General features: G+C 41.6%; 3 protein-coding genes and 1 non-coding gene across 5 annotated transcripts; all 4 read right to left on the reverse strand.

Annotated features, from left to right (window-relative positions):
- Nucleotides 1-17,994: 17,994 nt before the first annotated feature.
- Eogt (EGF domain specific O-linked N-acetylglucosamine transferase) lies at nucleotides 17,995-49,585 on the reverse strand. Its single transcript, XM_051154955.1, has 17 exons — nucleotides 49,384-49,585; nucleotides 48,844-48,901; nucleotides 46,775-46,998; nucleotides 45,533-45,633; nucleotides 44,582-44,690; nucleotides 40,445-40,539; nucleotides 39,613-39,717; nucleotides 36,499-36,605; nucleotides 32,250-32,353; nucleotides 27,806-27,898; nucleotides 27,361-27,432; nucleotides 27,174-27,260; nucleotides 25,329-25,397; nucleotides 21,795-21,856; nucleotides 20,067-20,186; nucleotides 18,931-19,033; nucleotides 17,995-18,337 (listed from the first exon to the last, which is right to left on the reverse strand). Exons 3-17 carry the CDS (start codon nucleotides 46,982-46,984, stop codon nucleotides 18,191-18,193), a joined length of 1,584 nt encoding a protein of 527 aa, XP_051010912.1. The 5' UTR covers nucleotides 46,985-46,998; nucleotides 48,844-48,901; nucleotides 49,384-49,585; the 3' UTR covers nucleotides 17,995-18,190.
- Nucleotides 49,586-55,785: 6,200 nt separating this feature from the next.
- On the reverse strand, nucleotides 55,786-81,909 carry Tmf1 (TATA element modulatory factor 1). The gene is made up of 17 exons (XM_051154956.1): nucleotides 81,679-81,909; nucleotides 77,906-79,083; nucleotides 76,086-76,189; nucleotides 74,984-75,110; nucleotides 73,142-73,247; nucleotides 71,664-71,806; nucleotides 70,941-71,107; nucleotides 70,279-70,435; nucleotides 67,000-67,092; nucleotides 66,480-66,636; nucleotides 61,841-62,033; nucleotides 61,430-61,499; nucleotides 61,133-61,225; nucleotides 59,118-59,219; nucleotides 58,706-58,858; nucleotides 57,640-57,765; nucleotides 55,786-56,646 (listed from the first exon to the last, which is right to left on the reverse strand). Exons 1-17 carry the CDS (start codon nucleotides 81,818-81,820, stop codon nucleotides 56,503-56,505), a joined length of 3,255 nt encoding a protein of 1,084 aa, XP_051010913.1. The 5' UTR covers nucleotides 81,821-81,909; the 3' UTR covers nucleotides 55,786-56,502.
- LOC127197839 (small nucleolar RNA SNORA36 family) lies at nucleotides 63,299-63,429 on the reverse strand. Its single transcript, XR_007831790.1, has one exon. It is a non-coding gene; the product is annotated as a small nucleolar RNA SNORA36 family (small nucleolar RNA).
- Nucleotides 81,910-86,962: 5,053 nt separating the features above from the next.
- Uba3 (ubiquitin like modifier activating enzyme 3) lies at nucleotides 86,963-109,283 on the reverse strand. 2 transcript variants are annotated; one of them, XM_051154957.1, is made up of 18 exons: nucleotides 109,172-109,283; nucleotides 108,945-108,986; nucleotides 106,903-107,023; nucleotides 105,534-105,614; nucleotides 103,055-103,137; nucleotides 100,717-100,797; nucleotides 97,194-97,237; nucleotides 95,919-95,983; nucleotides 95,446-95,601; nucleotides 94,009-94,111; nucleotides 91,961-92,074; nucleotides 89,838-89,891; nucleotides 89,366-89,402; nucleotides 89,199-89,280; nucleotides 88,790-88,890; nucleotides 88,621-88,684; nucleotides 88,474-88,528; nucleotides 86,963-87,597 (listed from the first exon to the last, which is right to left on the reverse strand). In XM_051154957.1, the coding sequence occupies exons 1-18, from the start codon at nucleotides 109,189-109,191 to the stop codon at nucleotides 87,512-87,514; spliced, it is 1,389 nt and encodes a 462-aa protein (XP_051010914.1). In that variant the 5' UTR covers nucleotides 109,192-109,283; the 3' UTR covers nucleotides 86,963-87,511. The 2 variants fall into 2 exon arrangements, with proteins under 2 accessions (XP_051010914.1, XP_051010915.1); XM_051154958.1 differs by lacking the exon at nucleotides 108,945-108,986 and having other exon boundaries at nucleotides 109,172-109,275.
- Between the last annotated feature and the right edge of the window lie 7,900 nt (nucleotides 109,284-117,183).

Raw genomic sequence — 117,183 nt, forward strand, 5'->3', positions numbered from 1 at the left:
TCTCCTACCTCCCATCTCACGTCCCTGTAATCCACAATGACCTTTCTAAAACCCAAATACGATTATGTCACTTACTATTTTAGTTGGAAGACATGCTGCTGAGGATAAACTTTGAACTCTTTAATATGATTTATACATCTTCTTCTTGTGTGATTTGATTTGAAGACACCAAATGCCCTCTCACCTCACCCCTACATTTCTCTCATAAGCCCTGCCAATATAATGTCCAGTTTATTCATTTTTTTCCAGTTAAGATTGCTGAAGCTCTTGTTAATATCAGATGGCATCTAAGAGATACCAACGCAATTAACATCTTATCAGCCATTAACTCCTTTACTCAGGAACATCCATCATATCATCTTTGTGTCGAGAGTTGATATTTAAAAAGACCCCTGCCATTCCAGTCTCTCTTTCTCTCTCTCTCTCTCTCTCTCTCTCTCTCTCTCTCTCTCTCTCTCTCTCTCTCTCTGCCTCCAGCTTGTAGATCAAGATTGGAGCTTTCAGCTGTTCCTGTCATCATGGACTCTAACCCTCTGAAGCCATAAGCCCAATTAAAGGTTTCTTTCCTGAGTTGTCTTGGTCATAATGTTTTGTCACAGCACCAGAACATAACTGAGACACTAGGTATCCAGTAACTAGAACAGTTAAAGCCAAAGGGTACAAATCACTTCACCATCTTTATTTGATAAGTTAAGATGGCTGGGAAACCAACCAGATATTCCCCCCCACCCCCACGAAATAAATTCTAAGGACAACACAAATGAACTGATCACATAAAAAAAATCCGCAATACTTATCATCTCTAGAAATGAAGAAATCATTAGGCAAGACTTGGAAATTGTCTCCATTTACAGCTCCGCTTCTCCAGTATCATAGTATTTATCACTGTGATAGGATCTGACCTTTAATAGAACTTAACATTAGAAACTCAAGTTCTCTGTCTATTTCTCATCCATCTTCCACTCAGCTTCTCCAAGTTTCTGTCGTGTTGCCTAGTAGCTGAGCACCGATATGTGCGTAGGTCCACTAGAGCCACCTACATCTCTGCCTGTGCCTGGACCACTGGCTGCCAGAGCTTCTTCGTGGCATCTTTTATTAATACACCTGCAAGGTTTTCCCTTTTCTTTCACAGCAGTTTCTTAGGGCCCTACATCTTAGCGCTCAGCTTTCTTTCAGTACTTCTGTAAGTCACGCGTTTACAAAATCTAGACCTAGCAATGATAATTATTGAAATTTTCCATCACTTTGCATTATTCTAGCATCTGGAACTATAGTCATCAAAGTGTGAACTATGAGTCTAAGCATCTCTTTTACGGGATAGGAAACTGAGGCTTCAAGTCAAATAATTTGTGAAAGCTTCATAATTAACTGCTATTTTTTAAAGATATAATGCACAATCAGAAAATTAAGTTGATTGGGACCAATCAGTCATAATCACCTTATACACTAATAAAATACTGACAAAGACAATAGTGTGATGCTCAGGCTGTGCTTCAAAATAATTCAGTGAAGAAATGAACAAACTGTAGATGGAACAAGAGAGCCTAAGGACTGGTATCTGCTGTAAGGTGGGGATAGGCACCTGAATAGCGACTATGTCATTCACTGCACCTTGGTAATATATCTGAGGCTTCCAATATCAAAAGCTTGTTAGTGTCATCTTTCTGTACAGTTACAAACAACACAAGTCTACTGATGAGCACTGGCTCAACAGTGTTTGGAGATAATTCTGAAAATGTTTCATTATACGACCAGGTTTATGCATGCATGACAGGGGAAGCACAGACCTTCCAGCTTTAAATACAAAGGTCTTACTTTTGTCACCCAGGTGTATTTTTTCCCTAACATTGCACACTTATCTTCATGGGAGAAACAATTACCCGGGCACTGTATCCTACTGTATGGTGTTATCTTTTAATTAACCCGTGTAGCCTTTCTCACTTAACCTAGTTTGAGAAGTGACAGCCACTTGAGCTTTCTAAATAATGTATGCCACTGCCCTTTTATTGGGTTTATTCAGCCAAGAACAATAGTTCGTGCTGTGGGGTGCAGCCCTGCAGAGCTGGGTATACTTCGGATCAGTTATGATACTTGCCACGACCGTTGATGCCGCACTTGTCCCTCCATAGCCAGAGCACTTAGGATTGTTTCCCTAGTAGAACATAGACTCTGCCAATGCATGCTCTTCTTACGATGTTTCTGGGTGGATGCCATTTTGTATCTGCATTGTAAAACCTCCCATTAGCGTGAAGCATTCAGGGCTGCAACAGGGAAAGCAGTTGAATGCTTACACCTCTGCCGAAGGTTGAAATGTGCTACATGCTACTTAGAATTTTGTCGGTATGCAACCACAGTGCTATAGACATGTATGGTCTGGGATCCAGATATCAGAATCCATCATGAGACCATGACTGGAAAGATGCACAAAAGTGTTCTATATAGTATGCAAGGATATTCAAGGCACTAGGAGTTTAAAATACTATTTAGGAGTTGCAGCCTAACTTCACACGATATTGCCTCAACAGAATCATCAGACATTATACATATTGAAGTAAATATGACTGTAGTGATGAAGAGTTAGGTGTTAATATTAAGTCCCATTCATAAACAGGTTACCAGAAACTATGTATATTGTGACCATATGAAATAGATTTTTATATATGTACATGTATAAATAGCCTCGCATGAGAAGTACATCCATGCTTGTGAAATTTATGCATATGTGCTTGAAGAAGAATTAGGGAGCGGTGCACAGCCTAAATTTGAGTTGATAAATGCTATGATTTATTTGAAGTCATTTTCCCTCTCTGTATTTTCACATATATCTACAATGAAATACCACTGTATGCAGTAGCCACATAAATATTCTTGAAAGAAAATAGCACATAAAGCCTTCACTGCCTAAATGTGTTTCAAGGGTTCAGATAAAAGGAAAGTGAAATAACTCAGGAGACTATGTACAAATCCTTGGGGGAGCACCGTTCCAATAAAGAGAAGCTTTTCAGTATTAATTATTGAGCAGAAAGGATGGAGAAGGTATCAGGGAAAGAAGTGGAGGAAAGAGCAAAGAGTTATTCTGCCAGAATTTCCAGCAGTGATGGGTGCCATGGTCCCCCAAACCTAGGAAAGATGATAGCACATTTATCTCCTCCTTTTCATTGTGACCGTTACTTGAGCTACGGTGCCTGGTATTATGTCCCCTTCAAGGTAGGTCTTACTAAGCGGTGACCCTGGGGAGTTCAATGTCATGCCAGAGTCACACAGCTGGCAGCCTTTGTGCTGAGATGCCTGGCAGCACTGGCTTCAGCAATTCTCTACTACAAAGAGGACCTAGGAAGCCCAAAGAAAGGCAGTGTTGCTTCTGTGTTATGTAGAATCTTAGCAGAGTCTGGGTAAAGTTCTTGGAAGAAGGAGGTGAAGCCAAGCTGCCCAGGGAGTACTGAAGCGACATGTTTAGGAAGCCTAAGTGAGCTTCTGTGATGGCGAATGATTCACGCTGGATGTTAATAATGAGCGATTTCGCTTCAGGCCAATATTAACTTCTGTTCTTATTACTATCAGATTAATTGCATTTTGTTGCTTCTTCTAAATACACTTCAAATCAGGAAACCTGTAATTCAGCAGTCAGTCATTAAAGTAAGCTCTGGATCTGCAACCGAGTTATCTGAAGCTCATCTTCCTAATGAAATAAAAGCCCAGAGCCTCCTTTATCTGTATAATAAACAGAGCATTAATAAGAAGCAACTAGGATATTGTTTAGGGGCAAAAATATGTCTATACTGAAGTTTTCTTTTAAAAATCAAGGAAAGGGGACAAAAAAATAACTGCAAGAACCTGGAAAAATGTTCATTTTAAATAATGTACTTACAGAATCATGGCAAATACACATGCAAGATTTTATTTAAGGAGAAGTCAGAATTAAAGGAAAGCTCATATCATCTGATAAATTTCAAATACTGAAATGCCAAAAAATCATATTTCCTATGCCCCTACATGTGCCATTAAAACTCTATATGAATGTGTATATATACATCTAGTCTTACTTTGCCATTGTTTCCTATGATCTCATACCATTACATGCAGCTAATACTAAATATGGTTTCACAGCTAATCAATAAAACACAGTTTACATCAAATGACCAGAGAGTTGTCAATTTTTAAAAATCCCAGCCTCTCTTGTGGCTTTCTGACTTCAAAGACATGCATTAAGATTATTAAGCAAGTAATGATTGATTTATTATATAACATTAAGAAATGTTTTCTTTGAAGCTCAAATTAAAAGGTCATGCATGCCCAGATTTTTCTTCAGGTTGCTAGTTTAAAAGGTAGATTAGCTGGTGCTGCTGGCTATGAAGGACACAAAAGTGGGATTTGAAGTAGCGCTCCTTTCTGGACACTATTTTAATGAAATGTTTAACATTCCAGCATGGATTAATGAGGCAGTGCACTATTTTCCAACCAGGGGTGAACAATTAAGAGCCAATCCTGAGAACAAATTAGTGTTGCTGTTATTTGGATGGTATTTCAAATGACCATTGCTATAACAGGGAGGCTTTATTTAACGGGACTGAAAATAACCACTTACATCAAGCAGTTTGGTGCAGACACATTCAGGGGACAAGATGTGACAGCTGCTGTTCCTAGAGATAAATCTGACAGTTTAGGACGACGGCAAACGGGACCAGCTGTAACCTGCACATGCTCTGTGCCATGTCAGGAGCCACTCCAAACATGTGCCAGCCAGCGTGCAAAACGGACCCCAGAAAGCCAGTGAGCGGCGCGCTTTCTCGTGCTGCTTTCAAACTATAACAGAAGAAATAGATGCAGAGTTTTAAAGAAATCAGATTCGTGACGGTAAGAAAAGCCATGCATCAAGCACGTAGACAACCGTTTCCATTTGGAGGTTAACCCCGCGGGGGGGTGGGGGGAGAAAAACTGATATTCCAACCATCCTGAAGTCTGACCCAGCCCTGCCCTAAACACCTGTGTGCCCTAAATTATCGGGGCCTCTATTGGCCACTAAGCTTGCCTAACAAACAGAGTAATAAATTGCCTCAAAAGGTCTCATGCCAAAATGCAGATGCAAGCACTACAAGTGGCCAATGGGAATAAACTTCTTTTCAGACCCAAGACTCATAGGAAGTGAGGATGGCCTCTTACATATTGTGAATTTTACATTCATCTCAATGCCTGCTCAGAGGGCATTCCTTTTAATCCAGTGTCTTAGTTAGGATTACGACTGGTGTAATGAAACAACACTAGAACCAAAAGCAATATGAGGAGGAATGGGTTCCTTTGGCTTACATATCCTGAATCACAGTCCACTGAGGAAGGCCAAGGCAGGAACTCAAACTGGGCAGGAACCTGGAGGCAGGAGCCAAGGGAGAGGCCATGGAGGGGTGCCGCTTACTGGCTTGCTTACATGGCTTTCTCGGTGTGCTTTCTTATAGAGCCCAGGACTACCAACGGTGGAGGCAGGATGGCCCCACCCATGAAGAGCTGGACCCTCCCACATCAATCACTAATTAAGCAAATGCCCTACAGGCCTGCCTACAGCCTGATCTTACAGGAGCATTTTCTTGGCTGGGGTTTTCTTCTCTCAGATGACTTTAGCTTGTGTTGAGTTAACATAAAACTCTCGAGCACAGGCAGCTTCTCCAAGCTCTCATCTTTCCTTCCCAGGTCGCAAAGTTGTTTTGCTTGCTATTTGAGAAAACTTCTGTAATTTAATCCTCCCCCTTTCCAGCTCCCCCCATAGAATGGTCTATATGGCCAATTTGATGTGATGAAATGATAGGTTCAAAGAATAATTCATTATACTATCAAGATCTTGGCATGCCAATTGCTGAAAAGACTATTTTGAGCTGTCAGTTCTAAAGCACATATTTTTTCATTGACGGACATGCCAAGCGCTTGATGGAATAATGAATTGTTCCCATTGACATCACTGTCGCACACAACCCTTGAGCTCGGGGCAGCATTTTTCAGGCGTGATGAATAACACCGCTGCTCTTTCCTCAGCGAGCAAAGGATAAAGTCAGGCTCGGGGAGTTGCTGAGGAAGACAACAGGGGCGGAGAGAAGAATAAGGAGTGACTCGGAGACCAGCCAAGGTCAGACCGGACTGTGCTGCGTTTTATAACATGTCATAATTTAAAATATTCGGATACACATATTTAGACATGACTGTCCGAAACAATTCCATCCAAGCATTCTGCTTCCTTGCTTGGAAATGTGGTGTGTTTGAGTGGTTTTTTTGTTTGTTTAGGGGGAGGTTAGATAGTACTTTTGCTTTGTTTCTCTGACATGGAAGATACTTCCTATAATTGTATTTAACTTAGGAGTCCAAGTGTTCTGGCTCAGAGGAAAAAAAAGAATCCACCCAAACCAAAGCCTCATGAGCATTGCCCTCACAACTCTCATAGAACTATGTCCAAGATGCACTCTGCTCCCAAGACATCATCACCATCCCTGCATCCCAGGCAGGGCTCATCTCTACCATTCCAGGCATCCCACAAAGCAAACTCCTCAGGACCACCAGTAACATCCAGTGCAATGACAAAAGTCACAGTCCACAGAGCAGGCATTAGTGCATATGATGCTCACCATCTGAGTGAAGAGCATTCCCCTTGCATTCTCAGACCATCATAGAGACAGGATGCCAGGTTCCACTTAAGGCAGCAGTTCTCAGCCTGTGGGTCGCAACCCCTTTGCGGGTTACATATCAGATATCCTGTATATCAGATATTTACATTATGATTTGTAATGGTAAGAAAAATGTAGCTTTGAAGTAACAATGAATTAATTATATGGTTAGGGATTCGCTACAAAGGAGGAACTATATTAAAGGGTTGCAGCGTTAGAAAGATTAAAAGCCACTACACTTAAGGGTTTTCTCTGCTCATGAACCTGAGTCTTTAATACCACAGTAAGGACAGCTGTTTCAAAAGTTTTTTTCCTCACACTCTATCTTTGGATATATTTCTGTTTACAAATATACATATATTTATTTATTTATTTGTCTTTTCCCTTCTCTTGATGGTCATTCCTACTTGTAAGTAAAAAATCTGAACTCTGCCAGGATTTCATGTCTGAGATCACTTCTAAATATTCCATTTGATCATTACCCCCAAGATTAATAACCTATGTCTATATCTATATCTATGCGGGCTAGAGAGATAGCTTGATGGTTAAGAGCATTTGCCACTTTTGCAAAGGACCGGAGTTTGATTTCTGGCACTCATATGGCCATTCACAACCATCTGTAATTCTAGTTTCAGGGATCTGATGTCCTCTTCTGCTTGTTGGTGCCTAAGAACACAGGCAAGTATACACACAAACACATGAAAATAAATAATTAAAAAATAATATATACATTTTTGTTTAAAGGTTTTTGGGATATTTATTAAAAGAAAAATCCCCCCCCCCGCCTTAATCAGGGCTACCTGATGACATTGCATATAATTGGACTGTGAATTTATGTGTAGGTGGATATTTGCATATATTTACAACTTGTCACTTCATCATAAGTTCAATTAAGTCTAAGTACAACCTAAGTGCCTGTTTCTACCCTTTGTTTTTCTTTTGTTTGTTTGTTTTCATTGGTTGCTTGGTTGGTCAACTGGTTGTTTGAGACGCTTTCATGTAGCCCAAGCTAGCCTTGAAGTCTTAATATTTATGACTTTAGCTCCCCAGTGCTGGCTGTCACCTTCTGAGCGCTGGGTTCCCCTACTCTAGAGTACTTCTTATGGTCATGATGGCTTCCTTACCCCCAGATGGTTATCTTTCCATATCCTCACTTCTAGGACCATCTGATAAGTGTCTGCCTTCCCTATTCACTTGCCATCATCTTCCCAGCAAAAAGGCTCACACCGAGAATGACCCAGCCGATCCTGACAATAATACAACGCTGTGAGGTGACTCCCTTCACAATGCCATATACAGGTGACAGCTTGAGGCCCTTGAGCCTGCAGGGTCCGTTGCAGGGACCCAGCTATAAGCAGCAGCCCTGAGCTGACTCTTGCACCCAATTCTGTGGCTCCCCAAACTCTACCAGGATCCTCAGATTTCTAAGTGTCACCACACATCTTCACTCTACAAGATACCCTGTGTAGGTGTCAAGAAATCTCAGTGGGTAGATGAGGTGTTGTCCACAGGCTAATTTGGATTCTCCAAACTAAATCCTAAAGTCTAAACTCTGCTCCGACTGTCAGTAGTGAGAGAACAGAAACACAGCTCCACACTGTCATCCTCGGCAGCCTGAGGAGTTCTCTTTTGGAGACCTGGACTCAGGTAAACCCAGGATTTGTGCCCTTGACACAGAGAAGGAGTTCAGCATGAGCTGGTATGAAACCGAGTTAGGTTTTATTAATGGCCTTTTATTGTATCCCTCACACCCCAGGGATAAAGACAAAGGGGTTCAGAAAGATAAGATATACCCACAAGCCAATGTGGCTTTCCAAGAGAGAATCGCCAATAAATGTCTTTGGTATTACCTAACATTGTTTTTTGGTGGCTTTAAAGTTACATGCCCAAAAGTTTCCATGAACCATTTTCCCCCCTTTTCTCTTTCCTTTTGACATGCGAGACTGTAGTCTGGCTGGCTCCAGAGAAGCTATGGATAAAATTATAATCTGATAAAGTAAAACCAGGAGCCACGAGGGTTATGATGAAGACACGATAGAAACCGGAAAGACAGTTTGGGCATAGTGACCCTGGCCAGAATTATTGCAAATGTCCTTGCTTCTGTCCTGGCCAGAGGCCATGAATGACAGACTGGGGCTCTAAGCTCCTACCTCTCTTCTCTTAAGTGAGCACCGCTGCCCAGACTCTGCATGAGGCTGTGCCTGTAACTCCAGCCCAGACACAGGTTCCTTCTGGTTTTCATGGTGGAAGTGTGCAAACCCATCAACCCATCTGCTAAATGACTTGGGAGAGGGTGTCTTTTGAATAGAAAACTACACAGTAGTTTTGGAGGCCACCAAGGATGGAAACCAGGGCTCTACTGAGGTCCCTTTAAGGGAAATCTATTTCTCCCTGTCAAAAGAATGGACACTGGGTAGAGACATAATGACATTAAGGGCTGATGCGTTTGGAGTTTACCTAGTGTCATGCTCAAAGGGCACGTTAGCTATGCTTCTCACAGTTCCTTGTCTTCCTATCCTGTCTCACCGTGGCTCCCCACAGTCAGTACCTTTGCGCAGGATTCCTGGTTGAGGGAGGTTGTTCAGTTCTATCAACAATTGTACCATGGTGGGGGGCAGAGGGAGGGGGAGAGGTGGGGTATGGTCTCTTTCACAGCTGTGGAAGGGTGGGCACCTCTTCCTGGGTGTTACCTTATTCCTTTGCCCTCCAGATTTATTATTTGCACCAAAAAGCATCCGCTATAAAACTTTCCTTTCCGGTACTCTGTTATTTGAATTGCAAAAACAAGGCAATCCCAGACCATAGCATCAGGTAAAAGGTAAATATGATAGGGTTACAAAGCGACTTCTGCCCAGAATTGATTTGCATAGAGATGCCTGACAGGACCAAGCAAAGATCAGAGGGGCTCCATCATGGACTCTCTTAGTCTTACAGGAAAGCAGAAGTCATGACACACTCATAAACTGGAGGAGGACACCCTCCGCTCTGCGTCCAGAAGCCCATCCATAAACACCGCTCAGAGCACCTCGTGTCAATTCCCTCCTTAAATGCTGTAGAATATTACCTGGGGTTTTGAAAAATGATACGTAGACGAAGATATTTTTCTGGGGCATTTACATTTTTCCATCATTGTGGAAGTGCTTCAACTGTGAATTAGAACTGGCTTTCCTTTTTCAGCCATTTCCCACCTGCCTTACCAGTGTGCAGGTTTTCAGGGACCGAGTGAGAATTTCTCCAGCCTCCTCACGGCTGGCTTTCAAATGCTAATCCTGGCCTTTGACTGCCTTGCCTTTGGTGGGTTCAACGTGGCCCTTGTCTGCTCTCCTTCTTGCCTGCCATCTGCCTTATTTACATGTCTATACCACTTTAACTTGGGGTTTGCTTCTGGGACCTGCATGAGTCACCTTTAACTCCATCTCCTATGGGCCAATTGTCTTCCAGTGGATGTTCATCAAACGGGCCTGATTTCACTGGCTAACAGTGCACCAGGCTCAGATCTCTGCCCAACACTGCGCACAATGTGAATTCATTTCAGGGCCCTTGCGATTTAGTTTGCAGATTTCTCAGAATGCTACGATTTCTTTTTTACCCACGCTGGTCCACGCTGATTGAATCACCCGATGTCACTGCAGCCATATCAATCTGGGTGACACCAGACGTGGAGTAAGACAATCCAGGTCCTGCACCCTCAGTTTCAGTCGGTATCTATTTCATGGTGCAGTTTGGCAATAACACCTCGAGATCCTTCAATCAGTAGGGTTTGGGGATTGCCCCAGTTCATAATCTGAACATACAAGCGGCCTCATGGGTCCTCCAGGTGGCTTAAAAACTGACCCCATACATAGATCCTGGGCTTTGCAGAAGGACTTCGGCAATCTCTTTGTCATGTGAAAAGCATGCCCAGCAGAATCCACTCCTCCATCCCACAGCCTCCTTATTAGTCAAGTCTTGGCCCAGCGGCTCATCCTCACTCCATCAGCAGGGACCAGCTAACACAACTGAGTTCGTTCAATCAACCCCATGCAGCAGAGGAGCTGGTGACAGCTCAGTCAGTCACATGTTTGCCTCACAAGCATGAAGGCCTCAATTTGATCTTGGGAACCCACATAAAAGCTGGGTGACACACTTGTAACCGCCACACAAGTAGATGGATGCCTGGGTCTCACTGACTAGCCAGACTTCCCTATTTATTGCACTCCAGGCTCAGTGGGATGTCTTGTCTCAAAAGTATGGGTGAGGGGTAGCAGAGGAACATTTGTAGTGCTGTCTGGCTTCCCCACACATGCACACATGAGCACACATATGCATATATATGCACATACGCATACAAACATGTATACGCACATACTAAGATACAACTGATTGGTGCAACTTCACACTGAAGGCACAGACTGGTGTCCTCTTCCCTAAAAGGAAGTTGTGTCCCCTGTCCAAGGGGATCCCCACACCACCATATCCATGTACCTTAAGAAAATGATCCCATGGTTAAAAAATGTGAGTGCAGTGTATATGACATCTTCCCGCTTACAAGTCAACATACAACTCATATGTCACAGGTGCTGAGAAGCCTGAGATGAGGTCTATATGTTTGCCAGGCCACCCACTGGTTAACACACCATCCTGTTGACACCCAGCGGAAGGTGCCTTGGCATAAGATGACTTGACCTCCCTCACAAACTGTTGCCAGGGCCTTGTCAATATCTACCAAGCCAGCACCCCCATAACACTCTAAATAAGAAACACTGGAGATATTTACACAGCTAGACTGTGCCCTAGACATTTTTGCTTGGCTAGGCCTGAGAAGAGGTCCTAAGGGCAGAACTGAAATGGTCTGCGGGTGCTGTGTCTCTAACAATAAATCCATGTGTGAGAGCATAATAATAGCATTTGTAGAACAGTGCTGTGAAGCAGCAACAAACAAGCATGGATTTCCTTTTAACCTCCTTTAATCCTTCCTGCCTAATATATAACATCACTAGTTTACAAGTAAGAAAAGCAAAGCTCCAGGGATACCCAGATGGTTAAGAACATGCCGATACTGTTCTTGGGAGAGGATCCTGGGTTCCCACACCTACAGTTCACAATCACTTGTAACTCCATCTCCAGTAGATCTGCTGCCCTCTTCTGGCCTCCACAGGCACTGCACTCACATGCACCACCTCCCTGCTCTCATATGCACATTGTCCTAGGTGTGTCAGCTGTCAACTTGACATGATCTGGGGCATCTGAGGGAGTCTAAAATGAGGAGTTTGCGCAGATTGGATTGGCCTTTAGCCTGAGCTGCAATAAGAAAGCTGGTTGAACATAAATCAGAATGAGCCATGGCTCATTGTCTCCTGCATGGTTCTTGTCTCTGAGTTTCTGTCAGAAGTTTCTGTCCCAATCAATCTCAGTGATGGATTGTGATCTAGAAGTATAAGCCAAATAAATCCTACCTTTCCCAAGTTGCTTTTGGTCATAATTTGATTTTTTTTTTAACCACAGTAAAAGAAATCAAACTAGAAAACACATGATTAAAAATATTTTTTTGTTTTTTATTGAAAGCTACATATGGTCAGACAGCCTTAGTCACAAAGTGTCTCAAGTCTTCTGAGAAGCTTGAGACCTTCTGACTTCTGTGTCCATGCTCCTAAAGATCATTACAGGGGGTGGGGAAACCTGCCTTGAAAGACCACTACCACGTCTTCCAACCCCCCAATCTTAGATACAAATAAAGCAAACACGTTGTAAGGGTTACTGTTCCTTGTCAACTTGATGGGATTTAGGACCACTAAAGAAACACATGTGCAGCTATGTGTTTCTCCAGAAAGGCTTAACTAAGGAGGGGCCTCTCTCCTGAATGTGGTGTAGTCACAAACTGAACAAAAAGGAGGAAGCAGTTGAGTATCTCTTCTTCCCAACAAGAGGCACAATGTGACCAACAGCCACCTCATGCTCCTGCTTTCCCTACTGTGCTGAAGTGTGTCCTCAAACTGTCACCAAAGAGAGACTCTTCCTTCCTCCTTCCCTCCCTCCCTACTCCTCCCTCCTACCCTCCCTTTCTTCCTACCTTCCTCCTTCCCTCCCTCTCTCCCTCCCTTTCTTCCTTCCTCCTTCCCTCCCTCTCTCCTTTTCTTCCTCTCTCCCTCCCTTTCTTCCTTCCTTCTTCCCTCCCTCCCTTCCTTTCTTCCTTTGCTGTTTCTGGGTATTTTGTCACAGCAATGAAACAAATGACTAACAAGCACTTGAAGGGACCAGTACTGGATCATACCCGTGTGGACTCAATCTTAGCCTTGTGCCACCTACACTAAACAACTTTCCTTAATGTTCTGTCATTCTTAGGTTTCTTTCTGTCGGTGAAGTCATCCACTTAGAGTTCTATTGAAATAAAATAATAGCAGTGAGGCCCAGGAGAAAGAATTTAGCTTCTAACTGGGACTGAAGTCTTACCATGACGCTGTATACAGGCTTTCCAAAGAGCTCAGATCCCAGCCAAACTCCCAGGTTCTCCAGAATCCCAGCCCCCTACCCCACCCCTCCCCACTGACCCCAACAGCTCCTGTCACTAGAATTACCTTTCAGAGAATAAAGCACTTGCCCCTTCACAAGATAAGGAGATATTACCCAGCATGCAGCTGTTGGCAGTCACAAAGGCAACCCCCTACCCTCATTTCCCGCCCCCCCTCCCGTATATTCCCAGTCATTCTGAAAGCTGTTCCCAGTGTTCTCACTTGAGGAATGACACTCCCCCCATAATGGGAATCTAGCCTACAGAGCCTCACAGCCTTTACAGGCCACAGAGGCCATTTGGAAGGGCTTGTCTGCCACCTCGTGGCCACTAGGTACACCTGCCCACAGTGAGTAAGAACAAACCGAACAAATGCTCCATTCAGCTGCTTTTTTGATGTGCCTAGAGAGAGGTGGCCTTGAGGAAGGTCGGCATGCTTTGTGGTTAGTGGTGACTTTTCAGACAGAGTCTCAGGTAACTTAGATTGGCCTCAAACTTCAGTAGCTGAAGCTGACTGTAAACTTCTGAACCTCTTCCTACAACTTGTGAATGCTGGAGTTGTAGGTGTGCATCCACACATGAGACGAACCCTTTACCAACTGAGGACCATCCCTAGCCCCTGGGATGTTGTTTTAAATGACTGGTTCCCCTCCGGGACAACTGCGATGGTTCACTCGTTACCATGCCTGGATTTGGAATAATCACGGGAACACACCTGTGGCTGTGGCTGTGCTGGTGTTTCTAGGGAGGCTTAGCTGAGCTATGAAGACCAATCCTGAAGCTGTGTGGCGCCATTCCACGCAGTGGGGCCCTGAACTGAGTAGAGGGAAGGAAGCAGGCGGAGCACCAGTCCTCACCAGTGTCTGCTTCCTGCCTGGTGACACCAAGTAACAGCTGCTGCAGATGCCTGCTGCCGCAACTCCCAGCCACGCTGGACTGTATCCTGGAACTCTGGGCCAAAATAAATCTTTGCTTCTTTCCTTCCTTAAGAAGCCTTTGTAGGGCATTTTGACAAAGGCATGAGAAAAGTGGCAGCGAGTGTGGCAGTCACACCTGAGCTGACATTTTTCTGTTTTCTCTGTATTGTCTATACTTCAAAGAAAACGACTTGGTGGTTGTACGAAACCTTAGGACTCACCCCCCCAACCCCCTGGGTGCTCTATGTACCCCACTAATGCTCCCCTCCCTCTCTCTTTACCTACATTACAAGCAAGCATCCATAGTTAAACCCCTTCGCAAAGAAACGCTCGCGTCCAGCTCTCTGTCGCTGGCTGAGTGGCTTTGGGTACATTTCTTACCCTCTCTACTCTCTGTTTAAATGTATGGAAGAATGATCTTTTTGGTTTTAGGAAGATTTTAAGAATGAGGAATGAACCAATAATACTCAACAGAACCCAAGTATGCCCCCCAACACACACACACACACACACACACACACACACACACACACAAAGTAATAGTTCAGCCTCTAGAATTAGAACTTCCCTTATGTTAACAATCCGCAGCTTGAAGCTCATGGGGCTATCTATACGTGGTTTTTCTTTTAACAAATGAAATCAGCATGTAATGAAAATGAAATCCGCACGTAATGCAAACTCTAAAATCAAACTTCCAGTTGTCAGGAAGCTGGTAGGAAAATGGAGCCAACCCACACAGTGGCAGCCGGAAGCTGTGCCGTGTGCCTTACCTTCTCTCCGCCCGCAGGCTCTCGGCCTCAAGCTTGTAGGGAAGGCTGAATCGCAGCAGCATGTTCTCCTGATAACTGCCCCATCTGGAGGGAATTGCCCCGGTCAGGGTTCACCTATTCTCCACCTCTATGGCCCCAGTGTGGATGGTGGCACCTCCTGTCTCCATTGGGACTTCTCCGGAAGCTCTTATGCCCCACAGTGCCCCTTAAAGACCTTCTACTTAACTCCAGGTGCCATCTTCCCCCGCGCCTGCGCAGACGCTGGCCTTTATTGGGCTCCAAGCTACCTCACCTGTGCTGAGCAGGAGAATCCTCCCATAATAAACCATCAGCTTGCAACCCTTCGTCCCAGAGTCTGTTATCCAGAGAGCGAGGCCTCAGATATCTGCTACCTGCTCTCCGTATACCAGCAAATTACCCTGTGCTTTGTGTGGATCCTTTCAGTGATCTATGCCTCATCAGAATGAGAAGGCAAGAGCCTTGCCCTATACATGGCCTTATCCTTTAAATAACTTCTGAGTCTGCTCTAGCACACCAGCTACCCTGGCTGGTCCTCAAACTCAACACACAGGCTTCTGCCTCGGGACACTGTCAGATCATCTACCAGCCTCCATCCCTCACCATCTTCTTGTCTTCCACACTCCCTGTTATCCCCTCAGTGAGAACCCTGTACTTAAAACATGCGCATCTCCATCTCCATTTAAGTCCAGTCTCGACACCCCTTTCTCACTTTGGCTTTCTCCACAACAGTAGCAGGGTCTGGAACACTGTGTTTTTTTCTATGTCAGTATAGAAATGCCCATCTTCTCTACCTAAGCTGCCTTCCCGGAGACTGTAGGATTAAGTGGTACAGGGCTGGAGAGATGGCTCAGTGGTTAAGAGCACTGGCTGCTCTTCTAAGAGGTCTTGGGTTCAATTCCCAGCAACCACATGGTGGCTCACAACCATCTATACTGGGTTCTGATGCCCTCTTCTGGCATGTAGGTGTACATGCAGATAGAGCACTCATACGTAAAATAAATAAATCTTTAAGGAAAAAAAAAAGAGTAACTGGTACATAGTAAGGTTTACGCAGGACTACATTTGTGGAAGCATCAGATAAAACAACTGCTAACTAATTGTAAAGTATAATTTTTGATTACGCAGAATCCTTCATCAGTGAGCTAATTATTATTTTAATCACGTGCAAGCTACCAGATTTTTTTTTTTTAAAGCAAGCTTGTGACATTCAGACATAGAAAACCCTGAAGATGCTTGGATATTTAAATGAAATATAGAAAGCTTTATTCCAAAGTCATGCCCAAAATGTACAGTGAAATACATCTCCTTACAGACTTAATAAAAAAGGCCAGTTCTACATTTTAATTTTTACAACAATTTGAAGATCTACTCCCACAAAACGTCTGATGAAAGATAATCCCATTAATTAAATTTTTAAAGGACTTTCTTCTTTATGTAAGGTATATTCTCTCTAAATGCAAAATATTCAAATATAGTCTTAGTATGAAATTGTTCTCTGTTGCTGGAATCCTTGGCAGTTAGTGGAAACGTAGGCCCTCGTGCTGCTTGAAATGAGGTAAGAGGATGAAAACTCGATCCATTTTCCAGAAGCAGTCTTCAGATGTGTCCCCTCAAGGACCGGGCTCCGTGGTCCTTCCTTTCCTGTGGAACACCTCTCTGTTCCCTGCTTACTTAGCATTCTGCACAAAGAAAGGCTGCAGCCCTGCCATTTAACAGTTCCTAGCATGACAATTCTTTCCAAACAGTTTTAACCATCAAGCAGAAGTCTCGCCTATGGCAGGTCACTATTTCCTTTAAAGATATTTTAATAAATAAAGTCTCTTAAAAAGCCCTGAAAAAAAAGGCAGCCAACTTCCGAGGAGGAGCAGTGACCAATGTTTTGTTCTGTCAGTCACTTCTCTAAAACTTAAAAAAATAAAATCCTTGGCTGCGATTTGCTAAGTCCACTGTAAAAGTTAAAAGTAACTCCTAAATGAGATGCCCCAAATGTTAATACGACACAAATGTTAATATGACACAAACAGTACAGCACTGTTCTACTGTACAGACACGAGACACTGTACAGTAAAACAAACCCACAGTTGCTGACTGCTGAACTGGATGCTCCACAGTAAGAAGGAAAACCATTTAAGGAGAAGCCTGCTGCTCCAGCACCCCTTTAATCAGTGCCACTTTCCCAGGGCTTTTTGTTTTGATTGGGTGATTCACAGCTCTACTGTGCTTTTCACAGCCTTACTTTTTAAATTTTTTTTTAACTAGGGAAAGCGTCTCCTCATGTGGCTACTCCGCAGTTATTACAAAGACAGGAGTTGCCTTCCTCCAGCCAGATGTGGATGCACGCCGCTGCGTGTGCTCACAAATGCTTGCCTGACAGAAGCTACGACTTCACGCCAAGTCCACATGAATGCTCTCTGTGGCAGAGGAGTCCGTGCAGGCAGTACTGCAGAATGCTCAGACGGGTTCTCATCAATGCGGCCATTACATTTTGGGAGAACATGGTTGAAATGAGACATGTGAACACAGACTAATACAGCGGCCATGTTTTGTCAGGTTCTTGATGCACATAATGTGGAGCTGACAAAACCCTGGTCTGTAACACATTCCTGGAGCTTGATCCTGAGAACCACAGAGTTATCTGCATGTGTGTGTGTGTGTGTGTGTGTGTGCATGCGTGCGTGCGTGCGTGCGTGTGTGTGTGTGTGTTGCTAGGGACTGCATCCAGAGCTCCATACACTCAAGGCCAGCATGCTAAACTGAGCCTTGTCCCCCAAGCCTTACAACCGTAGCTATGAACAGACAATGGCAAATACAAAAGCAGCTCTGAGTTTACCCAAGTATATAAACAACAAGGTTGGACATTCTGGAATTGCGGTCACATTATAGTTAACAAATGCACCTATGAATTCTAAAGCCACCGAAGCTGACAACTTTGGTATCTCAACAGGAAAGCGCTACTGCACCAATGGGCACCTGCCCAACTTTGAACTACAAAAGTAACTTTTTTCAGTGCAAAAGACAAAAAACAAAACAAAACAAAACCCAAAAACTATCGCTATTGATTAATAGCAATGGCACAATAAACATGGAAAATACTTAAAGACAAAATATCCTCAAAGTGTGTTTTCATATAGAAAGCGTAATTTTGTTGCCAGGTATGGTGGTGCATACCTGTCATCTGAGCACTCATGAGGCTGAGGCAAGAGGACCACGAGTTCAAGGCCAGCCTGAGCTATATTCAAAAGTAAAAAGTCTTGTTTCTTCTTACAGTAGTAGGGTATGACGGGTTGTTTTGCTCCTCTGGGTGTGCGTCCGGATGTGAAAGTGCTTAACACCCTCTTGTAAACAACATTCCTACAGTTCATCATGTCTCTTCTTAAGTGGCCACTGTGGGTGTTGCAGTACATGCTCTGCAGCCTGAAGGACAAGGTGCATGAATTCTTCCACATCGAAGGAGTAGTTGGTAAACTTCGGGTGTTCCCCCAGAGTCGGATGGTGCCCCTGCAGAAATAAACCAGAGCAAAATCCCAAAGTCACTGAGGGCGTGTCTTTCCTATAGACATGAAATCATTTTACTTTGGCTAAGACAACTATTTTAACTTCTACCGTACAATGGAGGCTGGCATAGTTTCAGCTCTGTCTACCATCTGTTCTCAGCCACAGATAGTCTGCCAAGGAAATGCACAAGCAAACCCAGACAATATGTAGACAACTGTGGCTGTTCCCAATAAAACTTTATTTACAAAAACAATTGGTGGGCCAGATTTGTATCATCAGAGCTCCAGTTTGCTGATGGCTTCTATACATAATCTGATGTAAGCTGTTTTAACAAGGTTGAAGCTTTCTCCAATTTGCAAACATAAACTACACTTGAGTATTTGAGAGAAGAACAGTGTGTCTTTGAGGTTCAGCAATGGCTTGTATTTTAATAGCTGGACTCCAAACCATTTGACTGAATATTACTTTATCTTTTGTTTGTTTGTTTGTGTGTTTGTTTTTCGAGACAGGGTTTCTCTGTGTAGCCTTGGCTGTCCTGGACTCACTTTGTAGAACAGGCTGGCCTCGAACTCACAGCAATCCACCTGGCATGTTACCTTATCTTGAGGAAACACTTTGCTGGCCTTCCGCCAGGTGATGTAGTGGATGCCTCTGAGCCTGGCCAGGTCTAAGTAACAACGCTCATCTTCACAGTTGTACCTAAGGATACAAGAATGTCACGACATGAGGCTTTTGTCCAGAGGGTTGTCCAGTGTGTAACATTCTAGGGGGAAAAAATCCATCTCCCAAATATGGTCTTACTAAAGGTTTTGTAAATAGCAAAGAAGAGAGATAGAACTTTACAAACTGTTCTCAGGGCTATGGGATGTAGCTCTGTGGTAGTGCCGACCTAGCGTGCAAAAGGGCCCAGGTAAGAGAGCACAGCAAAGACAATTTTAAAGTAATACTGTCAGAATCTTGCCTTAATTTCTAATGAATAGAGGAAGATCAAGAAGTTGTTACTGCCCTATGCCCTACTGCCTATGAATTGGAGTTTACCCTGTAAGACCGTATCTTTACATGTATAAAAAATGGAGTTAGGGAGGTAACACATTCAAGGTTAAGCAGCTGGCTATGAAGGTAACAAAAATCCCACCTCAGGTCTGACGGGCTCCAGTATCGCACCTACATTCTCCCCCCTCCCTTTCTTCTTTCTTCCATCCTCCCCTCTCTCCCTCTATGACAAACGAATTAAGACAGGGTTCACAATTACCTTCTACCTCCCTAACAGCTTGAGAGTGTTGGGCGGAGCATTGGAGGTTTGTAACAACCACTCATTCCTTCTCCTTATGGATTCAGCCTTCTCCCTGTCTCTGCCCCATCCATATATGCTGGGTAGGCAGTCTTGGAGATAGTGCCTCTGCTCTGCCTGCCCTCCCCACCTTGCTCTCTTTCAGCAGAGCAATCATCCTGATTGCAGGGAGGGAGGCACTCCCAGTTGAGATGGAAACAGTAAAGAACCCTGAGCAGGGAAACCACAGGATCACACCCTGTGAATGGCACTGAGGCTATGAGGATGGGAGGGAGGCTCCCACATTGAGAGCATCAGCAGACCTGTTGGCTCCAGGCTGCTCCAGACACCACATGATGCAGCTTGATGGTAGTGTATTAGGCCATCGAATGCCCAGATTGGAACGCTTAGCTCAGAACCTGGCTCATAAGCTCTCTGTGAAACGCTGCCCCTCATACTCACAGCTCGAACACAGCAGCCCAGTCTGGAAGGAACAGCAAATGGGTCAGGCCAGCTCCGTGGATGCCAATAAATATGTCCGTGTTGTGTGTGATCCTTAGCTGATCTAAAAACCCGAGTTCCCTGCAACGCCAGGATGACACAAGAAAGGTGAAACAAAGGGCGAGTTAGTTTGTGATCATAGTGACAGTATTTAGACATGTGTGTCACATACCATATCTGTGCTGTTATGACAACTTCATGTGCACTTTAATAACTTAATTCATTTTTTGATAACGTACCATGTTCTCTAAATACAAACTTGTATTTGTTTTTCAAGGGAACATTAGTAATAAAACCACGACACGTGGTATCAACATAATTATGAAAATAGATATAATCCAAATAAAAGGCACAAATACTATCAAGCTAAGATCCTAGCAGGAAGCCCACTCTCCTCAATTCCTGGAAAAGGGAACTGAGCAAGTGCTAAAGAAATATTAGGGTACCCCAAGCTGAAAACCACTTCCCTTAAGTAATGAAAGAGCTTTTAAAAACAATGTGCTGGAGAGATGGCCCAGTAGTTCAGAGCACTGGCTGCTCTTCCAGAGAGTCTGAGTTCAATTCTCTACAACCCTCCATAACTTCAGGGTCGGAGGACTCAAAACTCCCTCCAGGCCCCCTCAGTCATAGCATACAGGAAGTGCATCTACGGCAGGTACCCCTCTGGGTGCGTGCGTGCGTGCGTGCGTGCGTGTGTGCGTGCGTGTGTTTAATATAGAACGAACCCTATCAACAGTCATACATTTAGATTGTGATCACAGGTAGGTGATGGATAGAAGGAAAACTATTTTTTTCCTTTGTGTCTTTTCTCTTGAGCTTTCTTTGTGAATTTTTTAATTAGACTTATTCATTTTATTTTACCTACTTGTTTGGCCTGCATGTATGTGCACCATGTGTGTGTTTGGTGCCCCCTAGAGGTCAGAAAAGGCCACTGGTGCCTTTGGAACCGAAGCAAACGTCTGGCTCAGTACAATGTGTGTGCTGGGAACCAAGCCTGGCTTCTCTGCAAGAGCAGCAAGTGCTCTTAACTACTGACTGACCATATCTCCAGCCCGTTTTGATTTTTCTTATACTCTTATATTTTTCTTCTACACAGAGCATATACTGCCATTACAGTGTGACTATTCCCAAGCCAACAGGAACCACCTAGACAGCAGTGAAAGGCACATTCTCTTTCTAAGGCTTTTGGTTCAGCCAGCATTTAAAAATAAGTATGAATTTTTATAGGTTGTTAGGTTTTGTTTTGTTTTTTAATTCATGCCTTTGAAGTTGAAACTCATTATCTAACAAGATAAATTAGGCCATATATGTGTGTGTGTGTGTGTGTGTGTGTGTGTATAAGTGTGTACATATATACATTTGCATATGTGGATATATGTATGTATATATGTGTGTTCATGTTAAAATTTATTATCAGCTGATCACTTTTAAAACTTCAGAAATTTCAAACAAAAATCTGGATTCATTATTTCTCAAAAAATAAAATAAAATAAAACTATACCTCAGAAAGCTCAACAGCCCCCAGAACTTGAGGCCCTTGCCACCCCCATTTTGTTTAATGACAGTGTCTGAGTGTCACCTCTTAGTCTACAAGGGCCAAGCATTCCCAATGCAAAAAACCACTATGTGGCCACCAGTGAGTGGCTCAGTCTAGACATGAGAGCCGCTGCCACCCAGTCCCTGGCTTACCTGTACTTGTAATCCACCACCCGGACTTCAAATGTGGACACTGTTTTCAGTGCGTTTACCAGCTGAAAAAAAAAAAAAAGAACACATAAAATTATTCTTCCTTCCTTTCTGCTTCTCTTTATGAATCCTAAAGTTTGTGTTTTAAATTAAAATTTGGTGTGTGTGTGTGTGTGTGTGTGTGTGTGTGTGTGTGTGTGTGTGTTGCTGACATTCCTCTATAAATCAGGGAAGCAAGACTCAAAAGGGGAAATGGCCTGCCTAAACACATATAACAAGTAAGAGGCTGAACTTGGACCCGAACCTTTGTCTTCTGACTACAGGTCCAGGGCTTGGCCTGGTTTCCCATTACCACCTCTCTTGGTAGAGGCTTTTGGAGCATATTGGTAAGCTGCAACCATGGGAGTCCTGTATGGCTCCTCTCTTCTCAGGTGGATGGTGGCTACAACCGGGCCACCCCCAGGGGAAGCAGACCTCTTAATGCCTCTTTACAAATAGAAAAAAAATGGAATTTCTTGAAGAAATTTCCCATGTGTCAGAGTACATTCACCTGTGTTCGTGCACACAGAAGCGAGAGGACTTCAGGTGTCTGTCTCTGTCACTTTCTACTTCCTCGTATTTAATTGTATTTAATTTGTGGCGTGTGTGTGTGTGTGTATGTGTGTGTGTGTGTGTGTGTTGTACATGTCACTGTGGCTGTGTGAACGTGTACCTGAAAATGTGCACATGTTTGGAGGCCCAAGGTCAATACCAGGTATCTTTCCTTCGTGGTTCTTCACCTCTATTCTCTGAGACAGATTCTCTCCCTGAACCAGAATCCCACCAGTTTAATTAGACTGTTTGGTCAGTGAGCTTTGGGATCCACCTGCCTCCGCTGCCCACGACACCTCCCAGTCTCCATGTGGAGAATGTTACCATACTTGACTTTTGTATGTGGGCTCCAGGGAGCCAGACTCAGGTCCTCATGCCTGCCCTGCAGGTACTTTGTAGACTGAGACATTTTTCCTAGTCCCTTCTCCTCTGTAATATTCTGAGACAGGCTCTATCACTGAACCCAAAGCTTGCCATTTTGGCTAGGCTGGCTGTCAAGTGAACTCCTGGGATCTGAATGTCGCTGTTCCCCAATATTGCAGTTATAGGCACATGCGGCCATTCACGACTGCCTTTTATGTCACCACTGGGGGTTTGAACTCATGTCCTCTTGTTTTCATAGCAAGCCCTCTTACCCACTGAGCCACTCTCCAACCCCTATGCCTGGGTCTGGTATGTGGGTTCTGAGGATCAAACTCAGGTCCTCTTGCTTATAAAGCAAGCACTTTACTCACTGAGCCATTTCCCCAACTCCTACAGTTTCTTAATTTTTTTGCAGATAAAAATTTGTATGTATTGCATATCGTTCATGCTTATTATTTTAGACCTTGTTTGAATTCTAATGCGAACCCTGTCTCTTGAATTCATCACCCTATTTCCTTATCATTTCAGAGAAAGTAGGTGCTTTGAGGATGCTCCAGACACTGTGCTGAGATGGCTCTGTCCATCCATTGTCTCATTCAAACAAATCACTAGGACATTGGGCCCCATCCTTTGAAAATACTGAAGTTTTGGTAGAAAAAAAAATTCTATTTCTATGTAATTTCTAAAATCATTTTTGGCTCTTATTCTGGCAGACGACAGAAGGTAACAGAGCACAAGTAACACGGTGTCAAAGCTGCACCATGATTCTGCAAGTCCTTTGCATCTCTGTAGCCTGACACTGGAATGGTTTCCATCTCTACTAGGCAGTGCTACAAAACAAGAGTACCATTAATGGTTAGAGAAAGCATTGATCTGGGCTGGAGGTATTAGCAGTGGTAGGCTTGTTTCAATCCCTGGCACAGAAAGACAGGGAGAGAGGGAGAGTGGGAGGAAGGGAGGGAGAGAGGGAGAGAGGGAAGGAGGAAGGGATGAAGGGAGAAAGGGAGGGAGGGAGGGGGAGAGGGAACCAAATCTTCTGGCCATGCAATCTCTGTTCTTAAGCAGTGTATCCTAATCGAATTGTTGAATGCAGTCTAACTACTGAATCCATTTTGTCCACATGTATGAACAACTACACAACATACGTGCAGTCACAAGATGGAAGTTTCCCTCTAAAAACAGCCACCTTTGCCCCCCAGGAGAGAACTAATTAGGTAGCATGACTCTTCGTCATTTAATGAGGTGGATTCACATCAAAGGAATCTCATGTGTCCGAGAGTCCTGGAGTGTGCCCTTTTCTGATTTCCAACCACACATAATTATCTCCACAAACCTTGCCTCAGGGCACATTTGCAGTAACTGTCTTTCAGCCAGACCACCTGGGAGCTGGGCTGTATTCCTAGCACTCATGAGGCAGCAAGACTGTGAGTTCATGACCAGCCAGGCCTACATAGTGAGTTCAAGGTAAGCCTGGGCTGTACACACACCTGAGTATTATTCTCTGTTCACTAACAAAGTACAGTCAAGTCCTGTTGTCCCTGTCACACATAGCCTTTGGGACCCATATTCTGACTTTTTTTTTTTTTTTTTTTGAGACAGGGTTTCTCTGTGTAGCCTTGACTGTCCTGGACTCACTTTGTAGACCAGGCTGGCCTTGAACTAACAGTGATCTGCCTGCCTCTGCCACCCAAGTACTGGGATTAAAGGCATGCACCACCACCGCCCGGCCCATATTCTGTCTTGAAGGAAGAGCAGAATGCTGAGTTCTCTTGGCCTTGCCACTAGGAGCTGACTCACTGATCTCACCTCAAAGGAACAGTATTTGTGCAGTCTGCCCATAGGTTCTCAAAGTCTCAGGCCTGCACCGTAGCAGGTGCTAGCACTGGACCTTTCCCTGAACTTCCTTCCCACTGGCTTGATGCTGTCTCCTGACCTGCCCCGTTCTGATGGCCTGGGCTCAGAGGGTACACTCAAGCTCTTCTTGGATCTCTCTGCTGTGACAGAGGACAGCAGTGAAGAACAGTCCCAGGTCCAGGCTCCCTTGATTATCTATCTGCCTAGTATGAAGCTGGATGCAACGCATAACCTTATGCTGCTGGGTACATAAGAAATGAAGCAGATGCCTAGGAGCAGTTTCTCAGACACGCAGCCAGTCAAGTGGATGGAAGCTCTTTCAGTTGTATGTGTTGCTGGGTGCTACAGCAATACCAAATAACACCACTCATCTCTCAGAAGGCATGCTTGCATGTTGATACCCGTTTGCCTGGAGGGAGAATTTCCAGCCTCCTGTTGCAGTCCAGACAAGACTCATACTTTTGTTTGGCTTTGGTTTTGCCCGTATTCTACCTAGAGCTGGTGCAGCTAAATATTTACAACAGAGCAGATCTGAACGGGGTGGGAGCTTGGAGAAGCTAAAAGCCGGTAGCTGCAACAGGCACGGATCATTATGTGTCTCTAGGAAACCAATAGTTTCAAATAAAGACTTCTAATGCAATTTGAAAAAAAAAAAAAAAAACACAGCACACTGGCCATGGAAGGGAGAGTCATTATGATAATATGCAAAGTTTGTATCAAAACACTAACCTCATTTTGGTTCAGTATTTTCCGGTATTCTGTGCTGCGTGCAAGAATGGTAACTCGAACTTTCCCATCCTGTGGTCAAAAAAAAAAAAAAAAAAGAACCCAGAGAAGTGAAACACACTAAGGATGTACTTACATAATGGTGAATATTAGCCATTATTTCAGGAAATAAAAACATACCTACTTTACAAGAAAATACATATATACCAATGGAATATTACTCAACTATACAAAAGGACAAAATATGTTATTTACTGCCGCATGGAGGGAAACAGAAGGCATTACGTTAATGTAAGTCAGGCACAATGCCAGCCGGTGTCTGCTTCCCCCTGAGGGAGCCTGGCTCTTGCCCACCAAACTGGACTGGAGAGAGGGAAGCTTGGCCAGGCGCTGGTGAGTGCAGTGCAGGCAGGTGAGAGGGCAAAATGAACTCACCCGAGAACAGCTTCAGAGAATTGGTTCAGTTTATTGGTGTGGTATATTTATGCCCCTGGGGAGGTGGGCAGGGTGTCTGGGGCAAGGTTTGTGTGGCCCTGTACCAGTGGCCAGGGCTGAGGTGTTGCCCTGAGTATGCTTCATCTGCATTAAGGCAGGGACACACAGACACGCACATATACATGCATGCACGAACATACATGCATGTGCAAGTGCACACACACACATGCACACACACGAGGGGCATGGCAGAGAGGGCATGAAAGTCAAATAAGGAATGAAGCCTGATAACTGTCAGGGTAATCAATTCTTACAAGGGTTGGTGGTGGAGGAGCTAGCTTTATGGTGCCAGGTCGGGAGAGCGGAGGCAGCCAGCTCCTGCAGTCCTTGTGTTTGAAGCTCCCTCAATCCTTCCTACACTACCCTGAACCCTCATGGTCCCACAGCACAGAAAGACACATACTGCACATTCTCCCTCAGAGACAGAAGCTAATGGAGCTGATCTCATAGATGTAAACAGCAGAATACTGGAGAATTGCCAGAAAAGTAGAGAATAGACTACAGCAGTGGTTCCCAGCCTTCCTAACGCTGTGACCCCATAACACAGTTCCTCACATTGTGGTGACCCCCAGCCACAAAATTATTTTCACTGCTACTTCATAACTGTAATTTTGCTACTGTTATGAATCATAATGTAAATATCTGTGTTTTCCAACTATCTTAAACAACTTCTATGAGAAGGTTGTTTAGCCCCCAAAGGGGTCACAACCCACAGGCTGAGAACCAAAGGACTAGTACATAGTGGACACTGGGAAGGATGGCGGGAAGGAAACGAACGGGGTGGTTACTAGATACAGGAGGATCGAGGTCTGCTGTCAGTATCACCGTAGCCTTAGCAGGCTTGACGGTAATGTACTGTCTATTTTCAAAAAGCTAGGAGGAAAGATTTGAAATGTTCCCACAACAAAGACATGATTGACACCTGAGGTAACACAAGTGCTTTAATAATTACACGGTGTCATGTGTCAAAATATAACCCTGCGCCCTAACATTTGCACAGTTACTATATGCTGAATACATAGACTTTATCCATGGAAGACAAAATCTGTTCATTACACTAATACTTGGTTGCTGGTTGGTAGGGTAGATTGTTTTTAGCAGGGATTATATGGGAGAAGGTAGGGAGATGCGGGCAAAAAAAAAAAATAGACAAAGGACAAGGAGAACAAAGCATATTCTTCCAGGACTCGTTAGCTTATCTTCAGTGGCTACTGACTCCTGAATTCCGAGGACTCTAGATCTGTCAGCATTATCGTAGCAAACGCTGCCTCCTGCTTATGTGTTTTTCTACTAAGGGCATTGATGAGAGTGGACTAATCAAGCCTACCTCAGAACTCATAGCGCAGCCATTACCTTGGGTCCCTGTTGAGTGATGTTCAGCCTATGCAGCACATGCTGGGAGAAGGCCCTGAATAACCCGGTATTCTGACAGCCAGAGATCTAAAAATGAAAATACCAGTTCATGTTACAGTGAGCACACCGGCACCAGGGATTTCAGATGACGACCTCAAGAAACAGAAATGTCGTCTTAGATGCTTACCAGAGGCGTGTTATAGAACAGTCCGTACCGCATGCGAGGCAGCAAGGAAAACACAGCTTCTTTAAAGCACACCTAAGAAGGAAGACAGCTTAGAAGACAGCACAGTAAGGGGCACACCCTTCACAGGACAGATAACACAGTAAAATGTGCGTCCTTTATGCCAAAACAGCAGTCCTTGTTTTAGAAAGTAAATTCCAGCTCCTCTCCATCTTGTACTAAAGTAGTCCTGCCAGCAAACTATTTCAAAAAGAATAAGATTCATATTTTTGCCAAGTTTATAGAAATAAGGTTTATTTACAAGAATTCTAGCTACCAAAAACAAAACAAGGCAACCCTAAGAAGTCAGAAATCAATGGTAACATCCAAGAGAAACTCAAATTAAGTATTTACTGTATGAGTTAGTAACTGACAGTCATTTAAAGACATTTCAGTAGGTTTCCGGTACCTTTTTGGAATCATAGGTTTTCAAATGTATGACATCATAATCAGTAAATGCTTTCCAGGTATCGGAGAACAGGTCACCATATCCATAAGAGCTCTGAAGGTGGAAACAAGTTAGTGTCACAAGGAGATGCTTAAGACGACACATACACATGACACCATTTGTACATGCAATAATGTGCTCACTGAGCCCAGTCCATATGACACCATTTGTACATGCAATAATGTGCTCACTGAGCCCAGTCCATCAGGGTAAGTAGATTGCACTTGGAAAGAAATCTCAAAGAAAGAAAACGGCTTGGAAGCTTAAACAGTAAATGAGTATTCTTCTCCGTTGAGTAATGAATAATGTGGCAATACCCTATTAGGATTAATAATGCCACTAGTAATATCACATTATACAACATGTGATGCTAATACTATCCCAGGCATTCTTCTAAGTACTATAGATGATGACTTCATCAAACAACCCTGCAACTCTAACGAGCTAGCTGATGCGCTTATGCTTATTTTATACATGAGGAAACTGTATATGAATTCAAATAATTTGGAGTCACAGGGCTGGGGTCAAGCCTGTTCTGTGGTCTCGAACTTCCCTCATATACTCCATGACAGCTGATTCTCAATTGGGAACCTGCCGTCCTAGTGTGTTATCAAACACAGCTCCTCCTTGGAAGGGTAAGGTTAATTATGAGCTCTAGCAAGTAATGGGAGAGGCTCATTCCATGTTTAATGGTGTGACTTAGACTGAAGAATTCAGCCCAGAGACAGAAGAAGCACACGTCACAGGCATATATTCAAAGTCTGCAATTACTTGTCCATTATGTTAGGTCTCTGTATGAGTACAGAATTATCATCATTATTTTTTTAGATTTTCAAGGTTTTAGGCTTCTCTTACTGTAGACATTTCTGAGGTATGGAGAACTACTAAGTATGGTGAACACAGAAAAGCTTTGCTTCATTGTCTCTCCAGCAATAATCCAGTAAAGACTTTCAACATCTTCACAATGAAACTGTCCTGGTCTGCTCAATAATAAGTAAAGAACAATTAAAAGAAGTAATTTTAGACAATTTTAGACAATAACGTGCCTCTCAAAGGAAATTTGACTAACAAAATAAAGTGATTCTGGCTGAACTTGTGAATTATTTGACAATAGCCACTTCTAGAAACTTCATCTCTTCAGCCTCCAAATTCAAATTATCCATCAGTGCAAGAAGGGGAATCCTCACACCTCACACTGAAGAATACTTAGGTATTCCACAAAGTGACAAAAAAAATATCCTCCTGTGCAGGTGGATATGAACACCCCCAGAGCCACAGACACATGAACACCACTTGGACTTTGTCTCCAGAAGTAATGAAGGTAAGGTTTGAAGAGGACAGGACACGGTCAACCCTCTGGATCTGAGGGTTTGCTCACGCTGGTAGAAAATATTCAGAAAAGTAATTGTGTCTTTATTAAATGTATGCAGACTGTTTTTCTTCCACACTATAGTTAGTGGCTCTCTGCAAGTGCCAGGGATGTGAATAACCTAGCGGTGATTTCAGAGCATCTAGCAGGGTGTGCATGGCCACGTGTGCTCCTGTACCTCTTAACAGAGACAACACCTAGGGATGTGGGTGTCTATGGTGGATCTTGGCAGTAACCCCTTACAGACATAGGGAGAACACTGCACATAGAAAAGATGTTGATAGCATCCAGTACATAGCTCAGAGCCAGAAACAAATGAAAAAATGTGAGGTGAGTAGAGAGGAACACATGCAGGAATTCCATCAAATGGAAAAATGCTGCCACCACTCAAAAAGGACATGGAAAGATGCCCTTGTAATCTGAGAGCATATTTTACATAATGATATAAATAAATCTTTATACAAATGATATGCATAGAGATCTTTATGCACATATTGATAAAACTTTGTATAAGGATTTATTACCATTTATTCAGATAAAAAGTCTCAAATGGACTTACACATATGCTAACTGCCTTCACTCTTGGGGGACAAGGCAACCGGAGAGGGAAGAGACTTAAAGGAAAAAGAACTTCACACACATCTGCATTGTGTGACCTCATCATAGTCAGGTATTATCTTTATAACTAACAAGTAATTAACAATGATGTTGCAAATCGTCAACACCAGGAAAGAGGTGGCCTTCTATGCTATAGGAGGCTGGTGGCTTTGTCCAGGCCCTGTGAACCTCAAGGTGACAGTCAACAACACTGAGCTCTGTGAGGTAACATCTTAAAGGCCTGGGTCTGGATGCTGCAGTATTACTGTTCATTAACTTAAGTTCTCGACCTTCCTAATTTTAATATGATTCCTCGTATCGTGGTGCCTACCAACCATAAAATTATTTTTGTTGCTACTGTTATGAATCGCAACACAACTGTCTGTGTTTTCTGGTGCTCTTAGGCTACCCCTGTGAAAGGGTCCTCCAACCCCCAAGGGGTTGTCAACCTGCAGGTTGACAACCACTGACTTAAGGCTTTGCCAACAACAATTCAATTGTGGATGGTATCATCTCCAGACTGGCTTGTATGCACTGGATTCTGGAGCGACTGGACAGAGCTGCTCATTATAAAGAGCTTCACTGGGAAGTTAACAAGTACATCTCTGATCAAGAGGAAAAGTTTATAAGGGAGGAGCTAGAGAGGACCAGCAAAGGACAGGGCTAAGAGCGGAGTAGCCAACCACACTGCTCAGCTACACGCATGCCACCTCTCCATAGCAGAATGACAGTCAGACTCCCTGAGCAGCATGTGTCTGGTTGGCAGGGATCTTTATGGTAACGGTGTACCCTGTTCCTCCTCAGCAGGCACACGGCACAGGCAGGGCATATAGAAGCCAGCTCACTTTAACTCAGTCCACTTAGGGAAGATGCAAACAGGCAAGAAAAGGCTTCTAGAAGTGTTTGCTAAGTCTCTCCCTCTGCCTCACAAGTTTGTCAGAGGAAGTGCCTTCTGAGCCCAGGGCTGGAATCCTCCAACCCTCCCCGTGTCACCTTAGAACACTCACCTGTTTTCTGTCTGTAAAATACACTAATAAAAATCCTGATCCAAGCCGGGTGTGGTGGCACGCGCCTTTAATCCCAGCACTCAGGAGGCAGAGGCAGGCGGATCGCTGTGAGTTCAAGGCCAGCCTGGTCTACAAAGGGAGCCCAGGATACAGAGAACCCTGTTTCGAAAAACCAAAAAAAAAAAAAAAATCCTGATCCAAATTTCCCACTGTGAGGATGTGATTATAGTCAGGGGTTTTTGTTGTTGTTGTTGTTGTTAGCTTTGCAGAATTGCTGAGAGATGTTTTGCTGGGAACTGTAACCCACTTAAGCAAAAAGAAGGAAACAGAAGGACACTGTCCCCTTTGCTCACAGAAACACTGCCAAGAAATGAAACTGACGTGACAGTAAAGCTGGACTCAAGACGGAAATGGATGCGCATGTAGAGCCAGAGATAAAGCAAGCAAGGGCATGCCAAGAAGGCAGAACCAGTTTTCCAAGGACTTTAAATCATGCCAGAGTTCCGAGAGGCAGCTATGGTGACAACCGTTCGCAGCACTACACTGTGAGCCTACTGTCTACGATGAAGGGTCTGCGAATGCTTTCTTCTTGTCTATAGAACTGCTTATGAATTAGCTAGTACACTCTGCTCTCTGAAAAATGCAGATGGTGCCTGCTGTTTCCAGACAACGTTGCTTCTAATTGAGATACACATGTAAGATTCACCCTCGATAGTGAGCTTAAAACACAGGTCTCTTAACATGAAGCTTGCTGTGGCTGGAAGCTGCTATTAAGCAAAAGATAGGGGCTGGGGTGTAGCTCCGTGGTGGGGTGCTTGCTTTTGCTTAGCATGCAAGAGGCTCTGGGGGGCAGTAAATTCAAAAGGGTAAAGTAAACAAAAGCTTTACCACCTCGAGTCACAGAGGCCTCCAGAGTCTTGGGCTGACACTGGGACTCTATGCCCAAAGGGAGGAAATCCTCTACTTATAAAGTTCAAAGCACATAGGAGCACACTTGTCTATGGGATGTGATGTGGCTCAGTTGGTAGAGTGTTTGCTTAGCATGCACAAAGTCCTAGGTTCAATCCCCAGCACCATACTTGTAATCAGAACAATCTAGAATGGATGCAAGAGGAGCAGAGGGTCATCCTCGGCTACATAGTCAATTCAAGGTCAGCCTGGGCTACCTGAGACACTACGTTAAATGAGGTCAAAACCAAAGCAAGACAATGACAACAAAGGATCACACATTTGCATCCATATGTACCAGCCAGTGTGCCTATGTATATGTCAGGGGATCCATTTGAACACATCTACACATGTGTGAGTGTGTGTATGGTTAGGCATATATTTAAACATGCATCTTAGAAAGGTCTGCCTCACAAGGTGACAGGCACACAGTGGAAGAGCAAGAGAGAGCTGGCACAAAGGGGTCAAGCGGGTGTTTACTTACGGTGTCCCACATCACGACGTACACATCTGTGCTGAAAGAGTTGTTAACATGCTGAGTGATGTAGAGATTCAGGAAATCGCAGAAGTGGTGGTACATGTTAACACCTGGGGTTGGGGGAGAGAGAGCATGTGACACAAGAGAAGACACACAACTGAACACCTGTTTGTATTCCACTCTACCTGCGTTCGTTGGGTTCTTAGTTAAATTTGCGAGGAAACACGCTTTTCCTAAGTGTGGGCTAGCCACAGGTACTCATCAACTTGAAGTAATGAGCTAAAAAATCTTTTGCACTTCTAAAATTGGCTATTTTGAAATCAGGAATGCACTTGTTTTCTCCTGCACATCAACCCAATAGACAGCATTAAATTCCCAGGAAGGAAAAGCCACATAGTCTACTTAGAGCAGTAGGGGGCGCTATCCAGCCATGATGACTCATTTCTTCTGATTATTCATTTTGTTTGCTGGTTTGTTCTTTTAAATCAAACAAACGACACTTGTACCCAGAAGAATTGGCAATCATCACAATCATCACAACTACTAACATTGTGCTAGCTTTCAATTCTTATCTCTTTTTGCCCTGTTTAATCACTACTTTTAAAGTTTTCTGTGTATGGGTGTCTTGCCAGAAAGTATGTGTATGTACCACATGCATGCCTGGTACCTTTGAAGGCCAGAAGAGGGCACTGGATCTCCTGGAACTGGAGTGACATCAGGAGCTGTCATGTGGGTAGGAGGAATCGAACCCAGATCCTCTGGAGGTACGGCCAGTGCCCTTAATGGTTGAGCTATTTCTCTAGTCCCTGATTACACAGTTCTTGAGGAAATACTGATCAACTGTTATAAAAAAGAGGCAAGTGGGGCCGGGAGATGTTGGCGCACACCTTTAATCCTAGCACTCAGGAGGCAGAGGCAGGCGGATCTCTGTGAGTTCGAGGCCAGCCTGGTCTACACAGCAAGTCTAGGATAGCCAAGGCTACACAGAGAAACCCTGTCTCGAAAAATAAATAAATAAATAAATAAATAAATAAATAAATAAAAGAGGCAAGTGTAGTTGGGCATGGTGGTGCACACCTTTAATCACAGCACTCAGGGAGGAAGATGGATGTGAGTTCAAGGCCAGCCTGGTCTACAAAGCGAGTTCAGGACAGCCAAGGCTACACAGAGAAACCCTGTCTTGAAAAACCAACCCAAATCAACCAACCAAAAAATTACAAATAAAACAGGTAAGTGTTTCATGTTCTAATTAACAGAGCATAAACACTGGTGTTGGAAGAACCGGGCTAAAATCTTGCTTGGTGGCTCATGAGCAGCATCCCTAGATAAGTTAAGTGTCTGGGCTTTAGCTTTGTTACCAGAGATGGGGATGGTTGCAGTGCAGTGTGAGCTTTGTTAGGATAAAGTTAGAGAGGATGGCATCTCACATGCCTGGCACACAGTGAGACCTTCATGAAGACGGGCAGGAGCTTAGCAGGACAGTGTACAGCAGCCATAGCCATCACTATTTTTAATTCCCATGCCAGGCATTAGAAAGACACAGCAACCACCAGCACCCAGCCTAATGACCTGAGTTCAATCCCCGGGGCACAGGTGACAAGCAGAGAGCAAGTGGTCCTCTGAACCCAACAAGTTGAGTGGCAGGCTGTGACACGAGTACACTCACATTAAATAAATTTATGTAAGAAAGAGAGAATGGCCAGGCAGTGGTGGCACACAGCTTTGATTCCAGTACTCAGGAGGCAGAGGAAGAGGCAGGTAGATCTCTGAGTTAGAGGCCAGCCTGGTGTATGGAGAGAGCTCCAGGACAGCCAGGACTACAGAGAAACCCTGTCTCAAAAAACTAAAAACAAAAGAAAGAAAGAAAGAAAGAAAGAATTTTATGTATGTGAGACCCAGGAGTCAGCCTAGAAAATGCACAAGTATAAATGGGATGCCTTCTTATGGAATAACAAATAAAATGCACATTTTCAAATGAAAATAAAACAGAGTACTAAAAAATAAGGGCAGTAGATGTTCTAGCCTATTGAAATAGTTTTCTTAGATGAACTGTTACAAGGGATAACTTCTCTCTTTAAACCACACCTACTCACTTATGTATGCGCGTGCACGTACACCACAGTGTGTGTGGAGTCAGAGGACAACTCGCTGGAGTTGGTTCTCTCCTTCCACTATGTGTGTTCTGAGGATCAAACTCAGACTGTCACACTTGGTGTGACACTTCACCCACGGAGCCACTTTGCCATCCCTGGAAGGAATAACTTCGTGACTCAGAATAATCTTAGCAAAGTGACTCTTTTCCAGTTACCAGGAAAAGCTTGCATCGGTGAGCACCCCCTTTCCCTGGGTGAGCTGCACAGCACGCCATGCCTGTCCTGTTACGTTTGTACCCTTACGATTTAAAATGAGGAAGTAAGTGCAGACTTCAAGCTGTAGGAGTAAGGGGGGTAAGTTCTGTTACAATGTTCCTTGTCACAAGGTGAGTTAAGAAGCAAAGGAAAATCAGATGATGGTGACATTCATAAGGAAAGGCTGGGCTGAAGAATGGCTCAGTGGTTAAGAGTACCATCTACTCTTCTAGAGGTCCTGAGTTCAATTCCCAGCAACCACAGGGTGGTTCACAACCATCTATAATGTGATCTGATGCCCTCTTCTGACATGCAGACAGAGCATTTGTATATATAAAATGATTTTTTTAAAGGAAAGGCTGAGTAACAAAAATAGAAAATGACACACATCTATTTTAGCCCATTCATTCCCACTTTATATACTTTATTGCACATAATCTGCATACATATTTTATTGCATGTGATCTGCATAAGTTTCATAGTTCACACACACTTTTTTTACAGGAAGGTTTTTTTGTTTCTTGCTTCCTTTTCATTTGCATCTTTTTAAAAATGAGTTAGAACTTTGAACAAAGCATTTTAAATTCACTTTTATTTCAAAAAGCTAAACTTGTCTGATTTCTGAATCTAAAGTGCTTTGTAATCTAAGAATTATAACCTCAGATGGCAGAGCATATTAAAAATATGATCAATAAATTATGGTAATTCTCAAATATTCGTGACAGAGGGCTTCTATATTTCACTGTAGGTCATGCCACTCATGAATTTTGATAGGACATAGCACTGTAATCTCCATCTCTCATAAGGAGCGGGATAATATAGGATGTGCCGAGTCTCTTCTCTCTAAGGGCCACTAGTTGCCAGAGTTAAAGTTATGCATGCAGGCCAAGACCTAGAGCTAAAAGGCATGATGGGAAAATAATTCTAACTTTCTTCTTCAAGAATACACTGCAGTGTGGGGTCTCAAAATCTAAAGGCATATCTAAGCAGTGTTCAATGAGGGCTGCATCATATGCGCTGACAACAATAGTGAAATCGCCAAAGGAAGAGAGCAGAGAGAGCTAGAACCCTCTCCAGGAAATTTGAAGAATGTTAGAAGAACTGTCTTCCAAGGGCACATTACCCCCAACCCCTAAGGTCTAAAAACTACAGTGGTTCTCGGCCTTCCTAATGTGAGACCCTTCAATGCAGTTCTTCAATACAATTATTTTTGCTGCTGCTTAAAAAAAAAAAAAAAAAAAAAAAAAAAGATTATAATGCAGGGGTGACTTCCAAAGAGCTTTAAGTACATTTGGTTACAGAAAGCTGGCCATAGGAAATTATCATTCTTTCTTTCTCACTAACAGTTTACCTGCGGCTGCTAATTAAAAAAATAAATAAATAAAAAAAATAACAAAACATGAATGTAAGATTAGGGAAATCAGACGGGGTGAGTTTAGTTACAAAAGGCACATTGGGGCAACATTCTTTCATCACATAAATGTGACAGTTTCTTCTAGAATACTAAAGGTATAAGATAACAGAAAGTTGAAACCAGCTCATCTGCCTTAGAAGAAGAAGCAAAGACGACAGCCAGCATTTATCACACTGCTTTCAACAAACTCACAGAAAACTACTACAAGCATGTGAAGAAATAGATGCGGGCTGAGGAGACAGCTCATTGGTTCAGAGCACTGGCTGCTCTTGTGCAGGGCCTGGGTTAGGTCTTAGCACTCAAATGATAGCTCACAGCTATCTAAAGCTCTGGTTCCCGTGGATCCAGCGCCCCCTTCTGGTCTCCAGGGGCACTGCATGCATGTGGAGCACAGACACGCATGCAGGCAAAGTATCCATACACATAAAGTAAAAACAAACAAATCTTAAAAAGAAAAGAAGACGCATCAACCAAGACACAAGTAACTTCTCACCTGCATCTAATTTCATGAAATACGTTGGTTTTTCAACAACGATGTCACATTTAGCATCTTCTATGGGCCTGAAATTGAGCTGAGTGTAGCCTTGTAGCTCGGCAAACCTGGAATTGTGAAATAATTTGAAAGTGAGTCTTCCAAGCATTCTGTTGCAACTCCATAACCTGGGACCTGCTCAGGAGGCAAATTTTGTTGTTGTTGTTGTTGTTGTTGTTGTTTGGGGTTTTTTTTTTTTGTTTTGTTTTTTGATACAGGGTTTCTCTGTGTATGTAGCCCTGGCTGTCTTAGACTTGCTTTGTAGGCCAGGCTGGCCTGGAACTCACAGAGATCTGCCTGCCTCTGCCTCCCGAGTGCTGGGATTAAAGGCATGCGTCGCCACGCCCGCCTAGCAAATTTTATTTCTAGTAGAAAGCAGTCCTATGGTGCACCTTTCTTAGTTTAATAACATTAGAGACTCTGATAGCAACTTTAACATTGAGACAGGAACAAAAAAGATTTCAAAATTCAGGATAATGTATTAGGCAGTTCTATTGGGAAACTACCATACAGTGAAAAACAAAAACAAAAACAAAAACAAAACAGATGTACGAAGAAAGAGCCAACAAGGTGTCCTGTCATTTGGGGGCTTAAAGGAAAAGATGGGTGGACCATAGACCCTTGCACTGTAGACTTCTTGGATTCTAAGAAAGACCATATTCCAAGATGACCTAGAGCCTCCAAAAGACAGAAGACAGGAAAGTATCCCTGAAGACTGGGACACATCTGTGGAAGCCACGGGTACACTTGCCATCCAAACAAATGACAAACACCAGCATGTGTGAAGGGCTGTCTAAGGCTAAGTACAGTCACCATTGGCCCTCTGTGAGACCACAGCTCATGTGAAACATAACAAGCAGAATCATTCAGAACACAATGTAAAAACAGCATTATAGCTCATGAGTCTTTTCCTCCCTCCCTCCCTTCTTCCCTCCCTCCCCATCCTGTACACAAATGAGCTCTCCTTGCATCACACAGAGGCCAGAGGTTGGTGCTGGCTCATCTTCCTCAGTCATGCTCCACCGTACTGTTTTTAGACAGGGTCTCTCTCTGAGCTAGGACCTCACAGGCTCAGCCAGACTGACGGGCCAGTGAGCCCTCAAGGTTACAGATGTGCACCACTGTGTCTGGACTGCTTTAATGTAGATACTGAGGATTGAAACTCAGGGTCTCATGCTTCAACAGCAAACACTTAACCCACGAGAACTCTCTGGTACGTCTCTCTTCAAAAGGTAGAAGTGAGATACACATGGTATCACATACCTGTGATCCCAGCTGTCAGGAAGCTGAGGCAGGAGGATCACAAGGTCTAGGTCAGCCTGGGCTACATAGCAGGACTTTATTTCAACAAAACAAAATAAAACAAAAGCATAACTTTTTTTTTTTTAGAAGAAGAAAGAAGTGCAAAGAGCCAAAACACTAAGAATGTAACATTTATATAATTCTTGATTGTGTCATGGTTCTTCTTGCTATAGGTAGTCTATTGTATATATGTGAAATAATATAAATGGATATGAAAAAAATAAAAATATTTAACTAATAAAAAAAGAAAGAAAGAAGTGGAAATAAATGCCTCCCTCTCTCCTGAATATGGTCATAGCTCAATGGCTTACTCCTAACCAAGAGAACACAGTTGTGTGTCACCACTGAAGTTAGGTCACATAACACAGCAGCTTCCATTTTTAGGCATACATATTCATGGTCCTGAAGAAGCTGGCCGCCACGTGGTGTGTGAGTAGCACTACCAGGAGACCCATAAGTAAAAACCAAAATCCTCCAGTCCATAGCCAAACAGAAAATGAGGCTCAGGGATCATCCTGAGAGAGCTCAGAAGCCAAGTTCCCAGGCCTAGCGATAGCCCCACCCAACAGCTTGACTACAGCCTCCTGAGGCCCTGCTGAGCTGCTCCCACTCTGACTGACGTCAGAACAAGGTGAGATTCTAAATGCCATCTGCTTTACTTCAGAGTGATTTGTAACAACAATAAATAATAAACATAACTATGCCCTAGGGTATAATTTAGAATAATGTGCTACCCAGCAATAAATAATATAATTATGCCCAGAGGAGCTATAATATAGAATCAGATATGCAAATGAACTAAAACAAAAATGCTTTGTAGAATGGAAGAAGCATCTATCGGTAACAATCTGTTAACTCCCCCAAAACTTCACAATACACTGACAACTACTATGTGAGGGTAGATTAGGTTATTATTTCTAATGTTTTCCTCAGCATGAATGACCTGAGAAATTAGCTTTCCATAAAAGTAGCCCATATATTAGGGAAGTGTGTGAGCTTCCGAGGATGACAGAAGGATTCTGCATCCTAGCTAAGGTGGCGGTCACATGTCCCTAGACATGGAATATAAATTTTCTAAAGTACACATTTGGAAAAAATAAGTGCATACGTCAGCATGGAAGAAACCCACATATGTGTGGGTTCATAAGACTCTATCAGTGACAATTTCCTGCCTTTGGTAACTGTGCTACAGTTAAATGAGACGTTATCATCCCAGGGAGCTGGTGCAATGGTACAGTGGGAACTCCTGCATGGTGCTTAAATTTCCATGAGCCTAAAATGGCCTTAAATGTTTCAAAGTTCAAAATCTCATCAATGATGGTAAAGGCTGGGGGTAGCATCTGGCTTCAGAGGGAGGAAGGTGGGCTGAGGCCAGCTGGTACCAATGCTCTGCTTTTTCAGCTGAACAAACGTCACATGGGTGGGCTCACTTTCTCATTAACCAAACTCTATACCCAAGGGAAGGGTAGTATGGTTTATAAAATGTGCTTCCAAAAACACGTACAGAAATTGTGAGTTAGTAACACACCGTGTCAAAAACTTTTTGTTTCACTTCAAACAGCAAGTTCTATACCTGCTTTTTAAATTTTTATAAACCAATATTCAGTTCCGATAAGCTGAGGGATTCATCTGCCCCCATCACTCCTCCAAAGCCCACACCTGTACAAATTAGGTAACCTTTTTCTATTTTAGAGTCCCTTCCAAACTCTGTGAGTGGCAAAACAAACATGAAAACGTTAAGAGACATATTTGTAAGAAGCAAACTCATGTTACCAAGACTGCAGAGGGCTTTTGCGCTGACCTTCAGACATCAGGGCATGCCTGTCAAGCTTACAGCGTCCTCCAACTTCCCCACCCTGAAGAAAATCTTCCTTGAATCTAGTGAATTAAAAAAAAAAAAAAAAAAAAAAAGTTGAGCTGGAAAATTTTCTCATGCTAATTTCCTAACACAATTTTCGACAGATATTTTTAAGATTTTTTTTTCTTATTTTGTGTGTACAGGTGTTTGGCCTACATGTATGTCTGTGAACTGTGTGCATACCAGGTGCCGCTGGAGGCCAGAAGAGGCCATCATATGTTCTGAAACTGGAGTCACAGATGGCTGTGAATCACCGTGTGGGTGCTGAGAGTTGAACCCAGCTCCTCTGCAAGAACACCTAGTGCTCTTATCAGCTGGCCCATTTCTCCAGCCACTGGATTTATTTCACTTTATTTTATTTGGAACCAGGGTTTCACGTAACCCAGGGTGACCTTAATTAACCTTACTATGGAGCAAAAGAGGATCATGAACTTCTTGATCTTCCCACCTGCACCTTCTGAATGCTAGAATTGTGTGCATGTATCGTGTGCCAGGTTTATCCGTACAAGCACAACCACACGCACACAGTCACATCCCAAAGCCCATCTTTGGAATTTAACTTACAAACATAGGAACCCAATCTACCCATGCCCCAAGTCAGCAGTGTGATCACCAGGGAAAGGACCTGGGTCACCCACTCCCTAACCTTCAACCATTTTACTACAAAGCAAACCCAAGAGATAGCCTTGCACCTGGGAGGATTTCAGAATGCCATCAGCTTTAACAGTGACCACACCACAGAAGTACCTGTCCTGGTTTCTCTTGATGTTCCTTAAGTCCAGGTATAGACCGGTAGCTCTACAATACTGAAGGTAACGAGAGCAAACCAAACTTGAGTCGCTCTGAAACACAAGTGAGACGAGGAACAGTCAACTGGGGACAGGATTAGCCTCTCGAAGCTGGCCATGCTGACAGCGTTGTCTGTGAACCACTGCAGAGCGGGCTTTCCACTGCTCCCATGCTGTGTTCTCCTTTCCAACAGTCTGGTCAAGGGTACTGGGGCATGTGTCCACATGTTTAACTTACTATGAAGATTTCCCAAATGCTCTAGTTTATCACTTCAAATATATAAAGCATATATATAATATATGCATATAAAATACACATATACTATATATTATATGGGTGTATATGCATACACTATATATTATGTATGTTTGTGTGTATATACACACACATTATATATATATGTATATATATATATATATATATATATATATATATATATATATATATATAAACACATATTAAACACAGGGGCTCATTATGTAGCTCAGGCTAGCCTCAAACTCTGGATCTTCCTCCTGCTTCCTCCTCCAGGTCCTAGGAATACAGACAAGTGTCACCACACAGTACTTCATTGACAGAAGTGGTTTTTAATAAGTTTGTTCATATACATGTGTGCACATGTCTCTGCACACACATGAGGTAGGGGACAACTTGCAAGAGTTGGTTCTTTCCTTCTACCACACAGATGCCAGAAACTCAGGTTGTCAGGCTTGGAAGCAAGTGCCTTCACCCACAGAGGCATCTCATCAGCCCTCAAGTTTTAGAGCCAAGGATTATATATGTGATTCACTTCAGTCCCATGCCCGCCACCACCAAAAAAAGGACAATCATACAGAACCATGTCCACCTCTAACTACTGGGGAGAAACACCTTTTCTAAGGAGGAGCCAAAGGCAACAAGAAAGGTTGTGCACATAAGAGACGTTCAAACTCAAGTCCAGACAAGCAGCTTGCCAAGTTGAGTGTGAGGTGCTTCTGGAAATGGTCCCATAAACTGTGTGGGACTCTATGTCAACAGCAAGGAACGGTCAAGCTGTTCTAACTGAATGAAACAGTTGAGAAATCAGCAGCCACAGCCGGGTTCTACATTAACGAAGCAAGAGAGGGTGCTTCAAGGACTTCTGCTCTGGGTTTCCCTAAAATCTCCAATGAATGAAGGACCTCAATCTTAACCCGTTTAGTGTTTGCGAACTGAGTCAGTAAGAGATCACTATGAGGTGAATGTTTGCATCCCTGAAAAAAAAACAAAAACAAAAACTCATGTTGAAGCCCTAATTCTTGCATGGTGAGATGGCTCAAAGGCTCAAGGTACTTGCATACAAAGCCTGATGACCTGAGGGAAAAAAGAGAAGTTGTCATGGTGGAAGTAGAGAATCAACTCTTAAGTCTTCTGACTTCCACATGCCATGGACACACATACTACATAAATAGACAAATAAATATAAATATAAATCAATCATCAATAAATAGATAGGTCAATAGATGATAGATAGATAGATAGATAGATAGATAGATAGATGAATGTAAAGATAAATCAATCATCGATCCCAGCTATCTATCTGATGGTAGTAGGTGGTGGAGTTTTTTGAGGTTATGAGGGGGACTGAACTCTTCATAAATATTAGTACCTACTCCAATTTAAATGTGAAATGTCCCCCCACAGAATTGGTACTTGAACTCTTAGTTGTTGTTTGTGAAAACTGTGGAACGTATAGAAGATGAAGACTTGCTGGAGGAATGGGTCACTGGGAACACGCTTGGAGACTTGATAGCAAAGCGCTTCCTGAAAGCTGAAGCAATGTCATCAGACTCCGTCCCGGCTGTGATGGACTGAATCCCCTCAAACTGTGAGCCAAAATAAGCTTCCTTGCTTCTTGTCAGTTATTGTGGTTACTGCAATAGGAAGAGTCACTAATACAGGATCCTTCCAAAGGAGACCACAAAGAGTGCTCTTCCTCTTCCTGCTCCACAGTGATCCAAGCCCAGGCAGCTGTCTGCAGTCTGGAAGAGGGCCCTCCTCAGAACCCAAATGTGCTAGCACCTTAATCTTGGATCTCCAGTCTCCACTGTGCTTTGTCATAGCACCCCAAAGAACTAAGAAAGGGGTCATATGCTGATAGCATGATATACACCAAGGCAAATTATGTCCAGGAAAGCACTCTACAAACTACCATGACAGAATCATGCAAGGTGGTATCACACCTCTTCCCTTGGCCTTCCCACATGAGTAGCTAGACTGAAGCCAAATGTGCTAAAACAAAATGTCTATTACAGGTGCCTGTGGCTATGACTCTCAGCTGTAGCCTTCATTCCCTTTGGTATAAGCTCCAAAGATGGCACCCTTCAACAGCACTACAGAGCAAAAATTCCATTTTCACAGGTATGTGGTATGTGCATGTGTGTGGGTCATGACCCCTTGTACACACAGAGAGGCCAGAAGATAACATAGCATGTCCTGCTCTCATACCCTTGAGACAAGTCTATACTAAACCTGGGGTGAGGCTGGCATCCAGCAAGCTCCAGCAATTCTTTGTACCCTACAATGCTGGTGTTACCGACCTATGCATGGCCACATCCAGAGTTTTTGTTTTTGTTTTGGTTTTGGTTTTTTGCATGGATGCTGGGAATTACAATTCAGGTCCTCAGTCAGGACCTGTGCTGAGAACTCTTATATACGGACCTCATGCGGGAAAGCTAGCATGGGTTTAAGGCTGAGGAATACAATTTCTATTTCAGATTGAGTTTGCCCAAGAGTCAGGATCTGAGCTCTGTAATCAAAGATCTACTTTCATATCTTCTACTTAAAACTACTCCCTGGCAGTATATGTGCCCTACCCACTGAAGTGTGACATGGATTGATGAGAAGTGTACACACACACACACACACACACACATACACCCACACAATATGCCTTCCCATTCTAAGTATTGTATATTTTCACAAGATAGCTGTGCAGTCTTGGGGAACTTGCTTACCTTCTCCGAGGGCCCTGTTTTTCATTCTAGAAAAGTGACATCAATCTGTTTGCCCTGCTGTAATAACTATGCTACTCAAACTGAACTACACACAAGACTAAACAATTACCAAACCGGTCATGGTGCAGCTCATCCCAAATGAACTGACAACGAATCTGTAAAGATGAAATTTATTAATTTATCTTCTTGGGCGATAGAGGTCTAAATCTAAAAATATTCTAACTACCTCAAAAAAAAAAAAAAAAAAAAAAAAAGCTACCTGATACACATGTGAAGAGGAGGGTTGGCCTTTCAGAGGAGACAATGAGATGACCTGTTTGGGACACTGAACACAAGCCCACGCTGGGTGTACTGGCACTCCACCCATCCTGCCAGGAATGAAGACATTCATTCCTTTCCGTGCCTCTCAGATTATTGAAGCAATAGTTCCCAAGGAGTTGGAATTTCCTCAGGAATTTCATATCTGGAGAAGGAAGGGGCTAAAGTCTTGTGCCGGCCCTGTGGGTGGGGCGACGTGGGGGGAGGATGGTGAGGGGTGGCGGGGGGAGTAACATTCTCCTAAGAAGAGATTCCCCCATAATGTTTACAACTTGTCAGACCACCTTGCAGGAAAGAATGAGGCCAACACAATGATGGGTGAGTGGAGGGCAAGACCACACCCTGCCCGGGACTGCTAAACCTCCAGCTCACGTACCACCTTCAAGACGGGCTGTCTGTGTGTGTGTGTGTGTTTGGGGAGGTGGGGGGTGCTTGTTACTGAGGAAGTTGCTAAGCCACTATATTCCTCTTCCTTTCCCAATGTGACTGCACGGAATAAATCATCTTCCTCTGCTTTTTACTAGTACTTATTTGCTTTCATTCTATAGAAGATGAATTGGACAAGTCTAGCTTGTTAGGGCTGTTCAGTGCCCAGGCTCTGACTGTGACAACTCCACTGATAGTGTCCACCTGTAAGTCCAGGACCAAGGAGCAGTAACCAGAAAGACCATGGGTCTGGGGCCAGCATGGGCTACATAGATATCTTGTGTTATTGAGCCATCTTGTTTTTACATTACAAGATAATAAAACAGATAATAAACAGTGAAACTAAGCGAAGTTATTCAAGCAGTTGGCCACTCACTGCTCTCTCTGGCTGGCAGAGCACACGCATCTCCTCCAGCCGCTCTCGGGCATAACCAAAGTCAGCTTGCTTCCAGAACATGTCCTCAGCAGACTCCAGAGTGTCTGTCCTGTTTGCAAAGAGAGAGATTTTAAGATTTTTTTTTCCTTTTCTTTTAAATTGTATTCTATGTGTATTAGTATTTTGCCTGCGTGTGCCCCCATGTGCATGCCTGGTGCCCACAGACATCAGAAGGCAACAGATCCCCTGGAACTGGAGTTATGGATGTCTGTGAGGCAGCATGTGGGTGCTGGGAACTAAACCCAGGACCTCTACAAAGAGCAACAAGTGCTCCTGACTGCTAAGCCATCTTTCCACCTCACCCCAGCCTTACCTACTTTCTTTTTTTCTGGCTTTGGATTTTTTTTTTTCTATTGATTAAGTTGCAGGAAGTGTATTGTTACCTTACTTTTTATGCCATCACAGTTCCCCCCGGCCCCAAATTGTCACTATGTACATAAAGCTACCAAACACGTTATACACATATTATTCTTTTATAATAAAAAAGCACAACAGAAATCGATGAAGTCAGGGTCATCTGGACCTGAAGACAAAAAAGTGTTATTTTGCTCAACTAATCATGAGTGCTACAATCACTAATCATATTTGACCTCCCCTTGAGCATGAATAGTTATTCTTTCAGAATCTGTAAGAAACTACCTATGCTACTATCTTCTTAGCATATATAGGGCTAGAGGGGTTCTACAGTTGATGATGTTTCTCCCCTGGACAGAAGAAATAACAGATGTTCCTCTCCTTGTGAGATGGGTAGAACCCATAACCTGGATAAGCAAATTAGCATCTGCAGGAAGTGCTGTCTACCACAGAGTCTAGCCGGGAGTTAGGTCATCAAGGTGCACTTCTGAGAACACAGACTCAGAAGTGAGGAGGGGGTTGCATTAGGACACTTACCATCCCAGATCGACATAGCTGCAAACAGGGTAGCCAAATCTGAACTCTGGTTTGCAGGATTTCTCATAACCCCAGCAGTAGTGTAGATTTCCTAGGTGTTTCTAGAACATAAAATATATATATACCTTTAGAATAGACTCCCTTGTGATGCCCAGAGAAGCTTCTCAGACCTTTTGTGACATTTATATGTATATGTTATAATTCATGCAATGTTCTGAGAGGCGCAGGCTCAAGCATCTCCACAGTTGTTTTCACTCACTCTTCCATGCCTACTCCAAAACCCAAGTCCAGGTTTCAGCTAGACTACAAAGACACAACCCAAGTTAGGATTTCCTGAGGTATTTTAAGGGACTGTCTTCTGCCTTTCTCAGAAAGCAACCTGATTCTATAATCAGTCACCAGAAGGAAAAAACAAAACAAAACCCAAAAAAAAAAAAAAATCATATCCTTTGGAATGTCTGTTACTAAAAGAGCTCTGTGAAAAGGATGGCTAGCTGACTCCACTCATCAATCAAGATCAGCGGACACAGGGCAAGGTCAGCTTTCCAGCCCCGGAAGGAGGCCAGGGCTCTTCTGCAAGGCCCAGGAGCCATGCTGGTCAAATTCCATATGCTTCCTGTGCCAGCACCATGGGAAAGGAAGCATCTTACAATGGCCCTCTTTGATCTCTAAGGCCTCCGGAGACTTCTTAATGGGCTCTGTTTTGAGGCCTTTCCAAGCCCAAGTCTTACTCACCCAGACCCAAGGCTGAGGTGTGACCACAGAAATGAGGTGCTAAGCAGCCCCCTAAGTGCAGAAAGGAGAGGCGCCACTTTTTTTTTTTTTTTTTTTTTTTTTTTTTTGAGAAAACAGTCTCCTCTTCCTGAAGCCTCATTTGCTTTGGTTTTCATAGCTTTCACTGCCCAGTGATTTAAATGCCAATTTCTTTCTTATGAGTGGGATATGCTTTTAAGCTAATTCTTGTCCCTTGGGACTATTCCATGAAATGAGAACAGTGATTGACTCCTGGTGAAAGGTAGAGAGCCAGATGTGGCTTAGGGTTACGAAGCAGAATAGCAAGTCCACCTAAGCTGCATGCTCGTAAGAACAAACACCGCCGAGGTATGAGCGAGGGAACGTGCACAGGAAAATACCATTGCTAGCCTCAAAAATCAATTTAAAAAAATATAAAGATGTAAAATTTAAAAACAAACTGCAAAACAGCACTCTAAACAGAAATGAATGAGGATAAATAGGACCCACCTTATACGGACAATAGGAATCCTCCCGGCACACAGAGGCAACATGCCTGTTGTTCTGCAAGAAGAAGGGAATGTGCGTCTCTGGGAGGCGGAGGCTGGAGTAGTTATACAGGGCTCTGCCTGGTGCACTGTCCACCTCGCGACGAGCCTCATCTTGGCCACTCAGTGGGACCTCATGAAGCAATGCTCCAAAGACAAGCAGCATTAACATAGCAACCTGCAGACCTGAAGGGCCAAGTGAAACCGTCCTTAGTAAGAAAGCCTCTCACATCATCGAGTGGTGGCTCAGGCCCTAATCCCAGCCCTTGGGAGGTAGGTCTCTAAATTCAAAAACAGCCTGGCCTACAGAGCAAGTTCTAGGGCAGCCAGGGCAGAAACTCTGTCTCAGGAGAAAGAAAGAAAGAAAGAAAGAAAGAAAGAAAGAAAGAAAGAAAGAAAGAAAGAAAGAAAGAAAGAAAAAGCCTCTTTAGACAGGAGTCATGGCACATATTTAATCCCAGCACTTGGGCAGAGGCAGAAGGATCTCTGTGAGTTCAAAGCCAGCCAGGTTTATGTCTCCTTAGGACACGGAGTTGGAAGGCTGTTGGGAGTGACTATACTTGAAATACATTGTACATCTGTGTGAAATTCACAAAGAATAAATTTAAAATAATATCTTGTTTAAAAGTGTTTAACTTACTCTTTAGGGCTGGGCATATGCCTCAGTGGTAGTGCACTTGCCTAGCACGTGTGAGGCCCTGGGCTCAATCCCCAAAACCACATGTGAACGAATAAACCTGCTTCAAAAGCCTGAATTCCTAAGCACAACCACTACATACTTTGTCATGTCACCAAATCATGTTCCTTTGTTCACTAAATATTTACCGAGCACTTGCTATGTGCCAAGTACTGTGCTGGGAGCAAGATATACACGGGTGGGAAATATTTCCCACCCCAACTTGGCACATCAGAGAGACCAGTCTCCAGGGAGGGCTCTAAAATGCTGTTGTCTTGTTTAAAAGAAAGGGGGCGGGAGGAAAGATATTTTCATCTGCGTCCATCAGTAAACAGTGCATGCATATGTATACCACTCTGCCTCGCATCCCTTTGGGTGCCCAGGAAAGAGGACCATGAATGTCTGTGACCTTGTACAGAGCAAGATAACTCCAGCTAGCAGCACCCATCCTCTGGCACCAGCCCTCCCTAGCCTGAACCTCCATCCTAAGCCACCGAGGCTGGAGCACCTATATTCCATCATAAAAGCCATTCACAAGGCTCAGCTGGCTACTCCACGCCTCCCAGAGCCTCATGTTTATTAGACAGTAAGGTTTGTATGTTTGTTTGTTTGTTTTCCTGTCTATGGTCAGTTTCTCTCACAAACTAGCATCATCTGATCTTCAGAAAGAAAGAACTCATTTAAAAATCTCCCTGCACATGACAGAACAAAGCATTAGCATTATGAAAAATGACAATGGTCGAGAATTTACTGGATTCCTGTTCACCCGCCTGAAAAAGGAGAAATCTCTTGTGTCCGTTTCTGTTAAGTATCCCTGACAAATTCACACCAGTCAGCCCCCTTTACTGGCAGTAAGGCTTCTTTTTCCCTAAGTGTCTGTTCTAAAATATAACCGAACACATCCTGGGCGGTCCACAGTTAAGTCCGGCCTTTTCAAGGCTATCAGGACAACACAACTTTGAAAAGCAGCCTTCACTGACCTTTATGCATAGACTGCTCTGTTCCAGTTCGAGGCCTATGGAGTCATAAGGTGAGAACAGTGTTGATCCTGGGCACAAGGCCTTTGCCAGCTTGAGTAACTAAAGGGCTTTCTTGCTTTGGAAGCCCTGAAGCCTATGTTGTTATTTCTTGTAAATTCAAACTAATATTTTTAGCTGGGACCTTGGCCCAACAGGGAGTTACTAGCAATTTTATAAAATTTTAAAAAATGCATATTTTGCATGCCAGGACAGGCAGGACTACACAGAAAAAATACTGCCTTGGGGAAAAAAGTGCATATTGATAAAAAAAAAAAAAAAACCCAAAACAAACAAACAAACAAACAAAAACAGCTACTTAATAACGAAAACGCTTACCTCTTTAGTCCTCGGAATCACCTGGAAGCTGTTGGTGTTTTGTCCTTTTGCACAAAACCTGAGAGAAATGAAGCACATTACTTTAAAAGCATGCCACAAGAGACCAGTTGCTACATAAAGGAAATATTACAGCGGGCACCGGGGCCCCTGGACGCAGTAACTCACAGAGCAAATGCTACTGGTTAGCAGAACAGAGATAGTTCCCCTCACACCGGCATCACTCAGTACTGAACAACAGGATAATTAGCAGAGAAAACATTCCTAGGACCAAAGCCTGTTCCTGCAGTAGTCCTGCTCTCGGATTCCCAGGGCTGCCTGGGCCAGTGCCAACCTCAGGATCACAGCAGGCCACCGAGTCCTGGGACTCACCCTCGTACTCATAAGGTCACAGCTATGACTAAGTCCTGGATTTCAGTGATCCAAATCTACTGCCCTGTAGTGAGTTCTGCCGGGCGTTCGTGGAGAAAAGTAACCCTTGGCCACCGGGAGAATCTAAAGAGGCAGATCAGACAGTTGGCTTTTGCAAGGGAGGGCACGTACCCACTTGCAAACGCTGGGTGCTGGTGGCTGTGGTGTATGAAAGTACAACCTCGGGGCCTGGCAGAAAGCCTTCCTGGAGTTGAGTCCTCTCTCAAGACTTGATAGGGATGGAAGCTTTAGTAAGTTAGGCTACTGCGTCCTTTTGCACAAACCGGCCAGAGCGCGCTCGTGTATAGCTTGGTTGGATTTCCACAGGCCTAAAAGGAGGAGAGGGGGTTAAAGGTAAAAATCTGGACGCCGTGAAAAAAATGAGACCTGGGGTTACCTGGGGCGACCACATGAGTGGCTTTGGGCAATGCTCAGCAATAGAGCCGGCAACGGACAGATGGAAAGTTAAGTGCTTCTGGGACCCAAAGACTATAAAGTCCCAAGGTAGGTGAAGCAGACAGAGCTCAGACAGGGCTTGACTGCCTGAGGTGCCAAGTAGGTGATCTTATAGGAGTCTGCGGAACGTCAGCCCCTCCCTGGAGTGGCGGAGTCAGCTCTTTGAGCCCCGCAGCAGCTAACCCAATCCCCGGCTGCTTGGGGACGCAGCTGTCCTAGGAGGCGCTCGGGCCCCAGGTGTACTGGAGAAGATCTAGAGCAACTCCTCCCCAGCCTGAGGATCCAGGCAACAGGGCAGGCCTGGCCCGGCATCGATTGCCCTTGTTTGCGGCCGCCGGCAGGCTCCCGGGAACCAGCTGAAGGCGGCGGGCTCGGATCAGGGTCCCAGCGTCTGGCTGCGGGCCCACGGGGGTGCAGGCGGGGGCGGGTTGCAGATGGGGACGGCGCAGGGCCCACCTGCAGCTTTGCTAGGGAGAAACCGTGGCAGCTCCGGAGCAGCGAGGCGTCACCGCCGGCGGCCGCGCACCGGAAACCTCGGGAACCCGAGCCTGGCCAGGGGGCGCCCAGGAGCAGCAACGACACCTTGGCTCAGAGCTCCAGGGCGGGCCCAAATTACCCCCGGCCACACCCGGTGGCCAGACTGTCTGGAGGGCACAGTTGGCCACCCATCAGCCAAAGTTACAGAGATAGTCCAGAGCCCGCCGCCTAACCCACGCAGGACACCCGCCTGCTTTCTCCTCAACCTCAGACGCAGGACACCCCTCTCCATCTCCCCAAATGCTGGACACCCGCCTGAACCTCGCAAAATGAGGGACAGCCGGCTGCAAGTCCCTGGCAGCTCCTCTAGGCGCTGGCAGGGCACCAGCACTGGAGTAGGTAGGCAGGTGAATCATGGTGCTGTCACCTAGGACTGGGATTGTATTTTATTTTTTTATTTTTCATTCCTAGAAGAAGTTGCTGCTCTGATTTTTAAATGAGACTGAATGTAGTAGGACACTATCTGGTGGATGGTGAAGATACTGTAGATTCCAGGGAGTTTTATCTGCCCATGAATTGCCCAAGTTCAAAGACTACTTTGTTTAAATTTTATGCCTTTGCTATTTCATAATTATTACTATTCTAATTGGAAGGAGAGAACCAATTCACTTAAGTTCTCTGACCTCCTGGCTGCTGACACACCCACCTATACAATATTAATGAGAAAAACAAAACAGGTCCAACTTGTAATGATTAATGGTTCCAAATAAACATGCTCAGATGCATACAGTTCACAAGGCTTGCAAGTCTTGTAGATAAATTTTAAGAAGCCATCATGAGAACTGCAACCAGAACTAGTGGTTCAGGCTTACAGTTCCAGCTACTCCACAGGCTGAGGCAGGAGGAAACCAAGTTCAAGCTATATGGGCAACCTAGCAACCATGGAGATGAACGCTTGCCTAACATGTGCAAGACCCCAGTCTCAATCCCCAGTAACATACAACACACACATGGACCTTTCTTTAATCCCAGCTAGCATTTTGGGGCAGAGGCAGGTGGATCTCTGTAAAATTGAGGCCAGCCTGGTCTATGTAGCAAGTTCCAGACCAGCCAGGAAACCCTGTTCAATATGTGTGTTTAATTTTATACATATATATTGCTTAATATACATAAAATCTCATATATATATGTGTTAAATTTATATATATTATTTAATGTATGTGTACTGTTTGGGGATCTGGGATGAATTTTCAAGTATCAGCAAAAGCATATATGCTACTTATATGTGCCAAACATTAAAGCACATTAATGGTTTTAAAAATGTATTTATTTTTTAATTTTTATGTACATGAGCATTTTGCACATACATGCATATAGTATATGTGTGCAAAATACCTATACACATTATAATATATATCACACACACACACACACACACACACACACACACACACACAAACACACACACACGGAAGCCAGAAGAGGGCATCAGATTCTCTGGGACAGGAGTCAACAGTTATTAGCTGCTGTGTGTGTACTGGGACGTGAACTCGGATCCTCTGAGAGAGTGCCAGTGGTACTAACTGAACTACTAGCCCACACTAGTAAGCACGGTAAAGGCAAAGGGGCCTTGTGCATTCTACCACAGCAGCAACTTCAGAAAATATTTTTTCAGCTTATTTGCCACCATCCTGTTTTTGTTGTGTTGAGGAAATGTAACTTTCTTGCTAATATAAAACAAATAATGTAGTTAATTTAAACCAACTTTAAATGGGCTTATGCTTGAGGTGCAATGGCATGATTAAAAACAAGTACGTGCAGTCGGTGAAAGGCTTCTAAACACAGATTGGTCTAATTGCCAAGCTAAATCAATCAAATTGGCATGCCACCCACTCAGCGCTCTTTTAGATACCAACATATTAAGCAGTCATGGAGATTGGTATGAAACAAGATGACAGGATTTTAAAAATGAGATTGAATTTTGTATTACTGTAATAGCTATTTCTAATTTCCTCAAAATAAATCATTATGAAAATTTATAATGTTTGACTCTTCAAATTGAATTTATTTGGTTTGAGATAGGGTCTCTATTTGGCTCTGGCTGTCCTGGAATTCACTCTGTAGTCCAAGATGGCCTCAAACTCAGAGATCTCCCTCCTTTGCTAGGATTAAAGGTGTAAGCTCTGCTGCCACCATCTGGTACAAGTTGATCTTAATATAAATTCAAATACCACCAACAGAAAACTGAAGGGATAAGCTAGATGTGTTAGCTTTCAGTTTCTGTAACAAACCTCCCAAATTATAACACAAGGGTTTTTCTGTTTTTTGTTTGTTAATTTTTTTTTTTTTTTAGCTCAGTTCAACGGTGTTAGTACATTGACTACAAAGATGGCTCATGGACTTTCGCATGATAGAGAGAACCAAATGTAGAACTATTCAAGTGTAAAAAGGAATTGATGGTATCTCTGAACACTGCACATTACAGGGCGGAAAATGATGTTATCACTTACCTGAGGGGCATACACACACACACAGGCACACAGGAATGCGCGTGCACAACCCCACACAGAAATGTACTACTTCACAGATGGAAAGAATATTTAAAATGTTTACTAAAAGGAAGGGATATTGATATAAGAGGACAGATGATTCTAGAACTATGCAGACAGTTACATTATAAATACACAGCGATCCGTGAAAGCTGACATGGACCCGAATGCTCTCCAGTTGAAGCACGTAACACAAAGGATCTGCCTTAAACAACTTCAAAACTCAATTTGTATCTCCTTAGTGGGAGCGACCTGCAAGACTGAAGAATTAAAAACCAAACACAAAAACAAAATACCCAGACTATTCTCAGAACTGGACAGTGAGTGACAATACTGGCGTTGTGACAAGTCGATATGAAGTAGCAATGATGGCAGCTCTGACACTGAGAGGGAAACAGAGCTTCAGGAAGTCATCTGGATATTCTGCAGTTCTGAATTTCATTTAATTTCATTGAAGTCTCAATATGAATCAAAAATATACTTACTTAGGAAAACCAATCTCTCCTGTATATCCCACCACACAGGCCTATGTTCAAAGACACACCTCTCTGAATTACAGTAAAATGACATACACTAGCACTTTCAAAACTTTATTTGAATCAGATCCATGCTTATTCACATTATCTTTCATTTAGAATTAAAATATCAATCTATAGTTTAAATCATACTTTTAGCCCTTTACAAAATATGTAGCTAATATATTTTAGTTTAAAACTGACCAAGGATAAGAAAACTTGAATCAGCTTTTTTGTAATGAAGATGAGAAATGATCCCCTACAATATACATGTCTATAACACTAAACAGTAATAAGATATTCACACTTATTCCCTTTTAATTCAGGGGCTTTCTTTTAAATACTACAAATCATGTGTTTTAATTTTTTTTTTTAACTGTCTGTATGGGTTTTGTCTGCATCAATGCCTGTGCACCACTTGGTGCCTGGTGTCTGAGAACATCAGAAGAGGATGCTGGATCCCCTGGGATTGGAGTTACAGATGGTTGTGAGCTACCATGTGGGTGCTGGGAATTGAATCCAGGCCTGCTGGAAGATTAGCAAGTGTTCTCCAGACCCAAATCCTGTGCTTTTTAAGTAAGCATTCAAATAAAATTTTTAATTAATGAAATTATTGAGAGGTGGGGAAAATGCTTCCTGAATATTCTTTACATTTACTTAACTACAAAAACTCAAATTCCTCTAAGGCAGAAGTCATTCATACTTAGGATATTTTAAATTGTAATGTATTTGGTACATTCTACATGCTAAATGCTATGGAGTGTACTCAAGAGGGGCCCAGCAGCAGCAGTGTCCACTCCTCGGGTCTCCCAGAGGAGTGGCTGACACCACCAAGCGCCTGGGCCTCTTTCACTCTGAAGTCCAAGTTGTCTTTGTTTGTTTTTCAAAAATGGAACTATCTAATCATAAACTATTTCATGTATTAGAATAGAGTACTAGCATATGGGTAGAGAATTTGCAATAATACATAGCAAATTAATTTAACAAAAGGCCAACCAGTGTTTAATAAGTATTCTGCCACTTACTGGATTATTTACAAGAAATTTGTTCAGTACCCCTTAACAACTTGAAATATACTGAAAGGTCTAAGTATATACTAGTCAGCATAAAAGCAGTGTGAACATCAGCTATTAATCATGTGACAGATGTGAATGGTTGCATGTCATATTATAAATGAGTACTGATTTTGTTAATGTTTATAAGGACCAAGAAAAATATTTAATGCTGATTTTATGACATTTAGAATTTAATACAGGAAATTTAAATTTCAAAATCTTTTCTCTGCCACATTTCTAAACTATTTGTTTAAAAAGTATTTTATATTTCCCATTTTCAAATGCTTTCCAAGAATTTTGAAATTTAGGTTTCCTGTCTCTTCTAACTATATTTTTATTGCTATCAGACTTGTTATCCTGCCCTAAATATTAATTTTAAATCTAGCGAAAGTTATGAGGCTGCTTTCTACCGTTAAAACACAGAAAGGTAATTTTATGACTGTGACTTTCACTCCAAAGACATTCATTCATGCTACAAATCAGAGCTCCGACAACAGAAAGCCTGTGTGGGACACAAGGAGCAAAAACAGGATCACTTGAATCACCCCCAAAAAGTTCTCCAGTCTGCAAGATGGCTACTCACAGCTGTGTTCTGAAGTGCTGTTTAAAATGTAAGTAGAACTTACAGCTTATACTTGAAATCCTACCTTCTCATTGAGGGGAGGATGGTTTTAAGACCCTCAGGGAATGCATGAAACAGTGGGAGCTACCAGCCTCCAGCAAGACAGCCATTAAAGGAAGCACTTGAAACTAACTTTTCGCTTTTTCACTTTGAGGACCTTAAAGAACAAAGGGATTACCTGGACACAGCACCTCCACATTCTATAGTAGACTCAATAGCTGAGATGGCCAGGGACTGACAAGGGGTGTGAATGTACTGGCCAAGTGGATTCACAGTGATATTCCAGCAGGCTATTCTGAACGGCATACACTTAAAATTCTATTTCTGGAATTTCCATGTATTTTTGGATTATTGTTGAACTTTAGCTAGAACCACAGAAAAGCAAAAGGAACAGATAAAAAAAGGTCTATGATAAAAGCAATTAAATAATTTTCAGTAATAAAGGCTATCAAAATATTGTACAAGTCTAAAACACAACCTGATTAACATTTTAAAAGAAAGTAATGTAACAAAGTAACATTTAGAAAAGGGCACAACTATGTCCTAATTCTATTCTACACTACGTTTGCTTCAAGAAAAAAAAAATGTTGAACTTCACAAAACTATAAAATCCCCAAATTAAATGTACTTCTATTATTCTTCTGTTTTGCTATGGGGATTCTGTTGTAAGACATTAATTTTTAATGTCCCAAACTTTAACTGTAAGAAATTAAACAAATCGTTTTAAAAGAGTAAACTGATTAATTTTAAGAGCAAATTTTGTTAGTGATTTTATTTTTGTTAGATTCATTTTACAGTGTAGTAAAAGACTTCAAAATTACTTGCTACTGATGCTATCTATCATAATTTATTACAAGATTTCCTACTATCTAGATTCACCTAACTAATATTATTTATAGCTTTCTTTGGGTAAGTATCAAAAATATCCACATTTGTTCACACTGCATTGTGGAAGTTATACGGAATAAAATTTCAAAACAAATATTTCTAAGTTTAAATTATTCTTCAAATTTTGGACATGTCAGTGTGACTTCTGCTTTTAAAAGAAAACCTTAGTTTATAATTTAGTAGTCATAGGCTTAATAATCTTTTTACTTGAATGTTTAAAACACTTTCAAGAAATATGGTGAAGATTTCAGTGTGAAAGATTTCAAAATTTCGATGTTAATATTACTCTGTAAATCTCTCAATATGTACATACAAACACATATAAATTAGATATAATACAGTTAATTATATGTCCATAATAATGTGAAAACACCAATCTCCCTTCCCAGGTGTGTTGACACTTGGATAAAGTAATAAATCTCTTTGCTGTTCAAGGCACCAAAAAAAAAAAAAAAAAAAAAAGGCTTTAAAAAATAAAATTTTAAAGACTAGTTTCAAAAATAAATTCAAATATTGCACAAAATAATTTAACTGCAAATATTACTATGTACTATAAAAGAATTTTTTGAAAAGTTTTTTACACTCTACAGCAAATCTCATTTTCTAATTCTACAAAAGAATTTATTGGAAGTCTACATTTATATATTAAGTGTTTACATTCAGTCTGATGGGAATACAAACTTCACAGGTTAACTGAGCCTTTGTCTTAGAAGTTCATCTATTTGAGTTTTATACATATTTTTTACATCTTCAAGATCCAGGCGAAGTTCCTCTGCTTCTTCTGCTTTTTCTCCATACATCTGCAGAATAGTGTTGTATCTTTGATCCAAATCCTAAAAAACGTAATTTTTTTAATGACCACACAGTTATTACAAGTCAATACAAAAAAAAAAAAAAAAAAAAAAAAATCACAAGTTGAACAAAAATATAAATTCATTTAAGAGGAAAACAAAAACAAAAACAAAAAATCTCATACCCAGTTTATCTAGGAATACAGAGCAAAAAAGAGGAACTTCTTTTAAAACCTTGATGGAGGGCTAAGGAGAAGGGTTAGTGGTACCAGCACTTGCTGAGCAAGCATGAGGAACTTGCTTCTAACCCCAACACCCATATAGAAAGCCATGTGTGCTGTATTTCACCCCGGATCTGGGAGGAAGCTCACTGGTGTGCTGCCCAGTCAGCTAGCCTACCCACACAACAGCAGGCTCGAGGCTCAGTGAGATCCTGTCTGAAGGGACTCACAGGGTGGTGGGTGATAAAGCAAGATACCCACTTATTCTTTTGGCCTCCTAGCATGCATCCATGTACATAACACACACACACACACACACACACACACACACACACACACACACATTTCTCCACTAAATCTACAATTCCCTCCAACTATGATTTAATCAGTCTCCTTCCCATTAATTTAAGTACCCTTGATGAGATTTTTTCGTGACAATTTGGTTTAGGTATTGCTTGGCACTTATCCCACTGGAAAGTCTCCTCTAACAGTCAATTATGTCCCGATAATGTGATGGAGCAAGCATTGAACCAAATACTACAAAGGCCTGTGACGTACATGCTTGCTTTATCAAGCACTGGACAAAGAGAAGCTTGTTTTTTCCTTTGATTAGACTAAGCATTCTGGGAAAACATTTTAAATAGGTAATGACAGCAACAGAAATTCATCTTTCACATTCGTTACTCAACTACTGACTCCTTAATTTTCAAAGAAATTACAAAGTAATACATATGCATTTTACGTAAACTAAAAACAGGCTATTTAGTAACTGGATTAAATTGTCTTAGAGCTCTCCTGAGTGAAGAGTACTTACTCGCAGCTGAACTCGAAGTTTGGGTGTTTCTTTCACTTTCTGCTCAAGTTCGTCATTCTGATTTGTTAGTTTAACTAGCTCTGCAGACATTATGGACCGAGTTTTTTCTAGGTTGCTAATTTCTAGCTGAGAAATATAAGAATAAAATGGTTTCAATAAAAACGTATCTTGTTTAATGCTCTTACAAACATAAAAATATTTAGTGCGTCATTTTTGAAGCAAAACAGTGGGAAAAGGGGGCCTCAACTTTCTTTAGAAGTGTATTCTTTATAGGGTTCACTATGTAAGAAAGAAAAAAGAAAATCCAATGATTTGTCTGAAAATGCAACCACGTTTTTCTCTAAGAAAGTAATATACAACACACATTTCCCTTATCCTAAGCTAGAGGAACGAGAACACATGTTAAAGTTGCCCCTGGCAACAGGGTATCGCTAAAGCTTTTATCGCTCCCTGAGAAACTAAGCCGGCCTCTCAAGCACAGTGCTGGGTGACACACATCAGTCCATATTAAGATAACTCAAATGAGGAAGAGGAAGAGGAACTCATTTCAAGTGTACAAAGCTTAACACTAAAAACTAAAAATGCATCACGCCTCTCACTCCATAAGCAGTGATTCTTACAGCTCCCTCCTACTGTACTGTTTCCTCTACGTGCAGGTCTCCTTCATTTTATTCACTCCTTCAAGTAGGGAAGGTGGGAAACTTTTCTGTGGCATATACGGGAGGGACAGGGCAAGCATGCTGGATAAGCACTTCCTTTTTTCCTGTTGAGAAGAGATGCTGGAAAGGAATGGGCCATTTCCTGCTCAGATGTCCTCTCTGAGGAGACCATAACAAAAGGCTCCCAGCATTTCCTAAGACACAGCAGGCAAATATGCCTAATTCTGGCAGTCAGTCCATTAGGAGACTCAACCATTTGGCTCTATGTGATACACAATGGGTTTTATATGTCACCAATTCATGTTATTTCCTAATGTGCTCAAAATTCAGGTGAGATGAAGCCACCACTTACTGGGATCCATCATTTCACAGGATTCTATAGCATGGGATTCTAGTTTTTCCAGTACCTGTAAATGACTAATTTCTCCTTCCCTCAGCTTTAGCTGAGACTGCAGATTTTCAATAACGCTCGACCCTGCTCCCATCCGTACAGCTTCATAAAGATTGCTTCCACTGGCTGATGTAGACATTGGCCCAAACAAATGGTCATGAGACTCATCCTTTCAGTTAAAGACAAACAGAGACAGTTATCATACTTTATGTTCTACTGTCAGATTCAAACAAAGACCCTGTTAACTCTTGCTCTGAAATGTCCATTATGAGTTTTCTCAAAAGCATACAATCATCTGAATCTTTTCACTTTAAGGTCCCAGTGACAGCCCATCTGACAACTCATGTTCCCTTTACCATTACTCAAGGTAAGAACTAAGCACATGTGAAAATATAAGCCATTATACATAGGGACATGTAAGCCATTACCTGAGACAGAAAAGATGTTTGTAGCCCTGCCATATCCACGCCACTTATAGAGCTGGAGCGTGACATGGTGGGAGTACTAGAGACAGAAAACAGCTTGTGGTCCTTAGGGAGAAAAAAAAAATCTGTAAGACTAAAGAGCAAACATAAAAGAAGCTAGAAAATTTTCTAGAACTAATGACAACAAAGGCATTAAATCTCTCCATGATATGCTATAGATATAATTTCTCAAAGCAAGAATACCTCGAGTATAAAAAGCATTTAAAAATTAAGAGCTGAGCTGGTAAGATGGTTCAGGTGCTTCCAAGCTTGACCTGAGTTCAATCCCAAGACCCATATGGTAAAGGACAGAAACAACTCCAGCATGCTTGTCTTCTGACACACATATATGTCATGGGATATATATATATATCATGGGATGCATGCACCAATGCACATATGTACACACACACACAAACACACAAAACATTTTAAATTAAAATTTAAAGCCTGCATTGCCCCATTTATAACACAATTAGCCAGGTAGGTGGGATTTTTTGTTTTGTTTCGGTTTTTTGTTTGTTTGTTTGTTTGTGTGGTTTTTTTTTGGGGGGGGGGGCTGTCCTGGAGCTCACTTTGTAAACCAGGCTGGCCTGGAACTCACAGAGATTCACCTGCCTCTGCCCCCTGAGGGCTGAGATTAAAGGTGAGCGCCAGGTGGTTTTGTTGTTGTCGTCTTTGTTTTTTTAAATAATGAGAATTCTTTAGTGAAAAAGCCTGTAAAAGCTAACTATATCACGCTATGTAACATTATCAATTATTATTAAAGTTGCTAAAATTTCTGACATATCCACTTTATTTTAGTGTATGAAAAAAGAAACCAGCAGATAGTGGTGGTGGCACTTGACAGGCAGAGGCATTAGGATCTCTGCGTTTGAGGCCAGCCTGATCAACATAGTGAGACAGTGAGTTCTGGGGCAGCCAGGGCTACACAGAGAGACCCTGTCTTAAAAAACAAAACAAAACAAACAAACAACAACAAAACAAAAAATACTTGGGGGCGGGAGAGATAGCTTGATAGGACCATGGTTCAATTCCAGGCAGGGACAAAACTCACAACATGTTAATTTGTTTCAGGGGACCTGATGCCCTCTTGTGGCTGATAAGTATACTGCATGCATGTGGGACACGGACACACATATAAACACTCATACACATAAAATAAACCTAAATTTAAAAACTTAAAAGAAAATACCCTTTCCATTTCTATGAACTTATTTTAATATACTATGCTATCTCTGAGTATGCTAAATTCCTAAAGTATAAAAAACACCTTTTGTAAACAATTCCTTGGGAGCTAAGAAGGAGGCTTAGTGAATTAAAGCTTGGAGGCCAGAGTTCATCTCCCTAGAACCCATAGAAAAGCCAGGCAAATGTGGTGGCTGCCTGTAATCCCAGCACTCAAGAGGCAGAGACAGGATCCCTGAGGCAAGTTAGCTAATTAGACTAGCTAATCAACTTGCTTCAACTTCAGCAAGAAACTTGCCTCAATAAAACAAAGCAGAGAAATAACTGAGGAAGATACCCAGTGTCAACTCTGGCCCTACATACACACATTCTTACACACACACACACACACACACACACACACACACACACACACACACACACCACAGACGTACATGCAAAAAAAACACCACCAACAAAAAGCTCACTTCATTTACTCATCAGAAAGATACAGCAAGTCAAGTCTATTCTGAAGTAGCCATTTTGCTACATTAGTTTCAGTGAGAAATCACAAAATTCATTTTAAAAAGTGTAAAAGTTTCCACGATTCTAAACCAGTCACAGACCAACTTGAATGCACTCCAATGTCTTCAGATCTGCCCTACATAGTGCACTGACAATGCTACTACAACTCATCAGTCTAGTAATTTTAGAAGGAGGAAACACTTAAGACATCTAAACCACAGACCAATTCATGGCCAATCACAACAGCTTGGCTCTACAAATCAGCTCAAACACACACAACTCAGTACCTTTTCTTTTACTGTTTCTTGAGTGATAATGGTTTTCTTCCTTTCTTGTTCAACTTTCATTTTCTCCATTTCTAACTGATTGCACAACAGTGTCTAAAGGAGAGAGATACAGTGAGATAACTGTGAGATACTAACCCATGATGAGTTAACCACAAGGTTCAGAGTATAAACTACCAGCTCCCATTTCACCACCAAAGGCAAGACCACATATCGCCCACCTCACCTCCTCAGCAGCTCGCTGCCATCCCCATCCACCTCTAACGCAAGCCCTGGTGGGGAGCGAGCACTGAGAAATACCTTTTCTTTCCTTGTCTCTTCAACTGTTCTTACATATTCATCTTTAAGGTTTTCTAATTCAACCTGGTACCTAGTAAACCAGAAGGAATTAAACAAAAGAGAGAAGGTGAGAGCATAGACTGTTACAATGCCCAACTTGTTAAGCTTAGCTCCATGGTTACTGTCATTTTATGACCACCTCAGACTCAACCTTCCAGCTGCCTGTCCCAGGTCACTGTGACTCACTCATCAGCTACAAGTGGAAAGTTCTGCTTCCCCCATTTTTTTTTTAAACCAGAACTCTGAGACTTAAAATGAGACTTTCAAACAGTTATTCACTCAATGCAATGAAGCTAAAACCCAACAAAATACTTTCCAATGGTGCTTTAAAATGCCATGGAACGACAAAGAACACAACACAAAGATACTCACCGATTACTTTCATCCTCCAGCTTTCTTAGTTTATTTTTCTCTGACTCTAGCTGGGCCTGAAGTCTACTGTTCTCCTGCCGTATCAGTGCATTCTGTGCCTCCACCGAAGACATCTGGATTTTGTTGGCAAGGAGCTCTTCTGTAGCTGCACGCTCTCTCTCAACTGCTGCAGCCAACAAGGTCTGCGATTCACCTGATTATAGAGGAAGAAAATGTGCAAGTTGGCATTCTCTCCTCTGAGAATTTACCTGGAAACGGAGTTATTCAGTAACAGAGTAATGAGTCAACAAACAGCACTAGAGCAACCAAACATCCACAGACAAGAGTAGATCAATAAAAGATAATCAGAATAAGATAAAGATAGATCAATAAAATGAAGTTCTTCAAAACATTAAACTTGTGCAGTAGGTGAAGAGGATGAAAAGACAAACAGGCTAGGGATGGAGTTTAACTGGTTGTTTGTTTGCACAGCATGCATAAGGCCATCGGTTCATCCCAGCACTGCATAAGCCAAGGTTGGTGGCACACACCTAGAATCCCGAAGATTTGGCAAAAGAGGCAGGAAGATCAGGAGTTCAAGGCCATCCTTGGCTACCTGGAGAATTTGAGGTCAGTCTGGGCTATGAGACCCTATCTTTTCCCTCCTGCCACTTTTTTAAAATAAAAAGACAAGGTAAAAAGATAGAATCTAAGAAGTGAAAATGTAGACAGTCTAGTTAAAAAATGAGCAAAAGTTATGAATAGACAGTTCATCCTAAAATGTGGACAGGTAGAAAATAAATACATGAAACAAATGCTCACTATCAGTTATCATTAGGGAAAAGAACATTAAAATTATGAGATAGAAGAATTTCTGAATGGTAAATAAATTGAAAAAATAAAATAAAAAACAAACTGGGTGTGGTGGTGCATGCCTTTAATCCCAGCACATGTGAGGCAGAGGCAGGTGGATCTCCTGAGTTCATGGCCAGCCTGGTCTACAAAGAGAGTTCCAGGACAGCCAAGGCTACACAGAGAAACCTTATCTCAACAAAACAAGAAAGAAAGAAAGAGAGAAAGAAAGAAAGAAAGGAAGGAAGGAAGGAAGGAAGGAAGGAAGGAAGGAAGGAAAATGGAAAAGACTAGGGCCAACCCAAAATGCTACCAAGGATGTGAACAAACTGGATTACTCCCTCAGATCTATGAAAACAGTTCTTCAGCATTTTCTCTGAAAACAAAGCACAAACACCCATACGGCCCAGCAACTGCATAATTGATCCTTTATCCAGAAACATGAAATTTTACACCCATTCACTCCTGACCATACATTTACAGCAGCTTTACCCATAGCTGTCAAACCCTGGAACCCGATCAGATACCTACGCCCATGTAAATGGTTACACTAACCACAAGCAGACGTTCCAGAGACAAGACAGAAGGATCGAAATGTTGATGACCTCTTAAAATGTATTTATTTATTTGTATAGGCTACAAGTATATGAACAGAGCAATATTCTCTATTCAGTCATTTTCCTTAGCCAATTTCAATGTCCCAAAGTTTAATTAACAGAACAGGGTAGCTGCCCTGAACTGAACTCAACACTCTGGGGTAGTAACTTCTGAGTGCATTTCAGAAAATAATGCTGAGATAACAAAGCCACTTTTTCTTTCTTTCTTCCTTCCTTTCTTCTTTCTTTTTCTTCTTCTTTTTGTTTTTGTTTTGTTTTGTTTCAAGACAGAGTTTCTCTATTTTATAGAGCCCTGGCTGCCCTGGACTTGCCATGTAGATCAGGCTGGCCTCAAACTCAGAGATCTGCTTGTGTCTGCTTCCCGAGTGCTGGAATTAAAAGTATGTACCACCATGCGTGGCTTAATAAAGCCAATTTCAAATTGCCACATATTGTCTAATTCTATTACTTTATTTTTATTTGTGTGTTTCTGTGTGTGTGTGTGCACACCCGCGCATGTGCATGCCTGTTTTCAGATGCCTTCAGAGAGCAGAAGAAGGGGTCATATCCTTGGAGGTGAAGTTACAGACGGTTGTGAGCCACCTGATTCAAGCATTGGGAACTGAAGTCAGGTCCTCTGGAAGAGCATCAAGAGCTCTTAGCCACTGGACATTTTCTTCAGCCCCATAGCTTAATGTTTAAAATGTTTAAAAAGACAAATTTTTAGAAATGCAGACAGACTAGTGATGCCCAGGGATGTGCGACAGGAAGGGAGGATGCGAAAAGATGATGGGTGCATATGCTTATAAGAGCAACAGGAGTGATCCATGTGATATTGGGACTTTTTAGATGTTCAATATGGTGCATAAAAGAACCTACACAATTGGTAAAATTGTAAAGAACTAATACAAATAGAAATGGAGCAATATAGAGGTTGGAGAGATAGCTCAGATGTTAAGAGCACTGGTTCCTCTTCCAGGGGTCAAGTAAAATTCCCAGGAACCACATGGTGGCTCACAACCATCTGTAATGAGATGTGGTGCCCTCTTCTGGCATGCAGGCATACATGAAGGTAGAACACTGTGTACATAACAAAAATTTAAAAACCTTAAAAAAAAAAAAAAAAAAGAAATCTAAATAAGACTGGTAGATTATGTCATGTCAATACATGCCTGCGGTATTATGTATTGATTTTGTAAAATGCTAATATTTGGAGAAATTAAAAAATACACACTGAAACTCATTACCAATACAAAATTCCAATGGAAACAAAGAAGCAGTGTATAAGGCTTGCCTGAGGTTTAACCAAACCAGTGGTTCTTTCCACTATTATTTTATCAATGTTAATTTTTTAATATTTTTAATATATGTCTGTGTATGTCTATGCCAATTGTGTCCATGGATCTGCAGCAGTCAGAAAGAGGACCCTCAGAACTGGAGTTACAGGTGGTCGTGAGTCACTTGACAGGGTGCTGGAACTGAACATCAGCACCTGAGGAACTTAGCCATCTCTCCAGGGCAATTCTCCCTTTTTTCCTTGTTAAGACAGACCTGGTAAGGTCTCTGAGTTACCTCATGCTCCCTAGTGTACCTATGATCTTCTCAGTACATGTTCCTATCTATCAGTGGCTCTGCCTGTACTACAGTACATTACCACACATTCCTAAGGGCAGGCCAGCTTCGTCCTAAAACCCACAAAGTGCCATGCTTTAGCTTTCATTTACTGCTGTTTATTCAATGCTAGATTAATGCTCACTGTAGAAGGTGCCAAGTTCAGACTAGAGGTGTAGCTCAGTGACAGAGCTTACTATGCATGCAGAAGGCCTGGTTTTGACCCCATCACATAAAAAGAAAACAAAGATGCCAATTTCAGGTACCATTCTTTAATATCACATGGTCTCAAATATTTGTATATCTGAAAATCTAAAACTACACTTAAAATGTTTTTGTTTTAGCAGATGATTCTTTTTCTGGACCAAATCTTACAAGGAATTCTAAGTTGGCAGAAAGGAGGCCCAGTCTCATTAGAGCAGCCCGAAGAGGCCTGCACCTATGCGTTAAGCTTCTCCATCAGCAAAACAGCAGCACCAAGGACCCACTAAACACCACTTGAAAGCCAAGAGACTAGTTTGCCACCCCATGATTGACAAGGAAAACACAACAGCAAACCCCCATATGCTGACCCTCACTCATTTGTTTTGTCACTAAAACATGCTATCTCTTCAGGTTACACATGAGATTTGTATGCATCAATTTTATAGGAGTCTTCTAGCTTCTAGTTTAGCTTTTAGATATCCAGTGTATACACACATACCACTGGCCTGAAACTAAAGAGAAACACCTTGACATCGTTTTCTTTATTAAGAGCAGCGAGAAACAGGTCAAGGATTGTGTGTATAAGGAAGCAGAATATGACTTCATCATTAACAGCTGGGCTTGGTGGCACACACCTGTAATCCCAGCACTCTGGGAGGCAGAGGCAGGCAGCTCTCTGTGAGTTCAAGGCCAGCCTTGTCTACAAAGTGAGTCCAGGACAGTCAAGGCTACACAGAGAAACCCTGTCTTGAAAAACAACAAAACAAAACAAAAAGTCTCCATCAAATTTCTCTTCTAGGATTTCATCCTGATCTTCTTCAGACTTGCCTCTGCTCCTGGAATTCTACCACTACTTGGAATTGTATCTGATCTCTATTGTCCAGTTCTTGTGGACAAGCTAGAAAGAGGTCAGATGCACAATGGGTGAGGGACAAAGGAAAGATTTGTTTGGCCATCTACAAAAATAAGTGAAAGAATCAGGACTGAGGAGGCGGCTTAGTGACGTGCTGGCTGTGTAAACACAAGGATTCTAGTTGGGAGTCCCAGCACTCATAGAAAAGGCAAATAGAGACAGGAGGATACATACTTGCATGCACACATGCACATACATGCAGGCGTGCGCGTGTGCGTGCGCACACACACGTAAGCAGGAATGTATGCACACGCTAAATGAAATGGTAGGCAGTAAAGTATCTGATTTACTGTGTAAGGAAAAATGTTTTTAAAGAGTCATAACTGAGGTATCCATGAAAAAGGTGAAAAGACAAATCTATACATGTTAGACACAAAATGTCACCCATGAGATCAGATGAATTTCAATGTCATTAACACTATCCTACTTCTACAAACAAGACAGCATGTCTCTTGCATCAAACATGGAGTATGAAAGAGGATACCAAGTCTATCGGAAAGATTCTTCTCTAGCGTCTCCCACGATGATGTCTGAGACCCTAGAGTTGCTTGTAAGTTTTCTATCTGTCGAAGTAATGGTCTTGTTGTTGATGAAACACTTTGACTCAGTTCTTGGTTTCGATTCTCTGCTTCTTGGAGTCTCTGAATCAAAAAATTCTCACATTATTATCACTGACAGAAAAAAAACACCAGCAAACATAAAAACTTTAGTTTTTCCAAGAAAAAATAATTAGCTATCTTACAAAAAAAAAAAAAAAGAAAAAGAAAAAGAAAATAATATTGTATAGCAAATCTATCATGATAAAATTAATTCCTTTAAAACAAAATTAGAGATTTTCCTATTTTTTTCAGGGGATCACTTTGGTTCATATTTGCTACAAAAACACATCCAATGGTATGTATAGTAGTAATGCTTTCAATCCAGGAATACCAGCCCAGCGAGTGGTCATGTTACTTCAAGAAGACACACTTTTGACCTTGTGCTTGGGAGAGCTGTGACAATACCTGCTGAAGTTCACTGATCTCGTGGCGTAAGTAATCCTCTTTCCTGGCTGCTGCTTGCTCTGCTCGTTGCAGAGCTAGCCTAAGGTCCCCCACCTGCAGGACAAACAACACTCAGAGCATTAGCTGGAGCGTCCTGCTGGAAACATCTATGTTGAGCACATATCCCATTCCTTAAGCAATGCTGTAAACATATTCACTATCTACTTAACACAGTGCTCTGCTAGCCAAAGAAAAATATGCAAATATGCACAGCCCTGCCAATAAAATAGAGGAGAGATCAGAGTCACATGAGCTATAAAAATAAATAAACAGCTGGGCATGGTGGCACATGCCTTTAATCCCAGCACTCGGGGAAGCAGAGGCAGATGGATTTCTGTGAATTTGAGGCCAGCCGGTCTACAAAGAGAGTCTAGGACAGCCAAGGCTGTTACACAGAGAAATCCTGTCTCAAAAAACTAGATACTAACTAATAAACCTAGGCACTAAACTAGGTGTGGTGGCACAAATCTGCTATTTCAGTATTCAATTTCCAGGCCAGGTAGACTACACAGAGTTCCAGATAGGTCTGTGCTACATAGCAGGCCCTGTCTAAATAACAAAACAAAACTAACCCTAAAAGAGAAAGAGTGTGATACTGGATGCTTATAGCTAACATCTATTTGGGAGTCTGAAACAATAGTTGAGTGTCATTTGCACAACACTGTTTCAGCATAAAAACAAGAAACAAGGTTCCATTCACACACAGCTGCACACTTTGTAACTGCCACAACTTTTTTTTTTTAAACACTGTGGTGTCATATTTAACTAATCAGAAAATGGTATTGGTCATTATAGTCCTCAAGACATAGTCTATAGAGCACACAGAGATGCCCTGAAGTATTAGCAAGCCTGGCAACAACAGAATGGAAACCCAGCTCTAAATGCCCATCAGTATTATAATGTTTTCAAATGCAGATACATGAACCCAAGCATTAAAACTAACAATCAACAACCAGGCATGGTGATGCACACCTGTAGTCCCAGGACTTATGGAGGCAGAGGCAGACGGATCTCTCTGAGCTCAAGGCCAGCCTGGTCTACAAAGGGATTCCAATACAACCAAGGCTACACAGAGAAACTCTGTCCTGAAAAAACAAAACAAAACAACAATAAAAACACACATGCAAAAAAATCAATGTGTAAAAACTATTCTTTCTAAATGGAAAGACTATCATAGCCATGGCTATAAATTATTTAAGGAAAAAAAAAAGCCTAGATGGAATAATGTTAACAAAGTAACATACAAAATTAACAATTCTTACATACCATGGTAGTTTTTAATGACAGTCCCACACCCTATTCCTTACTCACTCAATTTTTCTTTATTATTAAAATGTATTTTTAATTTGAAAGAATTTTTAAAGATTAAAAAAAAAATCAGGATCTATGTGTACAGGAGCCCAAGGAGGTCAAAAGAGGGCACTGGACCACCAGGAACTGAAGTTACAGGCAGTTATTAAGTGGCCATGTGAGTTCTGGGAACCCAACCCGGGGGTGCAAGAGCAGTAAGTGCTCCTACCTGCTGAAGCATGTCTCCAACCCACCAGTTTAAAATAGTAACATTATGTGTATTTCCCATATGTATACTTCTCTACAAAAGGTCTCTTGAAAGTGACAGGATGGCAGAAATACATGGATATGTGGACCATGGCATAATTTACAAGAGCAAAATACTGAAAGCAATCCAAACCCATAAAAATATAGCTGAAAATTACATAGCAGAGTGGTATAAAACACACTATCAGAATAGTCTGGAGAGATGGTTCAACTGTTAGAGACAAGGCTTATAATGAAAAATATAAGAAAAGTCTACTAAGACCATAAATAAGCTATCAATGGTGTATGTAGGAATGTTTCCCGTAAGAATGAAGCACACACGAATGTAGCTGAGTGAATAGTCAAAAGGCACACATACATATGTCCTTCCTCCATTTATAGTACAAACACTGAAGAGTAGGCCCAATACTGATAAAGTGGTTATTACGTTTAGAGTAAAAGGAGCAACAGGGAGGGGATAAATTAGAAGCAAAGCTGCCATTTCTAAGTAATTTATCCACCAAAAATGTAAAATAAAACCAAAAGTTAGCTGGGCGTGGTGGCACACACCTTTAATCCCAGCACTCAGGAGGCAGAGGCAGGCGGATCTCTCTGAGAGTTTAAGGCCAGTCTGGTCTACAGAGTGAGTCCGGGACAGCCAAGGCTACACAGAGAAACCCTGTCTCAAAAAAAACAAAAAACAAAAAACAAAACAAAACACACCCACCAAAAGTTAACTGAGGTTGCTGAAAATAATTCTGTGTGTTTGGAACAGTGCTTGGGAAGAGATGTCTGTATACATTAAGACCTATTGTGGAATGAAGCTATAGCTCACTAGGGCAGCACTTGCCTAGCACACAAAAGGCCCTGGACTGGATCACCTGCACTGATGAAATCAAACAAAACAAACTGTAATGAATATTTACAGCAGCATCATTAACTGTAGGCAAGTGAAGTAAGTATCTCAAATGTTCAATATACATATAAAATATTTTTATATAAATAACACACACACACACATATGCACATATGGTTTTTCAAGACAGAGTTTCTCTGTGTAGCCCTGGCTATCCTGGAACTCGCTCTGTAGACCAGGCTGGCCTTGAACTCAGAGATCCATCTGCCTCCACCTCCCAAGGGCTAAGATTGATAGTGTGTGTCACCATGCCTGGCAGTATTTGATGATTCTGTAAACACAGTATGCCAAATGTTTATTCTTTCTTCATTGAGTTAATAAACTTCCAGGAATGTTACAAAAGTATTCAAGAACCAACTATATAAGGCAGTCTCTTGAAACTGTATGTTTTATTTATGTGTGTGTGTGTGTGTGTGTGTGTGTGTATAAAAATTACTCTGGCAACAGGATACCGCCTAGTTTCATAAAACTCTTTCTTCTGGCAGTACCAGGCCCTCTGCATATAGGAGCAGACACTCTACCACTAAGCTATATCCCCGGCACTATACACTCATAAACATATATGAAACTCACAGAAAACCAAGCAATAACAGTATGGTGTGTGCATTTAAAAACATACACAAGTAAGGTTTGTACAATCCAGTACCCTAAAAATGCTAGTAACATAGTCATAGACACCTCCCAGATTTATCTCATGAAAGAACAGATTCATATTTGTTAGCAAACTGTTTCACTTTGTAGAAACATACACAAATACATAAAAGGAGGCTTTAGCCATCACTGCCTACCTGAAGTGCTAATGCCTCTTGCTGCTGGCGGGCTTCTTCCTGGGCCTTCTCCAGTGCCCCAGAAAGTTCTTCTTTAGCCTTCATCTCACGCCTTAGAGCAGCTTCCTGTACCTCACTGTCCTTAGCAGCATTGGCTTTGTGAAGATCAGTAAGTTCTCTTTAAAAAGTAGATTCATATTTTTCATTTATTAATAGAACAATGCGTAAGTAAACACATACTAACACTAATGCAATGTCTATGTACCACAGAAATCTCAAAACAGCAGCAAGCACATCTTACAATAACATTAACCATTATAATGACCCTGTTGGACTTGCTTTGTCTAAAAACAAACTCACTTATAGACAAATCTATAAATGCTGCTAGTACTCAGATAATAGAAAAGAGATGAGCTGGAGAGATGGCTGAGTATTTGAGAGCACTGGCTGTCCTTGCAGAGGACCTGAGTTCAATTCCCATCACCTACACAGCAGCTGACAACTGGCTGAAACTCCAGTTCTAAGGACACAACAACCTCTTCTGACCTCCTCAGGGATATGGTACAGAGACATGCATGCAGGCAAAATACCAATGCACATAAAATAATTTTTTAAAAAAGAAAGAAAAGGGACTTCTTCAATCTCCTACAGTGATAGCAGATAACACACTGCAAATTGCATACCTGTACGCACTATCTAGGGCAGCCTGAGTACTTCGGCTCTTTTCTTCAAGTTCATCCATATCTACTTGAAGCCGGCCAAGATCTTTCTCCTGGCGTTCTACCACAGAGTTCAGCTTTTTAATATTTTCTCTATGCTGTTTCTCAACCTCTTCTTTGCCATCAAGGACCTATGTTATCAAAACAGACATGAACACTTTTCAATAAATGCTGCCATGGTAGACAATGTATTCCAGGAATCTCTTAACACTGGTTGTAACTTGAATAGGAAAGGTGGCCCACTGGCACATGTTTGAACATGTGCTCTACTCGTGGTAAGTTTTGGAAAGCTATGGAACCTTTGGCTGGAGGAAATGGATCAGTGGAGAACAGGCCTTCAGGGTTGGCCCAGCCCCACTTCTCTACTTCCTGGTTGACACCATGTAACAGCTGTCATGCACTTGCCCCCACATACCAGGCCTCTCTCTGTCACACCTCTCCCACTACCATGGAGTCTCATGCTCTGGAACCCCGAGTCAGAGGAAACATCTCCTTCAAGCTGTTCATGTCAGGGCAAGTATCTGGTCACGGTGGACATTAGGTTACATATCAACTATTCATTTATCGAATAAACTAAAGCCTTCTTCTTGCATGACATCCCATTACATCATTCTGAATGTTCCACAGCCATAGCCAATCACAGAAAGTAAGAATAATACATATTCAGAGAGCAATGACCCTGGTCACCTGTCTTAAATGTTGTAGCTCATCTTCTAGCTCCTTGGCTTTTCTATTCAGCTTTGCGATAAGGTTTTCATTGTCTTTATCTTTGGCTCTTAATTTCTTAATGATGTTGGAATTATGCAGCTGCTGCTTTGAAAGTTTTTCTCCTGGTGATTGTAACAAAACAAAACAATGACTGCCTAAGAACCTTACAGAAAACTTTATGTAACCAGTAGCATACAATGAGCTCACAATACCATAAAAAACCCTTTAACTCCACTGTTAAAACACATTTGGACAAGAGTTATCAATAAACACTGAAATTATTATATGAAAGGAGTCTAGGGAATAGGATACAAACAGTCTTTGTCTTTAGCCTCAAACTCAGGATCCTCAGGCTACCACAGCCTCCCAAATGCTGGGACTACAGGTGTGTACCACCATACTCAGCTTACAGCTATATTTTAGAATTGACTATTTATCCATATTTCCTGCTTATAAAATAGGTTCCTAAAAGACAGAAAGTATGTCATATCTAATATTGTAACAAGTAATATCCAATATACTTATTATTTTAAAGAATTCTTAATTTAAGTTTTTTAAAAGTTGGGTAAAAGTAATTTCAAATAAAGTGACTACTTCCAATTGTCCTTAAATTCTACACATGGTCTAAAACATTTATATTCAATGACTTAAGAAATGTTCATTGTGCATTTGTAATATGAACATTGTAAAAACAGAAGATCCAACATTAACAATCATTAAAATAATTGCAATACTGCCATACAATGAACTTTGTACAGACATCAGTGATGATATGCAAAGCATTTAACACTACAGTGATATACAAAGAAGGCTGCATATGCAATAATGATCTTATCTGTGCTTAAAGATGCAAACAAAGATACACTGATGAAAACCAGACCTCCAAGATTAAATTAAAAAAATAGGCTAAATGCTAAAACCACACCTCATCATACTTAAACTAGGGACTCCGAGACCTTCTGAATGCTGGAATTACAGCCTTTAGATAATTAAAGCTTTGAATAAACACTGGGCTCTTTTATGACTTGTTATAAGCTTGTAAAGGGCAGTGCAAATTTCTGTCTAGTCTTTGGAGATTTAAAGCCCACCTCCCTAGAACAAAAGCTACATAGCATGTAGTTCTTTCAATACATCTTACCCCATTCTCCCATAAACCATCACAAGCCCCTTCTGAGGTTAAACCCACACCTTCCTTGCTTTCCTCCCATTCCCCCTCTCCTTTCCTTCTTGTTCCTCCTGTTCCCCTCACATGTGCTCCCTCTTCTTTTCTTCCTTTCTTGAGGACTGTTGCTGTGTTCCTCAGTTATCACAGATCCTCCAGCCTCCTGTGTAGCTAGGACTGCAGTGTGCACTACTGTATCCCACGCAGTATTTGTGATTAGGAAACACGTACTACCTATCACATACTGAATACTTCCTTTTCTTAGACTGTTTTTAGTAATCAACAAAATACCCACCTTCTTCCATTAAACCTTGAATCTGTTCATCTTTCTCCTTCAAAAGGTCTGCAGTTTGACTACTATTTAATCTAGTGGCAAGTTCTTCCTTTATGGTTTTCACTTCCTAATTTTAAAAAGCTGTGGTTAGCATAAAGAATTACTTTCATTCAAGGTATATTTTTCCAGTTTTCCCCTCTTCAAAGAAGCCACCCACCCACAATCACATTCCCATAGTAAATATGTCAGTTTAGTCATTTATCTAGTTAACTAAGACAAAGAAAGAAACAGCTTTGAATGCCACATAAAAGCCAACATTCACCAGTTCTGTGAACAAGTTTTAATATGGAAATACAAGTGAAGATAACTTCACTGTTCTTCAGTATCTCTACACATGTAATCTATATGTTAGGCTTTGCATCTGGAACAATACAGCAGTATAGGCCAGGAAGAGGTTTTTTGGTTAAGTGTGTCATATTATCGCTGGTGTCTGAAATGAGCTAGCTAATTAAAGCAACCAAACATGAGCCTTTGTGTAAGAGTTCACACAGAAAAACAATAAATTACCATTAACATCAGTCAAGAAGTAGGACACGGGTCCTAAAAAATGGCGTGGCAGTTAAAAGCACTTGCCACTAAGCCTGGTGACCTGTATCTGATGTACAGGATCACACGGTGGAAAAAGACAAGCATCTTCTACTGCAAATGCTCCTAATCTTCCTGTGTGTGTATGGTATGCCGAGTGCACACGCACACACTTCCTGGCCCCTGCCCCACACACAGAGAAATTAAAATATAAGAAATTAGTAATAATAAGATGGGGAAACAGCCTAATGTCAAAAAGTTAAATGTACAAACCAAGTTATTAGTAACAGCGAGGACTCGAGTTAACAACTGAATTGTTAGTATATTAGCATAGTTGTTAGCAACTGTTCCTAATTGGGAACATGGCAACAACAGCTCCTCAATTGGCATGGCTTTGCTCCCAAGGGCATTTGGCAATCTACGTTAACTAAGCAGGGAAGGTCTGACTACAATGACTTGGAGAGGCTGGGGATGCTACTAAGCATCTTACAGCAGAGTACAATAGGCCCCATAACAGAATTAGCCTCCTAAATGCCAACAGCAATTGAAAATAGGAATGTCAGAACACGTCATTGTTACGTACAACAGAAGGAGTCATTAGTCACTACAAACTACACTTTTAATTTCAACTTAAAGACATACAGATGCTTGAGGTGGTAGGAGAATGGGACGGATGATTACTTTTAAAATGTACATAGCATCATTTAGGTTTGTTACTTATTCTGATGGAATTATCACTTTTAGCTATCTTAATGACCTTGGCTATGTATCTTGCAAGGATTTGTATATAAATTACATAAATACCTATTTAAAGAAAATTTGTGTGTGTGCATGTACACATTTGTGTGCACAGCTGGGGAGGATACAGTGGCCTTCAGATAACTTCTCTGATTTCTGCTCCACATTATTTTTCTGAGAAATGGTCTGAACCTGGAGCTCATCACTTTGGCAAGGCTGGCTGGCTGGCTCCGGAACTTTTTAAGGAGCCACCTGTCTGAGCCCCTACCCCAACACTAGGGTAACAAACGCCTGGCTTTTACATGGGTTCTGCAGTTCCAAACTCAGGTCCTCACGCTTGCTGAATGGGTTCAAAGCCAACTGAACCAACTCTCCAATCCTATATTTCTTTAAACTATCAAAATCTACCAATTTTAATATACCAAAATTCTGCAATTTACTTGTTAATAAATATATTCCATATGTTTTTAATATTTAATTTTTTTCTAATACCAAAATACGAGATCATTCATGAGTCCTATAAAGTTTAATTTCAATTACCTTCTTAGCAGCATCTCTCTCTTTGCAGGCTAGTTGAACTTTCTTTTCTGCTTCTGCAATTCTCTGAGTAAATTCATCTTTCAGGGAAGAAATACTACTACTTTCTTCTTTTACTCTGAACATTTCACTAGATTCAAAATATATGAGAATGAAGATACTGTTTAACAGTCCAGAGGTTATGAGGTTAGTTCCCAAAATGCAGATTTTCTCCAATATAGCATATTAAAATAGAACTAGGTGAGGTCTATAATATGTATTCTGTTTTGTTTTTAAGACAAGGTCCTACTATAGTACAAGTGTCCTCTCTAATTCACCCTCCTGCCTGTTTCTCTAATGGGATAACAGAGAGGTGCCATAATGCCTGGGCAGCCAATTACTTTTTCAAAGAAAAATTACTTGCTAAAGTTACTTTATATACTTCTTGGTGATGCTCAGGACTGAGCTCAGGGCTATGCATGTTAGGAGAACGCTCTACCCCAGACCTATATCCTCAGCCCTACTAAATTAATTTTTAAAAACGTCTAACAAAACCCACTGGTGAAAATGTCACCAATATTAGATGTGTAACACTAAGACAAAAGTAATTGTTTCAATTCTAAATCTTCTGTGTCACACTTCCTGAATAATCTCAAAGTAAACCAATTCAGTGTTTTTAACTATTGGATTTCAATTTTCACTAAATATGCATTTTAAATCGCTAATACTAAAAGAATAAGAATATATATCTGTATGTATTTTTATGAAACATTTTTCAATGCCAAAGATAATATGATAAAGATAATTTGAGAAAAAAGCCATCTTTAAATATGTTTATAACTGAAGCGCTCCTCAATTTCCAGTGCCTATAAACAAGTTAAATGGCAAAACATTTTGTAAAGACTTATATAGAGTGTTTGCATGCGTCCATATACCAGGTATGAGCCTGGTACCCTTGGAATTATGTGGTTGCTGGGAACCAAACACGGGACCTGTGCAAAAGCAGCAAGTGTTCTTAACCACTAAGGCATCTCTCCACCCCCAAATCATGAAGCACTTTAATTTTAACACAGCACATTGGCCTGCACATCCTGTGTGGAATCTCCCGTGTGTTCTGAATACTTACTCCTTCAGGTTATCATAGGCTTCTTCTAGAAGTGCTTTTTCTTTACTCAGAGATAATAACTGAGTCTCCCTCTTTTCTAGTTTCTCATTCAGAAATTCAACTGTCTGGATAAATAGAACAAATACAAGTCAATAATTTGTTATGCAGGTAAAGAGCTGCATAACAAAAACAAAACAAAAAAAGAAGGTCAAGTAAGGGCTCCAAAATTCTGATAATGTTTCACATTTAGTTTAGTAGTAGCTAGATATCCTACTACAGCCTTATTATTCTTTAGCCCAAGCATGTAATTTTTTAAAACTATTATCCACTGTCCTCAAAAATAAAAATAATAAAAAAAAAAACAAAACATAAGCAGGGGGCTGGAGAGATGGCTCCACAGTTAAGACCACCGGTTGCTCCTCCAGAGCACCAGGGTTCAATTCCCAGTACCTACATGGCAGCTCACAACTGTCTGTAACTCCACTTTCAGGGGATCCAACGCCCTCAGACAGACAGACACAGACATACATACACACATACATACATACAGGCAAAACACTGAATCTCATAAAATAAGTAAATAAATCTTTTTATAAAAACCTGTAAACATTTAATTTGGATTTCCTATCAGTACAAAGAAGTAATTATCTCATGTCTTAGGTCTTGCTAAGGCAGGGATAAACTTATCTGTAAAGGGAGAGAGAGAACATTTCAGCTTCAAAAAAGCCTTGTCTAGTCAGGACAAACTGAAAACCCTGAAAACATGAGTAGTGACGAGTGCTGCCTTTCTAGGGTTCCAAGTCCCAGCACAGCCTCTACGGTTGCTGCTGCTCATGCAAAAGCATAGCGTCGCATAGCCAGGCGTGGTGGCGCACGCCTTTAATCCCAGCATTTCAGAGGCAGAGGCAGGTGGATCTCTGTGAGTTCGAGGCCAGCCTGGTCTACAGAGCAAGTCCAGGACAGCTAGGGCTACACAGAGAAGCCCTGTCTCAGAAGGAGAAAAAAAAAAAAGTATACCATTGCATTTTGTTCCTGAATAATATTAAACCCAGGGAACAGAATCTGCTGCTTTCAAAAGTGTTAAGTAAGGCAACACAGAGCATTTGTAGTACATTTCTCCACATATATATAAATTTCAGAAGTCTATTTAAAAAGCCAGCTCTCATTCAATTTCTAAGAATCAGACGGGAAAAGCTATGGTGTAACATTAAGGAACTGACACCCTTCTCTCTTGTATGTATTAGGGAGAAGTAATTTGTTTCCTAAGCTTTCCTTTTGCTCCTTGGGCATGTCCTTTTCCCCTTCATGTAAGATAGCTGACAACAGGAAAAAAATAAATAAATAAATAACATGAGAAACCAAGCCAAAACACTCTAAGAAGTATACTTGCTATATCAATGAAACATCAACATTAGAATATTAATCACAGGAAAGCACCAACAGTATTCATATAAAGCCAAACTAAAACATGAAATCCAAAATTTTCCATAAATAGCATATACATGCAAAACATTTTGATATAAAAATAGTAATATTCAGGTTGTTTTAACATGTTCATCTTCAGAAGAATTAAAAGATGTATGTGACATAAACAGTCATTCACAAACTGAAATAAGGCTGTACAGAGCATAAGAGATGTAAACGTTAAGCTTTTTAAAAATATCTTAGTCTACTATATCTGCTTTACAGGAATTTCAAATATTTTAACATAAATAATTATTTATTTAAAGGTCCTACTGCTATAAGTGATCAAAGATCTACTTTTTCAAATCATCACACACCCATTAAAATGTTTTCATCTGTGAAACATTCCCCAAGCCCCTCTTCTACTTTGTAGTTACCTTGCAAACATCTTCTTTCTTGGGCCGGGCTTCTGGCTGACTCTCAGCACCTTCACACTGCTCAGCCACAGGTCCAGAAACAGAATGGCCTTCGTTTACTGGTGTAGGAGAAGCCACTGTGTCCGGCTGTTCGCAGTTAACAGGAGTAGCACTTCGGCCACTTTCCTCTAATTCTGCATCCTCAGAAGGTGCAATTAACGTCTCATTTTCTTCATCTTTTTCTTCAGTGGATTCTACTACTTTAGTCTTTGAGGCTGAAGGATTCACTACTGTAGGTACTAAAGCATAACCCTTGCCTGGCAGTTCGTCATCTGAGTTGATTTCGCTTACACTCCGGCTATCTAGAGACTGCACACTAAAGGAGTCTATTCTTTCAAAGGCGTCGGATGAGCAGCAGCTCTCATTGAGCTTTTGGAAGTCATCTAGGCGCCCATACTCAGGACAAGCAGATGCAGAGAGGAGCTGGAAAGAGGTCTGCATGAGGTGAAGACTGGACTTTGCATCTGAAGTCTCTTGCCTTGAGCCAGCTGAGCTCTCACTTATTACGCTCTCATGGTCTAACACTTCAATGTCACTGGTGGTGGACGTGCCCGACGAGAAGGAGCTGACAGGCGGGGAAGGTGTATTGCTCTGTCTGTCTTCGTGTTTTTGTTCTCTAGGTTCCAAAGCCACATCCTTAGTTTCTGCTGTGAGAGACTGGGTGGACGTGGGAGATGCATCTTCTGTTGCTGCGTTCACATCAACTACGTCTTCAGACACCTTCAGCTGCACCGAGGGCACCTTCACCTCAGGCTCTTCACTAGCAGTTTCTTCATGCTTGCCCTCAGGCACAGGTGAAGGAGTACTCCCAGCTGGCGCTTCTCTCGCCTCTGACTCAGCTGTCTCAGAAGTCCTGGGCTGGCCAGGGGATGATGGTTCATGTACACTGCTTTTCACTTCTTCTTCTGGCCGCTGTGATTTAACAGGAGGCTTTGATACCACGGGACTCTTCTGAATGGTCTGGACATCCGATGGTGAGAGGAAGGCACTGAAGAAATTTTCAGATTCATCTACTACGGTCCTTCGAACGGGCTTTGTAATTGCTTTAGGAGAGGCTGTTGGTGGGCTCTGAGGTTCAGTGCTTGAGTTCAATCCCCAGGTTGAAGTATCCCATCCTCCACTCACAGGGGGACTTATTCCTTTGACAAAAACAAATTCATTCATTAAATAGAACATATCTAGCATTAATATTTTAATCATCGGGCCCAGGGGTCCCGCTCAAACTAAGCCAAGGACAATACAGGCAGTAAACGTTAAACCTCTACCCAGATCTAGCCAATGGACAGGACATTCTCCACAGTTGAGTGGAGAGTGGGGTATGACTTTCACACGAACTCTGGTGCCTCATATTTGACCATGTCCCCTGGAGGAGGGGGGACCTGGTGGCACTCAGAGGAAGGATAGCAGGTTACTAAGAAGAGACTTGATACCCTATGAGATATACAGGGAGAGGAAGTCCCCCTCAGTCACAGTCATAGGGGAGGGGAATAAGGGGAAAATGGGAGGGAGGGAAGAATGGGAGGATACAAGGGATGGGATAACCATTGAGATGTAACAAGAATAAATTAATAAAAAATATATTTTAATCATCATCAGAGGTATCAAGTGAGAGAAAGGTCTATGAAAAAAAAACCCTGTAATGTGGAGCTGTTAAAGTCTTTGTTTACAGCATCACTAATTAGTTTCCAGGTTAACTTTGGGTGTAAAAAAAAAAAAAAAACAAATGAACAAAAAATAGAACCAAGCTAGGTGTGGTGGCACATGCCTCTAATCCTAGCACACATGAAGACAGAGATGGGTGCATCTCTGTGAGTTCAAGGCCAGCCTGGTCTAAAGCAAGTCCAGGACAGACAACGCTACGTAGAGAAACCCTGTCTCAGAAGAAAATGCAAACAAACAAACAAACAAACAAACAAAAAAAATAGAGCCAGTGTGTGCCAACTTGAGAGAGTCTACAAACAAGTCCCAGACCAGGCTTGGCTTTACCTAGCCAAAGCAAGTATGTTACCCCTCTCAGTACAAGCTTAACGTAATGGTATAGGTTCTATAGCCCTTATGAAGACCCAGATAAGTGGCTCATTTCACGCTGGTGAGGTCCAAACCCTCACTAACAGGCCACAAGCAGTCACAGCACTGTTTAGCCACACAATTATTTTACTCTTGGACCATTAGAAAATAAAACTCTATTATAAGCTAAACAGACTGAACCTGAGATAGTGGAGATGTTCTTTCCCGAAAACCATAATTTAGCTGATGTGAACACTAAATCCTAGTGAATAAACTCACTTTTATGTACTTATGGACCAGTTTGCAAGTTCCTCCCTCTTCAAGCCCGAGGTATTTCTTTACGTGTTTTGCAAATGAGCAAAATCACCCAAACTCTGTGCAAGTGGAAGTTGGCGGAGAAGGCACACATTAACTGGAGACACTTTGAAAGCCAAGAAGCCCTTTAACAAAGGTCTATCCTTTAATAAGAGTCCAAAGCTTCCTGGAATGAAGCGTTGAGGAAACTCTGAGTTGGAGACAGAGTCTTTCATTCATTTGTTCAGTGTATGAAAAACAGAAAATAAAGCTTAAAGCAAGATTAATTCTGATAGTTTGCTTGGACCTGCTAGTTAGATTAGGACTACAAGTTAACTAATTATCATCCTCACAAATGCCAAGGTTCAAATTTGCCTCTTGAAAAAACCTGGTATGAAATTGCAGTTATCTTTGCATTCACTTAAACTATCCCCTTCCTCAGACCCATGTCGTTTTGTAATCCAAAACAGCACAAAACGCGGTCAATGAAAATAGCATTTAAGCAAACTTGACTCCATTCCAGACAACCTGCCCTTAAAAATAAATTATACAGTACTATTCATGCCTCAGGTTTCAGGGTAGGGGATAAAGAGTATCTTTATATTTGAAACTTATTTGATCTCAAGTTTAGTAACTCAAACTCTAGAGTCCAACAGCAAAAAGCAAGAGAAACCCTGTCTCAGAAGAAAATACAAAACGCTACTCAATAGTAAGGCTGTGTAACACATAGAAAGAAATAGGATCATGACATACCTACAAACATACAGAAACTAAGATAGCAATGGTTCAAACGTAGGTTCTTAGTCTTTAACAATGTACAAATAAAACCAGAAAGTGGTCAAGTACTCTTTTCATCCAAAGGTTTTGCACTCGGTTGCCACACGCGTAAAGGTGCCCAAGAATACCTCAGACTTAAAAGACACGACACAAGTAACGGAAAACCCTAGAAAGAGTAATTTCAGTCAATCTGCAAGACCTGGTTCTGCAGAAAAAGAGCTAGTACAGTTGGGAACTCTTGTAACACGCAGTCCCTTGGTCCTATCCCCAGGACAGTCTGTGCCTCACCTGGAGCAAGTTACTTAAGCATTCTGAGTTCCGTTTAGCTCTTCTGTGAACACCGGCGCTACCGGCCCTGACTCGGGATGTTCTGAAGACAAGGAAGCTTTCTGTAAAGTCTGTGCTACGAAGCGTGAAGTGCTCGGAAAGCGCTACCCGCGGGGCTCCCTGACTCGGAATTGACATAGTTCGGACCCAGGACGCAAACTGCGGAAGACGGCGCAGCAATTGGGGCTCCGCGGCTGTGCGCAGGTGGGGCCTGGCGTCAGGGCCAAACCGCAAGCGGACACCTGAGGCCAGCAGGGCCCGCACCCGGGCCGAGGCAGGCGGGCTGGGGTCTGACCGGGAGCAGGCGCGACACCCCGGTACCACCTTACCCGGCTCGCCGTACGGGATGGCCTCGGCCCAGGCGCTCGGCTCCTCCTCCTGGATGTCCAGGACCCTGTCGATGGACTTCTGGGCCTGGGACAGGGCCTGCTTGGCGAAGCTGGACAACTGCGAGGCGTTGAACCAGCTCATGGCCCCTCCTCAGCGCCGGCTCCCGCCGGCTCCGGCGGCCTCAGCGGTGGCTCCAGCCCACCGCCCCCCGCGGCCGCCCCGCAGCTCCAGCACAGCTGAGCCGGGCGCCTCTGCGCATGCGCCGCCCTTCCACGTACACAACCACCAGATCCGGGAGCCGAGTTCCGCCCAGGCAGAAAGGCAGGGGCGGTGGCGTGACGCCACATCCGGCACAGGAGGGTAACCCGTAGTTACAGTGTTGGAGAGCGGGCTCTGGGTTTCCTGAGCCTTCTCGGGCTGCGCCGAGGCCGGGACCTCCAGGAGCGAGCCGAGCCGCTTGTGCCTCGCTGTAAACCCGATGGCTAGGCCTCACATTTCTCTTGGTTGTTGGAAATAGTCGACGGGCTCTTGCTGGGCCTGGCTGTCTTCACTTGACTTTATGGGCACTGCCATCACATCCTGGAACTTTTATAGATGATAAACAACCTTCCTCACAACCAAGTTCTGTCATCTGAATGACGTTAAGAGGTGGGGCTTTTAAGGAACTTACTGGGTCACGAAGTGACGCCTTTGAAAAAAGGATAAACTCCCTATTAAGAGGTTTCAAGAGTGCCTCTGCCTTCTCAAGCATGACGTGCCGAGGCCGTGCCAGCCATCAGCCGGGAATAGGTGCCCTCATCAGCCGTGTTGATCTTGGACCTCCCAGTCTCTACAACTGTAAAAACTTAAGTTTCTCTTTTCTATGAGCCAGCCATTTTGTGGCAATTTATAACAGCAGTTTGGATGGACTAAGACACTTGGCAAGCAATAAAATCTTACTCATCAGCACATATTGTGCACACTGCTTAAGAGCTATAGTCTGGCTGCACTCTTTCCCACACTTGTTCATGGAAGGAGATTTAAAGTCGGTGGCCTTATTTGTCCAGTCAGCAGCTGTTTGGTTTGGTTCTAGTAATGGTAAAGAAATTCTGCCAGCATCTAAAAGCTAAATTTCATTCAAACATCCAGAGTTTCAGCCCCTTAGTCAGAGAGAACCCAACTCCTAAACAAAGAACTACAGGTACCTACGGAATGCTGAAGCTAGGGACGGGAGAAATAGTCTCCCTCGGGAGGATCACAACTACCTAATGTTCAGCCCTGAAGGCATAAACAAGCAACAGATATTGATCAGGTTGCATGTATGTATTTGAGGATACATATGTGTATACACACATATACATAATAATGAAAAAAAAGACCATTAATTTGAAAGAGAGCAAGAGGGGTATATGAGAGGGTTTAGAGGGAGGGAAGGGAAATTATGTAATATTAATCCCCCAAAACATTCCCTAAGACTACCATAACAACTACCAACTGGGTGGCTTAATATGCCAGAAATCTTTTCATAGTTTGGAACGATAAGTTTGACGTTGGTCAACAGGGCTGTCCTCTCTGAAAGCTTCACGAAAAATGCATCCCACTTCTCTTATCCGCTCATCTTTGCAGGCAACCCTTTTTGCTCTCTGGTTAGGTGCACCACTGTGATGGTTAGAATATGTTTGGCCCCCATAGACTCATGTATTTGAATGCTTGGCCCACAGAAGCGGCACTATTAGGAGGTGTGGCCTTATTGAAGGAAGTCTGTCACTCTGGGGGTGGGCTTTGAGGCTCCTATGCTCATCCTCTGCCCAGTGTGGAATGAGAGTCTCTTCTGGAGTCTGACTGGCTCTGGCTGACAAAAGAAAGCAGTCTCCTCTAGGGTGCCTTTGAATCACGGTGGAGAACTACTGGCTCCTCCAGAATCACGTCTGCCTAGCACACTGCCATGCTTCCTTCTATGATAATGGGCTAAGCCTCTGAAACTGTAAGCCCCAATTAAATGTTTGTCTTTGTGAGAGTTGCCTTGATCATGATGTCTTTTCACAGCAATAGAAATTCAAACTAAGATAACTCTTTTCTGCTCTCCCTCTCCCTGTCTCTCACCTCTTCTAATACGGATGCCTACTACACCAGATTATTGGCCCCATTTTTGAGAATGACCACATCTTATTTCATTTTATCTGCAATAACTCTATACTCAAAAGAAGAAGAAAAAATCACATTCTTAAGGGCCTAAGGACTTTATTCTGGCTCATGGCTGGCATAGCCTTAGTACATGTGCTTTAGAGGCCAAAGGCACTCTTAGACCTCTTAACAGGACATTAATCATTTTTCCAAGGGTGTCACTTCATAACAAAGTATGAATGAATGGAGCTAAAATGTCCTTTCAACAACTATTTTCACATACTACAATTTCCCATGTATTGGATAGCTCATTCTAATACATTATCTGCCTGTTCACTTAGTACTTTTGCCTTACACTGCAAGGAACTATGCTATACAGAGACTTCCCCCCCTCAAGACAGGGGTTCTCTGTGTAGCCCTGGCTGTCCTAGACTTGCTTTGTAGATCATGTTGGCCAAGAACTCACAGGCCTACCTGCTGGGATTACAGACATGTGCCACCATGATTGGCTTTTTCTTTAAAAAAAAAAAAAAAAAAAGGTTTGGGTTGGACTTTTTCTTAACATCATACCCTTAACAACTTTATCTGAACAATTTTATCCCACTGCACTGCACTTGTGAGTATGTCAGTGCCGGGCTAGTGGCTGAAGGTAGGTACTTCTGTTGAAGGCAGCTCCTAGCCCTTGGCAGACCTGTGCACCTTAAAAGCAGCATGAATGGGGTGGGGCTTGACACAGAAAAAGTACAACGAAGAGGAGGTAAAACAGGGAAAGCTTGCCAACAAAGCTGAGCCTGGTAAGGAAAGTCAGGCAAACGGGAAGCTGAGCATCAGAGGGAGGCCGGCCCTTGAGGAACACATAGGGTGAGGAATAACAAGACACTAATGCACAAACAAAAGATGAGGTCCTAGAGAACGGGGCAAGTCACAAGTTGAGGGCATGCCAGAATCCCAATAAGCTAAAAAGTGCCTTGTGCCAATGTCAGGCTGAGGAGGAGCTACATGGGGAGGACTTGGTTTTCACTGGATGAAAACAAATGCATAGGCAGGCGGTGGTGGCCCAGGCCTTTAATCCCAGCACTTAGGGAGGAAGAGGCAGGCGGATCTGTTTCAGGCCAGCCTAGTCTACAGAGCAAGTCCCAAGACAGGCAAGGCTACACAGAGAAACCCTGTCTTGAACAACAAAGGAAAAAGGAAAAGGAAACATACAGTATGTGTTGCCATAGTAACAAAGACAGTAGCTGAAGGGGTTGAAGGAGGTGGCAACTCGGGCTTATATCCTGCATCTTTACTGGCTTTGCCCTTGAATTTGACTTCTCTGAGGAGAGTATCACAGGCTTTCCTTGCCTTGGTAGAATTCTGCAGGCCCTGTTTTTTTTCTTTGTTTTTTGTTTTGTTTTTGTTTTTTTCGAGACTGGGTTTCTCTGTGTAGCCTTGACTGTCCCAGACTAGCTTTGTAGACCAGGCTGGCCTCGAACTCACAGCGACCCACCTGCCTCTGCCTCCCAAATGCTGGGATTAAAGGCATGTGCCACCATGGCCTGGCGCAAGCCCTGTTTTTAACCTTAATTTTGTTTTTCATTATTATTATCCTTACCAGAAGCCTCTGATCCAAAGAACACTGTCAGCACAGGGGTTTGACTCATATGCATATACATTAAAGCTTACAAATCCATAGGAAAAATATCTTTGCATGTTATACTAATACTTGTTAAGTATATAAGGTTGTACTAAAGAAAACAATTCTTTCAAAGACCTTAGCCAAGTAAGAAAAGTTGAGGCCTGTTAGAATTCCTGTCCCAATACTTCTGAATGCACAGCACTAGGCAAATGACATAAACCTTCTAAGGTTATTTCCAACCTCTATTATGAAAATATAAAGATAATTACAGCATCTTTATGAAGAAGGCACTCAATGTTAAGACTCTTCCCCTTTAAAAAGGCTTAGCTCTTGGAAGGCAAATGCAGGCAGATCTCTGAGTTCCAGGTCAGCCTGGTCTACATAGTAAGTTTCAGGAAAGCCAGAGCTACATAGTGAGACCCTGTCTTGGAAAAAAAAAAAAAGTTTTTTCAACACATTCCTATAATCCCAGTACAGAAGCAAGGGCTAAATAAATAAATAAGGGCTTACTGGGGATACAACTTAGTAATGGAATATTGGCCTAGCAATGTACAAGGCCCTAAATCTGATCCTAGAGAGAACTACAAAGAAAAAAAAAATTATTGACTCTGTAACTTTTGGGTAAAGCATATCCCTGTATGGTTTTATCATAAGACAAATTTGTCAATATGGAGCTAGAGAGAATTACACTGGGGTGTAGCTCAGTAATGGAGCACTTGACTAACATGTGAGAGGTCCCTAAGTTCTATCCCTGCATTTTACCCACACCAGAAAGAAAGACAGACAGACTGACTCCATCCACTAACATTCCACAAATATGAATTAAAAAAATGCAACTAAGCAGTTAAAAAACAAAACTAAACACTATACACTTAAAAAAATGAAAATCAGGTATTATTTGTTCCCACATTAAAATATTATAACTGTATTTTTCCCCCGGAGATGGGGTTTCTCTGTCTTGGACTCACTTTGTAGACCAAGTCAGAGATCCACCTGCCTTTGCCTCCCAAGTGCTGGGATTCCAGGCATGCGCCACCAAGCCTGGCTTTATAACTGCATTTTTTACTATTTGTCTTCCATTTTGATATTAGTATTTTTGAAGGAAAAATGGCATGTGAGGGGAGAGACTCTACTATACAAATACAGTCATCCCACTTCACTTACCATGTTACTGCAAGTTAACCTAGCAGGAAGCCTGTACTACAGAAACCACTACAGTAAAATTTTAAAAGTTTAACACAGGTGCAATAAAAGTATGGTAATAATAACTGTTAAACATTTAAAAATTATTCCTGCATCACTATAGAAGTATTTACTATTATTAACATACTTAAATTTTCAATAAAAAGTAGACAATGTACAATTTTATTAATAAATAGTGCAAAAGCATCAGTGATAACTGTTTAAACATTAATTTCTTTGAACAGCCATATCTTGGTTTAAGTTTGTGCATACTGTCCTCTGTGGCATTGCAAATATACATGAAAAGTTTTCTATTTTCATGCACAGGTATTAATCTGTAATACTGTTTACAAATTATTATGGACAAGTTAAACTCTGCAATAATTAATACACATTTGGATAGCCACAATTACATGGGCAGCAATGAAGAGACAGCCTATGTTTGATATACTCTAGATGTCAAGTTGTAAATATTTAATGTTCTTAAAACATAATTCCTCATTTCCATTCAAGGATACATTTCTATACATGTTGATGCTTGAATGCAAGCTGAGGAATACATTCTTTGACCATAATAACAAGCTCACACAAAAGACAGTGTTTGTCCTGCTTTAAAGAAGCAAACATTTGTTCATAATCTTTCTCTCCAGGCATTGCTTTTCATATTACTAATGAAAATGCTTACTAGCCCAACCCCAAAGTTCAGTCTTTAAGAGAAACTTATAAAGTTAAAAAAGAGTCATTCGTTTTACATATATGTATATAAAAGTCAAATTCTAGCAACACTAATGCTAAAAATGACATCAATTAAATTTCCTTTTTTGGGTGTTCCCCTCTGCCTCCTCTTCCCAGCTCTTCAATTAAATTCCTTAGCATTTATAAAGTATATTAGTTCTATGAATTTTCTAATATGTGAAGATTTATTTTCCTTAAGTAAAATGAAGTTTGAATAGTACAGTCTGTGGTGTAGTGACATCAGCAACAGCCAGTTCTTGTCCATCAACGAGTCCTAATTCTAAAACAGAAAAGACTATCATTAGCCCATGCAAAAATAAGTAAGTATCTCAGCAAAAAGAATAATACATACATATATACAAATTACAGCTTTATAGTTCAGATGTCTCAAAATCTAATTCCCTTTAAGAAAGATAAAATTTGATTTCTTGGAGTTCTCATTTTTTTTTTTTTCCCTATTAAAAGAGTCACCAAAACAAAAACAAAACAAAATAAAAGAGTCATCGATTCAATTCTTTTTTGTTTGTTTGTTTTTTTCAAGGCAGTGTTTCTCTGTGTAGCCTTGGCTGTCCTATACTAGCTTTTTAGACCAGTCTGGCCTCAAACTCACAGTGATCTACCTGCCTCTGTCCCCCAAGTGCTGAGATTACAGGTATGCACCACCACACCCAGCTTGATTCTGTTATTTTTATATAATTTTGACTTGGTCATATTTAATTAATAGCAAATCTAAGTTCAAAGCCAGCCTAGGCTACAAGCAAGTTGAAGGCCAGCTAAAGCGACACAAAGGCATCCTATCTCTAACCACTAAGGGCTGAAGATACTGCACAGTGATAAGGTACCTGCCTGCCAACAAGTCAAGGCAAGCTATGATTAGGATCCCTAGTACTAGCAATATTCAGACAGAGAGACAGATACATACCACACATACACGGGGGGGGGGGGGGGGGGGGGGGGGGGGGGGGGGGGGGGGGGGGGGGGGGGGGGGGGGGGGGGGGGGGGGGGGGGGGGGGGGGGGGGGGGGGGGGGGGGGGGGGGGGGGGGGGGGGGGGGGGGGGGGGGGGGGGGGGGGGGGGGGGGGGGGGGGGGGGCCGCGCGGAGGAAATAAGCAGACATTTACTAAAAAAGAAAACTATAAACATTTACTTAAAAATACCTTTTAATGTCTTAGAAAGATTGGGCCTTGTTCGTTCTTCAATAGATGTTACTGACTGAAAAACAACATTATTTTAATGTATAGCACATTAAGAAAAAATGATACAATTTTCTTTTTTAAAAAAATTAAAAGATGAATATTACTCACCTGTAAGTAAAGTGTTCTGTTTTTCCCTTCTAATGTGGCTGTGATAGCTGGAGACTTCATTTGCCTAAAAAAAAGTAGCAAACATCATTTTATCTAAAGAAATAGTTCTTGCTGTTTTGTTTTAAAGTTTAAAAATTGGTTTTTACAACAAAATATATTCAACACTTACAGAGAAGCACTATTGGTTAGATAGTCTAAAACCTCTTGTAGTTTAGCGGATGGGGAAAACTGAATGTTTTGAGGAAGCTGGCTACATGCGGGACAGTTTTCCTACAAACATAAAAGAGTAATTTAGAGGCACACAAACCAATGTCACTCTTTTTTTAAACAAGGTTATAGAAATAGAGTTTTTTCATCATTATACATATTTCCTATGAAAATATTTTTTGCTTTAAATCTTGTTTTTGTAATAGATCATTTGCCGTAAACTATTTTGCTTCATTTATTGAATATATCCAACAAAGATACATATTATTAGCTTTAGCGCTCAGAACATGAATACTTATCTTCAAAATCTTAATAATATAAAAGCAAAGGCTGCATGGTGAAAATCACTTTCTTTACTTGACGCTACTGACCTTCCTCTCTGCTTCAAATGTGTATGTGTACAGTCCGTCTACATCATTGAACACCAGGTAGTTGTTAAGGGGAATGTACGCACTGTAATGACAAAATGTTCCTGTTTATTTAATCGAGCAAGGCTATAATATGGACTTACACACATGTTAAAAATAAAACTCATTACCTTGTGGCGATCTTAAAAACCTCAGTGGCACACACAGCTAGAGAGAAAATAAAGGCATTTTAACTCAGTAAAAATGAATACTTTGAAAGTCAGCAATAAGATAAAATTATAATTTCTATGGAAAATGGATTTCAAAATATATAATTTTAAAAACATAGGAAGGAACAAGTTTTCTATTTGTTTTCATAATCCAAGTAATACACCTGTTCCACAGTCTTCATCAGATCAATGAAAAGCCAAACCTATGAATAAAAAGACATACTAAAATGTCCCTTTACTGTGAGCACTTTGTCTAAGAGACATAATGTCTTATAAGACATAATGACACAAGAGGAAACAGTGGCATATTTGATTTAGGTAACTCACACAAGAAGCTATCTAATTCCTAGAACACAAGTAACTACAGAAATGTCAATTTTATTAAGTCAAAATCAAAGCAAAAAGTAAAACTGAAAGTCTTTTTTTTCCTTACCTGCAATGACTGCATTTGTAGAAGCTACTGCAGGAATGATTCGTTTTACTACCCCTGAAAATTTTTACCAAATAAAATATGGTCATTTTTTGCAAGATTTATTTTATTTTCAATTATGTGTAGGTGTGTGTGTGTGTGTGTGTACACAAACTACATGCATCTGTAGGTGCCCTCAGAGTCCAGAAGATTTGTCCCATTCCCTGGAGCTGGAGTTAGAAGTGGTTGTGGATAATATGCACACAGCTAAGACATCTCTCCAGCTCCATTTTAAAAAGTCACCTTTAGTTAAAGTGTAATTAAATCACTTAGAGTCTGATGGTTAAATACCATTTCATGAAATCTGATTTTTTTAGGCTTTCAAATCAAGAAATAAAATTGGGCATGTCCAGGCAAGGTGATGTGTGTCTATTCCCAGCATTGGGAAGCTGGCAAAGATGCTATCTCAAAACAAACAAACAGAAAAGCTTAAACATGAACTATTATCTCTCATGTTTCCAACATTCTGTAGTGTGTTAAAGATCTTAAGCAACACTATTGAAGTAAAGTCTTTGTAGTTTTACATAATGGCAAAGCAGTAACATAATAACGTTTCCTAACACTCTAGGTATAGTGTGAATACTAAATATGATTTAATGTTCCTAACATAGTGATGCTAGTCACAACATCCTTGTTCTAAAGACAGCAAAAGCAAGGCTGAGAAACTAAATATCATATCCACAACATTACTCCTACCAAGTGTAGGAACTTGCTAATGGTAATGATGATAGATGTGGTTCAAGTTCTTCCATTCACAAAATGCCAAGGCATGGGAACAGAGCATCAGTGTAAACAACAAATGATAGTAAAACATCAGCTCTCCTTTAAGACTGTATGCATCATCAGAGGTAAGTCTAACTCTAGAATGCTGTACTCTGGCCTAGGAGATCTAAGAAGGATGGGTAACTAGATTCTGGTCAGAGAAGACTGCCAAAACTCGAAGCCTGTGCCATACCGAAGGATTGAGGAATCAGGAAGATTTAAGAATGGCAAAAATTTATATGCCTGTAGAGATGGCTCAGAGGTTAAGAGCACTAGCTGCTCTTCCAAGGGTCCTGAGTTCAATTCCCAGCAACCACATGGTGGCTTATTACCATCTAAATTGAGATCTGGTGTTCTCTTCTGGTGTGCAAGCATATACACAAGCAGAACACTGTATACATAATAAATAAATTTTTTTTTAAAGTGGTAAAGGTTTAAAATGTGGAGAAAATGTGATCACAATGCTCAAAAGTTAGAAACCAGTCATTAAAAGGGAGTTAGGAGTTGGAGAGATGGCTCATAGCTAAGAGCACTTACTGCCTTTCCAGAAGACCTCTGTTCAGTTCCCAACACCCATATGAGGCTCACATCTTTCTATAACTCCATTCCCAGGGGATCCAATCCCCTCCTCTGTCCTCGGCAGGCACCAGGCATGCATGAAATGCACATTAATACAAGCAGGCAAAACACTCTTACATAAAAATTTTAAATTAAAAGGCAATCAGATTATGTAAGATACTAGACAAACTAAACAAGACACAGATTTCTGCTCAAAATACAGAGTAACTGTCTAGCAGTTTTTTGACTGCTCCCAAGAGGGAATAAACTCTTCTTCTATGAAAGATGAAATGAACAGTTAAGACTTTGAAGATAAGGGCTCTTGCAACTGTATAGAAATACAATCAGTGATACCATTCAATCTCCACTAGCTGAGTAGTATATATTCTGCTAAATTAGCTTCCTCCTTCCTTGGAGCAACTGGAAACCCACTGCTTCCATAGTTCCTTAATTACACTTCAGGTGGACAGCCATCTCTCATCGCTTATCAAGCATTCTCCCCACAGAGCAGTGTTTCTCAGCCTTCCTAATGCTGCCACCCTTTAAGACAGCTTCTCAGATTGTGGTGACCCCCAACCACAATATTATTTTCGCTGCTACTTCATAGCTGTAATTTTGCTACTGTTATGAACTGCAATGTAAACGTTTGATATGTAGATCTTAGGCACAGGGATTGAACTCCAAAGGGGCCATGACCCACAGGTTGAAAACTACTGCCATAGAGCATTCTCCACCAATCCCACCATCATGATAATTCACTAACTCACCTTGAGTGAGTCGATAGGTGACACCTCTAATGTTATATTGTGATGCTCTCTCTACAGATTTTTGAAAAATCCACTGAATATGTTTAGGGTCATCTCCATCTAATGGAACTCCATCTGTTGTGGGGGAGACAGACATACATAACCACAAGGCAACTTTTAAAAGAAGTGTCAAACAGTAAAATATAAAATACTTTCTTGTAAATGCCCAGCTGCGGCTCTGAAGAGGTCCAGGGTAGGGTCTCTGAGGCTGGATGCAGCTGCCCTTCCAGTTCATTTCATCTCTTGGGTCGCCAGAGCTGATGGCTCAGGCAACTGATCAGGATTGAAAGAACGAAGAAGAAAAAAAGCCCAAGGTTTCTTCTCTGGGGACTGGCTATACTGTGGCCAAGGAGGAGAACTTAAACTGACCATAATTTTCCTATGGCTCAGGCTGTAAAAGTGGCGTCTGGCTAGAGACTGCAGGGGGGAGGGAGGGAGCAGGTTCTGGTCGTAAAAGGAGGCTCTTTGATCTCCTCTTTGTGAAGATCTCCAGTAAGCTAGTGTAAACTTAGGCCTGTTAATCCTAAAAGGCTGATAAAGCCCTGAGCCTGCTAACTCATTTGTGAATCTACAGAGAAATAAGAAATAAGAGAGAGATAGAAAATAAACCACACACACACACACACACACACACACACACACACACACACACACACACACACACACTCAAGAGAAAAAGTGGATGAAATTAGGCATCTCGACTTCAACTGAAGTCAGGTTTCCCAATCTCAACACATACATTCAAGAGAAAAGGTGGATGAAGTTAGGCATCTTCAACTGAAGTTAAGCTTCCCAATTTCTATGTTTATTGTTGATGACCGTACTTATACTTCTAAGAAAAAGGAATTACCTCATAGTCAAAAGAGGACATTTAATCATAAAAACAGATGAATTCTAAAATACAACAGGTTACATGTTTTAAAGGTAAACATTTCTTATCTATGTATCCATTACATAAGTTCATAGTGAGTTCAGAATGACGAAGGTTGACAGGGTCTAAGGTTAATGGGGTCTGAAACTTACAAGAATATACAACTTATCAATTAGGACTGACCTAATTATATATTATCCAACTATACCTTCGGTCATAATAAGTTCAGGACAATATTTTTTTTCTGTTAAGAAACAGAGTAAATTCAGACATCTCTAGGAAGCTTCATTCCAACTTGGGATTATGGGAAGTTTAAACCAACTTGCCTATATTTATGGTGAAATATCAGGATTCCTGATACCATCTGGGGTGGAGGCTTATCTGAAGCCATATATCTGTCACAAGGCTGTCCCTAGTGAGGCATTTGGAGGTCCACAAAGGTATTTATTGCTGCCATAAACTCTCTAAAATTTTAAAACTATTAGAATCAAATCAGGAATTCCATAACCAGGGATTAATTCATCTGAACAACAAACAGTATCCTTAAACAAGACCCTGCAGGAAGCTTGCTCAATCCGAGCTGGTCAATACTCAGAAAGTAGCAGTTCACACCAATGCCAGATGTTTTTTCTTTTTGGTTTTCTGAGACAGGGTTTCTCTGTGTAATCTTGGCTGTCCTGGACTCGCTTTGTAGACCAGGCTGGCCATCAATGTAGTCCTCGCTGTCCTGGACTCACACTGCAGATCCAGCTGGCCTTAGACTCACAGTGATCCACCTGCCTCTGCCTCTCTGGGTGCTGGGATTAAAGGCATGCACCACCATGCCGGGCTCTAATACCAGATTTTAGAGAGATGCAGCAATGCACAATTGACAGGGTAGCCAGAGGGTGGAAGAAATTCTGGGGTACATCATGATACAGACCTTGCAAATACTGGATCACCTCCAGAGATCTCTCATGCCTACTGGACTTCCCCCAATCAATGGCTGCTGACAGCATGTCAGAGGCTGGAAGCAGTTTTGGGAGTGCATCATGGTACAGACCTTGGGAATACCGGATCACCTCCTAGACAGCCCACATGCCTAGCTCCCTTAACAGGGTGGCTCTTGGCACTTTCTAAATTTAGATTGTTAACTTACCTCCAAAAGGCTGCTCTTTGGGCCACTGCAACATCCTTACATACTCGATACAGTGTTCTGGGAGCCTGGGCATGGATGCAATGGTACACATGGGGAAATTGACCTAAAACCACAGTTTGTCTTTCTTAGTAAAATTTACATGATGAGTTATTATCAAATGCAACTTCTGGTTCTGGTTTAGTTCACAGAATTAATCTCAGCTCTTGGCTAATATAAGCTAAACACTATAACTAAAACTTCTATAATAATTCTATACTAACTTCTGTACTAATAGGAGGCCATCAGAGTCTCTTTAGGTTGGGCTGCCTATAAAGACAGACATATTTGTCCTACATTTTTAGAGCATATACACTCAAGTTCTACTGGCAACGAAAAGAAAAGTACTAAATAAATTCTGTAATGTGAATGACTTACTTTTACATGTATTTAATGTGAAGGTATAATACAAACCAACACAAAAGCAGAGAATTAAACCAATTATAAGTTAATACTCAGAGCTACTGACATTTATAGATCAAATTCACAACTATTCTTTAAAACCATTATGTAGATTAAGGAGTCCTATCTTTGGAAAGATCGTTCTTAATCCTATTTACCAATCTTTTATTACCCTTGTTTTGCATGTATACGAGAGAGCACATGCTACAGTGTACATGTGAAGGTCAGAAGAGAAGTTTCAGCTCTGCCATGGTGGTCCTAGGACTGAACTCAGCCTTAATCTGCTGAGCCGTCTCACCAGCCTTTTTCTAGTATTTGTGTCCTATGAAGTAATTCCAGCAGACATCCCTTATTCATGAAATATATGTCCCAAGACTCCAAAAAGGTCTGAATCTTATGTATATACATTTTATCTTAAGATAAAGTTTAACACTAACGCCAGGTATATCGGGGAAAACACAGAATATAACTTATCCCAACTTCGTAATTTCTCTTAAATTAAAAAATTAAGAAGCTGGAAAGATGACTCAGTGGTTTAAGAGTATTTACTTCTCCTTCAGAAAACCTGAGTTTGGTTCCCAGCACCCACCTTAGACAGTCCATACCAGCCTGTAACTCCAGCTGCAGTGACCTCTGACCTCTAGGGACACTGCACTCGTATACCTACATACTTACACATATACACATATATAATTAAAATAAACAATTAGTATGAAACCATTAAAACATAAGGCCTGATATGCAGTGTCTTTTCTCAGAAACAGTAGGCTGTCATATTTTAATCTTAGCAAATTTTGTTTTAAATTTTGCTTTTGTTCTGATGCTGAAGTGCCTAAGTCTGACCTCATGTCTTCCTCATGGTAAATACTAACCTATACCTTTAGCATATTTTAAATATGTTTATCCTCAATTACAAACCCTAAATACTAACTAGACATAACAATCAACACTAATTACAACCCAAGATACTAAGAAAAATGCAGGTGCTTTTCTGATTACCTGTGGTGGGTAAAGTTCCAAGGTGCACTCAATACAGGCAGTCATTCCAGGCAAAATCACTCGGGCATTCCCTTTAAAGCCTTCAGTGCCCCCATCTATCAATGGGACAATGGAGCTTGGATCCAACACACCATCTTCATAGTTTAGAAGAGATATCTAGGGAAGTGTTTTAAATGGTTTTAAGGAGTGAATGGGAAATTGAAAGAAAAACAAAAAGCAGCAACCGTATACTCCCAATAAATCCTATAAGTCAGTTTGGGACTCAGCAGCAATGTATCAGAATGGAGGAATTATTTCCTGGCAGTGAACAAACACATTCTCACTGAACACTAATGAGGGCAATAATGGTGGTATACATCTACTTAATTTACAATTAAACAGAGTTCAGTTTTACAAAAAGATGACAATTCTGATTTAGACTATGTTGAAAGCAATAGGAAAGGTCTCTAGAGAACCAACACTGAAGTGTTTACCAGCATTCCATTGATCCATCTTCTGGCTATGATGGAGTCCAGGCCACATACAATAATATGAAATTCTATGAGGAAAAAAAAAATCCGCATTTAGTTTTTTAAATAGTCTCACTATGTAGTCTGGTCTGGTCTCAAATTCTCTGTCCTCTTGCCTCAGCGACCCTAGTTCTCGCAGTCTAGTATATACAAACACGCCTATGTACAGTGCTTTTTCAAGGCTTCCCTGCATCCCAATGTCTCTCCTCAGTCCTCCCAAGCACCGGCCCACTGTCTGTATCCATTTGTCAGTGCATGTGGACCCTGGCTAGTAGGAAAGACTTGCGGTGGGAATTTAGTAGTTACTGTACCTGGCATACGCATTAGAATAGTGTACTTAAGCCTCCGTTGTGATAAGTAGTGACTGTTTTCTGAAGGAGCTTTACGGTCTTTATGTGACCTTAGTCCCAATACCTTCTTGGCAAAAGTGCACAATAGAGACTGAGACTGCAGAGGTGCTATGTTCCTTGAAGAAACACACAGATTAGATCAGGGGCTCTGGTGTGTGGCCTCACTCTAAAAAGAGCTTTTGTTAACAGTCAGTAAATATGCTTCTGAAAGGCTGCTCGGGGTTTAGTCCATCGGGGCTGACTGCCCTGCTTTTTTAAGGCTTCTCTGCATCCCACTCTCTCTTCAGTCATCCCGAGTAACTGGGAATACCAACAAGGCTGTGGGACAGGATGGAAAACGCAACTTGCCATGCATCTTTGCTCTCTACTTTCCATCCAACTGTGATGTGACTCTAAAACTGTTTTGAACACAGTTTATCGATATAAATAAAGGCAGTTACACAAATCTTACTTTGTAAAAACAAAAAAACAAAAAAACAAAAAACTGATTTTATTACAATCTTCCCATGCTCCTAACTCTTCAGTAATTCTTACTCAAGTGAGCAGATAGTGTATCTACTAAAAACCAGTACTGTGGTACCTCAGTTATTCAACAAACTTATTCAAAAATGCAACATGAAACCAACTACTAAAGGACAGCCATGCACATAGAGCAGAGCGAAACAAAACAAACTATAAGAATTAACGGGCTGGAGAGATGGCTTAGAGATTAAGAGCACCGACTGCTCTCCCAGAGGTCCTGAGTTCAATTCCCAGCAACCACACGGTGGCTCACAACCATCTATAATAAGATCTGATGCCCTCTTCTGGCCTGCAGGTGTACATGCAGGCAGAGCCCTGTATACATAATAATAAAAGAATTAATGAGAATTTAATTTCAAGAACTTACGTCGGTAGAAAGTGTCGTTAAAATCTTGAATCTTGTTGAAATGTCTGAATCCAAGTAAAGGAGCCTAAGATACTAAGTCTCAAACTTCTTTAATAATGGCATAAAAACAAATTGTGTTTATCAAAAACAATAAGTAATCAATGTGGAATTCAAAAAAGCTGCTAAAATGAACATAGCCCTATTTTCTGACAAAAATGTTTGTTATTTTCCTTATTTTGCGCATTATGTATCTGCCACAGTTCACAAGTGAAGGCAGATCTGTCTCTTGTCTCTCTCCTTTCCCCCTACACACTCAAACACATACACACGTAAACATGCACGCACACAAACACACATGCACACTCACACACACAAAATAAATGTGTAAAAAAATTAAAGTGTTAAGATATTTTTGTGAACTTTTTGCTTCATTTTGCTTTACTTGGGCATTTTTTGCATTACTGGTCTTTTGCTTGTTTGATTTGTGTTTTAGTCGAGGAGTGTTTGTTTGTTTGTTTGTTTTTTAAGAGAGAAAAAGAATATAAAGTTGGGTGGGTAGGGAAATGGGAAGGATCTAAGAGGTGAGAGAGGGGAAAATAGAGTCAAAATATATTGTGTGGAAAAAATAGTTTCACTAAGAAATTAACAGACTAGCAAAAAATGTCAAGAATCACTGTAAGCCTTATATAAAAACAATGCAGAGACTCTCAACAGCTTTTAAAGATGTCGGTTTAAGGGGCTTGGAGCCTCAGTGTAAAGTGTGCAATTTTTCTACCTCTTGTAAAATTCAGCTGTGGTCTCTTTTTCATCCAGTCACCAACACTGGTTGTCACAGCGCACTTGCAGGCACATGGGTCCCCACTGTGTCAGCAGTGAGAATGAGTCAGCCACTAGCACAAATACTGCACAGCTTAATCTCAACACTTGGGAAATTCCAGGATAACCAGGGCTACATAGAGAGACCCTGTCTCAAAAAACAAAAAAACACAAGTGGGCACAAAATATGCTTAAGTTTTCTAATAAAAGTTTTCTAAATAAAATGATACTAAACAATGCGCCATTTTTTGTTCAACAGCAACACAAAGAGGGACAACACACAATATGTTTTCTCTAGACTCCTACCCACAAATGAAGGTAATTAAAAAAAAAAAAAAAAATCAGATCATTTCTAACCCTCACCCTTCAGACCTCTATTCCCTTTGAATGCTGGACAAGCAGGAACCTAAGGCACACTGAGAACTAGGTGAAAAAGAAACAAAGGAAGCAGGGGAGGAGTGGCACCCTGGAAACCAAGAAGCAGCCCAAGATATTCTCTCTTGGATAGATGTCTATAAAGCAAGTTTCCCAGGTCTCCACAGCAGGGCTAGACAGACCATAAATATCCTCCCTTTTAATTGTTTCCTTATAAAGGGACCATATTTCCATTTTTAGGCATATTTACTTCAGCAGCTGTAAAGGCAGTCAGTGCAGAGAAGCTGCACCCTGATGCTCACCATTCACAGAAGTGTACAAAATCAACCCACACAGAAGACAACACTGTTACACAACTGTCCACAGCACCTCTCCCTTCTTTATATTTGTGAATAAAGGGTGTGTGTCATGGCACACTTTGGAGACTCATTCTCTCCCTGCACCAGGGGGGTCCTGGGAATCAGGTCATTAGGCTAGACAGCAAGAACCTTTAACCAATGAGCTACTTTGGAAGCCCTGCTTCTTTTGAGAGTCTCACTATATAACCTGACTGGCCTGGGATTCAGTGTGTAGACCAGGCCGATCTTCAACCTGGAGCAGTCCCCTGCCTTTACTTCCCAGGACTAGAATTAAGCCATGAGCCATGGCATCTGGCTGAAACCTCTCAATGTACATCTATGCCAACCCCCAACTTATACCTATTCTTTGCTGAGTTCTAATCTGTTCTCCATCTTCCTAAATGTTTCATTTTAAGAACAGTGTATGAATGGAATCCTGTGTATATCACTTCACAAGACTGGCAATTTTCTCAAATGCCCATGAGCTCCATCCCAGGTGTTTCTTGAGTTGCTCTTTTACTGTTTAGCAGTGTTCTGTGGCAGAGGAGTACTACAGTTTAACAGCTCACTTACTGAGGCAGAGTCTAGTTATTTCCAGTCTGGGGCATCTACAAATAAAGCTGGTGTGAGCAATGGTGTACTGATTTTTGAGGACATATGTGGTAATATCATTAAAATGCCCCAAAATGAACCAACTGGGTAATACAGTTAAAAGCATTTTTAGATTTTTTTTATCCTAATAAGTAACCACATTTTTCTGTTATTTCTTACAGCACTAGATATTAGTACTTCTACTGCTTTACTTTAAAGGGTATGAAACATCTTTTTAAAGCATTTTTTTCTTGGTATTATTTAGGGCCCCATAAAGGCTAGGCAAGCACTCTACAACTGAGCTATATCCCCAAGCTTTTTCAGTTTTGACACACGATCTCACAAGTTATTCAGGCTGGCCTTAAACTCCGTCATTAGTGGGAGTCACTGCAATCTTACTTGATGACTGGCGCCTTTCATGGCCTTTCTGTCTTCTGTCTCTTGAGTGAACTATCTCTTTGCAAATTTCATCCATTTATTTAAATGGGCTTGCTGTTTTACTGCTAAGTTTCAGAAGGTCTTTAACAAGCCCTCAGCTTCCACATCTCAAGGTGCTCTATGCATAGATTCAACCACCCCTGGGTCAGAAACACATTACAAAAGAAAAACCATCAGTAGCGAACATAAGCAGGCTTTATCTTTTTACTTGTCCCAAATAACATAGTATGATAACTATTTTATAGCATTTACATCATAGTATTATAAATAATTAAAAGATATTTAAAATATCAAACTGTATAAATATCCAGTTGTGGATAACTGATATAGAAACACAATACATTTTAAATATTTATTTCATAATACTGGGGGTTGAACCCAGGGCTTCACACACGTCAGGTAAGTGCACTACCAGTGAGCCACATCTCTAGTACATTAGTAGATCTGGATTTCCTGAGAGGATCTGGGAATCAGTCTCCCACAGATAGCCAGGGATAATTGAATTCTAAACAGCTTCGCTGTCAGCTACTTTTTAAGTTTTCTCCAGTGTATAGCCTGTCCTTTTAGTACCACAGCCGTCTCTCTCAGAGCACAGCTATTAATTTCAATGTGGCTTAAGTGTTCTTCATCAAGCCTTAGGACCCAAAGATGATCTATTCTATCCCCTGATTTTACTGCTTTACAAATTACATGTGTGATCCACTGTGAGTAAATTTTTGTCTAAGATATAAGGAGAAGGTAAAGATGCACCTAGTAGAAATGTTTAATTATTACTAAAACTAAAACAGAAGGAGATGACATCAGCTATATAATTAATTTAAAAGTCAAGGCCAAAACTATGAATATAACCATAAAGGGAAGGCTGGGCTAGAACAGAAATGATATGCATTTCCTCAGTAGAAAAGGGTCACACTGCTGATTCTCTACTAAGCATCTTTTATAGTCAGGGGGGTTTAAAGAAGTACTCTTTGTGTTGAAAAGGATACGGGACCACGTTGCAGTTAGGAACTCTGTCATTTAGGAATTCTGCAGCAACTTCAGCCTTGGATCTTCCAACATCTTTAGGCCTATAGAAAACATTATTTTAAATTGTCATTCATAATATAAAATTTAGATCGTCTACATAATTAGCTTCCAAACATAAAAAAGGATAGTCCATTTATAACATTCTTAGAAAAAATATTTAAATATTTTAACTGCACGTTTTTATTATTCTTTTCTTTTTATTTTATTTTATTTTTTTTATTAATTTATTCTTGTTACATCTCAATGGTTATCCCATCCCTTGTATCCTCCCATTCCTCCCCCCCACCCCCATTTTCCCATTACTCCCCTCCCCTATGACTGTTCCTGAGGGAGATTACCTCCCCCTGTATATGCTCATAGGGTATCAAGTCTCTTCTTGGTAACCTGCTGTCCTTCCTCTGAGTGCCACCAGGTCTCCCCCTCCAGGGGACATGGTCAAATGTGAGGCACCAGAGTACGTGAGAAAGTCATATCACACTCTCCACTCAACTGTGGAGAATATTCTGACCATTGGCTAGATCTGGGAAGGGGTTTAAAGTTTACCTCCTGTATTGTCCTTGGCTGGTGCCTTAGTTTGAGCAGGACCCCCTGGGCCCAAATCTGCCTATCATATTGTTCTACTTGTAGATTTCTAGGACCCTCTGTATCCTTTTATTTTGCTATTCTCCCATGCCGTTTTTATTATTCTTAAAAGTATATGTATGCAGTGTGTCTGTATGTAAGCATATACATAGTTACTAAACCCTTACTGATAGTCCAAATAAATACAGCAAGTCTAATTGTATTTGTTAACTGATAATATGAACTATGAATAGCAGAGTCCCCATTCTGCAGGGGAAAGCATTAATAACAGCTCGTGCAGCGACTACTTCCAACCATTGACTCTTTCTATTAGAAAAATACCCTAGGCTTAGAGCCTTCCAGGTGTACAGCCTGAACCAGAACCTCAATCTGCTGTTTGTTTTTTGAGACAGAATCTCACTCTATAGCTCGGATTAGTCTTGACCTTACTATACTGCCCAGCACAGTCTCAAACTCTAAGCAATACAGGTGGGAGCCACCATTCCTACTTCACTGTGTTTATATGCCGGTCTTAGTAAAATGTACACAGAGACTAAGCCTGGAAAGGAAGACCTTCTGAGTATCACCTCCATCCTAGGTGTGCCACTTAAGCATGAATCAGAGTCCCCAAAGCACAGTGGGATTTGTTATGTTTTGTTTGTTTTGAGGCAGGTATCACTACACACCCCAGGCTGCTCCTTACACATATGCACCACTCGCCCCAGCTTCCTCAACCACATTTTAAAAGAAAGAGTAAAATTCAAAGGTATCAACTTTTTCAAGAAGCTGAAAATAAAATCTGGAAGCATCTCTCATTGATAATAACCAGACGTTTAAGGAGCAAAGGACGCAGTGTCTCTTGGAGTCCGTGACTAGCGTCTGCTGTCTCTGCACTGTCCTCAAGGAAACGAGTCACTCTTCACACAGAAGAGCAGGTGCTTCGCTACAATGTCCTGTCACACACACACACCCCAGACATTGAACCCTTATTTTCTGTATCCTTCATATCCAGCAGTGTAAATATTTTTCTTAGAGTAGCAAATCAAATTTATATTTTATTTAAAATTAGAATTTCAAAGGAAACATTTTATCAGGCCAATTTTACTCTTCTCAAATAAAGAATTATTTTTTCCTCATTTATAAGGTGCTAAGAATTGTATTCTGTCCTTACTTGCATAGAAAAGTACTATGAATTAGAAACCTTGACTTGAATAACCCAATCAAACACTCTGCACAGAGGCTCTTCCCGTTTGGAAGAGGAAACAGTGGCATGCCAAGATGCTTCTAAATGTATTTTTGTGCTTTTGGAAGCCTCACACAAAAGAGCTCCAGCATGAGTTCAGTGAGAACTGTACGTACATTTACAGGATCAGGGGGCATGAGTGCTGGGAACCAAGACAGTATCTTAAATAAAATGGCGAGTCACTGTCTTGGCACCATGCCCAAGTTAGCTACCTCTGTATCATTGTTACTGTAACCATGTTAGTTACAAATTAAAAGGTGTGGCTTGTTACCAACAACCAATCATCTCAGTCTGTTTCAAAGCAGTAATGCATTAAAGTGTTGTCAGAATGTAAAGATATACAAAATGCACATAGGTGCTTATATGACAAACATCACCCAAATACTCAATAAATCTTCCTATTTGTAAAATCCACGTTAGACTCTCAGTAATTATTAAATTGCAAGGTACACATATTCAAATGTTTATCAGAATTTTTAAAATATCAAACTTACCTAAATAAAAACTGCCTATTTAAATTGGAAACATCTATTGTGTCCATGTCTATAACATGAATCTGTCTAAAACCAGACAATGCCTGTAGAAAAAAAAGAAATCTAATTAGGCAAGAGCTTCCTTTCTTTTAAAACATAACATAGATTTTCAAAATCTATGTCCTAAATCCATACATTTTCAGCAATAAATTCTACATAATTATATTCTTTGGCTAAAACAAAAGTTTGTCGTGCAAGGCATTAAAAAAAAAAAAAAAATCAAGAATCTTCTTAAAGAACAAAACTGCACAAGCACTCAGGTTTAAGCCAAGAGAAAACTCTCAACCTCACCGCTTTGCATCTGCTGCCCGCTCTGCCTAGAGCCTTTCCTCCCCAGTGTTCTAGGACACTGCTCCCCCTGACCTCACCACCAGGCTGCCTTTCTTTACCCATGATTACCAGCTGACATTCCACATACCTTCCTTCTCTCTTTTTTTCCCCAATGAAAATCTGAGTTCCATAAACACCTGCTTATATTGCTCCATTCTGAGTCTTAACGCCTAAAATGGTGCTTGGAATTTACAAGAGGAGGCTCAATAGCCATCTGGTTAATCAGCAACATTAATGTCATAGTCTCTCCTTTTATTTAGAATGAGCCTTTAGTCAGTGAAAGGGAAGAGAAAAAAAAATGCTTATCTTCTGTGCTTACAGCTAAAAGAAACAAAATAATAAATGATAAACTGAAAGGCCCACAATCTCTGTATGCGCTTAAAGGAGCAGAATGTACTAAATGGTTCTCAAGCTGTGAGTCATGACCCTTTCAACACGAGTCACCAAAAACCAACTTGTATATCAGATATTTACATTACGATTAGTAACAATACCAAAATTACAGTTATGAAGTAGCAATAATTATATGGTTGGGGATCCCCACAACATGAAGAACTGTATTAAAGAGTCATAGTATTAGAAAGGCTGAGAACCATTAATGTAGTAAATAAGTAATCCTCAGATCTAACCTTTAATGACAGTGCATTCAATAGTATACACTGCAATTCTAAAAAGTAAATCACAACTTCCAGGTGCAGTTAAGCTTTAAGGTACTTGTACTTGCATAGTACAAAAACAAACAAATAAACAAACAAACAAACAAACAAACAAAAAACAATGCCCAAACTCCATAAACCCTTCTTTTCTCCAACTTTTAAGTTGTCACACTACTAGTGTAACTGAGAGGGAGCTGTCGTTTTGGAACACCACACTACTCCATACCTACTGCTATTGATTTCAAGATGTCTTGTGCCCCCAAACTTCAAGCTCACCGCAGACAGAGACCACAGTGACCTACAATTCCCATAGAACTAACATAGCACTAAACAGTTGGTGTTTTTCATTTTAAAACCTTAGCGGACCAACACTAGTGTTTCCTAGAAAATCGGTGTGACTGTCTTGATACTTAAAACATAACTGTCAGATGAAGAGATGGCTGAGTAGTTAAAAGCACTTACTGCTCCTGCAGAGGACCTGGGTCAGTTCTCAGAATCCACATGGTGGCTCATAAGCCTCTAACTCCACTTTCAGTCTGACACCCTCTTCTAACCTCTTGGAGGTATACATATATGTGGCAAAATGCTCATACACATGAAATAAAAATAAACTTTGTGAATAAGTAAATTTGACTTTCGGCAGGTGATTGGTGCCCTCCATCTTGCTATAATCTGCTTATTCTAATTTTCCATTTTTCTACCTGGTGAGAAGTCAGGTATACTGCAGCTGTACAGTAACTGTCTCCTTCCTCAATCTGTTAATTGACAGAAACTTATGCAAAGTTACTTCATGGTTATAAGAACTCATCAAAACCTATTACATCACAACTATGTATTTCTGGGTAGTTTGGATAAAGGCTCAGGTGTTTCAAATCTTAGGCCCTTACTATCATATGGTCATGAAAAACAACCACCTTAAGTCATGCAAGGCTTCAGTGAAAACGCATAATTTAAATACAGAACTGATAATCTGGATTAGTCTAGGAACCTCACTGTAACTCAGGGGGGGAAATGAGGGAGTCTTTTAATTTTGCTGCACCTCAATGTATCGTTTTGGAGAAAGTAATACAAAAACTAACCTAACTGGGTTATCTGGTGAAGCAAAAGAATTAATTATTTGAAATTACACATTAAAAGATAAACTATCTATTCTGTTATTTACTTCAATGAAATGATATTAGCATTAAGCTAAAAAAGGAAGCAAAAGAGAGAGAGAGAGAGAGAGAGAGAGAGAGAGAGAGAGAGAGAGAGAGAGAGAGCAGAAAAATGACTTTAAGACTTTTAGAGTTGCAAAGTAATAGTATGTATTTTTATTACTGTCTTGAATTTAACCTGCTAAGCTTACCCAATAAATATTCAAGAGAAAAAAAATAATGAAGACATTCCTCATATGGCAGAAAAGCAAAAGAACTTAACTCTAAGAGAATACATACACACACACATACATATATTACCAGATTTTTCAGTAGCTCACATCCTAAGCCACCAGCTCCAATGACTAGAACTTTACATGTATCTAACAAGAACTGGAGCGACTGTAAAGAATGAAAATGCATATTAAAATCTAGGCAATCACCACAGGAACCATGAATAAGGCAACAAGCCACACAACAGTTGTTAACGTAGGCACAAAAAAAGGCAATTAGCCATAAGAAACACACCTGGCTTGTCATTAGTTATTTCAAATTACGAAGAGATGTAATTACAAGTTATGAAATCCTTCCAGAGGAAGGGATGCCCTCTTCTGACTTCGGTGGGTACTTGGCACATAAAGGCAAAACACTCATATACATAAAATAAAAATAAAATTCTTTAACACTATCCCTAGTTATTTCTACTTTTACATTTCATAGGTAATATATTTCCTACAGTACTCTAGTACTTCTCCCATTCTTTATGCTTTTCAATTTTTAAAAAGTAGAGAAGATATCAGTAATTTAGCTAACTCACTAAAGATAAAAAATGAAATATAAAAACCAGAAGATAAAGTACATCAGTGTTTGAACAGCTAACAAAAACGAGACAAGAGCAGTTACACCTTCCTTAATTCCAGATCAGCAGAACTGGAAACTTGGAAACATTGCTTAGCAGAAGTGACAAGCTTATGCTATTGTGCAGAAAGACTTTTAAAGTACAAGAAAATATGATTTATAACTATATTATCCAAAAAGTTAGTTCTATGCCCTCTTTTTTTTTTTTTTTTTCTATGCCCTCTTCTTATACTAGAGGAGGAAAGGGTTTACTCACACAAGCTACTGAGCCAAATTCAAGAGTTTACAGAACAACTTTATGAGAAGCATTTCTATTTCAAAATCTCTTCATGGACACAAAACGGCATAAAACACTACAGTGTTTTGCTTTAAGTCAGACAGTTCAAAATACGTATCTATCATATTGCAAGCACATTTTTTAATACGCAATTATAGTCAATGCTAAATAAAGATTTCCAACTACATTTCAATACTTAAGTACGCATACCTTACAATCTTATTAGAATTAATTTACTACAGCAGGGCTACAAACAGGGGAATGTGGCTTAGAAATCATTTTAAACTAGAATGTTTAGCATACCAGAATATGAAGTCATAAACTTATCCTACTCTCAAAAAATTTAAACTTATATGAAAAGAGTAAAAATGCATCACTAGTTATTTACATAAAATCAGTTGTAAAGGTTCAATTCAGTACTCACAAGATAACTTAATTTTACAAAACAATTTTATTAGTTATCTGTATCGTAAGAGCAAATTTTAAAGGAAGCATCTTATTATTTTTGAAATGTCAAACTATTAGAGCAGTTATTTAAAAATAAATGTTTCTCACTTCAGTGCTTGGTTCGAAATCAGGGTGTGTGAAGGGTCCAGATCGCTCGAGGAACTTCTTTACATGGTTCCAGCGACCTTCCCAGTCTCCAGTGTCCCCACACCCACCATCAACAGCCATTCTGCACAGAACACAGTAAATTCAGCTGCAAAGATCAGTATGAAAAAGCCACGCCTATAACTATTAGGTCTCTCCAAATGTAAAGGTAACCACACCAGACCTGCTCAAATAAAAAGGAAAACCGAGCTGTGGTTATATTTTTCCAGATTTGCCTTGTCTTTCATGGGAAAGCACTTCTCACCCACTTGATGAAACAAATCAGCCACTGTGTTCCCAGCTTCCACAGCACCCAAAGCTCTAAGCTGGAACCCTAATTGATTCAATGAGAAAGGGCTTCCCTATGTTTGGTATTACAGTCACTGTAGATGTCCATAGTCTGTTCCTTCAGTACATTTGGAAAGGGAAATAATAAATACATAGGGTAAGGGGGACTTTGAGAACTAAGATGCTTAGATCAAAACGTATCTATTGCTCCCCAAGTTTGGGAAGGTGCGATCTACAGAGCGTACTGCATGAAAGCAAGGTTCACACATTTCTTTCCTCAGAGAGGTCCCAGTATTTTCTTAAACCTCTCAATACTGAGGTGGATTTGTTGTCACCAAACACACGAAAGAAAATACATAGGTTACAATTATGTCACAGATGGGCACTACCATTGAGAAACTTTGAGAACATGTAACTAAATAAAGTAGGACCCTTCTTTAAAAAACAAACCAAAAACGGATGCACTTTACAATCACAGATTCCTTCATGTTTGGTGGTGATAACTTTGCTGTAGCCTTTCAATTTCTACCTTCAACTATATTGGTAATATCTGTTGTTGTTGTTGTTGCTGCTGCTGTTGTTGCTGTTTTGGTTTTTTTGAGACAGGGTTTTTCTGTGTAGCCTTGGCTGTCCTGGACTCACTTTGTAGACCAGGCTGGCCTCGAACTCAGAGATCCACCTGCTTCCACCTTCCTGAGTGCTGGGATTAAGGGGTGTGCTCCACCACGCCCAGCTGTGATATCAATTTTTTTTTTTCTTAAGAAAAGGGATCAATATATATTGCATAACAAGAAAAGAAGAGGTTCTGATGCATGGCCTGGTTTGATCCCACAACCAGGTGCATTCTAACCTTGAGGCAATCCCTTAACTGTCAGCAACCTCAACAGAAGACTGCAACTACTTCTGATGATTATGTGATTAATAAAGGGATAATCCTACAGAGGACTTAGGGGCAGCTCTCGGCATATAGCAAGCTCTCAGCACTTAAACGTCATCATTTCACAAAAAAAAAAAAAAAAAAAGTAAGTTACTAAAAGGTGGGAAAGGAATTCGAACTCTTGCATTTAAACAGTCAACCAAAAGGGGTTCGGGGGTGGAAAAGACCAAAGTACTACTGGGAACTGACACATCCACTACAGGAGTATTTTTGTCCTTTCCCACGGTGGGAGGGATGGAGAATCTCATAAGATTGGTCACATGAAAAGAAATATAAATCTGTGGCATCAAGAAACTAAGCATCTGATACAGGTTGTGTGGTAAATGAGGGAGCAAGTGCTTAAGTCGACATCTCCTTTAAGACCCAATTACTTTGCAAAAATGACGAGTTTTAATACAATTCCTGATTCAGTGTTCTTTTTTTTTTTTTTTTTTTTTTTTTTTTTTATAACCTGTACTAGTATCTCAGTATTTACCAAGGACCCAAAACAGGCCTCGTGTCCATTTAGATTTAGATTGGGTTTACTTGCCACAAGGTCACAGGTCTGACAATTTAGGTTGGAGGAAGAGGTGGGGCACCGGGTGGCTTTTGCGGGAGCAGAGCAGGGGAGCGGCCGGCCAGTGGCCGGGGCTGGGGACAGGGTCAGGGGTGAGGCCGCGCGGCCTGCTCCGGGTGCCCCCCTCCCAGCCCCCCGGGCCCGCTGCGGCTGGTCCCCTAGGCCTGGGGCTAGGGGGGAGGCTGGGGTCTCCGGAGAGGACCCCGGCCTCCCGGCAGCACTAACTTCTCAGCCAGCAGCTCCTCTATTCTCCTTCTTTTCTTCTCCCTAAAAGAAAGAGAGAATAAAAGAAGGGTCAGCATCAAGCTCCACAGAGGACGCCGCAAGGGTATGGGGGACGAGGGGACGGGGCGGGAGGTGGGGGACTCCCGAATGGCAGCGGTGACCGCCCACCGCCGCGCTCTCTCACAGCCCAGCCCAACCCGGCGCTCCGGCAAAACCCCGATACTTACGGCTCCTCGCCATCCGCCATATTGTTCCCCGCCTCTTCCCAGAGGCCCTCGCGGCGGATCGGTCCGCCCGGGAGGGGCGGGACTGCAGGTAAATGGCGAATGGAGGGCGGAGCTAGCGTGAAGAGGCGGAGCTTCAGGTAAGGAACACATAAGCGGGGGCTGGGGCGGGGCTTTAAGGGGAAGGGCGGAGCTGTCATTTGGGGACCGGGCTTTAAGAAGAAAAACCTGAGCAGGCGCAGAGGGGCGAGACCAGAGCGTTGACACAGTGCTAGAAGAAAAAGGAGCGAGAGGCGGGGCCAGTATAGAGGGCGGGGCTGCAGGGGAAGGGAGAGAGGGGTGGGGTTGTGCAGGAAAAGTGGGTAATCTTGGGTAAATTGGCTGCTGAGGCTCCTTTGGGCTTTGCAAGCATTTCACACTTTAATTAAAATCTTGATTAATTGTACCTACTTTTTTTAAACACGTTTTTATTGAAAAATAAAATAATTCATATTACATCTCATTTTCTATCCCATCCCATGCATCCTCCCATTCCTCCCTCCCTCCCACTTTCACCCCAATCCCCCCTCCCTATGACTGTGACTGAGGGGGACCTCCTCCCCCTGAATATTGTGCTAAGGTATCAAGTCTCTTCTTGGTAGTCCGCTATCCTTCCTCCGAGTGCCATTGGGCCTCCCCAACAAAGGGACATGGCCAAATATGGGGCACCAGAGATCCTATGAAAGTCAGTCCCCTAATTGTACCTACTTAAACAATGTTATCCTATCTATAATGTTTCCATGCCGCACGAGCTTAGTGTTATTTTTATTTATACACTTATATGTTGACAAATAATTGCATAAGATGCTGATATATGCTATTTAAAAACAGAAAGAAACAACCAATATGCCAGTGTTTTCCTCCGGGAAAATTGGTAAGAGGTCTTTTTTTCCATACTACAAGAAGATTCAAAATCCTTCCTTTATAGCCATGCAGTTTAAGACATTAAATAGAAGTAAGGTGGAGTCTTATTTTCTTTGTGAAAATCCATATTAATACTTTAGCGTTACACCATTCTGTCAGAAAACTACTCTTTTAACATAAATATATATCCAGATATGTATTAGATAAATGAATGGTTGCTAGATATATATCCAGATATGTATTAGATAAATGAATGGTTGCTAGATATATATCCAGATATGTATTAGATAAATGAATGGTTGCTAGATAAGATAGATGATAGTTCTAAAAGTATAGATTAATTTTATAACCCAACACCTAAAAATGGCAATGTACCAATGAAGCTTTTTACTCCTTCACAGTCCTTTATTGTATGCAAATGGTGAGCCTGATAGACAAGAGAGGGAAAATAATTATGTTCATATGTTTCAAATATGTATTTACACAAATATATGTCCTTTACTGAGGTGAGATAAAAATTTAATATGGAATCTGAACTCAGTTTAAAGCCTTACCACCCAGCCACTAACCATGAGACCTTGGGCATTTCCTGATCCTCATTTGTAAAGTGAGAATAACAGTATTCACCAATTAAGACTGAAAAGTAAGTGAAATCTTGAGTGGTTCTTAAATATAGTCCTTGGTCTGAATGACTTTAATGTTACAAATTCCAGTTTTTGCATTTTACCACAGTAGATGGGTCTTTGGATGAAGCATCTGAAAATCAATGAAGTGCAGCAAATAAAGCTTTCAGGGTGCTCATCAAAATTGGGGCTGTTACTCACTCTCTTTGTACTATTCTCCATGAAACTTCTAGAAGGTTCATCCCTTACGATCCCCAAGCTACATTCATCAGTAGCATGCACTGAGCTAAAAATCAGTCAGAGATAGGCACTGAATAGGGAAATAAAATTCATGCGCTGCACCGGACCCCCACCTCTTTCTAAGTCACATGTCTCATGACCAATTCAGAAATCTGTTTTTCTTGCCCAGACAATTCCACACATGGACATCATCACTGGGATGTCCTCTAGGATTAAAATGGGTTTCTGTGGGCTGGGCCTTTGATTCGTGTCAGCAAGTATTTTGGCCCCCTCAGAGAATAAAAACTAACAGAAATTGACCACTTATTTCACAGAGAATGAAACTGAACCTAAGGGATAGGACAGAAATGGAAAAACAAACAAACAAACAAACAAAGTAAAAGGAAGAAAGAAAGGAAGGAAGGAGGAAGGAGAAAGGTGTGGTGAGCTAACTCAGCTGTAAGAGCATAACTGCTCTTCCAGGGGTCCCAGGTTCACCCAGCACCCACACAGTGCCTTGTAATGGCCTATAAGTCTCAAGTCTGTGGCACTTAGCACACAAATACAGGCAGACAAAACACTCAAAAGAAGCCTACAAAGGTATCTGTCTTGTATCTGTGTGTCTTGAGAGTGACACTATGACTCACCATTTTGACAGCTGACACAAGACATCCATTAGATCAACCTGACTGATTAGAAATAGTCACCTCCATTTTCTAATAATGACAGTAATGGTGGCAAGTGAGCAAAATCCTCAGTAGATTCATTTTATCATAAACTATTGGACGTCTGCTATCGTCTATGGCCAGTCAGAGGGATACCGATGGTGGTGCTTACTAAAGCTTAAGTCCCTGCGGGAAAGCCCCAAGAGACTTCTTTAAAAAAAAAAAAAAAAAAAAAAAAGTTCATTTGTGTGTATGTATGTATGTCCTGTGTGTGTGTGCCCACTGGAGCCGTAAAGAAAGTGCCAGATCCCCTGGAGCTGGAGTTACAGGTGGTTGCAAGCCACCTGATGTGGGTGATGGGAGTGGACCTCTGGTCCTCTGAAAGAGCAACAAGCACTGAGCCATCTCTTCAGCATCTGTTGTAAGAGACTAATGCAGTGAATTCCCTCCTCCTCCCCACACCTAAAAATTATGACGCAGAGACTGGAGTAAAGTTGCTTCAATGTGCGGTCGTTCTCATGTAAAATGGTTAGACAACAAGGTATTAAAAAATATATAAGGAAAAAAAATCATGCAATCCAACAGAAGCCTACCACAGTCCAGCCAGAGACAGAAGCATACTCAACATTTTCAGAGAAAAGGAAGGGGACTTGGGCTATGAACAGAAAACCAAACCAAACATACAAAACCTACGAAACCTAAACCTCTTTCTGTTCTATTACTTTTCATCTGCAGTAATGAGGGACGAACCTAGGGCTTTGTGCATGCTAAAAACCAACACCAAACAAACAAAAACAAACCTCTTCCACTGACCTACATCCATACCAATTTTTCTTTTTATTTTGAAACAGAATCTCACCAAGTTATCCAAACAAGCCTTGAACTTGCAACCCCCGCCCCCCTGTCTCCATCTGCCACGGAGCCAGAGATAGAAGCTTGCACCACTTGGCTCAGCTGTTTTGGGAGGTTTAAGCAAATCAATAAATCAATAAATCAATAAAATATATATAGCCAGCTAACGTTTGTTGACTATTGCCTGCTGTAGTGGGACGCTACTGCAACTCATTCATTCTTCACAGTCTTTGCTCCTGTAGTTCTGAGAGAGAGTTCTTCCTGGTAGTTCCCAAGTGCTCACAGATTCCTCTAACAGGTGCTAGGATCTGTGTTCCCTCACCACCACTGGACTAAGTAAGATCCTTTACTCAGTTTGCCCACACTGCTACCTCTTAAACTTCTAACACTCCAGGAATTCCACCACACCTTCTGACTTCCTGTAACTGAACAGGCCTCCTGCATCTCTATTTAGCTCTCTTCTCACTGTCTCAGAGTTGAGTATTTCCTGCGTCACGTCACCGGCCCTCTGAAGGCAGAGCAGGGCAGGGGACTTCCCCTTTTTGACTCCCCACAATGCCTCTCACAGAGGTTGGAAAGCGCTTAGGGTATCTGTTGGCATGGTACTAAGGAAGCAGTCTGAACATTTTCCTCCCATCTTATCTACTCGGACACAGCCACAATGGTCAGTGGCAACATGGGGGAGAAAAGTCAGGAGATGATTATTCTAGAAGTATTGAAAACAAGTTAAAACACTATAAATATCAACCAGGTAAATTGCAGACTATACCAGCTTTTTGCTCTGTTTTTTTGTTCTAATAGTGGGAACTGAGCCCAAGACCAACACTGTTCCTGGCTAGGCAAGTGTTGATCACTGAACTATATATTTCTAGCACTCTTCTTGCTTTTCATGTTGAGCTATAGAGTCTCAGCAAGTTGTTAGGCTGACCTTGAATTCACTTTGTACCTCCCAGCCCACCCCCCCAACAAGCCCTGAACTTGAAATCCTCCTGCCTCAGCCTTTGGAGTAGCTGGGTTTCCAGGTCTGCTTCACCAGGGTAGTTTGTACTATTATCGATATCAGTAAAATCTGTGAACAATTAGATGCACTAAACACTTCCAAACATCTCTCATTTAGCCTTACTTCTGTGGCAGAGTTTCTACTAACCCCAGTTTACGTATGAGGAAAGCACACACGTATTGTAGGATATTTGACCCCATTGTGATCCCTGAGACTGTGAGCTGTAAATCCTTGTTTCTTGGGGTTGAGCCCTAACACACACCTTTAATCCAAGAGCTTTCTGTACACCAGATTTAAGCAAATTAATCCTAGGTCAAGAGGCAGAGCAAGAAACCAGCTGACAGGGATTAAAGAATAGAAGGGTAGTTAAGACAGCCTGTAAAAGTAGAAGGTGCTTTGAGCTTTTAGCTCTTTAGCTCCTTGGGCTTCGGGGTTTTTTCAGCTTTGAACTAGCAAGCCTTTGGCCTTGGGATATTTTGGCCTTTTCCTCCTGGCCTGTCAGCTGAGCTAGTGAGCCTTTGGGGCCTTTTCCAGCAGGATGTGAGCTGAGTAAGAAAGTCAGCTGGGTGCTTTCTCTGCCTCTCTGATCTAGCAGGTTTTTACCGCAACATCTGGCTCCTGAGTCCTTATTGGTAAAATAGAACGTTTGGGATTTTCACTTAAAACAACACATGTGAGGAAAGTAAGACTTGGGGGAAGTTAAGAAATTTCTCTGTGGGAATGGGAAGATGACTCAGTGGTCAAGAGCACTCAATGTTCTTTCAGAGGACCAGATTCAAGTTTCAGGTCTCACTAGGACCACCTGTAACTCCAGTTTCAAGAGATCTAACATCCTCTTCTGATGTCAACAGGCACAAGGCTTGCACATGACACACACACAATGCAGGCAAAATATTCATTCCCAAAAAATAACTTTTTTTGTTTTGTTTTTTGAGACAAGGTTTCTCTGTGTAGCCCTGGCTGTCCTAGACTCTCTTTGTAGACCTGACTGGCCTCAAACTCACGAAGAGGCACCTGCCTCTGCCTCTGCCTCCTGAGTTCTAGGATTAAAGGTATGCGCCACCATGCCAGACTATAAGTAAACTTTTACAAGAACAGAAATTTCTCCAAAGTCACCTGCCAGATTCAGTTACCAAGCTATCCTAAATACCAGTGGCAGCAGAAATTTCATAAAGCCACCATAATTTCCTCAACTGCCTTTCTAATCAGCAACTAAAATAACATGAAGTGTGTTTATTACCCTTTGTTTTGGGGGATGTTGGCGGTCTTAGTAGAGAACATTGAGTTTGGTTAAAAATTACCACTTACAAATTTCAAAACACTGTTACCTTAGACACTGTCTGTCATCTTAGCAATCTGCCTTCCATTGTAGGAGTCAGAGGGGAGGAGGAACACAGCCCACAGAATCCACTAAGCAGAGCTCAGGGAAACTGAAGGGGCAGCATGGGGCCTGTATGGGGTCTCCATGGGGCTGTGCTAAGGTCCTCTGTGTAAATGTTATGGTATAGCTTGGTGTTGTTGTAGAACCCCTAACAGTAGAGGTTGAGGGGCGCACAAGTCCCTGGTGCTTTTGCCTACCCTTGCGACTCTTTTCCTCCTACTGAGCTGCCTGGTCCAGCCTTGTTATGAGGGTTTGTGCCTAGTCTTATTGTATCTTGTTATGTCGTCTTTGGTTGATATCCTGGGGAAGCCTGCTCTTTTCTGAAGGGAACGGAGGAGGAGTGGACCTGGTGGAGGAGAGGTAGTGAGGGTTGGGAGAATTAGAGGGAGGAGAAACTGCATTTGGTATGAAATGTGAGAAAAGATTATTTTTTAAAAGAAAGTCTCCCTTCCACCCCGTGAATAACCAACACATAGCTGTTAACTATCAAGCCGTCCATTACCATTCACAGATTAAACCAACCACATACAGAACTGTCCCATCCAGCAGGACCAGTAATTATTTGGTCTCAAGGGGAGCCATACCTGAGGGATGGGACGGGAAAGAAAGAGGTGAGACCAAGTAGTGTTCCTATCAAGGTCCATTTATTGAATCAAAAGCAAAAGCTTATATAGGGTGGAGGCAGGAACTAAGCAGTAGAAGGAGCCCGAGAATATCTCTAGATAGTACCATCAGGAGAACATCCTGTGGTTTATCTCGGAACAGTTTCTATCTTATCTTAGCTAACTATCTCTCAGAAAGTCCCGAGTTAACCTGCTAAACAACATCTGCAGGGGCTGAAAGGAGGAAGTTAGCTAACCTGCTAAACAACATCTGCAGGGGCTGAAAGGAGGAAGTTAGCTTACCTGCTAAACAACATCTGCAGGGGCTGAAAGGAGGAGGTTAGCTTTGGAATGGGGCATCAGTATCTTTCCATAGCCAGTAGACGCTTTTAACCTTGAATGACCCTGGGCTGGCTCTGAACACAGAACAGTTTTATATATATATATATATATATATATTTTATTGAAGTGAAGGTTTGTGCCTTTAGTTCCAGCATTTGTGTAGCTGATGTAGGAGGATCTCTGTCAGCTCAAGGCCAGCCTAGTCTATATAGAGAATTACAGGCCAGCAAGGGCTACATAGTGAGACTATGTTTTTGTGTTGGTTGGTTTGGGTTTTTGAAAAGAGGGTAGGGGCTGGGCATGGTGGGTAATTCCAGCACTCAGGAGGCAGAAGCAGCCAGATCTCTGTGAGTTCGAGCCAGCCTGGTATACAAAATGAGTCCAGGACAGCCAGGACTACAAGAGAAACGAGAGAGAGAGGGAGAGAGAAAGAGAGAGAGAGAGAGAGAGAGAGAGAGAGAGAGAGAGAGAGAGAGAAGTAGGGAGTCATCTTACCAACAAATACCTTACCTGGAAATACCAACAAGCCCATAAGCCTCTGGAGAAAAGCAGTGGTAACCAATGTAGCTCTTGACAGGTATTTGGGATAGGATGAAAATGTCTCCTCATCTGTTAAGATCTGTGCTTAAGGGGCTGGAGAGATGGCTCAGCAGTTGAGAGCAGTGACTGTTCTTCCAGAGGTCCTGAATTCAATCCCTAGCAACTACATGGTGGCTCACAACCATCTATAATGTGATCTGATGTGCATTGTACACATAATAAATAAACAAAAAAAAGGTCTGTGCTTAGGGCAAGAGATAGCTTGGTTAAGGTCCTGTGGGGCTCCTGCTGAGTCCCTGAATTCAGTTTCCACTACCCTAGTTGGGTGGTTCAAAATCACCTCTAACTCCAGCTCCAGACTACCTAAAGGCCTTTTCTGGACTCCAAGGGCACTTTCATTTCACATACGCCTATACCCACTCAGACACACATGTAACTTTTAAAGTAAAATAAAGCTTTTATGAATTCTTAAGTAAATGCCATTGGTTTAATATGGGAATAAAACTAAGAAATCTTTCTGCTGTGGACTCCATGCTTCTGCCCAGAAACACAGACCACCTGCAGGCACTTGTATGCTTTGAAGCTGTTAAGAGCACACTCCTCAAGAAGTGAAGCCGCCTAGTACCGATCTGATCATCTATCTATCACCATGGTGTGGCACTTCAGTAATTTTGCAACAAGACAGCAGAAATGGAACGCAAAGAAAAACGCGAAAGGACAGCAATATGACCCTCTCTCCCATTTTTCCAGCCTGATTTCACACAAAGTGACTCATGAAAATTGCATGCATCTGTAGGGGACTTAGCAATACTGGACTTCCAGTAACCCTGAGGTCGTATTCCATTCCATTCCACTTAGATTGACGTCTGAACAGCTGCTTATTTTCTC

This window comes from Acomys russatus, chromosome 13, assembly GCF_903995435.1.
Source record: "Acomys russatus chromosome 13, mAcoRus1.1, whole genome shotgun sequence".
NCBI lineage: Eukaryota > Metazoa > Chordata > Mammalia > Rodentia > Muridae > Acomys > Acomys russatus.

Excerpts from the sequence above, each read along its gene's own strand:
- Tmf1 (XM_051154956.1), bottom strand. The coding sequence starts at position 81,820 with ATGAGCTGGTTCAACGCCTCGCAGTTGTCCAGCTTCGCCAAGCAGGCC. Across the intron at positions 67,093-70,278 it reads AAGAGGCATTAGCACTTCAG|GTGGGGGACCTTAGGCTAGC; the intron begins GTAGGCAGTGAT and ends TTTGTCCTGCAG. Across the intron at positions 59,220-61,132 it reads AAGAAACAGTAAAAGAAAAG|GACCACAAGCTGTTTTCTGT; the intron begins GTACTGAGTTGT and ends TTTCTCCCTAAG.
- Eogt (XM_051154955.1), bottom strand. The coding sequence starts at position 46,984 with ATGTTAATGCTGCTTGTCTTTGGAGCATTGCTTCATGAGGTCCCACTG. Across the intron at positions 45,634-46,774 it reads ATTCCTATTGTCCGTATAAG|AAACACCTAGGAAATCTACA; the intron begins GTGGGTCCTATT and ends TTTATGTTCTAG. Across the intron at positions 44,691-45,532 it reads AGCTATGTCGATCTGGGATG|GACAGACACTCTGGAGTCTG; the intron begins GTAAGTGTCCTA and ends CTTTGCAAACAG.
- Uba3 (XM_051154957.1), bottom strand. The coding sequence starts at position 109,191 with ATGGCGGATGGCGAGGAGCC. Across the intron at positions 105,615-106,902 it reads ATTTCGAACCAAGCACTGAA|TCGCTCCAGTTCTTGTTAGA; the intron begins GTGAGAAACATT and ends CATTCTTTACAG. Across the intron at positions 88,685-88,789 it reads CTAACCAATAGTGCTTCTCT|GCAAATGAAGTCTCCAGCTA; the intron begins GTAAGTGTTGAA and ends ACTTTTTTTTAG.